Source organism: Lissotriton vulgaris, chromosome 5 (assembly GCF_964263255.1).
Source record: "Lissotriton vulgaris chromosome 5, aLisVul1.2, whole genome shotgun sequence".
Lineage (NCBI taxonomy): Eukaryota > Metazoa > Chordata > Amphibia > Caudata > Salamandridae > Lissotriton > Lissotriton vulgaris.
The window spans coordinates 1959957577-1960101755 of NC_141693.1; the positions used below are offsets into that span (position 1 = coordinate 1959957577).

Consider the following 144179-nt stretch of genomic DNA (forward strand, 5'->3'; position numbering starts at 1 on the left):
ACTTCAAATTTAGCCGGAGTTTTTCACCAAAGTTGGTGCAGACATGGCTGTATATCTCTAGACACGTGTTTCTGGGTTGAGCCCGTCATCAGTAGAGAGCAGCAGTATTAGAGAGCAAAGAAAAATCTGGGGTTGCTGGAAAGGCAGTGTGCTTAGGCATGGGCGGAAAATCCGTTCCGCTCGCGGATTTTGCGGATTTTCGGGAAATCCGCAATCCGCGAGATTTGCGAATTTCCCGCAAAATCCGCAAATCCGCGAGCAGCGGATTTTGCTCGCACTGCTCGCGTGAGTTCGCGCCCCGCGAATAAGTGCAAAATTGCAGAAATACGATCTTAGCAAAACTGAAAGTAACTACTTACCAGGTTCAAAAGTTCAGGCTCATCATTAGTAGCCATTTCCTGTAGTGCTTCCTGAGGGGCCCCTCCAGAGTTCAGTTGCCAGTTGAAACTATTATGTGACCCTGCTCTGAACCTCAGAATAGTTACACATATGCCACAAAGGTCCTGAATTACAGCTAAGGGAGACAAGCAGGAGCCAGGCTGGAAGTTAAAATCCATTAATCAGCCCCTAATTCATTATTGTCAGTTGGGGCAGGGCAGGTGTTGTAACTAATTTTGCAACAATGAAAGCACTTAGCAAGTGCAAAAGATCACTAATCAGGGCGCACTAAGGAAGCAGGTGCCAGCTAAAAAAATATTCTGTGACACATTAATCAGCCCCAAATTAATTCAGGTCACTTGAGGCAGGGAAGGTGTGCTTTGCTTTGCCGAAAATAATGTACGCTGGACAACCAGAGGGTGTGGTGATGAAACAGAGGGTGGCATGGGTGGGCCAGAGGGTGGCATGAGTAGTCAGAGAGTGGCAGTGGTGACAGAGAGTGGCAGTGATGAAGAAGAGTGTCCCAAACAGGCTGGACACGTAGAAACAACAAGTTCGCAAAACTTGCGACCCGACAGGTAAGTTCGCAAATTGCGAAATTGTAAAAACCCTCGCGAACTGGCAGAAACACGGGCGAACACAAAAAAAAAAAATCTGCAAATTCGCGGGAATTCGCGGATTTTGCGGATTGCAAATCCGCAAATCCGCAAAATTCGCGATCGCGAGATCCGCAAAATTCGCTCATGCTTAAGTGTGCTCCAACCCCCATTCTGTTTAAAAGGCTCCTTTGAGCCAGCAAGCTGATGAGCTTTGGAGATGCACCTGTGTGCCTGTGAGTGGTACTGTGACCTGAGAGGAACTTGGCAGCATTTCCCGCAACCCCAGATGATTTTTCTTTGCTCTACTAAACTGCTGCTCTCTACTGATGACAGGCGCAACCCAGAAACATGTGTCTAGAGATATACTGCAATGTCAGCACCAACTTTAGTGAAAAGAAAAACTCAAGCTAATTTTGAAGTAAGTTTGAACTGTGTACTGCATTTACCAGGATGCAAAGGGGCAAACTGTGCTGGGACTGCAAAGCAGTGTGCTCCCAACCCCCATTCTGTTCAAAAGTTTACACTTTGCTACCTTTTACTAGCCATCCATTGCTCTGCAGAAATAAGGCACATATTCAACCCATGGGGTACCCTCGAACTTCTCACAGGTTCTAAACCTCTGCCTGTACATTCCTGGGGTCAAACCATACAGGTCATCAAAGCTTCCTTCATATGGGCATACACCATCCTGCTCTCCTCCGGCAGGTCCAACAGGGTATCCCCACCATCACTCACAAAGCGTCCCTACAACCCTGCTCCCCAATCCTTCTCAGGGACCTGGTGGGACACTATTGCTATTTCATATGTGGCAAACCATTGCCCAATATCCTCACTCTTGTGAAAATCATTAATTACATCTTTAGAAATATAAACTCTACTTTCAGGAGTTACTAAAGGTATGCTGCCACCAGATGGGGAGACCAGGACATTCTTTGCCCTGATCTCTATCTCCCTCAACATTCTCTCATGCTTCATTTTCATTTTCTCGAGTTCAATTGACAATCGATTCTTCTCAAGGTCCTTCTATCCTTCCAATTTAGCCATCTCCAAACTATGCCTCCTATCTCCCTTCCTGTCCTCCAGCTCTTCTGGGGTCAGGCTCATTTGGGACATACTAGTAGCTGGATTGGAGGGTGTTCTATCCCCCTCTACTGCATCATCCTGCTGCCCTCCAGCATTCTCTTCCTCATCTCCAGCGGACTCTCTAGCTTCCCACCAGGCTTTCAGGGCTTTCTGGTACTTCTCCTTCATAGAGAGACCTATCACAGGGACGGCAAATTGCTTACAAAATGACTTCAGCTGTCTGGCAGTATAGGTATCTAATCTTTCCTCCTCAAAGGTGAGATCCTCCGAAACATTGGAATTTGGCCTTCCCATATTAGCAGTACTCATGGCTGCGATCAACAATTCAATCGTAGAACAACCAATAAAAAAAATGTGTGGCTGCGCTTTGGTCTACACTCACCAGTGGTGTCCACCAGTTATTATACGTGGATCACCAATGTTAGAAACGGGGGGTCTCTAGTTGGCAATGGCTGGCGCCAATGTCCAAACAGGGACCCTTCTTCCTATGTCAGGGCAAGTGGGCTACCCCTTTTGACAACCTCTGCTCAACCCTGTGGTAATGTAGCACAAGCAGTTAGGCCTATCTCAGAGTCAGTGTGTGAAGCATTTATGACCATGTACAATAAGGCAGTAATGACACCACAAAAGGACACAACTCAGGTAGGTATAGGAAAATAATATCTTTATCTAACAGCTTAACTCTCAAAGCGTTTCAACAAACTACAATGCACGTAAACTAGTAGGGACTCAAACAAGGCAATAATGTATTCACCAGAACGTGACAATGACTGAGTTCAAGATTGGGCCTACGCAACCCGTTGCGTACCAGATACCTGCAATTGAAAGGGGATACAGCACTTCTTGAAGAACCAGAGACTCCTAGCGACCACAAGACAGGGTAGCAGAGGTCCGCAGCGTGCACCCACACTGATTCGTGGACAGGCGGGCTCTCAGCGGCACCAGCACGCGGCTGCAGTGGCCCCGGCTGGTGGTGGCGATGACTCATCTTGCAGCTCTGTGGTGTGCAGTTAGGCCTATCTCAGAGGCAGTGTGTGAAGCACTTATGACCATTCTCAATAAGGCAGTAAAAACCCCACAAAAGGACACAACTCAGGTAGGTATAGAAAAAATAATATCTTTATCTAACAGTTTAACTCAAAACTCTGAAAGCGGTTCAACAAGCTACAATGCACGTAAACTAGTAGGGACTCAAACAAGGCAATAACGTATTCACCAGAACGGGACAATTACTAAGTTCAGGGCCGGGGCCTACACGACCCATTGCGAACCAGATACCTGCCGTTGAGAGGGGACACAGCACGCAGCTTCTCGAAGAAGCGGAGACGATGATAGACTCCCAGCGATCACAAGACTGGGCTGCAGTGGTCCGCCTGCAGCCCAGTCTGCAGTGCACCCACAATGATTCGGGCACTTGGGGAAAGGCGGGCTCTCAAGGGCAGAAGCACACGGATGCGGCGGCCAGGGCTGGTGGTGGCGATGACTCTCATCTTACAGCTCCGTGGTTGGCGCACAGTGGCAGCAGCTCTATTAGCTGCGGCGGCCAAAGAGACAATAGCACCAATCCTTGACAAAGGTGAACAAGATGCGGGCACTCAGCGGCAGCAGCTCTCCCTTAGCTGCGACGGCCCACGGGACAAATCACAATGAGGCAAAGTTAGCAAAGGTGTGGGCACTCAGCGGCAGCTGCTCTCTCTTAGCTGCGACAGCCCACAGGAAAAATCACAATGAGGCAAAGTTAGCAAAGGTGCAGGCACTCAGCGGCAGCAGCTCTCTCCTAGCTGTGACAACCCACTGGACAAAGGATGATGCCAAGTTGGCAAAGGTGTGGGAGCTCAGCGGTAGCAGCTCCCTTAGCTGCGGCGGCCCACAGGACGAAGGGTCAGCGACCTTTGACCCTGTCACCAGGCAGGTCAATCCCCTGACCGCCGCACAGCCCCCTGTGAGCTGTGATTGCCACGGAGCCTGCTCTTCGTTGTTCCAGTGCCCTTCCTGTGCTCCAGTGTGCCCGTTTCTGCCTGTGACCTGTGACCGCTTCTGAGCCTGTTCTTCTTTTGTTCCAGTGCCCTCGTTTTGGTCCAGTGCCCTTTACCTGTGCTCCCCTGTGCCCGTTCTGCCCCCGTGCCCCCTCTCTCCTCTCCCGGCCTCCGTGTCCCCCTGCCGTTTTCCCACCGCTTCGTCCCCGCCCCCCTGTCCCCATTGGCCACCCCGCTTCCACCTCCCAGCTGCTTCTCCCTCCCTCTACCCCTCATATGGAGGCCGGTGCCGCTGGCGCGCCAAAGGCAAGCCCGTCTGCGCCCATCCGCGACTGGACCCCACCCAGCGCCAGAACCCCTGGACCCCGCACAACGCCAGACTGCACTACGACTCCAGCACCCGCCACGCACTCAGCACCGGACGAGATCGCCCCTGCTACCGGGCCACCCCGAAGCACACCCAAGGGCCCTTCGCCTGCCGGCACAGCAGATTCACCAGCATCGAGCCCACCAGACCACCCACCAGAGAACCCAACCACCTCTGCTGCATCCTCCTCAACACTCGCTCCGCTCGCAAGCACGCCATCGAACTCTGGGACCTCCTAGACTCCACCGCCCCCGACGTCGCATTCCTGACGGAGACCTGGCTGAACGCCACCTCAGCACCAAACATCGCCATAGCCATCCCACAGGGCTACAAGATTTCCCGCAGAGACTGCACCAACGGAGTCAGAGGGGGAATCGCCATCATCCACAAGGACACCCTCAGAGTCTCGACCAACACAGACGACACCCTCACCAATGCCGAACCCATGCACTTCCAGATCCACGCCAACCCCAACACGACCCTCCGAGGTACGCTCGTCTACAGACCACCCGGGCCAAGACCACAGTTCAGCGACACCATCGCCGACCTCGTCAGCATCCAAGCCCTCGCCTCCACGGACTACATCCTCCTCGGGGACTTGAACTTCTGCCTTGAGAATAACGACACCAACTCCATCGCCCTGATAGACAACCTCGCCAACCTCGGACTCAAACAGCTAGTGACGACACCCACCCAAGCCGCCGGACACACGCTGGACCTCATCTTCTCTACAAGCCCCCACGTCTCCTTCAACCACACCACCGAACCCCACTGGACCGACCACAGATGCGTCCACTTCACCTTCAGGAAACCCACCACAAACCACCGCACCCAACAGCTGCCACGCCGCTGCTGGTGCAAGGTCACCAAGGACCAACTGACTACCACCCTCGCGCTGAGACCACCCGCCGACCCTGACACCGCCGTGACCAACCTCAAACAATGGAACAACGACTGCGCCAACACCCTCGCCCCTCTCAAGACCTCCGCAACCAACCACACCAACAAGAAAGCCGCCTGGTTCACCGAAGACCTCCGGACCTCCAAGCCACCTGACGGAATCTGGAGAAGAAATGGCTCCACGACCGAACACCAAACAGCCACACAGCCCACAAGAGACCCATCCGCAAACGCCACCAACTCATCAGGACCACCAAGAGGACCGCCTTCAAGGACCGCCTTGACAACAACGCACACACTCCAAAGGGCTCTTCAGCATCGTGAAAGAACTCTCCAACCCCAGCTCCAACACCAACGACATCCCACCATCACAAGACCTGTGCGACTCCCTGGCCACCTTCTTTCACCACACGCCCCCTCGGTTGGCCACGCCCCCCGCTTCGACATAAATAGTGCGCGCCAAACGCTGGGCGCTGCACTGATAAACGGACTCCTGAGGCGGAAAGCCGGGAGCTAGACTCTGCATGTCATTTTAATAATTGATGTAATATTGTGTTTTTACTACTTGGCTCTTGCTCTTACCTCTGCTGACATCCTCTGAACAGCGCTCCACGCTGCAACGACCCTCTCCTTCTGGCCGCCATTCACGAGGGCGAGGCGCGCCTCCAGACACGCCCCCTCGGTTGGCCACGCCCCCCCGCTTCGACATAAATAGTGCGCGCCAAACGCTGGGCGCTGCACTGATAAACGGACTCCTGAGGCGGAAAGCCGGGAGCTAGACTCTGCATGTCATTTTAATAATTGATGTAATATTGTGTTTTTACTACTTGGCTCTTGCTCTTACCTCTGCTGACATCCTCTGAACAGCGCTCCACGCTGCAACGACCCTCTCCTTCTGGCCGCCATTCACGAGGGCGAGGCGCGCCTCCAGACACGCCCCCTCGGTTGGCCACGCCCCCTCCAATTTCCAGACTCTGTCTCCATAAATCATGTGTCTTGGCAGGAAGCGCAGCGGACGAGCGCAGCGGGCGCGACGATTGCGCGCCGAAGGCGCGCCTAAGGCAAGCCCGTCTGCGCCCGTCCGCGACGGGCCGGGACTAGGGGCTCGCCACTCTGCCCCGCCTATCATCTATACCCCTGACCAACTCCGCTCCTGCCGGGGCCCCTGGCCCATCTCGGCCTCTATCTGCTCTCGCATCTCCTCCCTTGGTCTTTCTCCTGCCACTCCCTTTCTCTGTCCTCCTCCTACAGTTGACACCCCTCTCGTGCCTTGTAGCACCGCTCCCCCATCAACCCCGAATGCCTTCACAGCCTTTTATCTCAACACCCGGTCTGCTGTTGCACATGCACATGAACTTTCCGTCTTACTGGATCTCCATGCTCCCGATCTTCTCTTTTTGACTGAGACATGGTTCTGCGATGACTCCCTCCCTGCCCTACTATCCACCCTACCGGCCACCTACTATGCCCTCAGGGCGGACCGCCCTTCTGGCAGGGCCGGGGGTGGCGTGGCGGTCATCGCACGCACCAATCTCCCCTTCCAAATGTTACCTTTACCTGACATCGCGACAACTGAATTTTTGGTGATCCGCACAGTTTCCACCTCTCCCCCCCTGACCTGCTTCCTCACTTACCGTCCGCCTCAGTCCCCCTCACAGTTTCTCCCCGACTTTTTGGAGGTCTTGGCCACCATCACAATCAACAATTCCTCCATTCTGCTCCTTGGCGATTTTAATTTCTGGCCTTCCGACCCCGCGGAGTGCCCATCCTCCAAAGAATTCTCCGAAACCCTTCACTCCCTCAACTTCATTCCCCACGTTTACTCCCCCACCCACATCAAAGGTCATATACTCGATCAGATCTGGTCCCTGAACTGCCCGGTGGAATCACTCTCTATTACCCCTTGCTCCTGGTCGGACCACCACCTAATCTCATTCCGTCTGCCCATCCACCCTCCAGCCAAGCCCCCCCGGCCCAAAAACACCTGGGTCCGATCATGGGGTCGTGTCAATCTGGAGAATCTCTCTTCCCTCCTTACCTCGTCCCCCCCCCCCCTACAGGGTCTCCCCACACTTTCCCAGGTTGACGCCATAGATCAGTGGCTCTCCAACGGACGCGACGCTTTTGCCCCGCTCAAGCGTATTACCTCCAAACGCGACAAGGACGCCAATCGGTGGTTCACCGAAGAACTTAAGACCACCAAATTAACAGTTCGCCGCGCTGAGCGGGCATGGAGAAGAAATTACTGCCCCACCCTGAAACTGGACTACACTAACATCCTGAGCCAGTATAAAAAAGACATCTTGGAGGCAAAAACATCTTACTTCTCCTCTAAAAGCTTAGCCGCGGAAAACCAGTCCAAGGAGATATTCAGCATCGTCCACAACCTAGCGTTCTCGGACAGAACTACTCTTAAGCCGGCCCCTTCCGAAGAACTCTGTTCTTCCCTCAACAACTATTTCATTCACAAAATCATCACCATCAAGACGAACATCCCGCCACCTTCCTCCTCTTTCTTTCATTGACCCCCAATGCCCCCCTCCCAAGGGCGAGCTTACCTCATTTCCCCCTATCACTCGGGAGAGCCTGATCACCTTGGTTCCCCTGGTCAAATCCGGTTCTCCTCTCGACCCCTGCCCCGCTCACATTCTCCGCCATATCTTTGTTTCCTGCCCCGACCCTCCCCTTCATCTTCTTAACAGCTCTCTTGCTCAAGGCATCGTCCCTAAACCCTTGAAGTCTGCGGTAATTGTGCCCATCCTAAAAAAACCCGGGGCAGATCCTTCTGTCCCCGCCAATTTCCGTCCTATCTCCCTCCTACCATTCCTGGCCAAGGTGCTCGAGCGCCACGTCACCTGCGCTCTGAGCTCCTTTGTGGAGAATCATGGTGCTCTTGCCCCCCGTCAAGCCGGTTTCCGCCCTGCACACTCTACGGAGTCCGTCGTCCTGTCGGTCTTGGACACCCTCAGGGAGGGCATGGACACTAATCAGCACCAGGCCCTTGTGCTCCTTGATCTCTCAGCCGCCTTCGATACGGTGGATCACACCATCCTCCTCTCCCGTATCGGAGCGGCGGGGATCGGGGGGACCGCCCTGGTCTGGTTGTCCTCCTTCCTGAGCGACCGCACCCAGGCTGTTCGCCTGGGTGACTTCACGGCGGACATCCGGAAAGTTCAGTGCGGGGTTCCCCAAGGTTCCTCCCTTTCTCCTCTCTTGTTCAATCTGTACATTGCCCCCCTAATCTTCTCTCTTCAACAGATGGAGGTCGGCGTATTTAACTATGCGGACGACCTCCAGCTTGTCTTTAATCTATCTTCTCCCTCCTCTATTCTAAACTTTCAATCTGTTATGCTTCACATCAGGGACTGGATGAACCACAACCACCTCAAACTCAACCCCGACAAAACTGAGTTGGTGTTGACGGGTGGTTCAGCCAGCCCCTGGTCCCCTCTTTTCTGGCCCCCTTCTCTTGGCCCTCCTCCCACCCCCGCTTCCTCAGTTAAAACACTTGGTATAAAACTTAATTCTCAACTCACCCTTCACTCCCAGGTTAGCTCTGTGGTATCTTCTTCCTTCCTTTCACTGCGTACTATACGCAGGGTGTCCCGTTTCTTCACTTTCTCTGCTCTAAAGCTCATCATCTTGGTCATGGTGGTATCCCGCCTGGACTATGGCAACGCCCTGTATGCCGGTATCCCCGCCTACAGTCTGCGTCGCCTACAACAGATCCAAAACCAGGCGGCCCGCCTGGTTTTCAAACTCCCCAAATTTCACCACTCTACCCCGCTCCTGAAATCACTTCACTGGCTCCCTGTGCGAGCCAGAATTGATTTCAAACTTGCTTCCATCACTTTTCGGGCCCGACACGGACTCGCACCTGAATTCATCTCCTCCGAGATTGTTTCCTATGTTCCCACTAGGGAACTTCGTTCGTCCTCCCAGTCCCTCCTCACTATCCCACGCTACCGGAGAAAGAAATGGGGAGGCTCTAAATTTGCCACCCTCGCCCCTACCCTCTGGAACTCCCTCCCCCTTGAACTCCGCACCATCTCTCTCTACCCACAATTCCGTAAACAACTTAAGACCTACCTATTCACGAGATCTTTCGAATAATAACTCTCCTGTTCCCCCAGCTTTTTAAATTAGGATCCTATCAGTAACAGCGCCAAGAAACCGCAGGTATACGTGCGCTCTATAAGAAATTTTAAATTCAAAATTCAAATTCAAGATCACCGACATCCACGACAGCTTCAACTCCGATACCCCCGCACTCACCATCGAGCCCAGCACCCCCGCGACCACCACCCGCACCAGCCGCCTGACCGCCTGATCCAACGTCAGCGATGAAGACACCATCAAAATCATGAACTCCATCCACACTGGATCCCCATCCGACCCCTGCCCTCACCACATCTTCAACAAAGCCAGCACAACCATTGCGCCCCACCTCCGGAAAACTATCAACAGCTCCTTCGAGACAGCAACCTCCCCGGAAAGCTGGAAGCACGGCGAGATCAACGCCCTTCTGAAGAAACCCAAGGCGGACCCCAAGGACCTCAAGAACGTCCGGCCCATCTCGCTGCTCCCGTTCCCGGCGAAAGTGACAGAGAAGATTGTCAACAAACAGCTAACCTGCTACCTCGAAGACAACAACATCCTGGACCCTTCCCAATCCGGTTTTCGCAGCAATAACAGCACCGAGACCGCCCTCATCGCCGCCACTGACGATATCAGGGCCCTAATGGACAAAGGAGAAACAGCCGCCCTCATCCTCCTGGACCTATCAGCAGCCTTTGACACAGTCTGCCACCGCACCCTATCAGCACGCCTCCATGACGCCGGAATTCAAGAGAAGGCCCTGGCCAGGACCACATCCTTCCTCTCCAGCAGAACCCAGAGTGTCCGCCTCCCACCTTTTCGCTCAAAAACCACCATGATCATCTGCGGCGTCCCACAGGGATCCTCCCTCAGCCCCACGCTGTTCAATTTTTACATGGCAACGCTCGCCCATGTCGCTCGTCAACACAACCTCAACATCATCTCCTATGCCGACGATACCCAGCTGATCATATCCCTCACCGAAGACCCCCACACCACCAAAGCCAAGCTCCAGAGAGGAATAAAGGCCGTAGACGACTGGATGAAGGACAGCAGACTGAAGCTAAATTCGGACAAGACGGAGGTCCTCATACTCAGACCCACCCCATCAGCCTGGGATGACTCTTGGTAGCCCACATCGCTAGGCACTGCCCCAGAACCCACAGACCACGCACGCAACCTGGGGGTCATCCTTGACTTCACCCTCTCCATGACCAGGCAAGTCAATGCCGTCTCTGCATCCTGCTTCACCACCCTCCGAATGCTCCGTAGGATCTTCAAGTGGATCCCTCCCGACACTAGAAAAACCGTCACCCAGGCCCTCGTCACCAGCAGACTCGACTATGGGAAAGCCCTCTACTCAGGAACAACAACCAAGCTCCTGAGACGCCTAAAACGAATCCAGAACGCCTTGGCACGTCTGATCCTCGACGTCCCCCGATGCAGCCACATCACACCCCACCTGAGAGGCCTGCACTGGTTCCCCGTCAACAAAAGGATCAACTTCAAACTCTTCATCCATGCACACAAAGCACTGCACAACACCGGACCTACATACCTCAACAACCGTCTCAGCTTTCACATCCCCACCCGAAGCCTTCGATCAGCCAACCTCACCCTCGCCACAGTTCCTTGTATCCAGAAAACCACCGCTGGCGGCATATCCTTCTCCTACCTCGCTGTTAAAGACCTGGAACGCTCTCCCTACCAGCCTATGACAGACTCAGGACCTGCTGGCCTTCAGAAGACTTCTCAAGACCTGGCTCTTCGATCAATAGCGCCCCCCACCACTCACCCCCCCCAGCGCCTTGAGACCCTCACGGGTATGTAGCGCGCTCTAGAAATGCATTGATTGATTGATTGATTGATTCATTGATTGATGCAAAGTTGGCAAAGTTGCAGGCATCCAGCGGCGGCAGCTCTCTTATCTGCAGCGGCCCTCACAGGTTCAGCAAAGGCTTCAAAAGTGCAGATTCAGGCGGGCTCTCAGCGGCCACAGCTCACTCTTAGCTGCAGCGGCCCATACAGATTCAGCAAAGGTTTCACAGGTTCAAATTCAGGCGGGCTATCAGCGGCGGCAGCTCTCTTAGCTGTAGCCGCCCACACAGATTGAGCTCCAGTTTCAAAGGTCCCGATTCGGGCGGGCTGTCAGCAGCAGCAGCTATCTCTTAGCTGAAGCGGCCGAGACATAAATTCAGCACAAGTTTCAAAGGTTCAGCCTGCAGTCCTTACAGTAGAACTAGAGGCTCCGGATTACTCGACGGGGGCCTCACCTGCAAGCAGAATTCCTCGCACAAGAATTCCGACGGCTGACGGGATGTAGTGTAATGTCCCTGAGACTTCTGCAGTAGGTGCTCTCAATACAGGCCCTCTGGTAGTTTCTTCGGTGTTTGATTGGTTCAGATGCTCCGTCCATCACCACCCCCTTTTGTACCGCTTTGTTTGCCATAAGTTGGCAGGGTATGCTCAGACGTCGAGTCCCTTGCTCACTATGCCACTGGAATCAAGCAAGCCTGGCTGAAGACGGCTGTAATGCCAGAAACCGGTCCTAGGAAGCTTGTTTCCGGTCCAGGGAAGGCATGGCTTGGCAGTTCGGGCTGGACTGTTCCCATGAGGCACAGGGTCAGACTGATTTGCATATGGCCTTGTCTGAACTGGAGTGGCAGAGTGGGCTAATGAACGGTGATGTAATTAACCCAGATCTGTTGACTGGGTGTGAGTGTTTGATTGGTTCAGATGCTCCGTCCATCACCACCCCTTTTTGTACCACACGCACCTTAGTGGCGGCTGCGTGTGCTGCAGGAAAGGTCCCGATGGCCTGGACAGTCAATGATTCTACATGCCAGCAGGCTCAGGCTGGGCCGTCTGTGGACACCACGCCCCTCTCCACAGCAGCGCTCCGCTCTAGACCAGGCGCCTGCATGGGACTGACGCCTCACCAGCACAGTGGTGCTCCAGCAGCTGAAGGCCCCTCTGTTCCCTGATTTGCCCGCAATAAGCATTCGCAACACCTACGTACCCACGCTTCTAATCCTAAGTAGGACAAGTACCCATTTAGAGTTACTAATCATTATATCTACCCTTCACCAGACTCAACTGGATTTCTTCTTTGTTTTTCTTTTTTGCTTCACTGTTATATGATATGTATACATGTTTATCTTGCTTCCAATTGATGTATAAAGAACCTTACGTAATGTAAAGCGCTCTGATACCCGCAAGGGTCTTGTTCGCGCTATATAAAACTTTCAAATAATAATAATAATAATAACTGGTGAGTTTTCAACAAGCACTGGTGAGTCCAAGTGGAGTACACAAACAAGCACTGGCGAACCCAAAAGAAAAAGAAGGAAGGGGATGCACAGCAGTTCAAGGAAAACTTCTGGCCAGTCAAGTAAGGAGAGTGTGGGGACACTACGTGCTGGATTGCCTTGAGAGCAGGAGGGGATTACGACGCAGCACCACGTGGGGCACACAACGCCATCTTTGTCCTTGAACAGGCCAGGACGCCTACGCCCTTGTCCTCCCGTGGTGCCATCCAAAACCCGAATACATGCGTATGGAGCAGACACGCCCAAGCCTCTGAAAGGAAAAATCTTAGAACCCATCAAAGCAGAAGACCTTGAGGTAATGGCGACAATCCACGTCATCAACAGGGAGGCGGATACCCTCCTGAGCAGCCACACTGCCGAAGATCTAAAGCGAATTGCCTTCGCCAGACGGATCCAGGCGTACCAGGTAGAAGAGCTCCTCGGACAATTCCCCGAGCTGTTTAAAGGCCTCGGGTGCATCAAGTGTGAACCCGTCAAGCTACACATTGATAAATCAGTTGCCCCTCTCGCCCTGCGGCATAGGAGGATTCTATTCCACCTGCGACCACTCGTAGAGAAAGAGCTGGAGGCCCTGGAAGAACAAGGGGTCATCAAAAAGGTATCCGGACCGACACCATGGGTATCCCCGATGGTCATTGCGGAAATACCCAAGCAGCCAGGGGCCATCTGCCTATGTATCGACATGTGGCTGCCCAATAAAGCAATCAAGAAGGAACGCCATATAATGCCAACAATGGATGACATCAATGCGGATGTCAACGGATCCAAATGGTTTTCAAAAAATGTACTTAAACGCAGGGTATCACCAACTGCCCCTAGCCGAAGAGAGCCATTTCATCACCACTTTCTGCACCCACCTAGGGCTCAGGAGGTACAAACGGCTGAACTTTGGGATATCCTCGGCGGCCGAAGTGTTCCAGAACACGATACGGGAACTGCTATCCGGATTACCAGGAGCGTTGAACGTGAGTGACGATACCCTCATCCACTCCACGCCGACCATCACAAACACCTCCTGAACACACTGAAACGCCTCAGTGCACAAGGAGCCACTCTGCACAAGGACAAATGCCAGTTCTTTCAACCCTCCCTCGAGTTCTTTGGCTATGTCTTCAATCAGGAGGGCATACAGGTAGACCCGAGGAAGTCGCAAGCTATCAAAGACACCCCGCACCAATGACACCGATGGAAGTGCGGAGCTTCCTGGGAATGGCCACCTACTGCAGGCGGTTCATTCCAGGCTTGGCCACCCGAAGTGAACCACTACGAGCCCTCACAAAGGTAGACGCAATCTGGCACTGGGGCCCAAAGGAGGAAGAAGCGTTCCAAGAGATAAAGGATGCCCTCCTTGGAGAAGCCACGGTAGCATATTTGGACCCTGCGAAGCTGACGGAAGTGCTGGTGGACGCGAGCCCAGTAGGACTTGGTGCAGTGTTGGCTCAAGAGCGTGAACCAGGCCAATGGGCCGCTCTGGCGTTTGCCAGCAAGTCCCTCACCCCTACAGAAGCATGGTATGCCGAGATGGAGCGTGAGGCACTCGCCATCAAGTGGGCCTGCAACCATTTTCATCTGTATCTCCGGGGGCACCCGTTCACCATGGGCACTGACCATCAACCTATGGTTCCCCTCTTCAAGGGGACCTCACCACATCCAACCCCACGCATCGAACGCTGGGCGGTCCAATTGCAACCATATGAAATGGAGGTGGTCTATCGCCCGGGGTCCAAGAACCCGGCCAATTTTCTTTTAAAACACCCCGTTCAGTCAGAGAAGCACGAAGAAGATGAGGACGGAGAAGAGTTTGCCCACTGGGTAGCTCTTACATCATGCCCCGAGAGCATGACCCTAGAGGATGTGAAGGAAGCTGCCGCTACCGATGCCGTCTATGCCAAGACACTATGCGCAGTGCAAGAAGGCTCATGGACAAACTATCTTTGCCAGGCCAACTCTTGGACCCCACAGGATCGGGAGACCCTGACAAACATGTGGCGAGTCTTTCATGAACTAAGCGCCACCGGAGATGGCATCCTGCTGAGAGGACCCTTGCTCGTCATCCCTCAGAGCCTCAAGCAACGGGCAGTCCAACTAGCCCACAGGGGACACCAAGGAATCACCAAGATGAAAGCACGGATGCGGGAAAAGGTCTGGTTCCCAGAACTTGAGGACCTGGTGGAAGAATATGTCAGACGATGCTCATCATGCCAGGTCTGGAGAAGCCTCTCCCGGTCATCACTGAAGAGGCCTGCACCGTCCCCTGGTCCCAAGTAAGCGTGGATTTTGGAAGTTTCCCAGGGGAAGGCACACACTCGTCATAGACGCCTACTCCAAATATCCCGTGGTAGAGCCCATCCTGTCGACAGCATTCAACCATGTTGGACCAGTGTTGGAAAAAGTCTTTGCCATGTTGGGTTTCCCTCAAGTAGTACGCAGTGACAATGGTCCCCCGTTCCAAGGAGCTGAATTTGCCACCTTCTTCCAACACCGAGGCATATCGCATCGCCGCATCACCCCTGAACAGCCCCAGGCCAACGGGGACGTAGAACGCTTCATGCGGACTTTGAACAAGATGTTCCGCATAGCGTTCGTGGAACAGGTGGATCCCGAACAAAGACTCCATGAGTTTTTGAGAGAATATCGAAGTACCCCTCACTGTACGACCCAGCGTAGCCCGTGGGCCCTCATGCTCCACGGCCCCCGCCGTGACCTACTCCCTACCTGCCTAGGATGGTCATCACGTCCACTGGATGTCGAAGGAGTGCAAGAGCGGAGAGTGCGACAAAACCAGGAAGCAAGCGTCTGAGACCGCGCCACCCCAAGAAGGTTTAGCCATGGAGCGACGGTCATCCTGCGGAGCCGGCGCCAGGGAGGAAAGTTCCAAACACACTATGAGCCGGGCACTTGGACAGTCACTGCGAACCATGGTAACTGCACACAAAGGAGCAGAAGTATCCAGAAACATCTCGTTGTTCAATGATGTCCCAACAGAACCGCGCAACAAGACCGCAAGCAACCACACAGCCCCATGACCACTACTTCGTCCGAAGAAGGAACAGGAGAATCAGCGAGTGGCCAAACCTGTGAGATCCCAGAAGTAGGCTACTCACCTCCACACAGAGCTGGCTCCGATAGCCCCGGCCGGAACAGCATGGGAGGGCGTACCAGCAATCAAAGAGACAGCCTGAGGCCGAACACCCAACCGAGTCAGCGGCTGAGAGACTATGCATGCTGACGAGGCCCGGGACTCACCGACTGAGACTCACGGAAGTACTGTGTGTTTATATGTTGGACTATGAGACATTGGTGGATTGTTGTGATTCTGTTCAAAGAACTATTGTAATAAAAGGAACTGAGTTGGATAGGGATGTAATGGTTGGTGGTCTAGTCGTTTTGCACCCATGACATCCGCAGGCCAGGCGTGGCCTACGGGGAGTTAATAAATGGATGACGGCCGCTCGTGGCACGTCACTTCCGAGTGGACTAGTGGTGTGGCCTCAGTGTCTCTGCTCAGCGCTCCTGCCCCAGTGCTAGGCCTCGCACCCCTATCGGGACCACTCGTTGTCCCGAGCATGCAACGCAACAACTAGTATATGTAGTAGACCTTTATACTCCCTACCATTCCTATGTGATTCTTAGAGTTTATCCATTTGTATCTCTTCCTTGAGTGACTTTACAACTTGTACATTTGCAATTTTTCCTATTTGTATCTCTTCCCTGTGTGACTTTACGACTTGTACATTTGAAATCTTTTTTCCTGTTTGCATCTTTTATGTAACTCATGTAATCCGAAATCCTTATGTATCGCACCTGGTTCTTTTGTAAAGCACTCCGACACCTTCGGGTAATGTTCGAGTTATAGAAAATCGCATTAAATAAATAAATACACAACCCTTTTTATGGGTTTTATTATCAACCCATATGTAGTCTCCCATTTCCTGTTTCCACCAATTTGGCCTTTAAATTCAGTTGGGTTCACAATCTAACAGCCACAATTTGATATTGCGCCCGCTCTGGATGTACAACTAGCCAGTATTTTATTATTGTAATGCATTTCACTGGATATTTTGCAAGAACACATTTCTAGTGTATGAAATATGAAGGAAAAAAAGTTCACCCTTGCTAGGCTGGCAACGTTGCTAGGCTTCATCTGTGGTAGCACTTTATGACGTAGGGTGACGTGATGACGACACAGCAGTAGTAAATACATACACCCGGCCTAAAGCCGCCGCTTCCATCGGTAGCCTGGGGGCGGGTTGTTTTGTAAACGTAACATCCAGTACTCACTCGGTCAAGAGAAGTGAATACGGGGTGCTTAATATTCAACACCAGTTACGACTGACTGAATGCGAAAGCTGGTCACTACAGCCTGTACTTTGCGTAAGAAGCAGCAGTTGGTATCGCCCGCTGCCTGGCGCGTCATGCTTTCCTCACAGTGAATGACATCGCCTGCCCACGCGCGTCATCGGACGCGGATAATAGCCAAGCCTGCAGGCTACCTTCACTCCCGCCTCCTCCCCCTCCTGACCAAGGCCGCGCGCCCCACCTCGCGCCTTTTCCCACCCTCTCCCTGCCTCCCGCGCAGACGCAGTGCCTCCGAACTCGCGTGCTCCCCTCGCACCTGTGCCAACCTTCCACACCGTCTTCGCTTCACCGAAAATGTCCGGCAGTGGATGCGCGTCCAACACGTGCGAGTCCAAGAGACCATCCAGGAGCCCCGTCCGCCGCAGCGCTTCTTTCCCCCGCCACGACTCGCCCAGTCTGAACTCCCCCAGCAGTGAATGCGCCATCGACCTCCGTGCCGCCAACACCTCCTCGAACGCCCTGCCAAGCGTCTCGTCAGGCACGTCCTGCCCCGCGGCCTGTGCTCGCAGCTTCACCTGCCCCCGTACCGACGGCTCCAGTACTTGCGCGGCCGGATCCACCAGCAACACCTGCGCCCGCCTTGCCTCTGCCAGCCGCACGTGCGCAGCCCCTGCCAGCAAAAACTGTTCGGGTAACGGCTCCTCCAACGCGGCCTGCCCCCGTGCCAGCCTCACCAGCAACTCCTGCTCCCGGGCTGCTGCCGCCAGCCGTGCCTGTACCGCTATTTCCAATAGAGGCTGCCCCGGCTCCAACGGCTCCTGCGCCAAAACCGCCTGTCCCCCCAAAACCAACACGTCCTGCTCGAGCTGTGGCTCCTCCAGCTGCTCCGGTACCATGCTAGCGTCTTCAAGCAGCAGCTGCTCGTCCAAAGCCGACTGCGCCCCCAAATCTTCCTGCGGAATGTCCTCTGGACGAGCTTGTGCGCCGTCTAGCTCTCCTAGCCGGACGTGCGCTGCCACCCCTAACGTCGGCTGCCAAGACGACTTTAAAAAAGTGGACGTGTGTCCCAGCGATGTCTCCAAGGAATGCCTCCCATCTAAATGTGCCTGTGCCGCCAAGCGCACGTCCTGTGATACCGCTGAGGCCTGCCCCAGGATGACCTGCCCCAGTAACGCCGCCCTTAAATGCCCCAAAGCCTGTGAACCCAAGAAGACTTCCTGTAGCTCCGACAACGCGTGCCCTCCGAAGCCCTGCTGCCCGCTTGCTTCGGCTCACAGCCGCTGCGACTGTGAAAATAAATGCCCGGAGCCTGAGTCTTGCAAGCCCACTCCTCCGTGCCCCAAGCCCTGCCCGTGTCCTTCCAAACGAGCCTCCTGTGATCCCCCTTGTCCCAAAAGTGACCCGTGCGCCAAAAGCAGCTCTTGTGATTCCGCTTGTCCCAAAAGTGACCCGTGCGCAAAACGCAGCTCTTGTGATAGCGGATCTTCCTGCCCCAAAGCCTGTCCCACTAGCACAGACGACTGCCCAAAACATTGCAAACTTAATGACAGCCCGAGACGCTCCTCCTGTGATAAACCGGCGTCCTCCAGCTGCCCTTGTGCTTCCGCCCGCAAGCCCTCCTGTCAACTCACTCCAATCTGTTGTCCCAAGAAGACAGCCGTCGTCTGCCCAACAAGCGACTGTGAAGATGATGCCCCCGCAAAGAAGTGCTCCAGTGATGCTTCCTCTTCGTGCTGTCCCAAAAGTAGTTCATCTGCGTGTTCAAAAAGCTCCTGCACCAGCAACACCTCCTCTGCTTGTTCCAACGGAAATGCCTGCCCTCGTCCCCCCCCTGCCGCATGCAGGTCTAGCTGCGCTAGCACTGCTATGTGTAGGGATATTAGCCCCCCAAAATCCTGCTCGTCAAGAAGCAAGAGCTTGGGCCCTTCCTGTTCTTCCTCTGGCAGCAGTCCTTGCTCCTCTTCAGGTTCCAATTCGTCCATAAGCTCGGCCTGTGGCTCCTCAGCATCTTCCTGCAAACTCTCAGCTCTGAACGGGTGCTCAGGGAATGCCCGTCCACGCAATACCTGTGGTGCCTGCGCTTTGTAATGTCTCCGAGGCAGGCAACTGCCTTGAGACTTACTTTGTGGGGATTACCCTATTTTCTCTTTAGGGCTTTCTATTAACCTTGTTAGGTAACACATCCACATCAGCGCCTACATTCATCAATGTGCAATGCGTTCCCAAGTATTCTATTTCTGCCCCTCTTACATTTGGGAGAGAAATGCCTCATTAGAAGCACGCTCGTAGACATTGCCAGCTTGGTGTCTTCTCTGCGAAAATACCAGTTCGTCCTTCCTGCGCGGCTCTTGGCCAGGGATTCCCAATTTAGTGCGTTTTGAAAATGTCCACCATCTTGCATTGCAGCTGGGCTCTGCCTTTGCCCCCTTCCCTGCGAGTCATCGTGTTCTAGAAGGTGAGAAGATGGCCTTTAGTGCTGGCCGGAATACTACACCATCCCTTGGAGTCCACACTGTGGACCCCGCGCTCTACTGCCAGCTATAAGACCCCACCTCCGTCTCATTCAACACACCTTCCTCACTGCTCAGTGGACCAGGATGGATGATGTCTCTTCCTAAGAAATTCCGAGGAGTACAGAAGTGGTAAGTATAGACATCAGCGGCAGAATTGGATGTACTCGTGTGTGGCATGAAGAAGTCAAGTGTGGGCAGAGGGTGTGAGCAGTATTTGCTTCTGCTGCAGTAATGCGGAAAAGCAAACGTGTTTTTCATTGGGTCTTTCTGGGATTAAAAATATCAGTATTCAGGAACAAAAACGTTCATGTATCATATCCAGGATAGAGTTTAAATTGAATGTAAATAAGCTAACAGAATAATGCAGCATATTTTTTTTTACAGCAAACAATGTTAATAGCGGACACATGCGTTTAAATCGATGTATCAACAAAATCTATCTTGCAAAGCACAAATAGAATACGTTTTCTGATTGCATGAAAATGAATGTACATATTGGATTTCTTTACTTATCAAATACCCAAAAAACGTAGTTACATACTATTTTCAAGGCTAATATTAGGGGGCAGGGAGGTACAAATTCAACTCAGTAGAGAAATGTAAATTATGTGAAAAATAAGAGTTCAGTCTAGTCCGTGACAGTTGCCAATAGTTCTAATTGAAATATATTCAGGTTAAAGGGCTACCTTTTCTCTCCCTTTGCCAACAACATCTTCATGTCATAAAGTGAGTTACGTTGTACCCTACAGTGCATACCTTTGTTCAATGAACGTATACCTTAATAGCAAAAGGGTAAAGATGATAAGTAAATTGTTTGAATCCCTAAATTGTTCGGGATAAACGACAGCAATGGCGATAATCCAGTCTTCTGGTTATGTTTGCAGTTACAACTGTCAATACAGAATAAGACACTATTAGTACAAAAGATTGATAACTTATTATAAGGTCAATTGTCTTGAAGACCTTTGGTAATTCAACGACAGGATTTGGGCGGGTAAGAATTAAATTTGACTGCTACTCCATGTATGAGTGGCAGAGTGCCCATAATCCAATTAATTAAAAACCGAATTTAAAACAAATGCAGTGTTTAAAGGTTGTCGCAAAAGGACATATTTCAAATGTGCTTCCAATCCTTACATCGTAAATAGCACCCATATATATGGGGTGTTACTTGCATATAACCTTCTAATGTAAATATTGAATACCTTCGGAACACTTTTCACCAATGCCTAATCCTAAAAAGACAGCGATTGTTAAGTAATATGTTTCGGTGTATCCAATTTTCAAAAATATGCACAAAAAATACGTAATCTAAAATCAAAAGATATATCTGTAAAATGTGGGGACAAGTCGGAAACTATACACTCTTGTAAATATAGTGAGGAGTAACCTATTGATAAGGTACACCTCAGTGTCAAATTGGAAAAATGAGGGCGATCGTAATGCTTATATGCTAAGCATGTGGCAATCCTAACTTATAAATAGTAGAAAGTCAATTCACACGTTGAAATAAGTCGACACTCAGAAGCAATAGTCATGCAATTAATGGTACAGCATCGCTAGTTACAGCTGTACTAGACCTATGTGAAGTAAAAAGCAAAGAGCTCGTCAGGTTATCTCCCACCCGGTCAATATATTCTATCTATACAATTCCAAAACACCGGCTCTCACAACCCCCGTAGTAGTCCAAGTTGCAGGGACCGGTACGTCAAAGAAAACGACTATTGCCATTATTCCCGTAACATGCCTCATCAGTTGTGGACTTTTATATTTAATATAACCAATACTATCCAATACACTAAAGATTGGCAATAGTCATCACAGCCGGGTCAGAAGCGGCGCCCCCAGTTAGGAAGTCAAGAATGGAATGGCCACCTGCCCCTCTATGAAATGGTCATATCAATACACATTTAATCGTTGTAGTGCGTATTCATTTATCCTATACTTCACATCATTATACTCGTTACAGTAAGCACAGAAGAAATGGACCCAGCCATATGAGTTGATCGGAGAGGTTGAGTAAAGAATATGTAAATGAGCACTGATATGTATACCAGAGAGAGCAAGGCATGATGTAACAGTCCACCTTATTCTCTATGTCCCTTGACTGCCCAGAGTTCACATTGCAAATACATTTTTAGCAGTATGGATACATTACAGGGGATATAACTTACAACAGTATACAAGTCTACCCATATCAGCATTTTGATCATATCCACAAAGCATTGGAACAGTTAGTGATAAATGTGCATTGAATCTTATACACAATACAACATGAGTTTGCAAGGCTTTCATGTATGTGTTGAACAGGTGGATATGAATTCTGTTCTGAGGTTCTGGTGGAGAAAAGGCAAACACTAATGCCCCTTCCCAATATTTCGATCTTTCAAAAATACTGACAGCTCCCTGTCACATATTAAGGCCAAGACCCACAGCTCTCAACATGTTAATCCAAATCAGCTCTCGTTTGTGTAGGCTATGTACCCTATCACCCCCTCTGGGGTTGTCAATTGCGGTTTCTAATCCGTGAAATCTAACCTGAATCAGCTCTGCTGTGCCATGTGTAGAATTGACGTGTACGGCCAAGAGATAAGTGGTATTCACATTCCTGAATGCTCGTATATGTTCTTGCAATCTCTCTTTGGCTGATCTGATAGTGCTACCAACATGCATCTTCTTGCAGGGACAGATAATACAGTACACGATTAACTTAGTATTGCAGTTCATGAACGATCTAATCTTGTATTCCATGTGGGTATTGTATTTAAAGCTTTTAGTTTTATCTAGGGCATATTGACATATATTACAATGCCCGCACTTATAGAAACCAACTGGTGGTGACCCCATTCAATGTGTGTCCCTCTTGGGCATTTTGGGATTATAGAAATTTGGGCATAAAGTATTGCGTAGAGTTTGACCCCGTTTAAACAGAACACTTGGTCTTACTGGTATAATTTGGCTTACAATCGGGTCCACATGCAAGATATGTCAGTGCTTCTTTAGAATTTTATAGAGCACATGGCTGGCTGAATTGTAGGGTGTTATTAGGGAGATCTTATCCTTAAACGTTGTCCCCTTCTTGTTCTTTAATTTGTTTGTCAGTATTTTTAGTCGATTAAGGCCCAAAGCTTTTTTTTTGGCCTTGACAAGTGTTTTCTGGCTGTGGCCCCTGGCTTTAAATCACAAAGATTAATTCTCACGCAGGAGACCTCTCTCCTGCATAGTATGGCTGTCCTTCACGGAAATCCATATTCAGAATCTCATTGAGTCCTCTCCATTTTCTTCAATTACCCTCAGCACCTCAGCCAAACAGCAAAATGAGGCAGACAAATTAACTCGTCTCCAAAAAAAACATCCGAACTGAACTGCACGGCCACTTTCTATTTAAACATTTAAAAGCAGGGACTATCCCTTGGGGCCTTCAAGTCAAAAATATTCCGGTCATCTTTGTTGAAGACGCAGAATATAAGAAGGGTTTCAGTCAAATTAATACCAAGTGCAGCAGAGATTTAATGGTGCACACCATAGAGACAGCACAACACATCTGTAGCCAAGAAGAGAGAGAAATAGAGGAACTCATCAAAACCATTACTGATACTCAGACTACCACTGAAGCAAAGGTGCTCCTCGACAAGATAGAAAAAGAGATCGCGCTTTTTAAAGATAACACTCTTAATGTTAAATCAGCCCAATTTGACAGAGACTCCAAATCATTTAAATTAGATCAAGTGTATCCTTTTCTCAAAGAAGACTTTTACACCACAGGGGAGTCACGGGGGGCACTAGCATCATTTCAAGGTAGATCAAGGAATAGGTTCCTCGCATTCTCTGGTACAACTTCATCCGAATCAAAATAATTCCAAAAGACGAGGTGCTCCAGCTGCATCTTCTTTTTTAGCCAGAGGCGGACAAGCGAGAGTCCGTTTCAAGCAGCCATGGGAGATGCGAACTCGCAACAAGTTCTACAAGAACTAGAGATGTCTACTATAGTTAACCTTTCTAACAAACAACTTACGAAAGATGAAGAAATGCTTTTGAGCCTGGGCCTCAAGTTTGTCCCTAATAAAAGAACCGATTTTACGAAACTTAAATTGGTGGCACTAGATTTTTGTCGTAAAATAAGGTTAAAGGCTTTCTTTGCGGGTGCCGAAGTGACGTCAAGTCAGGAAATTACTGGACTCAGAGTCAATTCAATTTCAAAAGCTTTTATTCGATTTGTAAACAAATCATACAAGCAAAACATGAGATCAATTCATTGCATTAAAAGATTGTTATAAAATACGAAATTTATACAGGGGAATCCAAGATATTTCATAAGGGAATAGGACACATACTGACATGCGTTTAAACATTGGATCACAATTGAAAACATAAAGGTGACCAAAAGGTACGGAAGTTAAAATCGTACAGACAGGAATAAATATATTTGTCACAAAATGCTTATCCTGGCAGCTGTACGTTGAGTAACAAGCCCCTGCCTAAGTCATGGGATATGTACATTTTTAGTTTAAGATGTAAGTACAGACAGGAAAGTATAGGAATATAACAACACTAAACATTTCCTGGCAGCTGTACCATGAAGATATAAAAGATCAAAAGAAAGAAACATGTACAGACAGGATTGAGGATAAGTTATCACTGCAAAAAGATGTTCGCCCTGGCAGCTGTACATTTTATGAAGGTACAGACAGGAATATGGAAATCATAGCAATACAATACTTTTCCTGGCAGCTGTACATTTCAAAATGAAAGTGGCAACAAAAAAGCAGATGTCCACATTTCTAAAGCTGATAGTAACACAAGGGCATTCTTAAAAGACCGTATATTATATTTAATAAATATAGGTTTTAAAAACCTTAATCTTAAAAAGTGATAACATTTGCAAAAAAGTAAGAAATGGCAGCAACTCTGGCGTGAAACGTTGTCACAAGGGCAGGGGGTTTCAGATTTCTGTTTCTGTACTGGGAACGCAACTAGATGGTGTACAATACCCAACCTGACGCTGGTTAAAACATATTGATGAGATGGGCGGCAGACATATAGGAGATAGGCTTGGAACCCCGATGGTAAGTTAAGTTCTCTATAGAACTTCACAGTAGCTAGCTTACCATATGCCTCATCGCGCCCTTTCTTTTTGTACATTAGAAAAGTTTGTTTGATCTCTTTTTTGGGTATTTCTACCGCAAGTTCGGGGTCGAGAAGAACATCGATATCAAACAAAGTTTTAAACCAAAAACGGATGTATTTCAGCCAAAAAATACGTAAGGAAAAGTCCAGGCCTATACAATCAAGGATAATTTCTTGAGTAAATCGAGTTTCTGGCTTAGCCCAAATAGAACGCCACAATAAGAGTGGACGAACGGCTGCTAAGTCCGAGATAAACTCGACCCCAACCTCGTCGTGAATTAGTTGAATGGAAGCGGAGTGGGGGACACATAGCACTCTTCTTAGGAACTTGTTCTCCTCTTTTTGGAGAGAGGTGCCATCTATGTGGCCCCACACCCCTGCCCCATACAATGCCGAGGGAACACAGCGAATATTATAGATATTAATCATGTCTCGAATGCTTCTTCAACCAAGCTTGGAAGCAAATCGGAAAACGCTGCTGGTGGAGCGAGTCATTTTCAACCTGGCATTGTCAAGCTCTGATTTCCAGGACCCATCATTAGCATAGGTGATTCCTAGGTAACAAAATGTTTTAACTTGTAACATTTTATCACTGTCTAGATAAAAATTGGACTTCAGTTTATTGGCTGACTCACCGCACAACATAACGTAGGTCTTAGATTTGTTTACACGGAGTCTCCTGTTTTGTATAAACAACATAAAACCATCAATAAGACGCTGTAAGCCTATCTGAGTGCGGGATAAAAGTACCGCGTCATCCGCATAAAGTAAGATTGAGACAGAATTGCCTCCAATCTGCGGAGCGTCAGCCGATATAGTAGCCAGGGTGCGATCAACACAGTTAATAAAGAGAGAAAATAAAAGAGGAGCTAGTACGCATCCTTGGCGGATGCCCCTAGATACCTTAAAGAATGGTGTACATTCGCCTAGGGTGCCATATCGGACTTTGCAGGAAAGTTTCTGGTAAAGCCTAGCCAGAAAATGTACTATTTCTTTCGGTGCTCCTAACTCCAATAATACCTGCCAAAGAATGCCGTGGTCAACTAAATGAAATGCGCTGCTCAGATCAGCAAAACATAAAAATAAGTTGCCCTTTTTGGCCACTGTATATTTATTAATTAAAAGATCCGAATTCACGCATTGCTCCAAGGTACCCATCCCCTTCCTGAAGCCGTATTGCACTTTGGTTAAAATGTTCATATCTTCTGCCCAAGTTTCTAGTCTTTTGAGCAGAATTCTACTCATAACCTTTACTGAGGCATCCAGTAAAGAAATTGGCCGATAATTGGAGGCCTCAGATTTGCTGCCTTTTTTAAATAAGGGGACAATAACTGATTGACCCCAAGAGGGAGGAAAGTTGCCTTCCGCTGCACAGTTGAAGGTCCTAACCAAAATGGGGGCCCACAGATTAGGTTCTGTTTTTAATAGGTCTATGGGCACCCCGTCGGGTCCCGGGGCCTTCCCCCCCTTGCTATTAGCAAGGCCTTCTAGTCCCTCTTGCAGCGTAATCTCTAAAGGTATAGGTGTCCATATTGGCAAAACAGCATGAGGTAGGGTTAGTGATACCCTTTCTGGGTTAAAAATATTAGTGAAATGAGAGACCCAGTCCTCGCAGGCAACATAAGAAGTGATTTCTGGGACACCTTCTGTATTTAGAAATGGGCTGTTGACTATTTCCCAGTAGAGTTTACTATTTTTTGCCTCAACTGCTTCATTCAATTTGTCCCAGGCTTCTCTCTGTAAAACCTTTTTGCTGTTAGAGATAGCCAGTTTGTAGTTAACCCTTGCTACTTTGATGCTATTGCCATCTCGGGGTTTAAGCCCTAAAACATGTTTCAATTCCCGTAAGGCTACAGTACAGGGCTTATCGAACCATCCCAGTTTTACCGTTTTATTAACTGATGGTTTCTTGGTGAAAATACCCTCGATGATGGTGTTGATATTAATAAATTGTGATATCAGAAGATCGTGGTTAAAAACATCTTTAAGGCAGTAACTAATCTCAATTTTACAGCTGACTATCACCTCCCTTTGTTTGGCCGCGGAATTAACCCCCGTCCATTTGATCCTCGGACCATTGGGTCGGCAGGACACTATATCAGTGGTACAGGTTTCCCCAGTTTTTTGTGTAGCGCCCCTTAAAGGAAGGGTAACGCAAATACTGTTGTGATCGCTAAGACTTTCTTCCCTCACGTACAAGCCTAAATAGTCCCCATTACTTGAAAACAGGATGTGATCGATGAAAGTCCCAGCTTCCCTCCCTGTAAAGGTGGGGCAAATGGCATTCTGCTTATTTTTGTTACAATTTAACAAGGATAAATCTAATTTGAATAGCAGTTTGTTTAAAGTGGAGCCATAATGGCAATGTGGGAAATGAGGAGAATCCTCACTCCTTCCCACACTCCCGTTGAGATTATCCGGCTCCACCCCAAAGCCACAGGGGTTGCCCTTGGATAGCTGACATGGCTGCAGGTTAAAGTCCCCAGCCCATAAGATGTCTGGCTGCTTGTTTGAAATGCCCATGGCCTTAGCGATTTCTTTTTCCAGGGGGTACAGGATATTCCCTCTGGAGGCATCAAAAATGTTATTATAAAAGTTAACGAGGACCAGATCCTTTCCCTTAGCACATGCAATCCTTAGTACCTGGCTGTGAGCTCCCACATTTGAGCTACTTCTAACTTTGTGTGTTTCCAATCTATTGGAGAGGAGAATCAGGAGGCCCCCCTTTGCCCTGCCTGAATTGGATTTGGTGGCATTAAGGCAATAAGAAGAATAACCTTCTACATTGATGTCCTCCTGACTCCAGGTCTCCTGGAGGAGGACTATATCGAACCCTTCTCCTATGAATCTAGACCAAAAAGAGGTATTTAATTTCCCTGCGATACCAGCGATATTCCAAGATATCAAAATAAGGTCAGCGGGCTTGGTTGCCTGAACTGGTATCTTTGAGGGTCCGGTTACTGACCTACAGGTGGGGGATTGGATGTTATGAGGGTGGTGACAAAAAGGAGGGGATTGGGTCAAAAAACATTCGGGTGCTAGAGCCCTCTGTAAAACCATATGACCACTAGAAGACACAGGGGCCACTGTAAGGGCAGAATTAGGGCTAGCAGGTTCAGATCGCTCAACCACACCAGATGCCAACCGCCTGTTGACAGTTGGAGTCGGTGGTAATGGGACATAAAGTCAATCAACCATCTCCAGGCAGTCAAATCTGTTAGTGGTTTGGATACCCTGCCACCCGCCGTCTGCAAAACGGTTATTATTGGGATACCAAGGACGAGGTACCCAGTCCCTACCTCTAAACTGTTGAATTTGCCATGGGTCGCCATAGTCCCATTGGTGTTCTTGGTTCATAGCCCACTTTGGCGGTGGAATTGGGTAATGGTAATTAAAAGTAGGGGGGTAGAAAAAGGAGAGTCGGTGAGTATCGATTCCCCCTTTCTTCTCTAGATCAGGCCATGAACAAATGTGGTTCGCAGTAGAGGCATCCTCGCATGTAACGATGACACAATCCCCTTGAATACTCTTGGGGATCTTCCCCACCCAGGATACCCTACGTACCGAAGATATTCTACAGGTGGTTGGGGGCTTCAAAGGCCTATGAACGCTGAGCCACTGCAGAATTTTATTCCGGAGGGACCAGTGGGGTTCATCAGTTCCTTCTGGAAGTTCCGGTACTCCTGTTAAAATTACCGTAAATGGAGATACCTCAGGAGCCAGTTGAAATGGGCGTTTAGGTCTAGGCCTCTTTTTATCTACATGGGAATTAGCTTTGGGGGCCTTATTTTTGCTGGTAGATTGCTGTAAAGGCTCGTTGGTCAGGGTATGGTTGGCATCAGTGGAGGTAACTTGTGGGGTCTGGGCAGCAAGAATTTGCTGACTGGATGACGGTGTCTGGGGTACTAATTTGTCTTTCGGCTTAGATTTGGAACAATTTACACAGGTGTTAGAAACAGACAATGTTAAAATTGAAGGATCCTTTATTTTAGATTTTGTATTGAACGTGACTGTATTGACAGATGGTTTGTCTGTGTTAGTGTTGACTAAGGGAACCCCCGGACAAGACACCACAGATGAAACCCCCCGGGGTTTAGCTGTTCCTGCCCTAGGATGGTTGGGAGATTTATCAATAAGTATGGCAAGCTGTTTCTCAATGGCCATGATACCTCGTTCCAGAGGCTGGAGTTGATGTTTAAGTAAGTCCCTGAGTCTTTCAAACAACTGGGTATTATCAAAGTCAGACAGACAGGATGCACCCCCCTGAACATTACCCTTAGAAGTACAATGTGGATTAGGCGAAACAGATGATACAGAGTTAGTACAAGTGGGAATGTTCGTGGCTGAAGCTGTAGTAGACCCTTTCTTTTTCTTGTTTTTAGGATGTTGATTAGCCTTATTCCCTTTATTTAAGGGTATTGACTGCTTAGGTATAGCACCTTCTCTCGCCCCCATGGAACGGATACCTTGAGTCTGGTCTTCAACTACAATCCGCTCTAAGTCCGGGGTGATCTCAAGGTTCTCAGTGGAGTCCAGTTCCAATGACAGGTTTGTGGCCGATAGATCTACAGCATTGGGAATGGAATGAACTTGTGTTATGTTTCCATGTTGAGAAAGGCTGGGAATGGACGTAGCTGCTGTGACTGGGGTTAAAGCCGTAGCTATGAGACCCAAGGAGGATCTCTTGGCAAACGCGAGGTCCTGGGATACCCTGCGCTCTAAAAGGGAAATATTTAGGTTGATAGCCTCGGTAGTAGTTGAAATAAATTTGTCGATGGGACCTATAAACTGCGCAGTTCTCAGTGCAGTCTTACTCCTGGATCCCCTTGTTACCGACATGATGTGGGTATGCAGGCACAGGGGCAGCGATCTATAAACCGGAACACAAAACTGAAGAGTACCTTTAACTGAAGAGATGGTCGTCAGGCAATTTCAAACCAGGGGGAGGGGGCCAAGCCCAGCCTGGTTCAGTCTGGAACGGGCTGAAACGGGCCCGCCCTTGGCCCGGCGTCCCGCGAGGCGGGGCTGACGTTGGCTTTAAGCGCCTCCTGGCGCGGCTTGGAGCGTTGCAGCCCGCTTGGGCTGATGGGGCTTGTAGTCTCCTGTCCCGCGCTCCTCTCGGCGGCTCAGCGGTGTCAGCGAGCGGCGGGAGGCGGCCAGGATGTGCAGGGACACGGTGTTCTTTTCCCCAAACGAGGCGTCTACGAGGCAGTAGGGCTCTCTGTTCCTTGTGGCAATACCACTATTGTCAGGGCTGACGTTGGCTTTAAGCGCCTCCTGGCGCGGCTTGGAGCGTTGCAGCCCGCTTGGGCTGATGGGGCTTGTAGTCTCCTGTCCCGCGCTCCACTCGGCGGCTCAGCGGTGTCAGCGAGCGGCGGGAGGCGGGCAGGATGTGCAGGGACACGGTGTTCTTTTCCCCAAACGAGGCGTTTACGAGGCAGTAGGGCTCTCTGTTCCTTGTGGCAATACCATAGAGACAGCACAACACATCTGTAGCCAAGAAGAGAGAGAAATAGAAGAACTCATCAAAACCATTACTGATACTCAGACTACCACTGAAGCAAAGGTGCTCCTCGACAAGATAGAAAAAGAGATCGCGCTTTTTAAAGATAACACTCTTAATGTTAAATCAGCCCAATTTGACAGAGACTCCAAATCATTTAAATTAGATCAAGTGTATCCTTTTCTCAAAGAAGACTTTTACACCACAGGGGAGTCACGGGGGGCACTAGCATCATTTCAAGGTAGATCAAGGAATAGGTTCCTCGCATTCTCCGGTACAACTTTATCCGACTCAAAATAATTCCAAAAGACGAGGTGCTCCAGCTGCATCTTCTTTTTTAGCCAGAGGCGGACAAGCGAGAGTCCGTTTCAAGCAGCCATGGGAGATGCGAACTCGCAACAAGTTCTACAAGAACTAGAGATGTCTACTATAGTTAACCCCTTCGAGGCTGATGACGAGCTGGGCTCGTCATGGTGTAGCCACCTCAAACACTGATGACGAGCCCAGCTCGTCATGAACAATGGGTTTTTAAAAAAGTCAGCATTCCAGCAGAATAAGCACAGCGCGCATGTGGTTAACCTTTCTAACAAACAACTTACGAAAGATGAAGAAATGCTTTTGATCCTGGGCCTCAAGTTTGTCCCTAATAAAAGAACCGATTTTACGAAACTTAAATTGGTGGCACTAGATTTTTGTCGTAAAATAAGGTTAAAGGCTTTCTTTGCGGGTGCCGAAGTGACGTCAAGTCAGGAAATTACTGGACTCAGAGTCAAATCGAGGTTTACTCCTACACAAATCATTCCGAGGCAAATTATTGCCTTCGAACAAGCGGTCTTATCATCTCTCACCAAACTTGAAAAGACCAAAAGTTTTGTGAAAAACAATATCAGCAAGGGTCTAACTGCAGCGATTCGTGATCTTAAATCAGACACATCCATCTTAATAAAACAGGCTGACAAGGGCGGGGCAGTAGTGCTATGGCCCCGATCCATGTACCTTGTTGAAGGTCAATCACATGTGAACAATCGAGAGTGTTACAGGCCTTCAAAAGAGGACCCTGTGTACGCAATTAAGATAAAATTGCAAGAATTTCCAAGACCGGTCTGGATGAAGGCTTTCTAGGTCCAAAAAGTTTGAATACCTAAATAAGAAATCGCCAAGAACGCCAGTTCTTTATTTCCTGCCAAAAATACTCAAAAATGAACGGGCACCACCAGGCAGACCTATCGTGTCGGGTTGCGACTCCGCGTTAGAGCCTGTTTCTAAATACATTGATTTCTTTTTAAAACCTTTCATACTACAGGTGAAATCATACCTGAGGGACACAACTGATTTTATCACTAAAATAGAGGGGCAAACATTTGATGAACAAACTCAATTGATGGTGACACTCGATGTCGCTTCACTCTATACTCAAATCCCTCAAGATGAGGCCCTAGAGGTGATAGAATTATATCTTGATCAGCGTGATAGACCCCATAGGGTGCCCACTTCATTCATTGTGTCATTGGCGGAAATCACTCTACGAAGTAATTACTTCAAATTTGAAAACGATTTCTTTGTACAAATCAAAGGGACTGCCATGGGCTGCCCTTATGCGCCAGAGTTGTCAGTGCTTTATATGGCACAATATGAAGAAAGATTCATATATAACAACAACCCATTCTCTGGTCACATAAATCAATGGCTAAGATATATCGACGACGTCTGGCTCCTGTGGCAGGGGAGCCAGACTGAGCTCGACCAGTTCCACGCATGGTTAAACTCCCGGCATAATGACATCAAATTCACGCTGGAATCCAGCAAACACAAAATGACTTTCCTTGATGTCACAGTAGGCACTTGCGAAGCAACGCTGACAACCACCATACACAAAAAAGGAACAGACAGAAATACCATTCTCCATTATACAAGCTCACATCCACAATGCTTGAAAGAGAATTTGCCTTATGGGCAACTGTTGAGGATAAGAGGTAATTGTACAAATGTGTCAGATTTTGAGTCACACGCAACAACATTCTGCAGTGAAATGGCGATACGGGGTTACCCAAAAAAGTTACTAATACATAAAAAAAAGGGCCAGATTCATCCCTGGTCAAAGATAAAGGTGAGCTAGAGAAATTGGTTTGCATAATGACCTTTGGCCAGCACACAAATCAATTTAAACGCATCATTCTAAAAAATTGGCATTTATTGGAAACTTTAGAATATGCCCTACAAAAACCAATTTTCGCCATGCGGAAAAATACAAGCATAGGTCAACAGCTAATCAAAGCAGACAGTTATATTCCCAAGCAGAAAAGTGATCTTATAGCACAGTGGAATCCAAAACGTATATGTGGGCACCACAAATGTGGCAATTGCGTGTCCTGTTCAACGACACTGGAAGGAAATGATTTTACCCATGATGGGGTTAAATGGAAACATGATGCATTTACAAATTGTAAGACCAAGAATGTGGTCTATGCAGTGGTGTGTCCGTGCGATAGAGTGTACATTGGAAAGACAAGCCAATCCATCATTATAAGGATCACACAACATCGTTCGCGAATAAAGAAAAAAGTTTTGTCCGCACCGATGGTTGAACATTTTTTGAACAACAACCATAGTGAAAATGATTTAAAATGGACAACATTGGTCTGGATTGATCCTAAATATCAGTCCAGCGTGGAAACTATGTTACTGCGAAAAGAGGCATATCTTATTATGAAATTCGATAGTGTCAATAAAGGCCTCAACTGTCTAAGTGAAATTAATAGGGCGTGAGAGCCACATACACCACACTAACAGCCTGGCTCAACTACAAATCCCATAAGACACTGCAATATACTTTATGGCCCCACACGTTTTGATTGGTCACACAAACATCACATGACCGAATCTTAAACTTGCCGGCACTTCCGCGGAATCCGTGCTGGAGTGATACTGACTAACGCTGTCAGCCGTGCCATCCAACGGTAAGCAACTGAAGTAGAATGGGTTGTTTCTACCCAGCTTCTTTATGTGAGACCAGTTCAGTGATTCTCTCCCGCCCTTCCATTTTTCACATAACCGAAACCTTTCGAAGTAGCAGCGGCATTAATTCCCGCGCCTCCCGGTCTTTTCACGAGTAAGTTACTCACCATCTAATTAGTTAACAGTCGTTTTGCGGACACACAAATTTGAATCTGTGTCTGAATTCTTTCAGAGACGTGATCCGATCTGAAAAATTAATTCATCCGCACGACGGCAGATACGCCGCAAGAGCAAGAGGATTTAAGGTAAAGAACTTCCCCCCTGCCCACACGAGCATCAGTTCGCTCAATCTGGGAATTATCTCTGATTCAAAATTCACTCTATTGCAGTTGACACCCATGGCACTGACGACACTTTAAAGCAAGCGCACCCTTGGTCACGAAAAAACAAGGTATGCCGCATCATGTCGATGCAACTTATCTTAAGATTTAATGGATTGAGGACCCTTTTGTAAAAATCCCCCCTTCTTTTTCTTTTTCTGTAAATAGTTCCCATGGGCCTGACTAATACCGCCCTGATGAGAGTCCTCTGAATCAGAGAGTGGGACTCGAAACGCGTCGGCATTTCTTCCCTTAATGACATTCAATGCCAGCGATATTTGTTCATTAATTTGCATTTATTTCCTGATCTGAATACGAACAGATTGACATTGTATCAGGAATTGGGGTGATATCTGATAAGTTCCTTCACACCTTATGTTTTGTACTGATGATTGAGACTTGTGATCAATTAATTTTTCAGTAATGATTAATTGTTCCATGTTTTAGCAAAATTGCAAGTACACTGTTGTTGTTTGTATAATCACATGTTCACTATTGAGTTTTGTCACTGTAAATATTCATGATTAATTTCTTACTGTGTTAAAATATATGGCAACACATGAGGTTGACGACGATCTTTGTTCTGTCTAGATACAAAAAGAATTTGATGATTCAGTAAAAAGAAAAATGACATAAATCAATGTCAGGATAAACTAATAAAGTTTTGTTTATCCTCAAATCAACATTCATTGTTTGAATTTATATTAGAGGCTTAGGTAAACCCCCTTATTTTCATATTTAAATCTGGCAATGGCATTTTCCATTTCCCTCTTAAACACAGTATCTTCGCTGCAATTACGTCTAATACATGTTAACTCCCCAAGTGGTATAGGCTCTACTTGTGATCTCGGTGGGCAGTTGTCCGCACGTAATATAGCATTACACGCTGTTAGTTTCCTAAATAGCGTTTAGAGAATGGAACCATTTTTAATTTCAAGGGCATTTTCACTTCTCAGCACAGGTTGGAAAGTTGACTTTGATTTAAGGGCCACTGTCTGAACTCAAGTCTCTGGGTATATCTAGGTCATGTAAAAGTTGTGCCTTTGTAGAGACATTGTGTTCCTCTTAAGTTAATTTTAGAAGCGTTCCTACAATTTGCATATCCTGAAGAGTCCTGTTGCTACATGTTACTATAAATGTATTCTGAGTTGTAATACACTTTAAATTTCAGTTTGATTTTACGTATCAGTTTAAAAACATCAATATGTATTTAAGCGAAATTTGGCCCAGAAACCGGACAGAAATTCAAACCTTTGGACAATAGTTTTATTTCATCGTCACTAAGAACATGCTGTAATAGGTTGACAATCGCAATATCATTCAATTTCTCACTATACATAGTAACATTAATTGTACACACGTCCCTAGAACAAATGGATGTAACTACTTCTGCCAACTTCTCACACTTATGTGTCTTGGACCTGGTCAGGTAGCCTTCTTTTCCTGTTTCTGAGCGATCTGTTGTACCCCCTCCTGGTCTTTTTACCACATTTTGGCATTTGTTGTATTCTGCTTTGGTCCCTTTCCTGTATCTTTCTTTCTACTTCTCTTTCTTTCTACTTCCATTAAAAAAGAGGTGGATGTAGGTGCTGTTGTGGCAATGCCTGCATTGATACTAGTACTAGGGCCCCTCATTAGGTCCTTTATTGGGAATTCAAACCAACGAAATTGAAAAGCAAATTCAATGTGGTTGTCTATTTAGCAGAATTCAGATTTGTGTAAATCAAAAAATCCTCTATTTGGCGCAATCATCCCTTTTCACGAGACACTTTCAAATGACCACTACTGTTGTAAGACCAGAAGTCCATGCACAGTGACTCTACGTCGCACTACCCCCTGATTCCATCATTTATGGCTGAAAATCTGTTATGTTTTTCTGCTGTCACGAGCCCTATGAAAGCTTCTCTACAAAGATTCTTTGCTTGTTGCTCCCCAGCACAGCAATCAAGTCTGCTTTGGATGTCAGTGTAGGAGACTAGCTTAGTATATATGCACATACTTGTTTTAAGTGAAGCACCCTGCACGAATCCAGGGGAACCCATATGGTGATTTTAGTGGTCTTGGACAACCATAGACAGCTCTCTAATTAGTTGCTGTGGAAAGCAGCCTTCAGGCTTAGTGTTGAGGAGTGTTGGGCAGCTTTTTTCACCAGAAATAATAATATAGTGTAGACTAAACGGAAAAGAACTACGCAGTGTAGTTATACAAATAAGTATATTTATTATACAAACTCACTAACACATTGGTATATCTCCTGCCTGCAGATATAAACACAGTACACATTTTACTTCAAATGGAAACGGGTAAGTAAGCACAAATACACAGTGGTCTCTAGGGCGAATACGAACTGCAACTGAAGTTGGAACTTGGACCAGAAGACCCAGAAGAGCTGGGGACACAAGGAACCACCTGAGGTAAGTACCCAGAAGCCCCACGGAGGCTGTGTGCAGAGTGGAAACATAGCTGCATACTCAATACAAGTCAAGGGGAAAGTCCCAGTTGCAGCTGACCCCAAAGAAACCCAGTGTAAGACAGAAGGTTGGAGAGTCACCCCACATGTGGATACCCAAGGAACCAGAAAACCTATACCGGTGCATAGGTGAGTAGTGATGTTGGAAACCTCTGTAGACCACAATGGATGACTTAAGAAAAGATGCCGCAGGCAAAGAAGGTGAAAGTGTCTGGTGGAAAGCAAGGGTGGATTCTTGAAGAGGAGTTCCTGCAAACAGAAGGGACAGTGTCCATGCCATTCGGAGGTGACTAATAGGCATGGAAGACGAATGACCACCGATGATGGACTATGCAGGAGAGGTGACGGTGACCTTCTCACCACAGCTGTGAGGACCAGGCAATGCTGTGGAAGACCAGGTACCGTTCACGAGCTGTCCCACGTCAGAAGCCAAGAACCAGGGGGTCGGTGTCTGGTGGAAGCACCAAAAAGCCTTAGCAGCAGCAACAGATGTGGTAAACAAAGAAGGTGCAATGTTGGCACCAGCAAGGTCCAAGGTACTCATCAATTGCAGGAGAGTCAGAGCAGGCCCCGAGCAAGCAGGGGAGCCCACTGAAGTAAAAGAAGTCCCTCAAAAGGACCCACAGGCCTAAGGCACAGGAGTTGCAAGCGAACCTTGAACAGCTCACCAAAGATGCAGGCCCACTGTGCAGAGTATCCAGTGGGGACAAAGATCTTGAGACCGGTCAGCTTCGTTGGTGGTGCCTGCAGATGCAGAGAAGTGACTCCTTCACTCCAATGGAGATTTCTTTGGGTGTCTTTGATGTCCATAGGCTGGAGAGGAACATGGATGAAGCACAGGTACAGGTGACAAAAAAGATTGGAAGAACAGGAGCAGCAGGAGTCTTCCTTGATGCAAACTCTGTTCAAGGCAAAGTCCAGCGAAGTCCAAAGTGCCCAGATGGTTGAATATGAGGTGGATTCTGGTGTGAATCTTGGTTCACAACGAATCTGAAGATCCACCCACATGTAAGCCCTTTAGTAGCCTAGGGAAAGGGTTGAGACGATTCAAGAGCCCCTCCCAGAGAAGAGGCTGGACCGAGGGGAGGATACTCCCATGTCCTTTTTCCAGTTTTGCACCAGAGTGGGAGCTCAGGGCTCCCTGAACTAGTTCCAACTAGAGTATGTAAGGAGGGCACTAAATGTGTTCTTCAAAACGGTCTGGGGGTGCTCCCAATACACTAAGTACTGTCTTGGACGTGGTCACACTTTCCTATGAAAAGAAACCTATTTTTCTGCCTTTCCCTGCTCGAGCTCAGCTCAGCAGCAGGAGGAGGCCAGAATCTTGTCTGGGGTCGATAGCAGCACCAGCTTGCTGGCAGACCCTGGAAGGCTGGTACCGGGAGCACTCCTCTTGTGCATGGAATCATACCTCCAATACCAGTAACAGTGTTGGGGTATGATTCCAACATGTTTCATACCCAACATGCCCAGGTTCAGCACATCCGATATATAGTTAGTCATCGCGTAATGACACCATGGCCACTATATGTCTCAAAATGGCCGACCACAATTGTCTCAAATTGTGTGATCATAGGCAAATATTTTATTCCATAAAGGTGCATTTTACTTCATTATCAAATACAAAAGCACCTTCAAGTGATGTAGCTAGGCAAGATGTTTGTACCTCTGTCTGACAAGACCTTAGGGAACCCCACTCTGGAAAAGACTCCCTGGCCACTACAGGAGCTGTACTGGTCCCAATTGGAATAGTTTCTGGATATTTAGTGGCATGGTCAACCTCCACTAGGATGTAACTGTATCCAGATGCTATTGGAGAGTCTAAGCGACTAACAATGTCTATCCCAACCCTCTCAAAGGGAAACCAAAACACTGGAAGTGGAAGTCAGGGGGCCTTTGAAGAGCAACCCAACTTACCACTGGCTTGGCAAGTGACAGGAGCGACAGAACTTCTTGGTGACTTCAGACATGTGAAGCCTGTGAAAATGAGGGACGTCTGTCTCAAGTCATCCTTAGCCCAAGATGTCCTGCAAGGGGAATGTTGTGCTAGGGACAGAAGAAAACCCCTGTACTTATGAGGTATAACCAACCTTCTGCTGGCATCAGGCTTGGGGTTTCTACTTTCAGAAAAAAGAAGACCATCTTCCCAATAGATCCTATGGGACTCACTGACATGCCCTGTCTCTTCAGCAGCAGCTTGCTGTCTAAGCTGTTTAAGAGAGGAGCAGGATTTCTGCTCCAGGCTTAAGTCTGCCCTTGAAGAGCAACCTTCCCCCAAGAACTCTGTCGTGTCAGGCCCAAGTTTCTCTAGGACAGTTCCTTCACAGGGCCTAGGATCATCTCCCTATGAAGATTGATGCTTACTGGGAGTCTGGGAGGAGGATAATTCCTTACCCTTCATGCTCCTTTTCTTAGGAACTAGTTGGTACATTTTTCTAGGATCCAGAGTTCCCTCAGCGCCTAAATATTTGGCCTGAGTCCTAGTACCAGCAATGCACTGGTAGCTATTTCCATCATCTGTGCATGTGTCCTGATCTCCACTTCAGACCAGGCTGAAGTTTCCAAATCATTGCCCAACAGACAATCCACAGGTAGGTCTGGGGAACCACACACTTTTAGGGCCAGCTACCCCTCCCCAGCTTAGATTAACAACTGCCAAGAAACGATCAGTCCTTACATTGTTTGCATTGGTCTCTTGGTAAAGTTGACCAAGTATGATTTGGTCATCAGACACAAGTTTCTGACATAATTGGGGCAGTGGCCCATGTGTCCCTGTATGCCAAAGCTTCCTGACCAATAATCAGAGGCTGTTGCCTGTATTTGCCCAATTTAGTGGGAATTACAAGTAAAATGGCAAGTTCCATGCCACTGTCGCAGACAAGGACAGCCTGAGTGGGAGTTCCGACTAGACCAGAACCCACTTTAGAACCCAAAGTTGACTCTACTAATCCCCTGGAGGCACTACTACTAAATGTTCTGGTGCTAGGGAATCTATTTGCCTTAGAGGCAGTAGTAGTAGGTTCTTTGGTGTTATCCTTAGAGCAATTGGTATCACTTGCTCTGTGACCTTTCTCCTTACATAGGTAACACCATGGTTTCTTGCCAGAGCAAGAGGAGTTTTGGGACCCACACCCAGAGGAAGATTTTGGGGACTTTGTGAAGTCTCCTTTTTTAGGTTGAGCATTTTAGACCTCTTGTATATACTTTAATATATACTTCTTTGTGGGTTTTAATCGAGCTCACTTCTTATGATTTGTTCATTTCAGTGGCCTTTAAAAATCCTTGCTTCTACATCAGAGGGTGCTTCTGTGAGCTGTTGAAACTGTATTTACTGGGGCCCGTGCACTTTGTTTTTTGGCCAGCAGGGGGAGTAAAGCTTTATTCAAACAGTAGTGTTAGATTTCGAGTTAGTGAAGCCTTTACCTGCTGAAGTCCAAAGTTGTGGATTGAGCCTGTCTGTCTCCTAGGAGATTCTGAACAGGAGCAAGCAGCTGCCCAGACCCCACCCCAGGCCAGCAGACCATTGGCTATTCAGCTACCAGGCAAGCCTGAGCCCTCCTCTCACACCTGCCCAGGCCCCTGAAGGCCTTGCTGGGTGCACCCCAAATCAGTCTCCTCCATCTTGTGAGTTGCAGCCCACATGTGCCCCAGATTGCTTTGAGCAGAGTGCAGGAAGTGGTAAGGAGACAGACTAGTGCTGTCTCTTCCCAAGACAAAAAGTTATTTAAAAAACGATTTTCACTTTCTGTGTTTACTGTCTATGCCTGCGGTTGTTACAGTTAAAAATTGTAGTTTTTAGCCTGCCTGTAATTGCATATTTTATCACCTGTGTTGTGTTTTAAATGTGTGGTTTTCCCTGTCCATGATTGCCTTCATTTAGTGTGTTGAATTGTGGGATTTGCAGTCCAACTTCTGTAGTTTGTCCCTCTCATTCCTTGGTGACAAATCTGTTTTCCCTCCAAATTTCTCCTTTGCTCTGTGCTTAGGCCTGTGTGCTGAAACAGTGCACCCCCAGCCACCATTTTGTGTTCACAAGCCAGTGAGGCCAGCCCCCCTCCCCTCCCCCAGCAACAGGGATTTTCTACATCAGAGGGTGCTTCTGTGAGCTGTTGAAACTGTATTTACTGGGGCCTGTGCACTTCGTTTTTTTGGCCAGCAGGGGGAGTAAAGCTTTATTCAAACAGTAGTGTTAGATTTCGCGGTATGAAGCCTTTACCTGCTGTAGTCCAAAGTTGTGGATTGAGCCTGTCTGTCTCCTAGGAGATTCTTAACAGGAGCAAGCAGCTTCCAACTCCCTGGCCAGCAAACCTTGTCTGAGGTTTCTGGGACCTTATATGGTGTGCTTATGGTTGGCACATGTGTACACTGATTGGTGGTTGTATCTGGTGTTTCTATTGGGTTAGGGTTAATGTCCTCATTGGCTGGGTATTTGAGGGTTCTGATTGGTTTCTCGGTCTGTGATTCAATCATTGCAGGGTTGGGACTAGGGCTAGGGTTCGGATTTCTATAGGAAGTAGGGACTAGGGCTACCAATGTTATTGGTTGTTGGGAGTAGGGTGGGACTAGGGCTACGGTTAGACCTTTAATTGGAAGTAGCGATTTAGTGCTTCTGGTGTGATTGGTTGTTGGGTTGGAAACGGTCTATAGCCAAGTATTCGAATCTCATAAAAACTGTATGATATTTATTATGGCATATATGTTTTTGTCAATATCCAGTGTTTAAGTGAAAAAGTCACCCAGCAAACCAATTTAGAAAAAGATTATTTCATTTATTTATTGTTGAAGTTATTTTCAAATATATATATATCTCTTTTTGTAGTATTCTTGTTATTTATAAAATTCTTTTTTTCATATTATTACATAAGTTAATCATATACTTGATAAATCACATACATAAATTCTTAAAACAGGTATAGGCAGACAGTGGATGAAAAGAGAACAGAAGGTGTTAGCAATACGGCAAGATGGTTCACAACGCGCGTTTCAGCCAATGTAGCCTTCCTCAGGTGGCCGTATATTGCTTCAACCAAAGATATCCAGACCTTGATATGCAAACTGAAAAAGGGAGGGTATTTATTTTAGCTGCAAACTCTGACAATAGAATTAGGCGATCTATTATTCGGTCGGCCCAGAGGCTCGGTTGTTGGACCAGTTGTGGGACTAAGAGTAGGGTAAGGCTTTCTATTGGAAGTAGGGACTAGGGTTGGGACTAGTGATAGGGCTAAGGCCTTTATTGGACGTAGAGATCAGGGTTTTTGAAATGATTGGGTGCTTGGACTAGGGTTAAGATTGGCTGAAAGGTCCTGGTCTCCTATTAGTTCTAGATGTTAGGGCTAGTGTTGTGATTGGATAGTGTTAGGGCTAGGGTTCCCATTGGCTGAAGGGGTCACCTGATTACTAGGGCTACAAAAAAGGCCAGGCTTAGGGCGTCTCAGCCCGGGCGTAGAGGCTAAGGGTGGAGAGGACAAGGGTAGTTGCCTGTTTGGGCCTGTTTGAGACTGGCCGGGACTAGGGCCAGAAATGCTGCCCTTTTTCTCATTTGAAAAAAAATTAAACAATCCTTCACTCTTTTATCCCTCCACTATCCTTTTTTTAATCAAAATTAACAGACTAACATGTTCACTTCTCAAATTCCATGTTCCATATTCAACTATACTAATATACTGCCCAAATAACTGAATAACATATCTACTACTCAAATTACTTCATATTTATACTATACTAATTTTCAACACTAATCCTTTATGGGTACCAGAGTGGCGTGCTACTCGCCAAAAAAGCGCTTCAACACACATCAGGGGTAACAAGTGCTATATGAATCCAAATCTTTCTTCCCCTTTTATCCATCCGCTATCCTTCTCACGCCAAGTAACAGACTAATATCCACCACTGAAATTACCTCATATTTCACCATATTAATTCACCACTAATCCTTTATAGGCTCCCTGAATAGCGTGCGTCAACAAGCGAGCGATAAATAAATACTAACCTCTGTCCTACTCTATCCTTCGGCTATCATTCCAATCCAAATAACTGACTAACCTATCCACCACTTAAAATGTAATTGCATGTTTCACTATACTAATTCAAAACTAATCCTCTGTGGGTCCCGGAGTAGCGTGCTACCCGTCGAAAAAGCGCTTCGACGCTTCGTCAGGGGTAGTAAGCGCTATATAAATGCAATGACAAAACAAAAAAAATGGTTATTTTTGTTATCTGTCCTTTTCCTGGGTCGTTCACTCCTTTGGGAGCGGTGCCTTATTACTTGCACCCTTACACTTGTTCATTTCGCAAATGGAAAAAGTACTACTTTTCCCTTTGTATAAGAGGACTCCACAGGAGCGCTAGATGTTGTAACTTGATCCAACTGCTGGTCCAGGACTGTAAATCAAGTCACCTTTATTTCATTAGGTGTGGGGTACCCCCTGTCATGCTTCAATATTGCACACTTCTTTTGTTATCAGCACGTCGTGAAATTAAGATTGGAGCAATGTGAAGAAGATCATGATTTGCTAACTATATGCCTGATTCTTTTTTTTTTCCAGTAATTTTTTATTGAAAGAAGAGTTTTGTATATACAGGGTACAGTATACGGGGGGTACAGTCAAAAAATCGCACGGGGGGTGGAGCCAGAAATCCAGCGGAGCGCCTACGAATGGGGAAGTCAGGTGGACGTGATTCCGCCCTGTGACGTCACCAGCTACGGAGCTTTAACCCCAAAGGAATCCCAGAAGGGGGTGTGGCCGACACCCGAAGGGAGGAAGAGAGCAGGAGCCGAAGCCGTCCGGAGCCCCCAGGAGGCCGGCGAGACTACGAGCTGCCCCGTCACGCTCCTGGAGGAGCGTGGCTTGAGTAGGCACAGAAGAGCTTCACGGGTCGGGTGGGGAGGCGGGATAGAACTCCCCCTTAGACCCTGTTGCCACCGCCTCACCAATTTCAGTTCTTTACTTTATGTTTTGGGCACCTGCACGTTGTTCTTGCACAATCGAAGTTCCTCAATAAAAAGCGGTCACAAGTGTAGCAGGTGTGTTCGGGTGCCCCCTCACTGCCTATCCCAAGCATCTTTAAAGTTACAAACAAGAAAACTGATGGAAGTAGTCCTGTTGTTTTGTGTCCCCTGCTTATGGACTCCGAGTTTATGAGAAGACATTACAAGCCCAGGAAGGAGCCAGTGATACGGGAGTCCAAGAAAGCACAAAGTCTTTACCAAAGAAAGGAAGTCCTTAAAGCTAATTCTGAAAGTCTGAAGTTAAGACAAGAGTCTGTGTTGAAGACAATAAAATCCTCTTACCCCCTACTCGGTGTTGGTGCCAGTCTTTTCCCCATGCTACACCCTCTCTCTCTCATGCTGTGTTTGTGAAAGATCTGGAACTTTAGCCAGACCTGAGGAGATTTGGGCGTGGACTGAAGGATGGTCCCAATGCCCAGAAGATCTTATGGAGGGCGAGCTGAGGTAGAGCACACATAAAAGGTGCCCTGATCAAGTTCGGAGGGAGCTTCTGACTGTGGGTGATGATCCAATTTCTTCAACTCACTGAACAGGCAATAAAGAATGATCACCCACTGGATGGATTATCCCAACATCTTGACAGTGTGAGAGAGGAGGAATTGAGAGCAGAGACCCAGATGTGTTTGGTATGAGGTGAGAACTGAGCAATCTCACACAAATATACGTAGAGGTGCTGCAGGGATTCCCTTGGGTTTCTTCAAAAGTATAAATACATTGCTAGGATAAGTATAACTGGGACCTTGCCTCGCAGGGAGATGGGGAGGGTGTTGCTGGGAGGCTTATGAGCATTCAGTTATGTATTACAACGACCATGAATATTATGGGGCAATATAAAGAAAGTATGGTTTAACAGATATAGCCAGCCGTAAATTTGCTCAACAGTGTGCACTACAACTGGTCAGATTACAACTTGTAATAATAACATCCACCGGAAGGAGAGGATCAAAATATTATCCTAGAATATAAATGGGAAAAGTAACAACATTGAAAGTGGGATAGTGTAGTACTGCCTTAGAAGGCACAATCCTGATGTGGTACCTGCTGAGTATTGACAAGCGGAAGCCATAGACGTTTGGCTCATTGGGTAATGCCAAAGATTTAAGGGGGTAGCCATCCTTGTGATGAAATTTAAACTGCTGTGATGTTTTTTTGTTGTTTTTTTGTAACTTTTCCAAAACCTTTATTAAAGAAATTCAAGTCAGACACATTACACTGTGTAGCATAGCATTTCAAATCTACAAAATATAGATCAAGTCAAGCATGTGGAAACAAGTGGACTACATCGTACAACAAGCATGAATACATTAAGGTTGAGATCTCCGCTTCACTTCACAGGGGTCCCTCCCCTCATAGGGGGTCGCACATACAGTAATGACATCACCAAGGAATGCCATAAGGTGGGGGGCCAACAGGGAGAGAGGAGGCAGTCACTGACCAGCACCGGCGGCTGCCGCGGGCCCACGGTCGGCGGGGAGCGCAGGAGAGGTGGCGCCATTGGAATGGGAATGGGCATTGGCATTGAGATAGGTAACCAGAGGGCCCCAAATGTCAACAGATCTGGACCTGGCGAGCAGGAAGTCCCAGAACTCCGACAACAGAGTCTGGCACCGAGAGGTGTCTTCCAGTCAGCTCTCAGCTCTAGGAGCAGGTCTACGACCCCAACACATGGCCCCCCTGCTCCTAGCCAGGACCAGCAGCATCGCAATCAGGCGACGGGAAGCATTGGGACAGAACTTTACGAAAACAAGGAGGCACAGGGGAGGGTCAGGGTGCACTGTGGAGCCAGTAATGTCAGAAATAGTGGAACACACAACCCGCCAGAATTCAGAGACCCTAGGGCATAGCCACGCTAAGTGTGCGAAGTCCGCAGCAGGGGCAGCGCAACGCATATAAGTGTCCTTTGGAATGAGCCAGAGCTTGTGGAAACTGCTGTGATAGTTAACTAGTTTATAGTAGACCCACAGCTCTGATATGCAGTGCTGACTGTAAGATTGAGCACTGAAATATTAGGATCAGTCTACATTCCATCTAGACTGCAATATATGGTAACAGCATCTGGGCACAAGTTTACTACAGCTGCTGGATGAGCTGTTACTGATGGGAGGGTACTTAACCCTAAATGAACGAGAAAATGGGAAACTGCACAAGGAGGAAAAGGCGGATTACCATGACTCTAGCAGTGTCCTAAACCACTTGGGTTTGTGCATGTTTGCAGATTATAAATACAGCCAAGAGACTTGTGGATGCTATAATGGCATAAATAATGCACTAAAGTGCACTGTTCAACTGACCTTTGTCAAAATCCACCTTGCCGAAATCAACGTAGAGACTAATGAAAGCAAAGAGTTTTTGACTCAACAAAAGATCACTAAACTACAGAAGGATATTAAACTATTCAGTCTGGAGAAGGTATACCCGTATATTAAGGAAGATTATGAAACAAACCCCCAGTCTATCCAGAAGAAAGCGAAAATCTATGGAGGAACCCCCAGCTCAGATGAATAGAGCAGTGATAGAGAATTGAATGCTCCCTTTAGATTTTACAGTCACCAAATGAGTCCACTTCCTTTTCAACAACAACTATTTTAAAAAAAATATATATATTTTTATTGATTTTCAGCAAATAAACATAATAAAACCAGTCAGTAACACAAAGACCATTACATTTCCGCATTCATCATCCATGTGTGTGCTTTACATATACAGCATATGAAAGAAAAAAAGGGGTCAGTCAGGGTTAACTGAACTAAATCAAGTTCGGGCATGCTGGACAAGCAAATAGATACATCAGCACTTATGACATTTCATTCATTTCATTTTTCTGTAGAAACACAGTTAGGTACCTCCAGAAATCCTTTGGGCGCGACCTGGCCGGCAGTTCTTCTTCATAAGTCAGTAATCTGTCCCTGCAACAGGCCATGTCTTGTAGCCATTGTTTAATACTGGGAACTCTCGTGCCTCCCAACATTGTGATATTTGTCGTTTGGCTATTAGAAGCGCTATTGCACAAAACTTGCGCTTCTCGGCCTTCACCGTTGACAGAAGTCCTAGCAGGCATACTTTTATAGAACAGTCGATTTCCACTCCCACCATCTCCTTAATCATGACAGTTATTTTCCCCCAGTAAGAGTTTATTTGTCCGCAGCTCCAAGCTAGATGGAAAAGGTCAGCCTCCCTCATCCCGCACCTTTTGCAGTTTGCGTCCTCACGTAACCCGTATTTATGGAGTCGCACCAGAGTATGATATGTTTGGTGGAGGTATTTGAAATGAATGATACGTAAGTTTCCATTTGGTGCGAGTAGTCTAACTAATGTACAAGCTCTGTACCATTCCTGTTCGGTTAGTGGGCCTGGGAGTACCTCATTCCACCTCGTCATCGCTTTAGTGGTGGTGTATGGGATCTCGGCTTGGGCAACTGTGTATAGTCGCGATACTAAGTGTGTGGTATTCGAAGACGTCAGTATGAGTTGTAGCGTGTCTAATCTTGCTGGTTCCGCTGGGAAATCTGGAAATAAGTCTTGAATAGCCCTTTGTAGCCTGTAATATGTGAATCTAAATAACATGGCCTGACTCTTTACGTATGATAGATCCTCCAATTTGCAAAACCTCCCATCATGATATAAATCACCAAAGGTATCGATCCCTACCTGTTTCAGAAGTTCCATGCCTACGTCCTCCCTAGTTACAGATAGGGCTGGATGGTGATGTAAGGGCAGTACCGGGGCATAGAGTGGTTATTTATAAGCTACTTGCCCCAGTTTCCTCCAAGCGTGTGTCGTAGCGTCAATTGTGTTTATATCTGCAGAGTGCAGGGGTGGCCATTTGTGTGTGATCACAGCCGTCAGTGGTATTGGCCAGGCATCCCCTTCTTCCACTGCTGTGTGCGTTAAGTAAGGGACCGTGTGATACCAGTGTGCAGCATACTGCGCTGCGCACATAAGTAATATAGGAAGAAATCCGGGACACAGAAACCCCCTTCTCGTAGGGTAGTGTCAGTGTTCTGAGTTCTATCCGTGCTTGTTTGCCCGCCCAAATTATTTTCAAGATTAAAGACGTGATGTTTGTCAAAACTGCTCTTGGTGGTGGAATGGGGATGTTGTTAAATAGGTTGAGGAATTTGGGGAGTATGTTCATTTTCACAATGGCAATGCGGTCAGCCAAAGAGAAGTGGTAGCTGTATCCACCTGTTTACCTTTTCCTCGAGCGTAGCAATCACTCTACCATAATTGGTACGTATGACTTCCTCAGGGTTCCTGCTATACCATACCCCCAGATATCTAATCGAGTCAGTTTGCCAATTCAAAGGGAATTCCGTTGACTGTGGTGTAGTGGTGTCTGTTAGTGGTATGATTGAGCATTTATTCCAGTTAATCTGCAGGCCTGAGTGTCGCCCAAACTTTATGCATTCCCTTAATAATGGGTCTAGATTTTGTTCCGGGTCACGGACAAATAAAAGCATGTCGTCTGCATATAATGATATGTGTAGCGGCCGTCCCGGGAAATGTAATGCAGAGTGATTGTGCGTTTGTCTAACAATGCAGGCTAATGGTTCCCCGGGCTAGTGCAAAGAGCAGGGGCGACAAAGGGCACCCCTATCTTGTACCCAGTGCAATAGGGAAGGAGTCCGAGATATATCCGTTCACACGTACCCTGGCTACTGGGTTAGTGTACAGCAGTGCTACACACTTTATGAACATCTGGGGGAATCCCATCCGTTGCAGGATCGTGAGAAGATAAGGCCATTCTATTGAATCGAATGCCTTGGCGGCATCCAACATGACCGCCACGGCCTTAGTGTTGGGTGTTAAATAGTGAGAAAGAGCAAAGAGTGTTCTGGTATTGTGAGATGTGGATCTCGAAGTTATAAAACCTGCTTGATCAGGAAGGATCAGATTTGTCATCAGTGGTTGTAATAGGATCGCTAGGTGTTTGGCTAGTATTTTCGAGTCAACGTTAATTAGTGATAGCGGTCTGTATGACTCGCACAGTTCAGGATCTTTGTTTGGTTTCAAGAGGGCAATTATCATTGCCTCTCGAAGCGTCGGAGGAAGCATTGCCTGATCAAAGGCGTTGCCATACATCGCAACCAAATGGGGGGCTAAAAGTTCGACGTACGTTTTATAGAATTCACAAGTGAACCCATCACGGCCTGGTGCCTTCCCATTAGGTAGCGATTGAATGATCTCCGTTACCTCCTCCACCGTTACTGGCAGCGACAGGTATTCTCGTTGACGGTCTGAGAGCCATGCAATGGCCACGTCATTCATGTAGCTAAATATTACCTCTGGGGGTGCTGTCTGCTTGGATTCGTACAATTCGCTATAGTTGTGCACGAAACTTTGCAGTATGCCTTCCGTGTGAATTTTCAACAACAACTATTCTCTGTTCAACAATGACCCCCAGTGTGGCCACATCAAGTGCTGTTTCTCCCTTCCCGCACTATGACACCATTTGCCCAACCCTTTTTAGGCAGAGGCACAGGAAGAAGCAAAAAGGGGAAATTTATAAAATGTGCATTGAAATATGGAGCGCCCACAGATGGTGGGACACAGCATAGGAAAAGAGCTGAACTAAATGCTAATTGTGAACCTGCCAGAGAGAGTATTCAGAGGGAGAAAAGAAAGTCATCAACAAAGACTTGAGCTTGAGGATACTTTCAGACTGAACTGTGAATTGTTAAATTGCTTCCGGACATTCAGGCTTGAAGCTTTCAGCAAAGACAAACCATTGGAGCAGGACAATATGAACAAATGCCCAAGCACCCATTCACCAATTATGCTTCTCCTAGCGGCTATTTTCAGTCAAACTCTTACCTTTGAGAAGGTGGTTTTGGAATACATACAGAATGTAGATTCTAACATGAAAATCAATGACAAGTCAATCACTATGAAACCAGCAGATTAATGGGAGCCAGTGTGATCCGGTGCACAGATAATTACAGACATAAAAGTTTCAGATTATTAAGCAACACCAGATACTGAAAAAGCTTCACTCAAAACCCAACTACGAGTTTAGATCAGAGGATGCAGGTGATGGTAAATGAAGCGGAAACCACAGGTTGGATTCCGAAAAAGGAAGCAGACTTTTTAATCAGCCAACACCCTAGAACTCCATACTTCTATAATCTTGTAAAGATTCACAAAGGAAAAATCCCACCAACTGGGATACCCATTGTGTCGTAGATTGGTCCGCCTGGTGGAAAATACAAAGCTGTCCTGAATCCAATCAGCAGAATAAACCAGGCGGGTATGGCTGACCTGTTGATAACATTAGATGTGGAAGCTATGTACACCAACATCCCACAGGATGCCACTTTGACTATGATTGAGGATCTGATTAGATTGGAATTCACCAAAATCTGTTCACTTTATCATTGAATGCATGACCATAGTCTTGGAGGAGAATTTTTTCCATTTGAGTACAGTTTCTACCTACATATTCAAATGACATCAATGGCCAGTACCTTTGCTCCATGCTTGGCCTGTCTGTACATGTATCATTTTGAAAAAACACATATTTTTAGACACAAACTCCTACAAGGCCTTCATATATGATATCCTGATAATTTGGAGCGGTGACACAGCTCTCTGTGCAAGTTTTGATGAAAGGATCAGCTTATTGGACCCCTATCTCAGATTTACACAGAGTGTGTCTGAAAACAAAGTGTCCTTATTAGATTCAACCAACTCAATTGAAGAGGGGGTTCTGGAAGACAATAACCTATAACAAAAGTACTGACAGGAATAGTTTGTTGCTTGTGAGAGTCACCATCCTAGGGCAACTTATAGTTTGGCCAGTTTTTGCAAATCAGGAGAAACTGCAGCAAAACAAGTGGATTAGGAGAGGCAAGCTGAGGATCTCGCTGTGAAAGTATGGACATTTCATACCCAGAGAACATGATCCATGCATCAAAGAGGACATAACACTAAAACCTAACAACCCAAACTCAGAAGGAAAGTGTGACAACATTCACTCCATCTCCATCGATATCAAGAAGATCATCAACAGACGATTGAGTATCCTGAACACTGGGGCACTGACAATTGAGATACACATTTTCGCAATGAAACAGGCGCTTAGTCTGAAGTAACTCCTGGTTCACACAAGACCAAAGATATCATCTACTTACAATAGCCAAAGTCAAGTCTAAATCAGATTTATTCGGTGCAACAAATCTCACCAATAAAGCATACTAGTATAAAAAAAACATTCCTACATTTACATTATCATTTCTAATTCATATAAATACAGAGAAGAACATTTATTTAAAAACATTTATAAAATGTTTAAAATCCACAGGGCAGTCATTAAACCTTTTTTAGCGTGCTAGATGCAATGAAGTTAACCTAGGGACATTTATTCAGTCTTGGGAGAAAAAGTGCTGGTGCGTAAAGGTGCATGGTAAACCCTAAAGTGCAGAGTGTCACGTCTTATCACGGATACAAGATTAAGAACAATATTAAGGATAGTCTTCTGGATTTTCATGCAGGAATGCATCCAGATGTGAATAATCTTTTCTTTTCCTAATTGCAAGTTGTATAAAGCAAGTTACAGAATTTATGATTTTCACATTTTCAAGACTACATACAAAGTTAAAAGCATATTCATAACTAAAAAGCATATTAGATTTTTTAAAAAGTGTTTTAGGACTGATTTCCGGATACCCTTGTAAAAACTACAGAAAAGAATAAAGTGCATCGTAGATTGTATAAATCTTCCGTCACATGGGCAATTTGGCAGTTTGTGACACCATTTTTCCGCTTCAGGGAAAGCAACCAAATGGTATATTGTACCCATCCTTAGCCTAGTAAGGTAAAATCTCTGTTGTACATTTCTCACCAATATTAAATATAACTATACCCCTCACAAGCGGTCGCTCACACTATGAAATTATGCTATGTTTTTGACTAGCAGACCGTTCTCTTTCAATTCCCATTATTTTTAAATATTTCAACTTAAGTTCCTTTTTATTAAACTTCTGTATAGACAGTGGGTCTTTCCCATCAATGTCAACTTTACAATATTTTAAAAGATTGAGAATGTATTCCAGCCATGGTATCTCTCTACTTAATCCGAGGTTTAAACAATCAGTAATTAATTCTTTCGTGAGTTTTGTTTCGTCTTTTGACCAGACACCATGCCAAAAGGAGAGACCGGCAACATTTATTGTATCATTAATATACGCGACTGATAGTTCTTTATGAATTATATCGTTTGCGGTTGAACTGGGTACTGCTAGCAGTCTTTTTAAGAACTTCTTTTCTTGAGTCTGTAGGGAGACGATGTTAGATCTCCCCCAAATTGCAACCTCATACCATACCCCTGAGATACATTTGCTCAGGCAAAGTGCTAAGATTTCTCAGATGGGTTTATTGCCTATTTTTGCCAAAAAATCAAAAAATGCATTCTATAGATCTTAAGAATTTCATGTTGCATAGTTCAATATGGGTACTACATGTACCATTCTTATTAAAAAGCATCCCACGATAAGAGAAAGATGAGACTCTATTAATTACAACTCCACCTACATGATGTTGTTTGTTTTTAGTCCTACTGCTACCACACGTCATTACAAAGGTTTCTTTAGATTTAATTTAAGATCTTTATCAGTCATGTGCAGAGCAAAATTTTCTATGAGGTTTTGTAGGCCGTTCGCTGTCCTTGATATTAGGACAGCGTTGACTGCGTAAAGCAGGACTGGCGGGCGAGTCCCAACTTTCGGGACATCTACACTAAGATTTTGTAAAAAGGTGTCTACGTTGTTAATGTAAAGGGAAAACAAGAGGGGCGCTAATACACATCCCTGTCTGATGCCAAACATGACCCCAAAGTCAGGAGTACATTCCCCCATTTTTCCAAACCGGACCCTAGATATTAAGTGGGTGTAGATCTGGGATAAATATGTAATCATATCAATGGGGGCCCCTAGCCCTTTCAATGTTTGCCATAATTTACAATGGTTGACTAGGACAAAAGCTCTAGTGAGGTCAACAAAACAGGTGCAGTGCCCCCTCCTTTGCTAGCGTATACTTCCCTATTATTGATTCTACATTTAGACATTGTTCTACCATCCCAATACCTCTTCTGAATCCATATTGCGCCTCGGTCAAAAAAAAACTTAATTTCAAGTTTTCAAGTCTTTCCAGCATTATACGGCCCATCAATTTTGACTTGGAGTCAATCAATCAATCAATCAATCAATCAATCAATCAATCAAGTCATTTATATAGCGCACTACTCACCCGGAGGGTCTTAAGGCGCTAGGGGAGGGGGGTCCGTTACTGCTCTAACAGCCAGGTCTTGAGCTGCTTCCTGAAGGCGAGGTGGTCCTGGGTCAGGCGGAGGTGGGTCGGGAGGGAGTTCCAAGTCTTTGCGGCGAGGTAGGAGAAGGACCTTCCCCCTGTGCTGGCTCTTCGGATGCGGGGGACGGCGGCGAGGGCATGGCCGGTCGAACGAAGCTGGCGTTTGGGAGCATAGAAGTTGAGGCGGCTGTTGAGGTATCCTGGGCCTTGGTTGTGTAGGGCTTTGTGTGCGTGGGTGAGGAGACGGAAGGTGATTCTCTTGTTGACCGGGAGCCAGTGCAGGTCTTTCAGGTGTCTGGAGATGTGGTTGCGACGGGGATGTCCAGGATGAGTCGTGCTGAGGCGTTCTGGATCCGCTTTAGCCTCTTCTGGAGTTTGGCGGTGGTTCCGGTGTAGAGGGAGTTGCCGTAGTCCAGACGGCTGGTGACGAGGGCCTGGGTGACAGTCTTCCTGGTCTCGGTGGGGATCCACCGGAAGATCTTTCGTAGCATGCGCAGGATGTTGAAGCACGTCGAGGAGACGGCGTTGACTTGTCTGGTCAAAGTCAAGAAGACATATTGGCGGTAGCAATTGGCCTCCCATCTGTCCCCTTTTTAAAAAAATCGGTACAATGATACTTTCAATCCAAGTAGCAGGTAAGAAGCCCCTGAGGGTGCATTAAAAACATTCATTAAAATTGGGATCCAGAAATCAATTTTGTACTCTATGGGTACTCAGTCCGCACCTGCGGCTTTACCGTTTGCATTTTTTTGCAAAGCTAATTTAATCTCTTCTGGTGATGTTTTAACGGGTTCTACAAGTATAAAGGTTCTTTTTCTACTCTCACTTATTTTTGCACCTTCTGAGTTAAAAATGCTTTCAAAGTTGGCAATCCAATCTTACGGGGGTACTAGTGTCAATATATGCTGATCTATTCTCTTTAAAAAAAGCGATGATTAACTATTTTCCAAAAAAGGACTGAATCTTTCATCTCTGCAGCCTGGATGAGTTTCTCCCATGCTCCTTCACGAATCTCCCTTTTTCTTTCTTTCAAGGCATTTTTATTGATTTTCCTCAGACTGCAAATCCTTGTGCTATCTCTTGGCATTTGCTTTACAGCCAATTTCAATTTCTCATTCAATTTAGAACATTTGTGGTTAAACCATCTGGGGTTAGGGTCACGGACCTTCTTCTGTCTTTTACTAGTTAAGTCACCAGCAATTTCAGTTGTAATTTTAATAAAGGCAGTTATTATCGCCAAGTTCTAGGCGAAACTATCCAGGCAGGTTTCAAGATCCCTTTGTATTTTACCTTTAAGGTTTGCCATAAATACAACCGGATTCACTCCTGACCATTTTATTGATACTCCATTATTCCCCTGTGTAACAATGTCATTTTCCACTCTTACCCTGTTCTTTTTGTGTCAGATTAAGTCTTAATGATACTGTTAGGGGGTGATGATCACTAAAAGGCTGATATTAACCAGCACCTTTACCACCAATTCAATGCAGTTTGCTGAAACCATAAAATGATCTATATTTGAAGATGACCTCGCTCCTACGAAGGTTTGTATATTAGTTTCCCCTTCTCCAGTGCAAAGTTTCAGGATCACTTGATCATATTTATGCACCACATTGTTAATGGATTTCCCATACTGGTCATGAGCAAAATGGGGGATCCTGTCTCCCAGATCCGTAGGGCTCTCTGCTTCATGAATACATTTAACATAATTAAAGTCCCCTGCCCATATTAATACATAGTCACCGCCTATACCTGCCAGGAAATGATCCAGATCAATTTCTAGTAGCCCAATAGCTTTGCTCTTTGATCTATCAAATACATTATTATAGTAATTAATTACAATGATGGCCTGCTTTCCTTTTGAGTGCAAAAGCAAGAACTGATTGTATTTAGATGTGTCCTTTAAAATCAGAGGCGATGTGGTAGCAATTAGTGTAGCTAGACCTCCTTTAACTCTTCCCATCCTAGATGGGCTGGTATTAGAACAAACTGTTTGGTAAACATTTTTAAAAAAAGGTTCAGTGCATCAGGTTTCTATGAGTAAATCTATCACGCACCCATCTAGCGTTTTCAAACACGCCACATCATTAATTGTATTTTTGATCCCTGCAACATTTCATGTCATAAAATGTAGTGATTCACTTGGATGTATACCTGGGTCAGCTTTCATCATATGACCAGTACAAGTAAGTTCAATGTTACTCGTTACGTGTTTATCCAAATCACCTTTTTGCTATGGTTCTATAAGATCATCAGTCTCTAAGTTCATCGCCAGGTAACAAGTATCATGATTGCCCTCATAACTGCTCAAGATGTCATCCAAATAATTTACTAACTTTTGTGGGGTTGTATTAACATCTACCACACTATTGTTAATGGTATGATCCATTGTTGTGACAGGTGACCCAACCAAATCATCTCACAGCATCTTCTCAGTGCTGCATATCTATTGTTCAGTGGTATAGAGTGTGGTAAACGGTAGCTGATATTTGCGTGGATATTGCTACGGCTTGGCCTATAAAAATATCCCAGAGGGACAGCCATTATATGATTAACATTATCAGGGCAAAGCCCATTATCATCATATGATATGGCATTCAGTAAATCACCCATCAAGTCACTCCTTTGGAAGTTTACAACTATACAATCCTCTCGGCATGTTTTTTTGGAATTGCCCACCCAGTTCACTCTCCTTAACATGATAATGGCCTGGTGCAATGTTTTCACCCCAACATTGGCGTTTACAGAAATCCAGGGGCCTACTTGATTTTTCAAGGACTCGTACGTTTCCCTCTGATTTACTGCTAGTTTTGGGATATTGATTAAAATAATAACATACAGAGCTGCCTGTGGGGGAAGATTTAGTGGACCCTGAGTGTTGTTCAAATCTTATAATCACTATCAATCTGGACACTGTAATGTTTGTAATCTCAGAAGGCAGGCAAAAGTAATCGACATTGGTCTTAATACAAAGTGACCAGTGAAGATATGTATAAATGAGTATAGGAACATTATCCGATGCCGACTAATCACTACAAAAATATCTCCCCTCTTTTTCTAACAAAATCAAAGTGATATGATGTGGGTGGTACTGGAAACAGTCTGAGAACACCGAAGCTGGCTTCTCGTTAAACAAGATGGATTTTCGGACTACATATACATATACAGTCTGAATGAAGAAATTCCTTGGTCCACACTAGCAAAAAAGTTGAAGCCTGACTGTCCTCTCATTTCCTGTGAATCTACCACCTATTATAATAGCAATATATGTATTATACAGTTCTTTGTATAAATGCCCCCCTCAGATGAGTTTTTGGGTGATCATGTACCCACAATGAGACGTGGGTTTGCATTGGAAACAAGCAACAGACTATGATGAAACAAACTACAAAGAGGCCTCGAGAAACAGTTTTTAATAAGAATGAACAAGTTATATTGTCTTAATATTTTATGACACCTGCAAGACGTCTCAAATCTTTCCTGGAGGGATATAAAACCTATTTTGTACTATTACAAGGATTCTGCTCATACACCGAACTGTGCACAGAGACCTAGGACATCAGTAAATTGTACAGAGACTCACCTCAGGACCTAGAAACCCCCCAACCAGCTAGCATCAGTGTCACATTAGCTCTTTGTCCTATAGCAAAGAAACCAATGATTAGACAACTTAGAACATGCGACTTAGTACAAACTCAGAAATGGTGGGAAGTGAAAACACTCTTTCGTTATAATCTCATACCAGTCCACAACAGGAGTAAAGTAGAGACACAGGTAAGGTTAAAATATTTATTTTAACGACGTGATCTCAAATGCAGTATCTTAGCCAACATAAGCAGACATATGATTAAAAATAATATGGTCAGCATTGTTACAATTCCATAAAATACAAAAGGAGAAATCATATCACAATGATGGTGAAAACAGGTCTTATAGCGCCTAGTTGTAACACCCACCCTATATAGGAACTATGTATTATAAACTAAAGAAGGTCTCTTAGGCTTGTTTGGGGGACCCCATTACCTTTCCGCTCAGTAAGAGTAAATCACATTCGGATCAGTCAAAGCTCTCTGCATCCCTGGAAACGGAACATCTTCCAAGTGTGTGAAATCATGGCAAGTGTGTAATAATAAGGGTGCCACAATCTTAGTTGGCTCACAGCTGCCTAATTGTTGTGTCTAGAAAGCGTTACTCGATCATGCAGAGAAACAGCTACCATGTTTTGATAACCTTGACGGTTTCAGCAGTGACTGTGCAGACTAGGCGCACAATGTAAGTCTAGAGATGTCGAAAACAAAACCCTTTCTCAAGTGTAGACCTTCACGAAGGCTAACTTACAAAAACAGCAATGCAGTATCATGTTGTGATGGGTTGGGTACCTCGGGGTTGTCGGCACTTAATAAACTCACAACAATATGGCGTAAATGTGGTTTTATTTTCCTGTATACTCGGCATTTCACAGACACCAGGATCAGAGATGTGAAGGGCACGTTTAAGAAAGGAAATAATGAAAAACAGAACAATCCTAGGAACAAGTCTTATTTAGTTGCTTCTCCTGGATACAGTCTTTGTACATAGGGGCCAAGGCGCTTAAACTCGACTTCCCGGTATGTTGGCCCTTTAAATGGTCTCCGCCTTCTTCTTCCGTGTTACGAGGCGTTGGGTACAATGGCTCATCAAAAGTAATAGAAAGAAAACAAAGGAAAACCCGTGTCAAGTCTTCTATATCTTTGACACAAAGCAATATGGGGAAGGGAGTGAAGACACATTTCAGTGAAACGCTATTCATATACCGTCGGAGGGTGTGCACGTGAAAGGGAATGGAGAGGGAAGTGGATCACAGGGAGCGGCTTTACTCTAGTGGGAATGACGGGAAGGACCGCTCGGCGTTCAGGCGTCCTCTCTCCCCCTCCTCCCAACCCAGCCCGCTACCCGGCTGCGTACCTGTGAAAGCCACACTTCTCCGGGAGTATGGCTGGACGAAAAGCGGTACCATTGGCCTCCAGGCAATTCTCCTTGAAGCGTCTTCTCCTCGTCCCTCTCTGGTATTCGTCCAAGGCTCCACGTTCTTTCCTGCTTATCCTCCGTGTTTGCTCTCCTTCTCCCATGCTCCTCTCGGGTCGGCGTCCTTGGGTCCACTTGCTTCCGCTTTTTCCCGATCTGTCTGCTTCTCGATTGGCTGCCTCCCCGTGTCGTCATCAAAGAGGGCGTGACTTATTTCCCTGTTGACTTCTTTAAAGGAATACTTTCCTGTCTCAGGGAACTCCTCGTACCACACTGCTTTGCTTCCTGGTGTCCAAGCCTCGGGCTGAAATACAATGAAGTTACAGTCTTCAGGGGGAACCGACCACCATTCCCTTGCTTCGTTTAGTTCAGTGTCAGTTCTGAACGGGGCAGAGATATCTGACCAGTTACACTCCCCCTCCCTTGGATTTTCCCTCTCGGGGAGAGGTCTTATTCAGGAAAGGAAGTCCGCATTCCCGTTCTCCAGCCCCTTACGGCGGTGTACATGAAAGGAATAGGGTTGTAAACTCAAGAACCACCTCAGCACTCTTGGGTTATGTCCTTTGTTTCGGCTTAGCCATTGCAATGAGACTTGATCAGTGTAGAGGGTGAAGTGGGTGCCTTCTAAGTAGTAGCTTAATTTATCTATAGCCCATTTGATGGCCAAGCATTCTTTTTCAATGACCGGATATCGTTGCTCTCTTGGAAACAACTTCCTAGTAATGAACAGTACCGGCTGTTCCGTACCTTCTGGAGATAGTTGTGAAAGGACTGCGCCCAGGCCATGTTCGGAGGCGTCGGTCTGTAAAATAAAGGGCTGGGAAAAATCTGGTGAAGTCAGCACCGATGAGGAGGTGATGGATTCCTTGAGCCTGTGAAAGGCACGTAAAGGACTGAGGGGAGGGGTTGGTAATGGCTTTAGGAGATGTACCCTTTTTCAGTAACTCAGTCAAGGGGGTTGCAATCTCAGAATAATGTGGGATGAATCGGCGGTAGTAGCCCAACAAGCCTGGGAATGCCCGTAATTCACATTTCGTTGAGGGGAATGTGGTTTCTGTGATGGCTCTCACCTTTTCTTCTTGCGGTTCAATCAACCCCTTACCCAACACATACCCTAGGCACTTTACCCTTTTAAACCCTATCTTGGATTTTTTTGTGTTTATGTGTAGTCCTGCTAATGAAAGGCTGTGAGTATGTCTTGTAGGTCTCTCAGGTGTTGTTCTCATGAGGGGCTAAAGACCACAATATCATCGAGGTATGCAGCCTCACAGCATTGGTGGCCGCGGAGCACCTCGTTCATAAGCCTTTGGAACGTTACCGGTGCTCCGTGGAGACCAAAAGGCAGTACATTGAATTTATATAAACCGTCGGGTGGAAAAGGTGTTTTTTTCCTGTGTGCTTCATTTAATGGTACGTGCCAGTAGCCTTTCGTGAGGTCAATGGTGGAGATGTACCGAGATTCTCCCAGCTTCTCTATCATTTTGTCTACTCTCTGAATCGGGTAGGTGTCAAAATGTGAGATCGCATTGAGGGCTCGAAAGTCCATACAAAAGCGCGTGGAGCCATTGGGTACCATGACTATGGGAGAACTTCACTCGTTTTTGGATGGGCGTATAACCCCCAATTCTAGCATACTTTGGACCTCTTGACTGATGGCTTTTTTTCTAGCAGCAGGTATGCAGTAAGGCTTTTGGTTTACAGTTTTTCCCGGGGTGGTGTCTATTGTGTGCTCTATTAAGCTGGTTCTTCCTGGTAGGTCTGAGAAAGTGTAATCGTATACCCGTAAAATCTTCCTCACCGATTGTTGTTGGTCTTGGTTTAGGTCTGGGTTAGTGACTAGTGCCTCAAAGGTACTCACGGGGCTCTGCATGGGTTGGGAGACTCCCACTGCTTTTGGCAAAGGCTCTAGCCATTTTTTCAGAAGGTTAATTTGGTAGGTTTGTATCTTTCCTGGCTTTATTAGGAGCTTGGAACTGTTTTTTCCCACTGTCCCCACTATATTATAGGGTCCCATCCAACTGGGTTTCATCTTACTGGTGGAAGAGGGGATTAGGACTAGGGCCCACTCTCCAGGATTAAGCTTCCTCCACTTTTTCCCTTTGTTATAGAAGTGTTTCTGTTTTTGCCTTTGCTTCTCTAAATGTGAATGTGCCAGGTCCCTGAGCTTCCCTATTTTGAAGCGTAGTTGTTGTGTGTAGTCGAGAAAATGAAGGGTTTCCTCTTCGTCCTCTTTCTCCCAGGCCTCCTTTGTCATGTCCAGTAGCGTCCTGGGTTTTCGTCCATATAGCAGTTCAAAGGAACTACAGCCCAGACTGCTCTGAACCTGGCTTTGGATAACGTAGAGAGCTAGCGGGAGAAGCTGATCCCAGTCCCTTCCCTCAACCACCAACATTTTCTTTAGCATTCTTTTAAGAGTACCGTTGTATCGCTCTACTAAGCCGTCCTATGTGCTGTATAAGGGACTCCATTGTTGCTTATGGCTGTGTGCCTGCATTCTCCACTACGTGACGTGTGATGGGTTGGGTACCTCGGGGTCGTCGGCACTTAATAAACTCACACCAATATGGCGTAAATGTGGTTTTATTTTCCTGTATACTCGGCGTTTCACAGACGCCAGGCCACCGACCACCATTCCCTTGCTTCTTTTAGTTCGGTGTCAGTTCTGAACGGGGCAGAGATGTCTGACCCGTTACACATGTGCAAAAGCGGCAAAAGGTAAAATGGCTTTTAAACTTCTAATAAGCCATGCTAACATAACACGCGTGCAAAGCAGGCCTGAGGCCATACTACAGTACCTGCTGTGCCCTCAATGGCTGGTAGAGCCAAGGGATGCTTAATTATGTTTGTTTAAATTGAGTTGAGTGGGCAATCTTTAAACCTCAATTAGCAAGCTGGCACATTGCAGGAAGTACGACTCCTTTCTTGGATACTCTCCCATTGGTTTTAATACATTTTTATACTAGCAAGGGAGAACACTTTGAGCCCTCCGGAGTCTCTCATCTAGATTGTGCCTTCCTGTAGAGGGTGGTACCTCTATGGGCTGTTATTGGCTGAATGAAGGTTTACATTTTGCTCACTAATGGGATGGCCGGAAGTTATGCTCTTAGATTCTCACAATCTAGTCTCCAGTTTGGAGAAATTGGCGAATTCCCTGAACCCCGCAATTTGCCCATCTTATACAGGGTTTGGAGTGGAGTAATTCCATGTACAAATGAAACAACCGCAAAGGTGCACCACAAGAAACAAGAAAGAAGTGCAAATGATATTAGCACAAGAAAGAATTTTTTCAAAAAGATGTTGCTAATCTTCTTGTAATCTTTATTTTCAATTTTCAGTACAACGTACAGCCCCGCAATTTGCCCATCTTATACAGGGTTTGGAGTGGAGTAATTCCATGTATACACTCTCAAGCTGTAAATATAGCCAGTAGAAATCTCACACCGCATATACAACTTGATCCCATAGTTTGCTCCTTTGGTTGCAAAGTACTTCCTGAACAGAAACAGAAACAGCACTCTGTATAGGGTCAAGGACTTATCAATGGCTATATTCTTTCCAGAAGTATAAATCTCTGGAACCTGGCAAACAAATAATCCCCAACAGGCCACATTCTGAACAACCTGTACTGAACTGGACGGTACCAGGGCAATGAAGTATAATCGTCAATGAAACCCATATGCTGCAGTAGCAAAAACAATCTCCTCAAACGGTGCAAAGATGGGTGTTACCCAAACCTTGCAAGTAAACCACGAAGACTGCTAGCTTAGTTTGTGCACTAACCCCATTTTGAGAGTAAGGCCCAAAAATGGATCCCACCACTGTGCTCTAGAATGAGGCCCTAGAGTACCTCTGTACTCCCCAAGTAATTGTTTGGCACACAAATTTGTTTGCTGCACAATTTGCTCAAGCAAGTCAACATCCAAAAAGAGATGGATGTAGTTAATCTGCAAAAATTGGCTGTATCAACTTTGCATCGAGCTTCCTCAGTGAACCTCGTAATTTGTGACTGAGCTAAATTGGGGGGCTGCCAAGAGAGCTGTGCTTGCTGCCATCCATACCGGCTCTCTGGGTTGGTCTACCCCACTACTGTTCTGCTGCACACACTATGCTTGCAAAGGGATAGCACGACTGCCATCCATCATGTCCCTCAGAATCGCTGAAAGACAAGTTATCGGATGGAACTCCACCGACTGAAAAATCACTTCAAGATTCTGCTCCATTTTCCTCTCCCTTGGATGCTGTCTCACTTTCTGATCCAGCCTTAGAGCTATCCTCTATAACCCAAGTTAGGGCCTGGGCAGCAGTCATCCACTGAGACGCACCATCTCTGCTGACTGGCTAAAACTGATCTAAAACCTTACTTCAGAAAATGTTTGTACAAGAAGTATGGTTCTAAATTAATCTGCGGGTGTGTGCAGCAATTAGATGTTTGTGACAGAGTAAAACACTATTCGATGAGTGACTGTGAGGTGCTGCAACAGTAAAAAAGCAAATGCAACTTCTACAGACTAAAAAGAAACAGGACAAAAAACCACACCACATGACTTTACCTTGCCAAATGCACAATACCACAGCACACTTCAGAGTACAAGGGGTGAGCCCAATTGAGCCAGTCTTCATTTATTATGACACTAACATGCAGCAGAGAAAATTTTATGTAGAAAGTCCAGGCGACCCTTATTGACTAACAGGGCTTAAATTAATAATCCCAAATGTCCTTTTGTGGTAGTGTGGGTAAGCCGTTTAGGCTTATCAGAGGGTAATGTTAAGCATTTGTTTTACATATAGTGAATAAATGAGAACACACGGGTAAGTACTTTAGACGTTATCAAATTTTTCTGTAGATACAGTGCAAAATGACAGCTGTCAGATTTCAGGGAGATTCAAACACAGTAATGTGATCCTATGGGAGAAACATTCACTGCATAGGGCCACTAGCTAAGGACTTACTACACTGCTTTTCTGGACTCAGGGGGTCATTAGGATTGCGGTTTTTCCGCATCCTCGGGCCGGCAGAAGCCACCGCCGGCCCCGAGGATGCGGAAAAACCGCAGCGGACTGACCAAGGACCCACCGCCACATTAGGATGGCTGGTGGGTCCTGGTTTCCGTCCGCAGCTTTTCCGCCGCGGTCGGCTTACAACCGCGGCGGAAAAGCTTTAATATGGTGACGGTGTCTTCCAGACACCGTCCACCATATTAGGATGGGCAGTACAATATGCTTTTCCGCGGCGGGTTTTCCGCCGTGGAAAAGCATACGGAACTTCACTGCAGGGGCCCGTTGCGGGCCCCCTAGGTGAAGGGGGGGGTGGGGGGTGCACATGGGGGGTACCTATGGTACCCCCCTGCATTTGCGGTGCCTGCCGCTTTGTGCACGCAAATGCTGTGCATGCTTTTTTAACATTGCGGCGGGTGCAGCTTCAAGCTGCACCCGCTGCAATGTTAAAGATTGAGGATGTGACCGCCACCCTGGCGGTCACATCCTAATCTGCACGGAGGGACCTCCGCAGCCCCTGCGGACGGTCCCTCCTACTCTATGGTGGTGGACGGACTCAGGTCCGTCCGCCATCATAATCGGCCCCTTAATTTGAGTAGAGGCCAAGGTACAAGAAAGCACCAAGAGTTCAGTTATACCTGTCTTGGGGAGTCCAGGTGCAGAAGTGCTTTCAGCAGTGGTAGCCTTGGACGCAACACACTGTATTTAATGGACAAAGTTCCTGTTGTAAAAAGGCTGCAAGGGGGAACGTAGGGTCCAGTCAGGCAGAACCCAAAGGAGAGCTTTGCTTTTGAGGATCGCAGGGACACCATTGATCGGCTCAAACTCTGGCGGTGGGGCTCGGATGCAGAGGTGTTTTAGTCTGCGCGTCGCTGGTGTTAGAGGCTCTCAGGTTCGGTGTCAACCTGGTGAAGGAGACGAATATATGATTATTCAACGATTTCAAGTTCCACGCATGCCTTTACCACGCAAATTTTAGTTCGCATGTGTCTTTTGCACGCAGCATTTGACAACTCATGTTTTTACTCCGCAATCATAACGTTACGAAACATCTGACGTCCCATTTACATTTACATAATGATACTGATAGGCTACGAAAAAATTTATGATACTGATAGGCTACGAAAAGATCGATGTTTTAAACTATAATAAACAACAGATTCCCTTACATTTTTTTTTATTTTTTTCATAATGCGCTTAATTAATACCCTAATTTACAAAGGTTTGATTCTTATCTTACCCCTGTACGTCTTTCACCATCAGCCCTTTCTTCCACCGACCACGGAAACAAGCGTCAAAACACGTCTATCAAAACTGATAACGGACTTCTATTATGACGTGCTCTTTTCCTTCATCGTTTTGAGGCATTGTAGAGCGGTTTTTTTTACGTTTTCTTCTTATTTATTTATTATTATCCGCTTGGTTTTTTTTCGGGGGGGGGGAGACCCCCCCCCAACCCCCCCTAGCCTCCCCCCAGCCCCCCAAAACCAGGAAGGAATACCACTCGCGTGGTAAAGACGGTCGTTGAAAGCTTACGCGTGGGAAAGACCTTTGCGTGGTGAGTGACGCGTGGTAAACGTTATGCGTGTTATTTGCTTCGTAGTAAATGATGTTTCCCGAAGGAGACAAAACAGGACAGCTGGTGCTGGCTTCTGCGATGCTGACACCATTCCTCGTCAGCTTATCGGGCTTTGCAGGATTAGACTACAAACAATCCTTTACTACTGCAAGCGGTTCAGCACCTTGGGTATTGGTGCAGGGTGCCTCCTGTGGGTCTGGCGTCTCCAAACTTGGTGGAGAGACTGATTTGATCCTCTGAAGTACTGTGAACTCCTCCTGGGTGGTTGGTGCTTCAGTGTAACTCTTTCATCAGCAGAACCATGAATCAGATATATCAGTGGAAGGCTACAGGTTGCAGGGAAGTGGCTCCTCTACTTCAAGGGAGACGCTGGCTGTTGGGGAAGTGTACAGCTGCGGGATGAGTCATGTTGTTGCAATTGTTGGGAGTGGAGCAGACAGGCCATCAGAGTTTAGAGCGAAAGTCCACAAGTAGTCCTCAGCTTTTGCTTCTTCCTCTCTTCTCTATCCTTCTCTTCAGTCAGGCAAATCAGAGTTCCCAGTGTTGGGACCACCTAAATACAAAATGTAGGGGCTTTGAGGGGAATGAAGGGTTGTAGCTAATGGGCTAATTCCCCTTGGGGTCAATACACCCCCTATATGACCACTTCCTGTGGGGAATGGGCATAACCCTGTCCCAAAGTTTCTAATGCTACCAAAATCAAGATGGTGGATCACATCAGGCAGAACACAAACACAACAAAACATTGCATACATAACAAAACATAGCATAGCATAACATAGCATAACAAAACACAGCAACACATAGCATAACAAAACAGCATAGCATAACAAAACAAAGCTTGGCATAGCATAACAAAACATAGAATAACAAAGCATAGCATAACAAAACATAGCATAGCAAAACATAGCATAGCAAAACATAGCATTGCATAATAAAACACAACAAAACATTGCATAGCATAACAAAACATAGCATAGCAAAACAAAGCATAGCATAGCAAAACACAACAAAACATAGCATAACATAACACAACAAAACATAGCATAGCATAACAAAACAAAGCATAGGATAGCAAAACTAAACATAGCATAGGATAGCAAAACAAACCATAGCATAACAAAACATAGCATAACATAACAAAACATGGCACAACGACACATAGCATAACAAAACATAGCAAAACACAACAAAACATATCATAGCGTAACAAAACATAGCACAGCAAATCAAAACATATAATAGCATAGCAAAACATAGAATACCAAACACAACAAAACATAGCATAACAAAGCATAGCATAATAAAACACAACAAAACATAGCATAGCATAACAAAAGATAGCATTGTATAACAAAGCATAGCATATTAAAACATAGCATAGCATAAAAAACAGCATAACAAAACAAAGCATAGCATAACAAATCAAAGCATAGGATAGCAAAGCATAGCATAACAAAACAAAACATAAGATAGCAAAACATAGCATACATCATCACTCAGCTCCACCACAGCATCACTCAGGGGCACCACAACATCACTATGCGCTACCACAGCATCACTGAACGCCAGAGCATCACTCGTTTGCCACCACAGCATCAATCTGTGCAACCATTCAACAACAACTGGTTCAAATATGTTCTCTCAATGTTTCAAGCTTTATTACAAATGTAACAAAAAGATGTTAATATTTCACTTCTGTTCTTGGATTTTCGTCACAATAAAATACATTGAACATAATCTTCACAAAAGTTATTTACAAAAGTTTAAGCTATTGCCATTATAAATTACAATAACTTTTATTTAAGTATTAATTAATTAAAAAAAATTAAAAACCATTGTTATTTGTAATATCAATATATGTAAGTCACGTAAATACAACACATATTGCATTACAAATGCTATAGTTGTCACATTTACAAAAGTTATAACTATTGGCATTGTAAAACGACAAAGCTATTAATTTAGCTATTTTCAAAAATAAAACATAAATTAAAAATGTGTCATTTAAAATACTAATAGCTCAAACTTTCCTAATGCCAGACTTATTGTTTTGCAAATGCTTGTTTTCTTTTTTTACTGCACTTTTCATAAAAACCTGCGCAACTGATAACGAGAGTAGTCATGCCCTATGGGAGTTCAGGTTCTGATCTGAAGTCTTCTGCTACAGCTGTGGTTCCCAAAGTGTGCGCTGCGGCACCCTGGTGCGCCGTGAAGGGAAGCCAGGGGCGCCGCCGCACAGGATGTGGATCTGAGAAAAGTCGCGGTGAGACACTGGCACACCAAGAGCACGCAAGTTTCTCAGTCACATGCTGCCACACCCTCACGTGTCTCAAACACCACAGCCAGTGCAACGGGGTCTGGTGCAGGAAAGGAAGTGGGCTGCTGTCTGAATTATACAATACAGCAATCACCCGGGTTCACTGGGCTTATTCGGGGCCTGAGCCCTGATGCCACTGCAGCTGCCAGCTGGTTCACCAATGGAAGCTACACCCCGGGACCAAACGCGATGCACACACGTGTGTTTCAGTCATGGTACCGCCACACAGAGCACGATTGTCTGAGTCACACGCAGAGCACGTGTTTCACATGCGTCGAGACAGGCACCGCCGCATCATATGCAGCATGCATGTCTCAGGAGACAGGGGTCGTCACACGCAGAGCATATGTTTTAATCACGTCGAGACAGGCACCGCCGCATGTGCAGCATATGTTTCACACACGGAGCCATCTGCAGCATGCGTGTTTCAAAGCTCCACCTTGGAGTTAGGCATGGTTGCGCTAACTTGTTCCAGGGAGCAATAAGCTCTGCTGGGTTTCTGAGTCCGAGTCAAGTGAAGCTTTCCTAGAGCCCCGTTTACACCCGGAGTGGGGGCACCAACCCCTTCTTCCTGAGACGTGGTGTGTTTGACCCTCAGAGTCAGGGACCGCAGCGGCGACACCCAGACCTACAGTGGTCCAAAGCCATTCAAGACGGCAGAAGGGTGACACGCTTGGAACTAACGTGCACGAAAATCTTAATTTCTGCAAGTACTAAAGACGGGACTAAGAAACCGCTCAATAGAAAAGTATATCCTAGTGATATCACCATGTAGTGATTGATACATCTAAGAATTTTTATATCGGTCTTAGAGAAGCATATGGAGCTTTGTCAGCCCCGCTTGTCCCACAGCACCCGATCACAACGAAAACAGTTATTTGAATAATCAGAACTCTATTATAGGAAAAGAGGACCCCAAGGTGTATCTGAAGTACATGGTCTGGTATTGTTCGAAGACAAACCAGAAGATACCTTGGAATGTTATTCGAAATTTAAAAGGATATATATGCTGTCGTGAGAAGAGAGCTATTTTATACATATATCGTCCCGAAGAAGGTGGCATAAAGAAATACATGAGCTACCGAAACGCGTCGACGCATCATTGAATGTTACATCCCAGGAACCATACGTGTGTTTATATTGATGAAATGATTAATGGACACCTGGTTAAAAATATACATTGAGTTCAATGTGGAGTGATGGAATTTGAAATGTTTTTTATTTCTTGCACTTCACTTGGTTGTTAGCTCTCCAGTACTTAGTTTTACATATTATTTTCATATATAACTTGTAATTTTAATTTCATGTAGAGCGAAAATTGTTGGTCAATAGGACTTTTTAACTGTCATTTATATTTATTAATTGATTGTTGCACTATATGTCATTATTAATTTTATTAAAGATAAACTGTTTTCTTAATTAGGTCTGTTGTTTAATTGATGTCACCAAATTACCTTTGAGGAACTGAATGTACGAGGAATGGAAGAATGATATATAAAAGTGGGTTGTTTTGACAGAAATATTGCCCATGACTAATATTGATTAGAGGTTAACAAAATAGTCCCAGGAGAAATCCTCTTTTTTTACTTACCAAAGCCAAGCACTGCCATACATACATAGAGCACGTGGGATTCAGAGTATGTGACTGACAAAGGGCAGGGCATACGTGGTTCACACTTCGAGTCAGGGTTTTCCCACACCCGAAGCACAGGCGCTTCACGCAGCGCTTGGCCCCTGCCACACCCAGAGTTTAGGAGTTTCACTGTTAGGCTCTCTTTCCAATTGGCTCCTTAAAATCCCATGTATGGCCAGGTTCTCCTAATTTACCATAACCGGCCCCCGTTATTTCATAGGTAGGGAAATAATAAGGTTTTTCATAATTTGTGAACGAGCATGCGAGAATCGGTGTTCCCGCATCGACTCCTGCGTATTTTTCTATTGGCCGTTCACAAGGGACCTTTCAACGGCTTTCAGCATTTGAACTGTGTGTGTATAACACGTACCCTTCGTAATTCCAATGCAAAACTCTGGTTGTTTATGGTGACCATCTGCAAACATGCATTTTTTGGGGAGTGCTATATGAATGGTTAATATGATACGTTTTAATGTCCAGCAAGCTCTATTAATAATACCCCTACAGGGTTGGATTGGGATTAAAAATCGGCACGGGCACGCATAAAAAAGTCGGACCACATTTGCATAATGCCTTCCCTCAAATCACTGCTTCAGTGTAATTTTACATAGAAAAGGGGAGGGGGGTGGGGGGATATGCACGCATCAGTTTACACTAGTGAAACACCCCTGAAAAAAGTGAGGCCACTTCTGCACAGGCCCCCTGCCCCGCTCAGTATGCCTACATTAATGGGAGGCCCAGTGAGAGAAAAGGGGTGACACCTCTACCTGTTGCTGCTGTACGGGAGGTAATGAGCGCCCATCTCCCTCCAGAAAGGCCACTTAGACACCCACTGGGCCGCTGGCTGTATAGTCGAACAACAGAGACACCGCCCAAATCAACCCCCAGGCTGCTCAAAAGCAGCCCTCAGGTGGAACTCGGACCCCAGCCCCTCGGGCATTGCCCGAATGCCCTTGTTACCAATCCGACGCTGCCTTTCTGACAGTAGAATCAGTCGTCGCCGCGTGTTTGAACCCAAGAAGCTTTCACGTGTTGTCATCTGTATGGCAGGGCTCCCGTTCAGGATCGACCCCTGGAGAGCCTGTTGGCTTCTAGTTCGACGTGTTCCAAGACTGGTACACGGCCTGCTCTCATCCAGCGTGCCAGGAGTCAAGCAGAGGGGCTGAGCCTCAGTGGCATGCGTAGGCGCCAGGTTATTAGGGCTTAAGCCCCCACAAATAATTTATAAGAGCCCGGGGGTGGGCTGGGTCCTTCCACATTGTTCAGTAGCTGAACTGTGCGCGCGAAGCTCTTGTGTGCGTGAGGTTCGTGTGTGCGCGAGGCTCACGTGCACGCGAGGCTCATGTACTGCCAGAGACCTGCTTTCTGAAAGACAAGGCCCAGCATTTCAAAAGGGACTGAGGTGGAATGTCAGAGACACATATAAGGCTGCAATTGAAGCACATCTCTCATTCCTCGGACCGTTGGGTGGGTGGGTGCAGGGTGAGGGACCTGGTGGAGAGCGTTGGGTGGGTGCATGGTCATGGGCCTGGTGGAGAGCGTTGGGTGGGTGGGTGCTGGGTCAGGTCCTGGTGGAGAGCATTGGGTGGGTGGGTGGGTGGGTGGATGCAGGGTCAGGGTCCTGGTGGAGAGCGTTGGGTGGGTGGGTGCAGGGTGCAAGGCAGAGGGAAGGACGGTGCAAGGCAGAGAGGAGAAGGGTGCAAGGTGAAAGGGGGGAAGGGTGGAAGGCGGAGGGGGGAAGGGTGCAAGGCTGAGGGGAGAAGGGTGCAACGCTGAGGGGAGAAGGGTGCAACGCAGAGGGGAGAAGGGTACACGGCAAAGGAGAGAAGGGTGCAAGGCAGAGAGAAGGGTGCCAGGCAGAGAAAAGAAGGGTGCAAGGCAGAGCGGAGAAGGGTGCAAGGCAGAGAGGAGAAGGGTGCATGGTAGAGAGGATAAGGGTGCAAGCCAGGGAGGAGAAGGGTGCAAGGCGGAGGGGGGAAGGGTGCAAGGCAGAGGGGAGAAGGGTACACGGCAAAGGGGAGAAGGGTGCAAGGCAGAGGGGAGAAGGGTGCAAGCCAGAGAGGAGAAGGGTGCAAGGCAGAGAAAAGAAGGGTGCAAGGCAGAGAGTAAAAGGGTGCAAGGCAGTGGGGAGAAGGGTGCAAGGCAGAGGGGAGAAGGGTTCAAGGCAGAGGGGAGAAGGAGGCAAGGCAGAGGGGAGAAGGGTAGAAGGCAGAGGGGAGAAGGGTAGAAGGCAGAGGGGAGAAGGGTGCACGGCAGAGGGGAGAAGGGTGCAAGGCAGAAGGGAGAAGGGTGCAAGGCAGAGGGGAGAATGGTGCAAGGTAGAAAAGGGTGCAAGGCGGAGGTGGAGTAGGGTACAAGGGGGAGGGGGAGAAGGGTGCAGGGTGGAGGGGGAGAAGGGTGTAAGGCAGTGGGGAAAAGGGTGCAAGGGGGATGGTGATGAAGTAAAAAATGTGCCCCCCCACCCCCCGAAAACATTTCTGCGGATGCCCATGATCAGAGCCCAACTCACATAAACTTCTTGCAACGCCACAGAGCTCCTTGAGCCTTTCTCTAGCCTGGTTACTTTTAGTGGGAGTGCTTTATACTACTCTATGATGGTGTTGTATGCATGGAGATGTACTTTATAAGATCTTTGTGATTGCAAATAAAGTTTTATGATAGTGATGGCTACTCTCTGAATCCTTCATCACGTCTAGGCTTGATTCTTCATGTAGACCAGTGGTTCCCAAAGGGTGCGCCGCAGCACCCCGATGCGCGGGTAAAAAAATGGTGGGGAGCCACAGCCAAATGGCAATTAGGTCAAGGGAGCCACGGGTCAAAAACGTTTGGGAACCACTGTGCTACAGTAACCAATATATGCCTCACTGGGGCCAAAGAGGTTCATGGTTGGATTCCCGCAGAAACATCGGGTCCTCACCCGATGAGCTACGCTAAAAATATTTTTGCTTTGTCACTCCCAAAACTAGCCCCCTCCAGTAAAAAAACATTTCGATATATCATATGAATCCTCTCTTAATGAATGCAATTATACTTATCTGGCGTAAAAAAAAATGATTGGCAATAAAATAAAATCGGCCCTGTCGGTTTCGCAATTACTGGTAATGTAAAGGCACCTCGTGTCCTCGGAGCCCGAGGGTAAATTATTTAAAGGACACTGAGACCTCCCATCGCTTCCTGATTAGATAGTCTAGCGCGTGGGCGGGATGAAGCAAGTGTCCGCCAGCGCCGATTGGCTCTTAACATTCGTCATCCAACGTGATGTTTACAGTGCGCGCAGGGCACAAGGTGAAACAAAGTGACCGTGGGGAAGCCTTGAGCGCGCCTGCGCCAGCCATACTATGTTCTCTGTCAAGGGAGGGGGATGCCGTTGCCATTTACGGATTTACCACACTTTAAATAAACATACCGCTTCATCAGTACGAACTGTGCCCACACGACCACATCCTTAGCGATTATTTGAGGCGGGATTCACGTTAACTGGTAGCGGTTTATCAGTTGTCGGTGTCTTCAGCTCGTGCATTTGGCGGTTACGATTCAAATGGCTTCACTCCCGGACCCTTCTCCCGAATAGGCGCCACTTAATTCTTGCTTCTGCGTTTTTTTCCCGCCTTGCCATCAGCCCCGAGGAGTCACCTCTTTAAAATAACTTTTATACCATCTCATTTTAAGTAATACATCTAACGTCCAAGGACACAGAGTTCCCGGGGGCGCGGCTTCACGGACCACCCTCTTCTTAGGCAAGAAATACCAGTACTCACCCCTCCAGGTAACGCGAAATGATTCCCGTTCTACTTGCTGAATAATAACTCCTATTTCTCGATGGATACTGGCGCACCTGACTCTTTCTCAAGAGAGAACACCTCTTCTGTGTTTTCCTCCACGGACCACAAGCGTATTAATGACCCTGCTCACGCACCAGAAAAGAATATTGATTCTGAGATTTCGCACTCCTCTCCAGTGAGGACCAGGACACCGAGAAGCCATAATTCCCATGGGGCTCGCAGCTTGCCTACTTTTAACAGAATAGTCAAATTTTGGGATAAAAAACCGCATACCACAGCGGAAGCAAAAATAGCTGCTTCGCCTAAAGAGAAAACAAATCCCTCACATGCTTCCTCAATAGAAGTAGAACCTGCTGTCACTCCCTCAGTAGAAGTTTATGCCGCTGCTGTCCCGCCCTCTGTAGAAGTTTATGCCGCTGCTGTCCCTTCTGCCAAGGAAACTGATCCTTCAGCTTCTTGTTCTGGGGAAAGTAACCATGTAACTGCTCAACACTCTGTGGACTCTGACCTTTCAATTACTCTTTCCTCAAGTGAAGTAAACCCCGCTGCTTCCACGGAAAGTAGCCTCGCAACTGTTCCCTCTTCAGAGGAATGTGATGCTGCCCCAAAACCTTCCCCAGAGGACTCTGGCCCTTCTGTTTCCAATGTAGAGGATTGTGATTCTGCAGTTTCACCCCCGTCTGAGGAAACAAACCTCTGTGCTACCCAATCAGGAACAGCTCTCTCCTCCAATTCCGCCATTGATGACCCTTCTTCTCTCTACCAAGTGAACTGTGTGCACCCCAGATCTTATTCTAGGTGTCGCTGCCGTCGCGCTCGATGCCCCAAGTTTCGCTGCCCACTTGCATCTACTGAGGCAAACAACAGTCTGTCTACAACACATCAAGAGACAATCTACCATTCTGCTTCCACCCTGAGGTATACAAGAGATGCCAGTAAATCATGTGTAGCAGTAGACACTGGCAGCCTTGCCTCTGAGAAATTCAATGACCACCCCTCTGATTCTGTCTCAGGAAATGCCTGTCTGAATGCTTCCATCTCATGCATCCCATCTAATAAAATTACCTCTCCTTTTACATCCTCCAGGGTTTCGCGCCTCAGGGTCCCATGTGCATCTGCTGGTTGCCCTTCGGTTGTCTCCCCTATAAATATTTGTCCACGGGCTGTCTTTCCCAAGACTATCCGTCCGCGTGTAGTGTCAGCCAGAAATAGCTATTCTTCGGGGTCCTAAGCACTGCGTGTTTTCCATATTTCATTCCAATGGAGTTGTAACCAATCTCCTGCTAGCTACAGAAATCCCTAACTCCAAAATGTTTGCACACATACCTTTTGGACCAACAGTACCCCTTTTATGCCTCACAATGACTAATTTTATGTGACTTTTGGAAGCCCGCTTCCTGTCGTTTATTCTAAAGGTCTACCTGACTTCTTGAAGAGCACTGTTTTGAAACTCAGCTTCTGCCTTTCTCTTCAAGACCACTAGAAGCAGAACACACTGAAATCAAGCACCTTTGATTTCTCCGCAGCATCTTCCTGCTCTTCATGATGTCTCAAATTGATAATCAGTTCCTCTGATGTTTTATGAGTTTCTTATTTCTCGTGCATTGCCCACATTGTTTATTTGCCTCTTTAAGTGTTCTTCTGGGTCTTCTTACTCCCTTATTCTATGTCTTTGCCGTGTTTATCTGTCCCTTGTGATACTACGAGATTAATAGCCTACCAATCTGACCTCTGCTGAGTTTAATGGACACTTTTTATACTGTATGGTTGGAAACCTGCTACCCTGATGTCTCAGCAAGGCCCTCTTTCTGCCTATTCAGACACTTAATAAAACCCTTTGCATTTAATCTCTCCTTATTGTCCCTAATCCCTTTTGTTATGTTGCCATGGCTGTAGTCTGGAATATCGAGTAGGGAAATATTGTGATACCTTAATACCATTTCCTAAATATCGAAGACAAACTCTTGAAAGGTAAGTGCATGTATAAATTTGATATTCTTAACTCTACATCTATGTACCTTGAAGACATATATATTGTCACGGTACTTATATGTGGAAGTGGTATAGAAAATCTTTGCATACTTATCTGTCTATATTTTTGTCAGCTCTATTTCAGCTACGATATAAAGGTATAACGATATTCCGTACTCAATATTCACGACCTATACCTATTGCCACATGCACCTTCTTCTTTGAACATTCATAGGGTCCTCTTGTCATTAGGTATTATTACACTATTTAAAACCTCTGAATTGGATATCTTCACAGGTTTAAGAGTGAGCAGTGCATTGAAAAATGCCCTACTGACACATCCACCCTCTTTTGCTTTCAGAGTCTGTTTCCTTTGATATCACCATGTCTAAACCCTTACCTAAAGTCTACTTGCCTCTTTGAAAACCCAACCCAGTAGACTCAACCTTGTCAGGCACTCTCTTCCCAGTGAGACCTCTACTTAAAGAAAAAGAATGCTGAGGTCAACCCCGCTGGCGCATGCCCTCTTTGAATACTACCTTAAAGAAGACCTGCACATGTGATCCCTTCTTTGACCCTACAGTGAATTTAGCCCTTTCAATCTCTCGCAACATGCCTTTGATGATGGAAATGTTCTGTGAACCTTCTGATGTCATTATGACTAAGCTTCTCATCTGAGCCTCGTGCCCACGGAATTGAGCATTCCTTCCTCATACACAAGGGACGTGTCCTGGGCATTTTATCAATACCTACCTCCTTAAGGTACCTGGAGGGCAGAAGACATGAGCACAGAAACAGTAAGTCACCATAGGAATGGTACCAATACACTGGCAAGGCGCAATCACAGATGATGTGCCAATAAACTGGCAAGGCGGGAAAACAGATGATCTGATTATTTTTGTCTTACCTGTATCAAACACAACTTGAAGAAATTGTGTTTCCTGTTTCCAATGTTGACTCCAGTGGGATTTTTCGCCTATGCCAGCCAAGTGACTGTTCATTGTTACTGGGCAAGCTGCCTTGATGACGTTGCCTAGAATGCTGATATTGGACAAGTGGAGTTTTCTCTGCTCTGATAGCTATTTGTCCAGCATCAACAGGCTCGATAAAGCAGATGATGAGTTTACTTTTGCTGAAACCACCGCCCTTTTTCAAGCTCTCCCAAAGACTCTGTGGATATCTTTGTTCGTAGTTGACGCAGAGACATTTCGAGTTCACATTTTGGAGCCCATATACGAGGTGAACCTGCCCTATGAAACTGAGATTGTCTTTAAATGTTAATGTCAATTAATTGCTTCTTCAGCCGCCTCATGCAAAAAGAACAATTGAAGAACAGAATGAAGAACAATGTCACACATTCACCCCAGTACAGAGATCTGGGCCTAAATCCATAGTTTTTTTGTTCACCTTGCCATTCCAGTTTGGACCCAGCCATATGCAAATCTGTCTTGACCCTGCACCCAATGGGAACATTCCAGCCCGAACTGCCAGCCAGGCTAGGTCCTCCCTGGACTGGAAACAAGCATACTAGAATCGGTTTCGGGCTTTCAGCCCTCATCAGCCAGGATAGGTTGACTCCAGTGACATGGAGATCACAGGACCAACGTCTGGGCATACCCGTCCCACTCAGGATGACAAATGCAAAAAGAACAACTGATGGACAGAATGCAGAACAATGTCATACATTCACCCCAATACAGAGATCTGGGCCTAAATCCATCGCTTTTTTGCTCACCATGCCATTTCCAGTTTAGACCCATTCAAATGCAAATCAGTCTTTATCCTACACCCAATGGGAAAAGTCCAGCCCGAACTGCCAGGCCAGGTCCTCCCTGGTCTGGAAACAAGCATCCTAGGACCGGTTTCGGGCTTTCATCCCTCATCAGCCAGGATAGCTTGACTCCAGTGGCATGGAGAAAGGGGTCCTAGGAGGCTTGTTTCCGTTCCAGGGAGGACCTGGCTTAGCAGTTCGGGCTGGACAGTTCCCGTGAGGCACAGGGTCAAGACTGATTTGCATATGGCCAGGTCTAAACTGAGGTGGCATGGTGAGCAAAAGAATGATTGATTTAACTCTTTACTGGGGGTGAATGTTTTGATTTGTTCTGCATTCCGTCCATCAATTGGGTGTCTTTTGCTTCCTCTTCCTAAGTGCCCCGTGTATGCCCCGGGCTCACTGTGCCACTAGATTCAAGCTTTCCTGGATGAAGAGGGGTGAAACCCCGAAACCGGTCCTAGGATGCTTGATTCCGGTCCAGGGATGACCGGGCTTAGCAGTTTGGGCTGGACTGTTCCCATGAGGCACAGGGTCAAGACTGATTTGCATATGGCCAGGTCTAAACTCGGGTGGCATGGTGAGCAAACGAATGATGGATTTAACGCAGATCTCGACTGGGGGTGAATGTTTTGATTTGTTCTGCTTTCCGTCCATCAATTGTGTGTCTTTTGCTTTCTCGCCCTAAGTACGCTAGGTATGCCCAGAAGTGGGTCCCGTGCTCAGTGTGCCACTGGATTTAACCCCTTCAGTGCTCATGACAAGCTCAGCTCGTCATGAGGCACAGTGCTCCTGTGCTCATGACGAGCTGAGCTCGTCATGACCACACCCATTTCTATTAGGGCCCAGCACAGGAGAGGAATCTCTCAAGCTGCCAAGGTGTTAAGCTATCCTGGCTGAAGAGGGGTTGTCACCCCGACACCGGTCCTAGGATGCTAGTGTCCGGTCCAGGGAGGACCTGGCTTATCAGTTCGGGCTGGACTGCTCCCATGAGGCACATGATCAAGACTGATTTGCATAGGGCCAGGTCTAAACTGGGGTGGCATGGTGAGCAAAAGAATGATGGATTTAACCCAGATCTCTTGACTGGGGGTGAATGTTTTGATTCGTTCTGCATTCCGTCCATCAATTGTGTGTCTTTTGCTTCCTCGCCCTAAGTGCGCGGGTATGCCCAGACGTGGTTGGGCCCCGGGCTCACTGTGCCACTGGATTCAAGCTATCCTGGCTGAAGAGGGGTGAAACCCCGAAACCGGTCCTAGGATGCTTTCTTCTGATCCAGGGAGGGCCTGGCTTAACCCAGATCTCTTGACTGGGGGTGAATGTTTTAATTTGTTCTGCATTACGTCCATCACTTGTGTGTCTTTTTCTTCAGCTGCCTCAACATTCACATGGCTTTGGTTCTGGCCATTGAGACATGGTTCCTTGTTTCATTGAATGATATATGTTTACACATCAAACTTAATGTGTCTATGGATACAAATGAAAGTAATTTTGTACAAATGCACTAACTAATCTCTGAGCCAAATTCTTGTAGCTACTGACCTCCAGCATCACTGTATGTAGCATCAGTGTTTCGTGAAAACTCTTAGGCTGCATACTTTCTTTGTTAGTTGCAGAGTCTCTCCGACCTAGATGCATCTTGTTTTGGATTGTAACCCTTTGTGACTGCGGCACGTGTGGGCTAGTCTAAACTGATTACGTTGTATTTGATACGAATCACAGCTATATAATCAAACATCATAGATTGCCCAGATAATTCAGTTTCACCGCCAACTTTAGAGAGGCATTTGATTACTCTTTTTATACTTTGTTTTTAGGTTGTGTTTGAAGATGGTTAAGAACAAGTCTCAGCTCCAGAAGACTGGTCAGCTTAGGTGTTTGTGAGGTAAGTGTAGATGATTATAACTATTTTGTATTAATATTACTTCTCTAGATTTTAGAATAATTTTCCTCACTTTTAGACGTTACTTACGTTTGGTGCATATTTTATGAAAATATCTCCGTAGTCATCGTTTGTGCTTTCTCGTTCAGAACAGTCCTGATGCACTGCTTTAAAAACCCAGCTTTCACTTGAAGGAGTGCATGAGCAAACTCTCATCCTTGTTATACCCTTTCCTTACAAGTTAGAATATGAATTGTCTACTTGTACCTTTCAAAACATTAAACCTAGCTTGCTTACAAGTTATGTTAAAAGTTCACAGTTTTGGGGATGCTGATAACGAGGATCGAGTGGTAGAAACTCCAAATGCAAAGAAAGTAAAAATTGCATTCTCTTATCGTGTCCCAACCTCTGAAATGTTTGCCTCCAGTTAATTAACTCTGTTTTTTTTAACACATCACTGCCATTGTTAATGAGGTAAATCACACATTAGGACGGGATATCTTTAGTAAGGAATACTGATATACTAAACTATGTTGTCTTAAACTGAAAATGTGTTTTAAACAAGCTTTTGCAATGCAATTGGTCTCGCCTTTGGGACCTAACATGTATTTAGCTATGCAGCACATTAGCCTGGGTGCTGAAATATCTATTGTTCTTTAACATGGAGGGAAAGTAAGCACCAAACTGTGTGACACGCCAGGTATGGGAACACATGGAGAGAAATATTGCCTTTCGGTGGGAAATGGTATGATCCAAAGCTCTGTTTTTAATTTAAAATCAGGGCCTTCGGTGGTCATATCACTGGAAATACAGGATTTGAAAAAATATTATTGTCTATGGGTTCTTGTCGAAGACAATTTCTATGGACTGGAATCCAGAGAACACTAAAGTGATTTTTATATTTTACTGACCTCTGCTGGTCGTTTTCTATCAAGAAAGTTAAATAGAGGCAGTTGAACAGAAAAAAAGTCCCTAAGCGGAAGCAGACAAGTCCTAGGGCTGATCTCCAAAACCCACAAAGTACCTACACAAATAAGTATATACTGAAGTATATATAGGAGGTCTTGAATACTTGACCTAAAAAGCAGGGCTAATATCTTTATCAAAGGGGTCAGTACATCCACATGTATAAAGCAGATATATAGTCTTTGATAAAAAGTTACCAATAACTATAATCAGGTATATATTTTATAAATTCATAAATTACAATGTTAAAAGTCATTGTTTCAAAATACTTTTAACAAAGCATTCACACAAAAATAAACATGTCTGAGGCTTTCCAAAACATTTTTCAGGCCACAAAGTGCAGCCACAGAATTAGCCACAGGTGGGCACTGCACTCCAGCTGAAGAGCATACATGTCCAGCTCGGAGTTTGTTTAGATTCAATGACCAAGAGGAGAGAGAGTGAGAGTTTATTTTATTTTGCTGGGGGGCTGCTGCACTTGTAGCACTCCACAACATAAAAACAAAATGCCACTTGGGGCCCTGGCACCTTTTAGGAGACCAACAGGATAAAAAAAAATACAATTAAAAAGCACGTGTAGGGCAGAATGGGGCACTCCTTCCTGGAGTAAGGAATAACAGAGCCCCTCCTGCAGCTCATTTATTGATTCTCTTTTTTGGGCTCTTTTTAAATGTTCGGGTGACCCCCTCCTGTCCCCCCCCCACACACACACCCCCACACCCATCTCAACTGGGACACCCACACTTTAAATTAACTTTGGGGCCATGTGGAGAGGCCTGGGCCCTTAGTGGGTGTTGACAGGAGACATTGTATATTTTCTGTGGGTGCGCAGGCAACCACCAAATTAATCCCTGGATTTATGGAGGGAGCCCCAATGCCTCAGCTGGCTCCCCGGCCTTCACCCATAGTAGCTGCAGGTGGAAATCTGCCTTTATTTTTCTGTGGGTGCAATAGTATCCACCCGGGGCACCCACAACATAATGAATCATTTTTGAGCTGCTGGGGGATCTCCAAGGCCACTATGGCCTTGACTTGATCCCTAACCAGCACCCATCTAGGATGCTAGCAGGGAACTTGCACTATTACTTTGCTCTAATTTATGGTAGTACAAGGGCGGTGTTTATGCTTGGAAACAATGTATCTGTAGACCAAACAATAGGCAGAGCTACACAGAATGTGTTGCTTTGGTTATGAATTACTAAATTGTTCTGGTTAGGAGGTACTTGTAAAGCAGGATCTCAACCAGCATCTTGGCCTCCTGGCATGGAAGCCTGCCAGGGTAATTAGTTGCTGCTAGCTATATCCCTGGATCAGTTTCTTTCTATTCCAGGGTCCACCTCCCTAGTGGCCCTCAGGGCAGGGGCCAACTCTCATGTGGCCCTCTGAGGGCACCTTTCTCATGCGGCCCCCAGGACCCACCTCTCACTCGGCCCCCAGTGTCCACCTCTCTCACGCCGCCCCCAGGGTCCACCTCTCGCTCTGTCCCGCTCTCTTGCAGTGCCCATGTTTGTGGTCATGTCTACCTTCCTCAAATGTTGCAGTCTCCCTGACCCAGTACCAAGCCTCACTGACCAAGAGACAATGCCCACTGAAATGCTCTGCATAGATTTAAATCATGCATGCACAACCCTACTGCCTCCTTTAGGTAATACACTTATTTTAAAAAAAATATTAAACAGACATCCTTATGTGCATAAATAATAAACACATAAAGCTCTTACAATTATTCAACTGTCAGTCGATAATCTGTCACAACCATGGAACATGTCTGGACATTGTCAGCAAGTCTGGGTTTCTCAGCCAGCATTACGTGGCATTCTGTTGCCTACTGCCTTGATTTCCTAACAGAAATGCTATGATTCCCTTTATGTGCTATGCTCTTGCCTCAAAGCCAGGGATGGCAGAGGTCCTAAAGTTACAAAATGAAACTCCCATGTCTCGGCACACACTATATTTGAGTCCACCATTCCCTTCTACAACACTCAGTATGCCTTGGGGTATTCTATCAATGCCCATGAACGTATTACGAGGCCCAAGATGGCATGGCCTCCTCTGGTAATCTTCTAATTTAGTCAAACATAAGTGTCAGCAATGCATAGGACATGCTGCAGACTGACCCTGACAGGCAGAGTCACAACCGAAGCATGTCACTAAGCACACAACAGGAGGTGGGGCCTCTACACTCAGTTTACGTTCTTGCTCTTACAACTGAGTGAGTCAGGCATCCTGAGTCTTATGGTAAGAGAAGAAATTTGCCCATAGCACTGGGTGGCTGGTTCAGGGATGCCTTGATGTTGTGCGCAGTTTGACCGTAATATAAATGTGTGAACTGTTTGAAAGTTAGGAATAAATGCAGATAAAACAGAATGAGGCTTCACAACGACTTCATGGGGTCCAAGGACTCGAATTTGAGTGTAATAGGGTTGTATACAAAACCACAGATACTTGAAGGATTTATTTATATTTTATTTTGAGAGTTTTATATAGCGCGAACAAGAACCTTGCATGTATCAGAGCGCTCTACAAGAAAGATGTAAGGAGCAGATAAAAATATAGTAGAAGAATATATGATTGAGTCTAGTACACAGAAATAGCTAACAATAGATAAACATATACATTACAAGGTTATATACATAGTTTTTAGAAAAATATTATTCCTGAGAATATAGTTTAACTCTTGTTGAGGGAGGTCCAATACAAGGTAGTAAATAAAAACCCGATATAAAAAGAGTTCACGTAAACTTAGACATGAGTATCTATTTCACTTTTTTGAAAGAGGCAGTAGAGGGGTTCTACCTCGTTTCTGGGGGGAAGGCATTCCAGATCCTGGGGGCCATTCCTGAGGAGGATTGGTTATATGTTGTATTCTTGGCAAATCATTGCGGTTTCAGAAGAAGATGGGAATCTTCTTCTGCTCCTGGTGGATCTGTTACCACAGGAGAGTGTCAGTTTTTGTGTTAGATAACCTGGGGTATTGTGGTGTACAGCCTTGTGCGTTATACATGCGGTTTTCAGATGAACTCTCGCCTCGAAGGGTAGCCAGTTGAGAGCTCTAATGTCCAGGGAGATATGACCGTTTATTTTGGAGCCTGTGATTAGTCTAGCCACTGTGTTTATTGTGGCTCTTAGAGGGGCCATCGTTGATATGGGAAGGCCCAAAAGGGCGGCACAACCATATTGTACTCTTGGAATTACTAAGGCTTGCACTGCCTGTTAGAAGTCATTTGTGGGCACAAAGGGTTTCAGTTTTTTCAAGGTGGTTATTTCAAAGTTTGCTCCTTTTGTAGAGGCACTGATGTGTTTCTGCATGTTTAGGTTTCTGTCCAGCATTAATCCCAGTGATTTAGCTGAATCGACAATGAGTGGTTGACCTTTGAGTGCTGTTGGGTGATTCAACCAGTCTTGAATGATGGCCGATTGGTTGGGGGGAGCGATTAGGAGGAATTCAGTTTTGGGGGTGTTTAGTTTCAAATGGTTTTGCCAGCCAGGACTGAGATTTTTGCAGCGCTGAGTTGAGAGATTTGATGTCCTCGAGTGATTAGATCGTTATGTAGAGTTGTGTATCATCTGTGTACATGTGATAGTGGACCTTAGATGCGCTGAGAAGTTTGGGGAGTGGTTCCATAAAAAGGTTGAAAGGTGTGGGTGAGAGGCATGATCATTGCGGTACTCCTAGAGTGGCTGGGACAGGTTTGGATAGGGAATGATTGACCTTGAATCTTTGATCTGTTTTGGACGAAGGAGATGGACCAAGTAAGTACAGAGCCGGATAAACCCATTCTTTGTTTTAAGAGGTCTAGCAAGTTGTCATGTTTGACTGTGTCAAAGGCCGAAGATAGGTCAAGCAAAATTAGTAAATAAGTTTTGTTTTGGTCAAGGATTTTTAGTGCGTCATCTATTATGAGTTCCATACTGTGAACTGCCCGGAAGCCAGGTTGGTATTGGTTGAGCAGGTTGAAGTTATCTATGTAGTTTCCCAACTGTGTATGAACACATTTTTCTTAGAGATTGGCCAGAGTTGTGATGTTGGATATTGGGCGATAGTTGTTTAACACCTTGGCTGCTATGGGTTTTCCCGCTGGGTGCTAAACTCTTTGAGATCCCATTGTTCATGACAAAGCCAGCTCGTCATAAGCACAGGGCAGGTAACACCCATGACGAGCTGGCTTTGTCATCAGCACTGAAGGGGTTAAGTTCGATAGGTCCGTCAATGGCTTTTTTAAGATAGGGGATACCTGTCCCGCTTTAAGGATTTCTGGGATGGTTCCTTGAAGGAGGATGACATTACAATAATGGTCTCTTTGTTTGCCCCCCTCTTTTATCCTGCAATCATTATCTATTGTTCGTTATTCTGGTTTGCCTACCCTATTTTGCCCTTCCTGCTTCTGCACGGGCACCATTACAATGTATTCTTCAACAGTCAAACCACTGCAGTCAGCTTCTTCAACACAGCAGGAGACTAGGCAGTTGTCCAAGACACCACACTGAACAACAGGAAGAAAATCCCACCCTTCCTCTCCCATACTTCCATCACTTCAGAAATACCTAGAACATACCCATGGCCTCTCTCAGAGGTGAGATAATTTTGCCTTCAGCTACCATTCCATCTCTTTGTAACCAACTCTTAAGACTGCTGGTGGGCTCCAAGATGCTATTTACGCTTAAAAACAAGCTGAAAACCCGGGTCAGCCAATAGACGAGACACTCAAGGGGTGAAGAGCAAAGATACAGAAAATTGCCAGCAACACGGTTTAATCATTTTTGCCCCATTCTAGGTTTCTACTTGCATTTCATAAAAAAACTTAGAGGAAAGCTTAATGGATTATTATTTTAAAAGCTTTAAGGGCTTATAACTAAACTCGACGTCCATTATGGTAAAAAATCTGGTTAAAAATAGGCTATGATAAAATGCTGCTGAACAACTTCAGTCTGCCAATTGGTAAGGCATCATATAAACTTTAATGAGTGAAAATCATTGTGATAAATGCCACGGCAATTACAGTCCATAAAGTGCTTTTAGACAGAAATTACCAATGAGAAGGGCCAATCTGTGTCACGATGGTTGCAGACCTAAAAGGAAGCCATGCTTGTAGAATCCATAATTCTTGCGCCTCTTCCAAGCACTTAGGGCCCATACAGCAAGACTCTGTGCTGCTAAGGCTACCTGATGTTTTTGTGCAGGCAGCATCTCCTCCAGCCAAGGGAAACAGAATTTAAAGAGAATGCTGTAAAAAACATAAATGCCCTCATGATGTTTTACTTAAACAAAGTTAAATGGTTGTAGGGCAGGGTTTCGGGTGTCTAAGCGGTTTGATCCTCATGTCCTTCGTGATTGAGTTCAAATTATGAAAAGCTGGCATCTACAAGGAAGTAAAATTCACACTGCGAGCCAGAAACAAAAAGAGATCTGCCTGGATGTCACAAACACAGGTTGTGGAGCTCAGCCTCCTGGCTGTACCTCGGCATTGAAAACCCACTAGCAAAAGAAAACGAGGAATGCCAGCGGATGAGAACCATTTAACGATGTGGACAAAGGGTGGCACAATGAGCTGACCTCTCTTTCTGCAAGAAGCTACCGCCTAATTTTGTTTTTTACCAACTTCGCCCTGCAAAATCCCAAAGAAAATTTGGCTGAGGCTCTTTTTCCATGAAAGGATCACCACATTAGGCGGACGACATCAAAATCTTGAAATGTGGATTATCACCTAGGAAACGAAGCAAAAATGTAATCTCCAATCCCTGGAACCATCAGGCCTTTGTGTGCATGAACCAGTTTGGGGAGAACCAGCTTTCAGGACTGCAGGCAAAAAGAATTTAAAGAGCCTGTGAATCCGGGTGTGACAAACAAGGTATAATAAGCAGGGCCACTGGAAATATGCGGCAGGAGAAGGCCAAGTTATGCGGAGCGTTGAGTATAATATCCAGCAAGAAAATACACATTATGCGGCACATTTTGCAATCGTATTTCTTCTTTATTTCGTCATTTTTAAACTTAGTAAAACTGTCTAGGCATTGGTTGCACTTAGTTAGTACCAGTAGCAATAAGCAACAGCACGGTGACCAGTCCAGCTTTGCAAAGTGTCTTCCATTACGTAGCAACACGTGTCACTGCAATTTTAGTAACTTTTGGACCGTTTGGGCTACAAACTATTTTTTTTCTAAAATATGCAGATTATTTGGCAGATTGATGGATTATGAGGAAACTCTTTAATTATGCGAAAATCGCTGCAGTCGCACAATCGAATAATTCCAGTGACCCTGGATACAGGTAGGACCACTACTCAGGGAAGAAGAGGGAGAGCTGGAGGATATATCTTAAAACTGCAAGAATAAGCAGATTGCGCAGCAGTCCTCCTGGTGCCCTGGATGTCTCCACTCAACATGGAGGGCCATGCTCAGCATTGTGGGTGTCCACCTCAATTGCAGGTTACCAGACCATGAAAAGGCGTGGCAAAATATACATACTGTGTGACGTCGTAGGAGAATATTTGTACTGCAACAGAATTCTCGAACATACTTTAGCCAGAATAGTAATTGCAGCACACATCTGCCCCTTCACATTTATTTAAGGACTGGCTGGCATTCACTTTATCAACCAAAGTCTGTAAAAAACAACACACCCTAGGAAAGGAGTCACTGTACTGTAGCTTCTCCTTCCAGAGCACCAACATCTGCGAATGATTGCTCTTCCTTGAAAGACGCATCCTCACGCTAAATTACCTGTGCATTATGTGGTAAGAGACGAGATGTGGTAAACAATGCTGATATTCTGCTCTGTATTAATTCTGCAGATTTTTCGTGTTCCACAACTCTTGTAGCATGCACAGATGTGGTGGCAGCTGGAAATATTATATATATCACAAAAAAGCTGCCACCACGTTCGCTCACTTTACCACATGGCGCATGTCTGCAAGCTTGTTTTTTGGTCTCCTCGCGCGAAAAGAATTTGAGCTAAAGGAAATTGGGCAGTGGCACAAAAGAGGTGATCGATTGTGTTTAAACGCCGTAAAAAGGAAAGTTTTTCAGTGCAGCATTGTTAAAAAAACAACAAAAAACTGATGCCTGAAGATACTTTACCCGAGCATATTACATTTCATGCTAGCCTGCGATAGGCCTCAGTGGTTGTAAAACACCATCGATTACCGGCCGAGGAGAGTGTAGCTGAAAAGCCCATATTCGCGCAATAAACAGACCACGCAGTGTCAGCGTAAAAGGCCATTTTATTAGACCAGAACTGAGTAATCTGTACATAACAGTAACATAAACATAATAATAACAACAAACCCCCACTCACACTCCCCTCTCATTCGTTTCACTCGTTCCGCTTCATCACAAAGCCCTAGAAGCTCCAACCATGCTTTATTCTTGCCCCTCAATCACTTGTCATCCAGCCCACTCCTTGCGTCCTGCCATTCATGCTTCTATCCGCTCTACGAACTTCCCCCCCCAAGGGAATGGTGTGCCCGCTCTTGACACCCCTGTCCCTTCAAATCCTGCCTAAAGCAGCTCTGGCCTAAACTGGCAACGCTATAGACCGACCCAAACACACCTCCAGCTGCCGGGTGGGTGGGTGGCCTTTTCAGTTCCTTCCCGATGGTGCCAGGCGCAGGAAGAGGAAGTTCCCTTCCTCCCCTGCGCCTAAATACCCACCCCTAACTCCTCCCCTTCCCCTACCTGGCCTATCAATGCGCGAATGACCCCGTGGGAAGACTAGTCTGCGACTCTGCTTCCCCCGGGGCCCGGCATCGCGCAATAAACAGTCCACGCAGTGTCAGAGTAAAAGGCCATTTTATTAGACCAGACCTGCGTAATCTGTACATAACAGTAACATAAACATAATAATAACAACAAACCCCCACTTACACTCCCCTCTCATTCGTTTCATTCGTTCCGCTTCATCACAAAGCCCTAGAAGCTCCAACCATGCTTTATTCTTGCCCCTCAATCACTTGTCATCCAGCCCACTCCTTGCGTCCTGCGAATTCATGCTTCTATCCGCCCTACGAACTCCCCCTCCCCCCCCCAGGGATGGGTGTGCCCGCTCTTGACCCCCCTGTCCCTTCAAATCCTGCAAACCAGTGAACCCCCTGTAGGGCGGTTCACTGCCCCACCCCCCTTCTAGGTCCGCCAGTCCGCAACACACACTCCCGCATTCACTCCCTGCGACACCAGATAGCCTCATTTCACAACTTGCTCACCACATCTCTCATCTCCATCATGTAATACGCATTACCCAGCTGGGACAAGTGCACCCCGTCGTCCCTGAAAACTAAAGGCACCTCCAGTCGAATCCCGCCATGTGCAATAACCTTAATGTCTTTGTCACCACAGTAAAGTCTCATCGCCCTGTTGAGCTTCCTTCGTGCCTTTTCGATAGCCCCATGCTTCATAGCCCCTCTCCACACTTTCCTTGGGACCAACTCAGTCCAGGCTATGCAGGTCCTCCAGCCTCTCTTTTAACACCTCCAGGTCCTGTTGCATGAGTTGTAAAAGTGCCAATCCGGACAGCTGCACAAGGTCATTTCCCCGTCAACAAAGGGAGAGACAGGGTTCAAGGGCACTCTTAGTCCCCAATCAGTAGATACATAAACAAAGGAAGAGTGTCCGTCAGTATGGCGTTAATATAGTGGAGATAGCACGTAAAAATATGAGGCCAGCTGTGGTTGGTCAAAAGACTGAACCAACTTTCAAGAAAAAATGCATGATTTTTTCAGGAAAGCCTCACTCACCCTAGTGGTGACATGCTTCATCATCGGGTCCACTAGGGAGATCGAGTACCTCCCTAGTGTGCTACGACGCCAGGAGACTGCGGAGCAGGTTTTGTGAGAGTGAAGAGTGAAAAAAGTGTGGTTAAAAATGTCAGAGGTTGTCCCAAAAAATCATTTATTCGCTGGTCAACTTGACATATTAAAATTAAAGACTATGTGCAGGGAAACTATCCAAAAGAAATACTGGTGTTTCCCTGTTAGGGGAAGGTCAACATGTTTCTGCCCTTTAAGTGTATGAATTTACAGGGCTTTCGTCAGGACAGTAAGCGGGTGTTACCTCAACAGGTATAGGCGCGCTAAGGCCTACCCTGCCGTAGGCAGTGAAAGTTAAAAAGTAGCACTATGTGTAAAAATTGGTGCGTTTAAAAATACAAACCAAAAGGCTAGGGGATTTACCTCTATTGCGAGGAGCCCAGAAGTCTGTAGGTAGGTGATAGACAGACAAACAAACAACACACAAAACATAAAAACAAGAACAGACAATCATTATTGATCATGTTTTGTTGCCATTCAACTTATAGTGTGGCGTGATACGTGCTAACAAACCTATCAATGGCCGTGGCCGAGATGGATTGCATTGTAGAATAGAGGTTGTGCCCAAGAACCAGGGTGATGGGCCTCAACTAGAACCAGAGTCGAGTGATCTGGCACAAGGCGTTGCACAATTGGTGAGGTAATGTAAATGGAGGCTTGCAGTGCTAAGTCCATCCGTGTGGGAAGCCAGGCGGCTGCCCGTAATTGTAACATTACCTATGGTAAGGAGGCGGAGAAATGATCCCCGAGGTGTAGCGTAGGAAGCAGGGCTACGTAGTAGTTATGCGCAGCCCTGCTGGCCGTGAATTAGAGAGCTTTAAATAGGCACGCAAAATAATGAAAATATAAGTGAAACAATCCTCACTTGTATTCAATGTGAGCCACGCCCCATAGATTCAGGGGGGGGGGTGGGAGCGACAATGGCACACCCTATCAGGGTAAAAACAAACAAACAACGGAGAGTTCAAGGAATCTGGCAGAATCTCACACACAAACACTTAGCTTATTAAGATGTCCAAATGGTTGGTCTTACGCCCGCAACGCTCAGCACCCACTCGGCACCTAGCTGTCCCCCGCTGGATCTCGTGGATCACGAGCGAGGGGCAAGCCCGGCGTTAAGAGGGGGAGGCGTCGAGGCGTCTGCCAATGGGAGACGTTTGTTTGAAAACGAGGCTTGGAAAGCAAGCCCCGCGCTACCGCTAATTCACGGCCAGCAGAGCTGCGCATAACTACTACGTAGCTCTGCTTCCTACGCTACACCTCTGGGATCATTTCTCCGCCTCCTTACCATAGGTAATGTTACAATTACGGGCAGCCGCCTGGCTTCCCACACGGATGGACTTAGCACTGCAAGCCTCCATTTACATTACCTCACCAATTGTGCAACGCCTTGTGCCAGATCACTCGACTCTGGTTCTAGTTGAGGCCCATCACCCTGGTTCTTGGGCACAACCTCTATTCTACAATGCAATCCATCTCGGCCACGGCCATTGATAGGTTTGTTAGCACGTATCACGCCACACTATAAGTTGAATGGCAACAAAACATGATCAATAATGATTGTCTGTTCTTGTTTTTATGTTTTGTGTGTTGTTTGTTTGTCTGTCTATCACCTACCTACAGACTTCTGGGCTCCTCGCAATAGAGGTAAATCCCCTAGCCTTTTGGTTTGTATTTTTAAACGCACCAATTTTTACACATAGTGCTACTTTTTAACTTTCACTGCCTACGGCAGGGTAGGCCTTAGCGCGCCTATACCTGTTGAGGTAACACCCGCTTACTGGTCCTGACGAAAGCCCTGTAAATTCATACACTTAAAGGGCAGAAACATGTTGACCTTCCCCTAACAGGGAAACACCAGTATTTCTTTTGGATAGTTTCCCTGCACATAGTCTTTAATTTTAATATGTCAAGTTGACCAGCGAATAAATGATTTTTTGGGACAACCTCTGACATTTTTAACCACACTTTTTTCACTCTTCACTCTCACAAAACCTGCTCCGCAGTCTCCTGGCGTCGTAGCACACTAGGGAGGTACTCGATCTCCCTAGTGGACCCGATGATGAAGCATGTCACCACTAGGGTGAGTGAGGCTTTCCTGAAAAAATCATGCATTTTTTCTTGAAAGTTGGTCCAGTCTTTTGACCAACCACAGTTGGCCTCATATTTTTACGTGCTATCTCCACTATATTAACGCCATACCAAGGTCATTTCCCCCCAGATGAATGATCAACAAATCAGGACATCCCCTCTGTGGGATCATCTTCGCGAGCCAGGGCAGTAGTGCCCCCCATCGCATGCCACTTTTGCCCCACCATTGTACCTCGTGCAAGTGTCCTTTCAGTCCCAGGTTACGGCCATAAACCTGCTGCTCCGCATATTTGGATGCCCAATGCACGAAAGAGTGTCCAACAATCCATGTCACCGTCTTACCGCCCGGTCCACCCACGCAACCTACGAAGAAAAAGATGTTAGAACAAGAAAAAACTAGCGGAATCAACCAACACCCTGCCTGGGACCACCCTATTTCCTCACATACCTCTCGCAACAGTGCGACTTCCACCGCCCGAGTCTCCTAATCCTATCCCAGGACCAACCCAACCTGGCCGCCGCTGTCGCAGCCCCGATCCGGAAAGAGTGGGTCCCGAAACCAGCCTCATCCATGCCCAACCTCCTCAAAGCCTTGCGCAACACAGCCAACAACTGGCCCGCCGTCACTCTCGCGCCAGACGCATGACAAAAAATCTCCCCACAACGCACACCCCCCGTCCCCAGGAAAGTCCGCCATTCCAACACTGGGCAAACCGCCCGCCTGTCTCATTCAACCACACCCACTTGCCCCTGCCCAACTGATCAGTCTTGGAGCACTGTAGCCAAATACCCAAGCGCCCCCATCGACTCGAACCTCCTCAAACAACCTGCCAGCCCCTCTCCTCGTACCCAAAAGCTCAGACACCCGAAATGCCCCGAAAAACATCCACACCATACACAAGCGAAAAAGACCCACCTCAACCAGGTCATAACAACATTCCGGCAACACCCCAACCAGCCGGACCAACAACTCTAACGTCACCGCCTCCCTTAGCCTGCCCCTCCCACTCCCTCGCTTCCTGCCCCAGCCCCGCAACATTCTGCTCAGTATCACATCTTTGGTCGGGTCAAAGCCCAGAAACAAAACACAGTAGAAAGATATCCCCGCCAATTTACCAGATATCGTAGCCGCAGTCAAACCCGATGCATGCAATCCAACACATAACCTCTTAGCCCATGTTCCACAGCCGACTCCACACCCGCAACGCCATTCACCGTCCAGCCCATGAAAGCACTAAATTCAGACCATGCCAAACGATAAGTCCTCCTCGTGGTCTCAGCCAGCGAACCCTCCTCCAGTCCAATCATCCTCACTCCCCCAAGGCCCAGATGCCGGCCGGCAGCTCGGTCTTGCACGTATCCGCTCCCGGCGCCAGGTGTCGAAACCGCTGCCACTGCGAATGAGACAAAGCATCCGCAATGTCAATATTCGCCCCAGGGACATGCTTAGCCCGAAACACCACATTCAACCGCAGACACGCCAACATGAACCTCCGCAACAGCCGCAACACTCTCAGGTCCCTTGCCCTCTGATGATTCACCAGCTCCACCACCGTCATATTGTCCACGTAGAAGAGCACAGACCTGTTCCGAAATTCCTCCCCCCACACCTCCAGTGCCACCAGCAAAGGGAAGAATTCCAAGAAGGCAATGCTCCTGCCCTGTTTGATCCAGGAGGCCGGCCAGCTCTCCGCACACCACCTGCCATCCCAGAAGACACCAAACCCCGCTGACCCAGCCGCGTCAGAGTAAATTTGGCATTGCCAGACCGCCCTCTCCTCGTCAAAGTCCAGAGACACACCGTTGAAGTCCTGCAAGAAAGTAATCCATGTCCTCAAGTCCGACCTCACTCCCATGGAAATCCTGACCCTGTGATGTGGAAGCACTGCCCCCGACATGGCCATGCCGAGCCGCCTGCAGAACGTCCGCCCTGCCCGCACTACCCTACACGCAAAGTTAAGGAAACCCAGAAGTTTCTGCACTGCCCGCAAAGGAATCCGCCGCTCCCCCACAGCCCACTCCAGACATGCCAGTATCTCCGTCACTTTGGCCGCAGGAAGGCGCGCCAGCCACTGCACTGAGTCCAGTTCGATCCCCAGGAAGGTGAGGCAACAGCTAGGACCAGCCGTCTTCTCGGGCGCCAGAGGCACCCCAAACTGAAAGGCCATCTCCTGGAATCGCGACAGGGCCCTGCCGCAATCCCCGGTATCCGACCTCCCCAGGAAAAGGAAATCATTCAAGTAGTGAGTGACCTCACGGCACCCACTAACTCGCACCATGACCCACTGCAGAAAAGTGCTAAAGAGCTCGAAAAGAGCGCAGGAGATGGCACATCCCATGGGCAAAACCTTGTCCACGTAGATGGCCCCTCCAAACTGCATGCCTAAGAGCGAAAAATCCGCCGGGTGAATAGGCAGTAAACGGAAAGCAGACTTAATGTCACACTTCGCCAATTCCGCACCCGTCCCACACACCCTCACCAGGCGGATCGCATCGTCCACCGACGCGTAGAGCACTCCAGAATCCTCCTCTGCAATAAAGTCATTCACTGACTGTCCCTCCGGCCATGACAGATGGTGTATCATCCTGAACTCCCCCTCCTCTTTCTTCGGTACCACCCCCAATGGGGAGATGATCAGGTCCTGCAAAGGCCAGTCAGTAAACTGGCACGCCACCCTTCCTTCTTCCACCTCCTTCCTCAACTTAGCAGACACAACACATGGCAGTTCTTTGGCAGATTCTCAAATTGTCGGCCCAACCTCGCTCCCTGGGACCTTGGTAGCCCACCCTAAAACCCTCAGTGAAACTCCAGAAAAGACGCGCCGCCGCCTCCTGATCCGGGTAGCACGAGAGCCACGGGGCCATCGCCTCCACCCTAACCGGTGTAGGCACCCTTCGGTCCAGGGTGGCCCCGCCCTCTGGCGTTCCTCCATTGCTCCGAGGGTGTGGTGAGCGTAAGGCACTGCGTAGGGACATGTTTCCCGCCGCACTTCGAGCACTCGTGTTTGAATTTACAGGGATACCGGGAACAATACCCCTTATTGTAGCTCCAACAGACCCATCACCTCAGGCTGCTTCGGATTCACCACCAGTAGACGTGGGTGGTTTCCACCTCTTGATGGAATGGGCTACTAAGCGTTTCCATATTGATATGGAGCAAACGGAGCAAGAATGTTTTCTCTACGACTTTAAAGACCAGCCTAGAAAACAAGTCAAATCGATACCGATTATTGACTTTATCTGGATGGAGGGTATAAAGGTCATGTCTACTCCAGCATCCATTCCTCCGGTCTTGCCACTGATTGACAAGAAGTACAAGGCACCTGGAAAGTCACTGGCGTACCTTATAGGACAACCCAAACTGGACTCAGTTATCATCCAAGCGGCGCAAAAGAGAGCTTGAAACCCTTCATCTCCAGTTGCAGCCCCACCGGACAGAGATGGCAGGCGCCTGGATGCCATTGGGAAACGCGTTTCAACGATGGCAGCTACCACAGTCCGGGCTGCTAATTGTAGGAAGGTGGATATCTGACTATGGTTGCCCCCAACTTTTTGCCTAGTGTTTTGCTGGTTTTCGACATAGTTGACCTGGGATCCTTCTATTCAGGACCCCAGGCTTCCTGCTCTCTCTGTTAAAATGGACTCCATGTACCTTAGGTACATATCTAATTGGTATTGGGTCCCTCTTGTAAGTCCTTGTACAGTGTACCATAGGTACCCAGGGCATAAGTACACCCAAGGCCTACCAGGGGCTGCAGCATGTATTGTGCCACCCCTGGCTGGCCATCCAAAACTCAGCTGGGGCAAGGTGGTGTAATCACCCTTTGCTTTGGATATAGTATACCTATATCTAACCCTAAAACGGACACATATACTCCTATAAGTCACTCCTATGGCAGGCCTTATCAATCCTGAAGGCAGAGTGCTTGGAATTATGTGAGATGGTGCTCTAGCATGAGCTGAGCCTGTCTGCAGCTTTCGGAACCATGTCCTTATAGCTGTTCCATGATAACAATATACCATATACTATTAAGTGCATTATAATCCTCGCGGTTATTGCTAACTTTGGCATAGCATTATCAAAACATGACGAGTAAGGTGTCATACGAATTGGAATACTACCCCCTCGCCAGTTCTGGCGACGGGGGTAGCATTCCACCCTTTTAGAGGGACATGACATGTATGTAACGAGAACACCGGTTAAAGTTAACCCGAGCCTCAGCATCACAAAATGGATGCTGCTGCCACAGACACAAGTCTGACCTCCTGCTGCTGGGAGTCCTTCCAGCAACGGAGGCCTGGACAAAGGATTTCCTGCCTGGGGAGGTGTTAGCACCACCCCAGACAGGACTTTTGAGTATCCAGATAGGCAGGGCTGAAAGGAATGAGACATGCCTGGGGCACACAAGGTTTCCCTGTGCATACCCCGGTTTAAACCAGTTGCTGGGGCACTCCAGCCCCAGCTCTGGTGCGAAACCGGACAAAGGATAGGGGGTGTAACCACCCCCTTCCTGGTCCCACCCATAGGTGGGACCTAGTTGCAGTACAGCCCCCTTTAGGAGAATAAAGGTAGGAGCTGGTCCCATTCCAAATTAGATTATCCTGATTTGAAACTCTACAAAGAAGAAACTCTGGACTTCGACGTTCTGCTCCACAGAAGACTGAAGAAAATCTCCCTTGTGGCCAAAGAGTGACCACCCTGCACAACAGGCACCATCAAGCGTCCTAGCGGTTCACTTTGTCGTCCTTCCTGCTGGAACCAGACTTCAGAGCCCGACGAGATCCGGACTTCCAGACGTCTCCGACCTCTACCTACATCTGCAGCACAGCTGAGATCCGTGGGTGCGACGAGACACGTGGGACCGGCCAACTTGGAGAAACTGCACTTCGCTTCCAGCACGACTTCAGAGGCATCCTCGAGAAAGTGGGATTGAGAAGCCCCAGCACCGAGCAGCTCCTGCACCAAAGATCAGCCCTCCAGCATCCACGAGATCTGCGTGGGGCCCTTTTGCTTGATTGCTGCTCGACGCGTTGTCTGGTCACTTGCCGGCTGGCTAGTGACCTCCTAGACGACGATCCACGAAATCTACATCGCTGGTCTGGTTGCTCCAGACTGGCCCTTGCTTCCCTGCAAAGGAGAAGCACCCCGGACCCTCCTGGTCCGCACCAGACGCCATTTCCACTCACCCCGTGGGTTGCCTTTGCCAAGGCCTGTTGACGCTGAATCCGGAACGGACACCGCAGACAGCGAGAGCCTGTGTGTGACAGCTCCTGCCTCCATTCTGGTCATCGAAGGCACCTTCTGGTGCAGGTGGCTGCAGAGATAAGCGTCCACTCTTCACCTGATTGCGACAACAGCATCTGGTTCCACTCCGGTCACTAGCTAGTGACTTTGAACATTGTCCCCTCTGCTTTCAGGTCTCCAACTTCCTCGATCCACCCTTGGATCGCTCCGGACATCTTCCTCCTGGTCGCCTGCAGTATCTTTCTTCAAGGCTCCATAGACTACGACGCGGAGACCCGACACACTTTCACACCTATGCACCTGCATCCCGTGGGTGAGGTATCGAGAGCATTTCGGTGCTCAAGGGTAGATTGACTCTCCTAGTGTCCAGGTATCCTGTCGTTTTAGTCCTAACTAGTCGGAACTGTCTCTTACTTACCTTATCGTAATTTGTAGTGTCCATTGACTTTGTCCTGCATCTCGTGTTTGAGTTCACACTCTGCACACGCGTCCCGTGGGCCTCCTGCTCCTTACCTAAGGTTAGAGTAGTGTAGTCCCAGCGATCCAACAGCCACTGGACATCTTCATTTCCTCTATCGATTTCCTTATACCATTTACTTAGTATATGGTTTGTCGTGCCCCTAGGGCACCATTGTAATTTGTGCAACTTAACGTATTTTTCTTAAGAGTCTTGTCATGTGCTTAGCCCTCTGATCTCATAGAGTTTAGAGGTTTTGTTAGTAATAAATATCTTGTTTATTTTCATAACAACCTGTGTGGTGTCCTTTCATTTGGTATTCAAGGGGTTATATGTGGTAAAACAGCTGGCTTCATATGCCAAAAGAGTTTAGCCTAAGACTGCTTTGTCCATGCTACCATTAGGTTAGCTGGTCTATAAGGTTCACTTACAACCAATCACCATAAGGGTTGTTTGGACTGATACAAAATGATCACTAGAACTAGTGAGCATCATATATCAGGCCAACTTCTCACACTAATTCTTTGGCCATCCTGGGCAGGTATGACCGGCAGATGTGGTAGGACATAGCTCCGTACATAGACCTCCTTCCTGAGCCTTCTAAATTTGAAGCACAGAAGATCTTACAGGAAGGACAAAGAATCTCAGAGGAGATTATTGATTCGGCGGTTGACATCGCCTCAACTGGTTTCCGGCAGCTAGCTGGTGCTGCTGTCTTGCGTAGGCAGGGGTGGCTACGATCTATTTCTTTCCGTCAGGAGGTACAATCTAAGGTATTGGATTTGCCTTATGATGGTGAATTTCTGTTTGGCCCGCAATTTGAAGAAGCCTACAAACAATAAAGAAAGATACAAAAACGGCGAAGTCCTTGGGTACACTTCAATTTCGCAAACCGCCCTTTCGAGGAGCGAGAGGACGTGGATCGTTCTCCAACAGAGGTGGATACACACAACAATCCTCCTACAGACAAGGAAATCAGCGCTACCAGACCCAGCGCTATCAAACCTACGGCCAGAGGAGAACTAATTATTCCCAGAACAGGGGAAAAACTACCTACCGCGGAAAGGATAAGCGCCAATGAGACCCATCACCTGCCACCACTACTACCCCACTCTCGAGAAAAAGTTGAGCGGACAGTTATCAAAATTTTACTCAAATTGGCTATCGATAACTTCAGACAGGTGGGTCCTGGATATTGTAGCCAAGGGCCATGCCTTAGAATTCAACCATTTTCCTCTGAATGTTCCCCCAAAAGGCCCAACTCCAGCTCACCTGGAAGAGCTATTTGCCAAGATTAATTTGATGCTACAGAAAGGAGCAATCGAGAGAGTACCTCAAAATATGAGGGGAATGGGATTTTACTCCAGATTTTTCCTAATAAAGAAAAAGTCTGGAGAATGGCGTCCGATTCTGGATCTCCGTGCCCTAAACAAGTATTTGAAAAAGTTAACATTCAGGATGTTGTCACTTCCGGAAATACTGCATCTTCTAGCAGCGGGAGACTACATGGCCACCTTGGATCTCCAAGATGCATCTTTCCATATCCCCATCTTACCTCGCCACAGAAAATTCCTGCGATTCAGAGTGGCTGGCAAGGATTACCAGTTCAAAGTACTTCCCTTCGGTCTACGCTCCGCGCCAAGGGTGTTTACAAAGGTCTTAGCCCCAGTGGCTGCTCACCTCCGGCTGGAGGGGATTCAAATATTTCCATATTTGGACGACTACCTTATCAAGGCCAGTTCTTACGAGGAGACAGACAATCATCTACAACGGTGTCTGAACCTTTTTCAGTCCCTGGGTCTCTCCATCAACTTCAGCAAATCCCAGTTGATACCATCACAAAGACGAGCTTTCCTGGGAGCAACCTTAGACACCCAGTTGCTCCAAGCCTTCGTCTCAGACGAGAGACAAATCAAGATACGAAATATGGCTGGAAATCTGCTTTCAAAAAAGTCAGTTTCAGTTCGACAGTACAAGTCTTTTCTGGGGATGGTATCGTCTTGCATTCCATTAATACCAAATTGCTGACTTAGGATGAGGCCTCTGCAGGAAGAACTGAGCTTACAATGGCTACAGGTCTCCGGCTCTTTCGAGTATCTCATCCAGATCACACCTCACATGCGTAGGTCCCTCCTCTAGTGGACGCAAAGAAAACATCTGCGGCAAGGTTGCGCTTTCCTCCTGGATGCGCCAAGCTTTACAATCACCACTGATGCATCCCTCGAAGGCTGGGGAGCTCATCTTCAGGGCCTAACTATCAGCAGCAAGTGGAACCCTCAACAAAGGCGTTGGCACATCAACCGGCTAGAACTGAGAGCCATTTTCCTTGCACTCAAGGCATTTCATGCAATCATTTATTTTATTTATTTTATTTATTTGAATTTATAATGCGCAACTGCTACCCACAGTGGGTTTCCCGGCGCAAGGGAAATACTGAAGAAGAAAAGGACAACGCGGCAGTACCAAACAAAGTAGCAACTTATATATTTGTTAAAAAAACATAGTTTTAAATTTTTTCCGAAAACAAAATAGGTTAGTTTCAGATTTCAGAGCAATTGGAAGCGCGTTCCAATATTTGGGACCTAGATGGAAAAGGCTCGAGCCCCCCATCCTTGCAAGTTTGAATCTTGGAACAACAAAGTTGTAATTTGCGGAGAATCTTAATGTGCGACTAGGCTTGTAAGGTTGATCAAGACTCTACAAGTATTTTGGGGCCGTGCCCTGTTTGATTTTAAAGAGATAGCACAGGGCTTTGAATTTTATACGGCTAGAGACCCTAAGCCAGTGTAAATCTCGGAGAGCCTGAGAGGCCGATGATTTCCTCGGGATGTTAAGAAGAAGTCGGGCCGACGAGTTTTGTACAACCTGAAGCTTATTAATCGTTGCTACGTCTGCACCGAGGTAGAGGACATTTCCATAGTCCAGGCGAGAGGTTACTAACGCCTGGACTACGGTTCTCTTGGTGGCATGGGCAGCATCCATAGAATTTTCTGGAGCCAACGCAGGGTTGCAAAGCAGATCTCATGGATAGTTTATCATCTATAAGAAATCCGAGGTTTCGAACCACAGATCTTGGTTGGGGAAGGGGTCCCATATCACTGGGCCAGTGTTGTGGACCCCAGAGATCTTTATGCTTCCCCAGGATGATAACCTCGGTTTTGTCACCATTTAGCTTGAGCAAATGCCTCTGCATCCACTCAGCCATACGAGACAATCCGGACTTCAGGGTCGATACACTGTTACTCTCACTGCTGGAAAGGGAGAAAACCACTTGGGTGTCATCGGCGTATGAAAAAATAGTCAGCCCAGCATCCTCCGCGATGGTAGCCAGGGGTCAAACATAGATGTTGAACAATAGGGGGCTGAGTATCCAGGATGCCAATGTGTTGGTACGCACAGACAACACAACGAGCATGCATTACGTAAACAAGCAGGGAGGAACAAGATTACTTCTCCTTTCTCAGGAAGCCCAAAGGCTATGGACATGGTCAATACAACACAACATCAATCTTCAAGCGGTGCATGTTCCTGGAACGGAGAACGTCTTGGCAGACGCACTCAGCAGGACAACCGTATCCATTCACGAGTGGGAACTTCATCAGCAGACCGTGGATCGTTAAGCATTGGTGACCACACACAGTAACCCAGTGACAACACTACAAATGGACACCACACAAGGTTTTTATATCACAAATAAGTATATTTTATATAGAGTTACCACTAGACCAATAACAACACAAATAATCCACAGTACTATTAGAATTCAAGAGTTCTGGTTGATGCAAGTCGGTAGCCCTGTTTGGCTACAGCGCTGTTGAACTAACACAGAGTAAAGCAAATCCAGCGGACTGCGTCGGTACGGGCCCACTCAAATGTCGACAGACTCAGTTACAGTACCTTTTACTTGAGGAGGCCGGCATGGATGTGCGAGCCGGTTCCGGTGTTCGTCGGGGTGCAGAAAGGAAGCGTTGCAGGACGCGTTGTCCCTCCATGCGGTGCAGGCAGCAGCCCGTTGACAGAGTCGGTGGATCCAAGGCGTGCGTTGCAGGGCTAGACAGTGCTTCGTTGCAGTGCGGCGACAGAGCCGGAGTTCTGGAGCTAGCGTTGATCAGTCCGGGCAGCAGTGCGAGTCAAGCAGTGAGTCCCAAAGCGTGCGAAGCGGTGCCCAACTCCGGTATGTTCACAGGACTCAAAGTCAGCAGTAGTGACCGCGTCGGTCAGACCAGTATGAGTAGGTGTAGCGAGGCTTTGCACGTTGCGGTGACCCCAGTCGCAGTGCCGGCAACGGCTCGGTGGCGGAGTCAGTGAGCTCAGAGCTTGCGTTGTTCGAGGCGGACGTTGCTTGATGCGGTGCCTACAGGACACCGGGCTGGTCATGAAAGTCGGTCACAGCTCCCTACCTCTGTACCCACTGAAACAGCGTTTCCAGCAGCAATTCACAAAGGCTGGTGAAGTCAACTGATCCTGGGACTTCGGTCAGGGGGCAAGCTCTCTTCCAAGCCCTTGGAAATCTTTTGCACTAGTTGAAAGTAAAGTCCACAAAGTTCTTTCTCCTCTCTTTGGCAGTCAGGCAACCACTGCAGGCCAATCCCCCAAGCAGCACTTCAGCTTGGGAATAGTCTCTCCTCAGTTTCTTCAGGTTCATCTCCTCAGCAGAGGTTTTGTCTTGCAAGTCCAGAAGTGATCTAATTTCGTGGAATCAGGGTCCCAATATTTATACCTCAAACTCCTTTGTTCTCTGAGGGGAGAGGGGGCTGTGCCAAGTCCAAACCAGTTCTGAAGCACTGTTTACCAGACTTCTCCTTTCCTTTCACAGTGCAAGGCAGGAACATCAGACTCCCCACAGCCAGCATTGTGGAAGGCAAGTACAGCCCTGGCGCACTTTGTTGACAGTCTTCCTTCTCTTCTTTCAGTGTGCAGGGCAAAGACATCAGACGCACCACAGGGGGTGGAGCCAGCACTGTGGGGGGCGGGCACAGTCCTATTCATGTCCTCCTCCCTCCCATCTAGATGCAGATCTCTCTATTCACCACTGGGCTGACTCATTCTGTCTCCTGGAATCCCCCAGCCCTGTCACTCAAACTCCAGACAAGGAATACACAACCTAGCAGAGGCAAGCTTGAAAGGTTTAGGCAAGCAAATACCTACTTTTTAAAAGTGGTATTTGCAAACACAGAATGTTGAAACCCACTTTATTAAAATATGTACTTTATCATTCTGGGTCCAGGCATACTAAACTCGAATTTCTACCATGTTCTCTGAGTCAGTTAGGATTATAAAATGTAATCATTCTAAACGCCCATTCTGGCCTATGGAGAAACAGGTAGCCTTGCAATAGTGAAAAACGAAAATGCCTGTAATTCACTATTAGGACATGCCACACACATCAGGGCTTGTCCTACCTTATACTTACAATGCACCCTGCCCTTGGGCCTACCATAGGGGTGTCTGATATGAAGAAAATGTAAGGTTCAGGGACTGGCAAGTGGGTGCACTTGCCCAGTTAGCATGACAGTACCAGACTGCACACAGGCTCTGCAATGAAAGACCTTAGACACATTTTGCAAGGCCGCTTCTTTGGGTGGCACAACCAGTGCTGCAAGCCCACTAGCAGCATTTGGATTTACACGCCCTGGGCACACTCAGTGCACTGTACTGGGGTCCGACAAGTAAACCAAATAGTCAATCATGGAATCACCAATTAATACATCAATTTACAATAGGGAGAGCATATGCACTTTAGCACTGATCAGCAGTGGTAAAGTGCCCAGAGTCATAAAATAGCCAACAACAGGTCAGAAGAAATATAGGAGGAAGACAAAAAATTCAGGGATGACCCTGCAAAAAGGGCCAAATCCAACAATTACAAATTAATTTTCTTGGTTCATCATGTTGTGAAATTAGTAAATCACAAAATGGTGACCTCCACCAACTTAGGCATTTTGGATGGTCGGTGTTTGAACAGCTATAACTCTTCGACAATAGATTCCTTAACTGTATTTGGTTAACATTTTAAACCCTGGTGACAGTTACATGATTGTATCCACGGAGACCAAATTTAAGTCGGAAGCTGGACACATGAAGTGATGTTGCTTATAATGCGAAGCAATACCGCAGTGTACCCTTGTGCAAGAGTGAGCTTTATTTATATCATTAGATGCATGCCACAAAAGGTGACTCTAATCCAATGAGAACTGCCTCGTCTTATAGGACTGTGCCTTTTGTTGGTGGTACATTGTTATCTCACCAGTGTCATTGTGTGATAGAAGCGTTGCAGTAAACAATCTGTACTCTAATGTATCTTACGCTGATATCTGATTGCCTTGTTTTCACAGCTGGAACCATGAAGAACTTTTGAAGAAAATCGCCAGCTGCAAACTCCCAAGGTAGAGAGCGAAGAAGGAACAACAGTCCTTGGAGATGGAAGCCTCTTCACCGCTGCTGCAATGACAAAACCAAAGACATTGGAAACATAAAATACAACTGAGAAACGCTTCCTTCTGCTGCTTTATGTCTTTCAGTGGAGGAGTGTGAATGGGTGTGGCAGAAAAAAGATACGATATAGGAGGATATTTATTCACAGACACAAAAGGTTGCATTCGACACTACATTGGAGTACCCTTAACTTAGCACACAACACAAATATAGAATATGTGGCAAATTAAGTTATAAAATGTGATGGGATAGTCCTGTGTAATCCTTGAGATCCTTTGCCCCATTTCTATATCCATATATATTCCCAAATAATCTAATTACAAACCTGAAAACACCAGCTTGCAGCTTCTTTTAGGATAGGATTCGTTTTATTGCTCCTGTCAGCATTTATGCCGCACTTCACTACCCATCTCCTTTTAGGGACCTCTTCCGAATACTGCGGTACAGGAGCTCACATAATTACCCCAACCCTACTCTACCTCTACTCTGATTTTTTTGATTCAAAATGTATTTTGTGCTTACTGACTTACAATTGGAAACCAAAAATATAGAGAACTTTATTAGACAATTACAAATGAGCTACCAGCCTGTTTTCTCGCACTAATTCTGATGAAAGCAGCACCCTAGTTTGTTGCGTGGTTAATCACACGTGACAGACCCAAAAATAGCCCTTAATTTTTACTTTCCAAAAGACATTCTTTTGGGATATGGGTAGCTGCTCTACTTTGGAAACCCAGACATTCCTAATAATTGCACACCCGGGCTTGTCCAGGGTAGCAAAGCTGGTATGGATGCCACTACTGTTTCTCACCCAGAATGCCCTGCAGGTGTTACATTTTGGGAAAAATAAAATTTCTTTACATTTATGTGAGGGAAACTTCAGGAATACCAAAAGTCCTACAACCCTGCGTTTCCACACTATTATTGAAAATAACGTTATTCCAGTGGTATGGTAGAGCCTATCACCTGAAGGAGGACAGACTTGAAAACGCACAGTAGAATTGTCAACAATTGTGCTTTGAATTTACATTGATTCTTGATACATGAGTAGCTGCAGGATGTGGGCCAAGGGGTCAACCTGCATTCTGGGCACCGTACTAATCACTGACATTTCTGGTAACTAATCAATAAGGGAATCTCAGGTAGAGCCAGTCACAGAGGATGAGCTGGCAGTGAGACAGGCCATACTATGGACACATAGAGGAGAGGTAGAGAGACGTAGTAGGACATCTGAAAGATAGGGCATTGTTGATAGGGAGGCAAACCATACTGGGGTACCCTTGAGGCAGAGACACAGGTAGTGTGGGGATTTTAAAAAATGAGGTGTGCGAGCAGTGAGACAAGTCGTGATACAGAGAGATCAGAGGCTCAACAAATACACACCCCTTTGTTTTATATGTCCACAGGTGTTGCATTTGTTTTCAGTATTATTTCAGGTGTTTACTTTTTCCACGTGTACTTGGTATTAGAGCTTCCTTGCACAAGGCATTTGTTTGTGGTTAGATCCCAGGTAATAAGATAAGGCAATGGACGCTAGGCACAACAGCAAAAAATAAAACAATAAATTGCTTTATGCTCAGAGGGCACAATGCATGCATGGTAATAAGCCACACATTGATTTGTGTTCAGCCACATGGAAAAACATTTCCCTGGTGGTTTTGTTTCTACTACAGGGATGTGATGAAAAGAAACCTACAGCTATGTATACATATTAACCCCGGATGTGTCCTTCATTGTAGCCTTTTCATTTGAACCTTCCAGACAGCGCAACCATTGATTGGCTCACTTGGCACTAATTTCCTTGCTTTTTAGGTCATGCTTTCAAGACCTCTTGTATATACTTTTTAGGTCAGGCTTTCAAGACCTCATTTATATACTTTAGTATATAGTTCTCTTTGTGCGTTTACAGCATTTCATTTGTTCATTTCAGTGTCCTTTAAGAATCCTTTCTTACTCCAGTATTAGATCTTTCATTGATTCACATGCCTGAATCATTCCCCATCGTCAACATGGGAGTCCCCGGTACATCAAAATAGCAATGCAAAGCTATTACAAACTAAACCTTAGCTCATTTCAGTTTGGTAACATATCCACCTCTTGTAAAAGATACCAAATAAAATGTACAATCAATCAGATCAGCCTCATGAGAGAATGTCAGAGCGTCAGATTTTCTACCGCACATTGTGCTAGGGAGTCTCCACAGAGCTCTGCTCAGTTATTCATTATTCTACTACTCTTGCGAGATATTTTCAACTATTTTCTCTTCCAGATTATTCTACAACTTGGTTTTTCTTAATTCCTTATGGCAGACAAGGAGAAAAAAGGCATTTTTAGAGCTTGTGCCACCTCCTCTAAGAAGATGCTTTATGTGGATGACACTCATAGGACTGTATTTACTGCCTGTATCTTGACCACAGAGCCAAGGATTGCAAGGTATGTTGTACCTTCTCCACTAAGACCTTGAGGGATTGTGAGGGACGTCCCTTTACCTGGCTCCAGAAGCTAAAATCCAGGAGAGAGCTTGTTTCTAGTGTCAGCTGCTTTGTCTTCTAGAAGATCTGCTAAAAGGGGAGATCTGACCCCCCCCCCCCCCAATTATTCATAGGAGCACCCTCAAAAAGCCCCTAAAAAGACCTCCCATGGGTCTGACAGGCTCGGTCTTACGAAATCTCCTCACTGAGGTGAATAGGAGAGGAAAGGACTTATGACAGGAGAGAGTGGAGTACGAAAAGCAAGCTCTGTTATCCAGTATTAGGGGTGTCTTTCATAGATTCACATGCCTGAATCATTCCCCGTCGTCGAGACGGGAGCCTCCGGTACATAGAAAAGTAATGTCCTATAGACATACATAGAGAAAATAGGCCTAAGGACCTCACCTTAGTAGCCTATCCTTGTCCTTATGTAAAAAGGACCAAACTATTAGAGTCAGCCAATCAGCTATGACCTCCCTCTAGAACCTTCCTGGCAGGAGCCTCAGTCCCTCAGATTTTCTACCGCACGTTGTGCTAGGGAGTCTCCAGCCTGAGCTCTCCTCAAGATTTCTTTAAAACCATCTACTTAACTTTTGGAAGTGATTTCTTCATTCTACATCTTCAAGGATTACTTCAGTCCACTTATTCCTGCAGTAAGTGTTTTCTTTCTTCTACTTTCTACAATGTCTGAATCCCAGAAGAAAGCCCTTTTCAGGGCCTGCTCTACATGTGGGAAGAAAAGGCTACATGTGGGGGATAAGCATGCCCTGTGCTTATATTGCCTTTATTCAGACAACGTCCCTGCAGACTGCAGAATATGTAGGTCTTTCCCTAAAAAGACCGTAAGGGACAGGGAAGGTCGCCTGCTCATCTGGCTTGACAGGCTCAAGGAGAGAGACAACCTGGAATCTTCAGAGGGTAGCGTTTCAAGGACCTCAGAAGTCTCTCTAAAGAGGCCAAGGGTAGTTTCCCCTGGCTCCTCAGACACTCCTCCTAGGAAGGCACAAAAGAAGTCTTCAGAGGCAAGATCTACGACATCTTCAGTGTCTGCCAAAGATACCCAGACTTTTAAGAAGCCTGCTCAATCATCTAGCAGGCATGCGCAAAGGATTACCACAGCGTCGACGATGACAGCGTCGTCGGCTTCCCCATCGACGACGACAACTCCATCATCGTCGTCAGCAGGTAGACCTATTTCATCTATTATCCTGCTAAAATCGTAGTCGACGTCGAAAATCTTGTCGACGACGAAGATTACACTGTCGATGACGGCGTCGTCGATGAAGAGCCCACCGTCGACGACGGCGATGTCGATGAAGAGCCCACCGTCGACGATCACGTTGACGACGAAGGCGTCGACGACGAAGACGTCGACGACGGGCTCGCCGTCGACGAAAAGTGACGCGCCGACGAGTGCACCGACGACGACCACACCGACGTCGAGGTCATCATCGACGACCAAAATGCCGTCTACGGAGATACCGTCGACGAAGACCTTACCGTCGACGAAGACACTGTCGGCGGATGACTCGTCGTCGACACTGGCCCTTTCTGAGCCATGGAAGAAGTCCAAGCTCGTAGAAGTGTCGTCTCTAACGCTGCCACCGTCGACGACACCAGCGACGACGGCAGGAACTTCTACATCAAGTTCTGCGTCTGGCAAGGTTGCCAAGCAGCAAATTACGCCGGAAACCACGTCTCCGAGTAAAGTGCAAACGCAGTTGCCTTCAGAAATCTTCCAGAGTGAAGAATCTGAGAAAGAGGAACTCCTGGATCCAGCTACTTCCATTTCGGACCTTCATGTCAAATGCCAGAGCACAGACGAGGAACAGGAGGAGATGACTTACCATGAACACTCTGTCCACACTAGTGTTCGCACGGAGGTCACCCCGATGGTATGCCTGCCGGTTTCTATTGTCAATGACCTGAAATACCTTATACAGGATTACAAGCAACGCTTCCCGGAAACACCAACAACGGAAAGTGGGAATCAGACGCCTGCAGTAAATAACCCAGCGTCAGCCCCGAAACAGTCTCAACCTCTCCCTCAAGCCCACTGTGAGAGAATCCAACCTCAGGTGGTAGTATCGTCAGACGAAGATGATGATGATGAGGAATTGGAAGAAGGAGAGGTCCAGGAAATCCACTCTGCCCATGATGAGGAGGATGAGTAATGGCATCTTCCCCAGCTTCACCCCAACCACGCCAAGCAGATTCACCACCTGTGGATATTGGCGGCTTCCATAAAATTGTAGAAAGGGCGGCAAAGCGATTCCATATGGTTATGGAATCAACTGAAACTGAATGCTTCTTACACGATTTCAAGGAGCAGACACAGAAGTCAACGAAATCTATTCCAATAATAGAATTCCTGTGGGAGCAAGGCAAGAAACTAATGCTGACGCCCACTTCTGTACCTGCGGTTGTTCCACGCCTGGACAAAAAATATAAAGCCCCACTTACAGTGGCAGCTTGCCTCAATGGACACCCGAAACCAGATTCGGTGGTTACACAGGCGGCCCAGAAGAACTCCCGCAACCCTTCCTCCCCTCTGTCAGCACCTCCGGACAAAGAAGGCAGGAAGTTGGACACGATCGGGAAGCGATTTACGACAACATCGGCCATGACCATCAAGGTGGCCAATTCCATAGCTCTGTTGGGACGTTATAATCGCCAACTCTGGGAAGACATAGTCCCCTATTTGGCGGAACTGCCTGACACAGTTCAGGGTGAAGTCAAGGCACTGCTTACGGATGGTCAAACCTCAGCAGCGGAAATAATTGACTGTGCTATTGATGCAGCCATGACCGGCTTTCGTCAACTTGCTGGAGCAGCAGTCCTACGCCGTCAAGGATGGCTTAAAGCGACGTCGTTCCGACAGGAGGTGCAATTAAAAGTGCTAGACATGCCCTTCGATGGCCAGCACCTTTTTGGGGACAAGATCGATTAAGCACTACAAACCATAAAGAAGGACACCGATACTGCCAGAGCACTGGGTACCTTGCTGGCGCGGAACCAGTCCTTTCGAGGCAACAGATCCAGAAGACAATCCTCTTACCGAGGTTCCTATCAGAATAGGTCCTCGTATTCCTACCAAAATAAAAATCAATACCAACAGAATCACCAACAGAGTCGTCAGTCTTCTTACGGAAGATCAAGCTTCAGGGGCAAAAATCAGAAGAGGGGAACTGGCGGCCGCCAGTGACCTATTACTCCAGCCAGTCCAGCCACCCTATCCCTCTTTACAAATTGGAGGAAAATTGACCCATTTCCTAACAAATTGGCAACTCATCACCACAGACCGGTGGGTTCTCCAAGTAATAAGATTCGGCCATTCCCTGGAATTCACCACCATCCCTCCTACAACACCTCCCCGCAGACGGCCACACAAACATCTACGCCTGCTTCTCCAAGAAATTTCTGTGATGCTGAAGAAAGGAGCAATCGAACGAGTTCCAATACCTCTGAAAGGGAAAGGCTTCTATTCCCACTTCTTTCTTGTACGCCAGAAGGAGAAAAAATGGAGGCCCATTCTGGACCTCCGAGCGCTCAACGCTTTCCTACGGAGCCAATCGTTCAGGATGGTGACGATTCAAGAAATACTAGGCATGCTGGGAAAAGGAGATTTCATGGCATCTTTGGATCTCCAAGATGCCTACTACCATATCCCCATCCTCAAGTGTCACAGAAAATTCATGAGGTTCGAAGTCGCAGGACAACATTACCAATTCAAGGTCCTGCCGTTTGGCCTCAAATCCGCGCCGTGGATTTTCACAAAGTGCCTTGCACCGGTGGCAGCTTTCCTGCGTCAAATGGGTCACCAAGTCTTCCCCTACCTCAACGACTGGCTGGTGAAGGCACCCTCAGCTATCGGCGTGACCGAATCCTCCAACGCCTGCACCAATCTTTTTCAAAGGCTAGGATTAACTCTTAATCTCAAGAAATCCTGCATGATCCCTACAACAAACATTACCTTCCTCGGGGCGACCTTGGACACGGAGTGCGCAAGGGCCTTCCCCTCGATGGAAAGGACAAACAAGATAATATCTCTGGCCACGGCTGTGGCGTCAAAGACGAACCTAAAAGTCCGGACCTACAAGTCTCTCCTGGGCATGATGTCTTCCTGTATACTCCTCATCCCTCACTGCAGACTCAGGATGCGCCCATTGCAGGAGGCCCTCACGAACCAATGGACTCGGAGTACAGGTTCTTTCGAGGATGTTGTAAAAATAACACCAAAAATATCCAAGAATCTGGACTGGTGGAGGTGTCGCAAAAATCTATCTGTAGGGCTGCCATTTCTACTCCCGGCAACACCTCTGGTGATCACCACAGACGCCTCCCTGGAAGGATGGGGCGCTGTCCTCCAAGACCTTCGGATAAGCGGCAAGTGGGCCATTCAGGAAAAACAGCTCCATATAAACCTTTTGTAGCTGAGAGCTGTGTATCTCGCACTGCAGGCCTTTTTACCACGCATCCAGAACTCCCAGGTGCTCGTCAAAACGGACATCACCACGACGATGCACTATCTCAACAAACAGGGAGGAACGAGTTCGCTCACTCTATCACGCGAATCGCAGAAGATCTGGAACTGGCTGGTACTACTTGGAATCATGCTCAGGGCGGAATATGTACCAGGCAAGGACAATACCATTGCGGACGCCCTAAGCAGGCAAAGATCCCTCTCCCACGAGTGGGAACTGAGCGAATGCGCACTGACTCACATATTCTCTCAATGGGGAGTCCCAGGAATCGACCTGTTTGCCACCAGGGGGAACGCCAAATGCCCAAACTACGCAAGCTGGCATCCCCAACAAGGGTCACTCGGAAATGCTTTTTCCATCGGTTGGTTCAGCGTGTTTGCGTACGCTTTTCCTCCGTTTCCGATGATCCCAAGGGTCCTCAGGAAGATGAAGGCGGAAGCTTGTACCCTGATCCTAATTGCCCCATTCTGGCCGAGACAGCACTGGTTCTCGGATCTTCTTCGACTCTCCATCAGGACACCGATTCGTCTGCGGCAGCACCCGAACCTCCTAACGATGTCCAACGGGCAAGTACAACATCCGAACCTGCCATCGCTCAGGTTATCGGCCTGGCTCCTGAGCACAGAGAGTTCTGTAGCCTGAATATCCCGCAGGAATGCAGAGACATATTGGCAAAAGCGAGAGCAGACAGTACCAACAAAACCTACTCTCTCATATGGAAAAGATTCTGCATTTGGTGTTCAGAGCAAGGCCTGCGACCGCTGCATATCACACCCGAGCAGATATTGCCATATCTCCTGCATTTGGCACAGTCAGGACTGGCGCATGCATCCATAAAGGTTCACCTGGCGGCTATCTCACGGTTCACCAGAACTTACACAGGACCTTCTCTGTGGTCCGGTAGACTGGTAAAACAGTTCCTAAAGGGACTTTATAGATCCTTCCCGAGACCCCGGAAGGTCCCTCCGACATGGCATCTATACCTAGTCCTCAACCAACTCATGAGGCATCCTTTTGAGCCCATTCATCGAGCATCCATCAAGTACATCTCATGGAAAACGGCTCTCTTACTCGCTTTAACATCTGCCAGGAGAGTAAGCGAGCTACAGGCTCTATCCATTCAGGAACCATTCATGCAGTTCAAACAGGACAGGGTGGTGCTGAGACCGAATCCTAAATTCATACCAAAAGTACTTTCATCTCAATGAACCGATAGTCCTTCAGTCTTTCTTTGCGAACCCTTCCACCGCAGCAGAAAGAACACTGCATTCTTTGGATCTCAAGAGGTGTCTAAAGTTCTACCTAGACAAAACTAAGACTTTCAGAAAATCTTCACAACTATTTGTGGCTTACAGCAGACCAAGAATGGGTCTGCCTCTCACGAAACAAAGCATCTCAAGGTGGATCTCCTCAGCGATAGCATTCTGCCATGACAAGGCCGGACGGCCTTTGAGTGATCATGTTACTGCGCATTCCACCAGGGCGATGTCCACATCGGCAGCACTGTTCGCTGAAGTGCCGATTTTGGAAATATGCAGAGCGGCGACCTGGAAATCGCCACACATTTTCTCCAGACACTACTGCCTGGATATCGAACTTCAGAAGGATGCAGCAGTGGGCCAGGCGGTGCTTCGCCATCTCTTTCAGTGAGGTGAGCCTTCCAACATCCCGTCATCCGGGTATGCACATTCTTTGTCTTTATGGTATTCTGCTTTATGCTATCATTCCAATGTTATATGATAATATGTGTATTGTCTAACATGACTGTAAGGCAACATTGCATCAGAAATGTGCATAAGTTATTGCTAACTACTCTGATTCAGGCATGTGAATCTATGAAAGACACCCCTAATACTGGATAAGAAACGCGTTACTTACCTGAAACAGCAGTTATCCAGTATTGGTGTCTTTCATAGATTCACATGCAATCCTCCCGCCTCCCCTGGAAGGACTCACATCCCTCTATAACTGTATTACGCCTACCTAGCTGGGTGCGTACGAAAATCTGAGGGACTGAGGCTCCTGCCAGGAAGGTTCTAGAGGGAGGTCATAGCTGATTGGCTGACTCTAAGAGTTTGGTCCTTTTTACATAAGGACAAGGATAGGCTACTAAGGTGAGGTCCTTAGGCCTATTTTCTCTATGTATGTCTATAGGACATTACTTTTCTATGTACCGGAGGCTCCCGTCTCGACGACGGGGAATGATTCAGGCATGTGAATCTATGAAAGACACCAATACTGGATAACTGCTGTTACAGGTAAGTAACGCGTTTCTTCCTCCTTCTCCCGAAGGAAGAAAAGCTTTCAAAAAACCTTCTTCTGTTCCTCTTGAGGAAAAACAGTCAAAGACATTACTGGCTTCGACGAAGCCGTTGACGACACTGTCGACGAAGGAACAATCATCAACATCATTGGCGCAGTGACATAGACCAATCTTCTCAGCTCATAACAGTTCCGAAGATGGGATTGTCACCAAGAGCTCTATTGGTGTTGACGGTTCTGACTCCATCGAAGACGGAGGCTCTGTCGGCAGTGACAACGTAGCGGTCATTGACGACGACCAAAATGATGGCGACTACAAAAACGACTGCGGCGACAACGTCTACGACGTTATCGACAACAGCGCCGTCGATGGAAATATCATTGTCGATGCCGACCTTGTCGATGGGAATGAAAATCTCTGGAGAAAAAGTCAGGAAGAGTCAGGTAACTCCTGAAGTCACTTCACCTAGCAAGGTGACTCCTTTACTACCTTATCTCCTGGAAGTGGAGAATTCAGACAAGGAGGGACCTTTCGGTTATGCCCATATCCCTTCAGAGTTGCACGTTAAGTGCCAGGAGGACGATTCAGAAGAAGGATACGAAGAAGAACATTACTACGATCCTCCCCAGAAATACCATAGGGAATATCAGGAGGAGGTGGTCTGTATGCCTTTCTGTTTGATTTTCGACTTACAATACATGCTGTCGGACTACAAGAGGTTTCCAATTCCATTCTCGATTCCGGAACATGCGTCAAGTCCCACAAGGCAACATTTGGTGCCTTCCACTCCTCGGGTAGAACCACCACCGCTGCAAATAATAGTGAAACCTCCACCAACGCCACAGTTTATCCAACACCAAGATAGCTCAGATGACAATCAGGCGGACATGGATCTTCCAGACCCACATAGGGAATGGTATCAGTATATTATCCACACTCTGTCTTCCTCTTCACCGGTTCCTGTGGATTCCCCGCCAGGGCACATAGGTGGTTTCCACAATCTACTGGAAAGGCCGGCCAAGAGGTTCGATCTGCCAATGACATCTTTGCAGACGGAGTGTTTTTTATATGACTTTAAGGAGCCCTTTAGGAAGACAGTGCGGCCATTCCCATTGTCAATTATTTATGGGATGAGGGTCTTAAATGCATGAAAACCCCGGCCACAGTAGTCCCAGTTCTTCCACGATTAGAGAAAAAATATAAGGCCCCAGGAGATAGCCCTGCTTGCCTGGTGAGTCATCCAAAACCAGACTCAGTTATATCACAGGCTGTGCAGCGGAAGCCAAAGAATCTGGCACCTCCTCTCACTATGCCTCCGGACAATAAAAGCAGATGCTTAGAAAACGCAGGCAAGAGATTCTCTTCTATGTCAGATTTACTGGTCACGGCAGCTAACGCTTTAGCTATTCTGGGCCGCTACGACTGGCAGATGTGGTGTGATTTAGCTCCTTACATCGACCAACTTCCTGAGGAAAGTAAGACTGAGGCTAAAATGATTCTCCAAGAAGGTGAGAGACCTTCCTCTGAGGTCATGGATTGTGCAATGGACATCGCTACAACAGCTTATCGATCTCTGGCTGCAGCAGCGGTCTTTGTCCGGGTCAGCTTAGAGCAACCTCTTTCAGATCAGAGGTCCGGAATAAAATACTAGGTCTCTCATTCAATGGGGAAGCTCTAAAGGACACAGACACGGCGAAGTTGTTGGGGACGCTCCGATAACATAAAGTTCCTTTACGTGGGGCTCGATGTAGAGAGCTTGCTTTGTACAGAGGTGGTTACCAACAATATAAGTACTCCTCTTATACACCTGCCACACAGTCTTACCGCCTGCAGTACAATCAGTGACAAGGTAAATCTGCAGCCTATTCTAAATCGGTGCCCAGAGGCAGAGCAGGACACCAGGGGGAGGACTCTTCAAAAAGTCAATAGCGGCTTGCCGGCTCTGGCTACTGTTCCTTTCGGACACCAAACACCTGTAGGGGGAAGGATTCCTTTGTGCTTACAAAATTGGCAAAAAATCATGACAGAATAATAAGTGCTACACATAGCTCAATTTGGCCATACATTGGATGTGTTCAATCTCCTCCAAACACCCCTTCTCGCAGGCAAATGACAAAACATCTACGTCTCCTACGCCTAGAAGTCCATGAAATGTTACAGAAAGGGGCAAAAGGAACCAGCCCCGTTATCCCAGAGAGGAAAGGGATTCTACTCCTGATTCTTTCTGGTTTGAAAGACTGCCAAGAAGTGGTGCTCTATCCTAGATCTCAGGGAGCTCAACACCTGTCTCATCAAGCAGTCATTTTGAATGATCTCCTTACAGGACATACTTCTACTTCTAAATTCGGGTGATTTCATGGCTACTTTAGACCTAGAGGTCGCCTATTTTCATGTTCCCATTCATCTATCGCACAGGAAGTGCCTTCGCCTTATGGTAGCCAAGAGCCACTTTCAATTCAAAGTTCTCCCTTTCTTCCTCAGATAGGCACCAAGGACCTTTGCGAAAATTTTGGCTCCTGTAGCTGGCTTCCTCAGAAGACAGCAGCTCCAGGTATTTCCCTACCTATACGACTGGCTGATAAAAGCTCCTTCCAAAGCAATAGCCAGGAATTCTGTTACAGCCTGCACAAAGCTGATCTGAAAGAAACACGTTAGATTCCTTACCTTAGAATAACCCCCAGGCGTCAGACTGGATCCGGAAATTTTCGTCAGCAATACCCCTGCGCGTCAGTAGGCGTCGTCTGTTGCTCCACGTCCGTCGTCGGCTTCGTGATTGCCTAGATGACATCGCTGAAGTACTTAGATGCCGCCCGCGCGCGCTGACGTCAGTTCTTTTTTTCACGCCAGCAATGCAAATCCGGGAAGAGCGTACCCTTAGTCATTTTTTGACTAACTTTTGGACATTTTTTGTCTATCTTTTTCGACTCGACTCGTGGTGCCAGTAGGGATGTCGGTTTTAAGCCGTGTGACACCTGTCTTCGACTGATATCGGTTACCGACCTCCACCACCGGTGTCTCTACTGTTTATGGGCCGACCACGACGACAAGTCGTACCCCGACTGTCGGACCTTGACGTCGAAGACTAGGCTGGTGTGTTCCCGTAAGCTGCTCGAGCTCCGGCAGTCGGCTCCACGCCGCTCGAGGTCTCAGTCGTGGAGGAAGTCGAGGGACCGGTCGCAGAGCCGGAGTCATCACCGCTAGTCGGGTTCTAAGTCCTCGCACTCGAATAAGTCGAGGCATGGCAAAAAGAAGTTGAAGAAATACCATTGTTCTTCGACCTCCCCTCACCGGTCACTCGACTTGGCTGAGGATTCAGGTGGCGCCGCCCTTGTGGCTTCGGCGGAGCAATCCCAGTCGCATCCAGCCCCACACCCTTCGGTCCCTGGGCTCAATGCGGCTCCAGAGTAGATTTGAGATTTCCTCTAGGCCATGAGGACTCTCCGCCGTCGGGCCCTGCCGGTGTGCCTTCGGGCCCAACTGGGGGTCCTTGCCCTGTGTTGCCGGCGGCTTTGGCCTCAGCACCGCCGGCGACTTCGGTCCCGATGCCGCAGGACCCCGTGGGATCCAGGCCTGGATCCCGGTCGACCTCAAGACTCCTTCGCTGGCGCCGACCCCCTCAGAGCCACCTCAGACGCTGTCCTCGGTCGACTGGTGAGTGGTTCACCTATGCCCCGGCTCTTCCATTTCTGCCTGTTTATCAGGACATGGATGAAGGGAAGACTGGGAGGGGTCTGAGGACCCTCTGGCACAGCAGTGCCAGTTAAGTCAGGACTGGGTGGATGAGCGAAGGTAGGCCAGTGGTCTAGACACTTTGCCTGACACTGGTTTTCTCCCTCCTACTTCCGGATACGGATGAGGGAGCTACTGTGATGCTGCGCAAGGCGGCCAAGGCTTTGGGCCTTGAGCTCCCTGCAGCGGCCATGAGAACTAATCTCCTCACCGAGGTGCTTCTACCGCCAGTAAGCTCTTAAGAGCCTCTGCTGCAGTTCAATGAGGCCCTCACAGACATAGGCACTTGGTCCAAGCCCACCACAGTCTCTCCTGTGGATCGGAACGTGGCGCGACGCCACCGCCAAGCTCCGGGCGACCCCTGCTTTCTGTCCACCCACCCCACCCCTGAGAGTCTGGTTATCCAGGCCTCCACGTCCCAGACCGCCTTCCTGATCGCACTTCCGGACCGGGAATCCAAAAGGCTTGAACAATTTGGCAAGAAACTGTTTTCTTCCCGCAGTCTAGGATTGTATTCCCATAATACCGCGTGCCTTTTGGACCGTTACACCCACTCTCAGTGGGTTACGGTGGGGGACGTGCTGCCCCAGTGTCCGGAGGAGGCCAGGACACGGCTTGCCCAGGATCTTGCTGAGGGGCGGCATGCAGCACGTTACTCTATCCGATGTGGACTTGACACCACACGCTGGGCAGAGCGATTGCAATGACGGTGGCGATTCGGCGTCACGCCTGGCTGAGGTCCACAAACTTTTCAGGGGATGTCCAGAGCACTCTCATGCACATGCCTTTTGATTACAGTCTCCTCTTTGGCGACAAAGCAGATAGCGCGCTGGAGCGCTTTAAGGACTCCAGGGCTACGACCAAGTCCTTGGGCCTGTCGGCCCAGCGCCAGCAGAGTTCTGCTTTTCATTCCTTTCATGGCCACGGAAGGGGCACCCCCGCACGTTTGTCCAGCCACAGACCGCAGAACCAACTTCAACGCGGTTGCGGATGTGCATTCCGGTGTGGCGGAGCAGGGTGACAGAGCCGGTCAGTCCACATCCGCTTCCGCAGCATCTGCCTCAAAGCCTTCCTAGTCCGAGCTTTCAGGCCCATTCCACGCCAGTGGGAGGCAGAGTTCGCCATCACCTACTCCTCTGGTGTACCATCACCTCGCCCAGGTGGGTGCTGCAAATCGTCTAAAGGGGCTACTCCCTCCCCTTCGAGGCGACCCCTCCAGCCATGCCACTGCATGTCGGGTGATCACTTGCAACTTCTGCAGGAGGGAGTTACGGCCCTCTTGGCCGAGGGGGCCATCGAGCACGTTCCTGGCCCAGAAGTAGGACAGGGTTTTTACTCCCACTAGTTTCTGGTTCCCTAGAAGGGCAAAGGGGGCCTGCTCCCTATCTTGGACCCTAGGAGCGTCAACGTCTTCCTCCGGAAGGAGAAGTTCAAGATGCTGATGTTAGCTCAGGTTTTGTCTGCCCTAGACCCTGGAGACTAGATGGTAGTGTTGGACTTGCAGGACGCTTATTTCCATATTCCTGTCCTGCCGGCACATCAGCGTTACCTGCGGTTCACGGTGGGCCACCAGCACTTTGTCTACCATGTTCCCCTTCTGCCTCACCAGTGCCCCTTGGGTGTTCACGAAAGAGATGGTGGTGGTCGCAGCTCATCTGCGCAGATTAGGGGTTCCAGTCTTCCCCTATCTTGATGAATGGTTGGCTCGCCCCAGGCAGTCGTCTTCCACCTCCAGACTACGGCTAACCTCCTGCATTTGCTGAGGTTCTCCATCAACGTGCCGAAGTCGCACCTGATTACCTCTCAGACGCTCGTCTTCATCGGATCGGTTCTTGACTCTGCGCAGTTTCAGGTTTATCTTCCAGATCAGCGAGTCTGGGATATTCAGGCTATGATTCTGATCTTTCAGCTTCTATCCCGGGTTTCGGTGAGGATGACCCTCCGTCTACTGGGTCTGATGGCCTCCTGCATCCTGGTAGTGGATCATGCCAGATGGCATATGCAGGCTCGGAAGTTGGACCTGAAGTTCCGGTGGGCACAGCATCAGGGAAACCTGTCCGATCACGTCCAGATCTCGGAGGGCACTGCACAACAATTGCAGTGGTGGCACATGAATCGCGATTGGGTCAATGGCAGATCCCTCTCTCTTCCTCACCGTAACACACCGTTTTGAGGGACGTGTAGGAAGGTACATCCTGACTATGGTTGCCCCCAACTTTTTGCCCTGTGTTTTAGCTGGTTTTGGACATAGTCGACCTGGGACCCTGCCAATCAGGACCCCAGGCCTACTGCTCTCTCTTTAAAATTACGATATGTACCCTAGGTGCATTTACCAATTGGTACTGGGCCACCTTATCAGACCCTGTAACTCAGGGCATAGGTGTACCCAGGGCCGCCAGGGGCTGCAGCATGTATTATGCCACCCCTGGCTGGCCTCCTAAAATTGACACAACTGGCTGCATGACAGCTGGGGCGAAGTCGTGTAATCACCCTTTGCTTTGGATATAGTAGCCCTATATCTAACCATACAATGGACACCCGAGTTCCTATCAGTCACTCCTATGGCAGGCCTTGACAATCCTGAAGGCAGAGTGCATGGGCTCGCGTGAACTGTGTTCTGGCCCGAGCCGAGCCGGTTGCAGCTTGCGGAGAAAAGACCCAATGGCTGTTCCATGATAACGCGTGCCACATCGGTAACTTCGGTGTCGCGTTATCAAGACATGTCGAGTAAGGTGTCATACGAATCGGGATGCTGCCCTCTCACCAACTCTGGCGACGAGGTTAGCATTCCGCCCTTCTAGAGGGACACGACATGTACGTAACTGTGAACCCCGGTTAAAGTTAACGAAAGCCTCAGCTCCACAAAATGGATGCTGCCACCACAGACACGAGTCTGACCTCCTGCTGCTGGGAGTCCTTCCAGCGAGGAGCGCTTGGACAAAGGGTTTCCTGTCGAGGGCGGTGTTCGCACCGTCCCAGACAGGGTTTGTGTATTCTGGGTAGGTAGGGCTTTTGCGAGAAGGTGACTGCGGAGTGGCACCCCGGTGCTCACTACGCATCTGCCGGTTAGAACCAGTTCCAGGGGCGACAGCCCTGGCCTGGGGAAAGTCCGGCAGGGGAGAGGGGTGTAACTACCCCCCTTCCTGGTCCCACCCTTAGGGCAGGACCTAGTCATGTACCCACCCCTTTCTTTAGGATAAAGGCCGGAGCGGGGACCCTTCCAAATTAGATCATCTTTGAATCAAGAATACTTTCTACGAAAGGACTTCAAGACTCTTCTCAAGATTTCTCCCTTGTGGCTAAGGAGTAGTCACCCTGCATCAGCGGGCACCATCTAAGAACTCTGCGGTTTGCTGTAAGTCCTTCCTCAAGGAATCCGACGGCTCAGCTCGACGAGAACCGGCTTCCCTGGCACCTCTGACCTCTACCCCCGTCATCAGCTCAGCTGTGATCTGTGGGTGCGACGAGACCTCGAGGGACCGGCCATCATCAGAACCTGCACGCTCTTAAAAACCAGCACGACCATCGAGGTAACTCTCTGGTGAGTGCTCTGGGGTTCGAGAAGCCCCGACCCTGAGCCGCTCCAGCTCCGAAGTGCAGCCCCCCAGCATCTCCACGATCTGCGTGGGGCCCTTCTGCTCGCTGCTCAGCACGTTGTCTGGTCACTAGCCGCTGGCTTGTGTCCTTCTGTGACGACATCCGAGAATCATCACTGCCGGTCTGGTTGCTCCAGACTGGCCCTTGCTTCCATCTTTTCGAGAAGCACCCCGGACCCTCCTGGTCCACTCAAGACGCCGACAGCGTCATCCGTCGTGGGACAGCTCGCACCTCCACCGTGGTCGCCGACAACGCCTCCTGGTCCGTGAGACTGCAGAGCCTAGCGTCGCCCACTCACCTGGTCGAGGTGACGGCCAACTGGTGCCTTCCTGGTACCCTCTGACTACTGGCTAGTAGTACGAACTTGGTCCCCTCTGCTTTCAGGTTTCATCAATCTCCGATCCAGGCTTGGATCTCTACGAACTATTCATCACTGGTCGCCGGCCAGCAACTCCTTTTCTTCCGGCTCCTGGCTCGTCAGCGAAGACCCCGACGCCTGTAAGACTTGTGCAGCTGCAGCCCTCGTGGCTAGGTAACTCGGCATTTCAGTGCCTGCTTAGCCTCCTTACTCTAGGGTCCCGAGTCCCTCGCTTCCGACTTGCCTTAACCTTTCCGTGTCCTCGGACACTTGTTTTAACTGTGCACTTAAAGTATTTGCTAAAGAGATTTGGTTTGTGCTAAGTACCCTGTCCTCATAAAGAGTACAGGGCTGTTGTGATTCTTAATAAATATACTGTTTATTTTCATAACACTTGTGTGGTGTCCTTTCACTGGGTGTTCAAGGGGTACATGTGTGGTAAACAGCTGGCTTAACGCGCCCTCTCGAGTCTTTAGCCTTAGACTGCTCGTATCCACGCTACTAGGATAGCTGGTCTATAGGTTGACTTACAACCAAACACCATAAGGGTCGTTGGAACGATACATAGCGGTCGCTAGAATAGCGAACGTTGCATATCGGGCCAACTTCTCACAGGACGCGTCCCTTCCGGGATGGGGAAGCCATTTGGGAGAAGCGGAGATCAGAGTCCTCTGGTCTCTGGCAGAGTCCTGGCTCCATATCAACCTTCTGGAGCTGCGGGCGATCCGACTTGCACTGAAGGCATTCATTCCCTCTGTCCAGGGAAGTGTAGTGCAGGTGTTCACGGACAACACCACCGCCATGTGGTATTGCAACAAACAGGGCGGAGTGGGGTCGTGGACCCTTTGTCAGGAGGCTCTGTGCCTCTGGACTTGGGTGGAAAATCAGGGCATCACCTTGGTGGTTCAACACCTTGCAGGTTCCCTGAACGCCAGGGCGGACGAACTCAGCCTTCGGTGCATGATGGATCACAAGTGGCGTCTGAACTCCGAAGTGGAGCAAGGTCTCTTTCAGCAGTGAGGAATGCCTTGGTTAGATCTATTCGCCACCGAAGAGAAAGCACAATGTCATCAGTTCTGCGCGTTGGAATTTCCTGCGAGTGGAGTTGCGGTCTGTTATACTTCTTTCCGCCCATACCACTTCTGCCCAGTGTGCTGAAGAAGATCAAGCTCGACCGGGCCCAAGTCATCCTTGTGGCTCCGGATTGTGCACGAAGAGACTGGTAACCTGAGCTACTCAGTCTGTCAATCAATCCCTCGATTCGACTGCCTCTTCAGGTGGATCTTCTGTCGCAGCAGCAGGGGACGTCCTCCACCCGAACCTGTCCAGCCTCCACCTACATGCGTGGAGATTGAGCAGCGACAGTTGATGCCATTTGACTTGCATCCTCAAGTCTGTGATGACATTCTGGCAGCCAGGCGTCCCTCCACAAAAACGGTATACGCCTGTAGTTGGAACAAATGTATGGCATGGTGTGCAGCAAAGGCTGTAGATCCCATTTCTTCCCCTCTTTCCGAGGTTCTCCTCTTCTTGCTTTCTTTGGCCCAGCAAGGCTCTGCTCTAGACACTCTCAAAGGCTATTTTTTGGACATTTCGGCCTTTCTTTGCCTTCCGGATCAACCTTCTCTTTTCAAGTCCCCTATTGTAAATTGCTTCCTTAAGGGCATTACTCACTTTTTTCCTCCTATTCCTTTTGTAATGCCCCAGTGGGACTTGAACCTTGTTCTAACTTATTTGATGTGCGCACCCTTTGAGCCGCTGCATAATTGCCCCCTCGGGCTCTTAACTCTGAAGACTGTCTTTCTGGTTGCCATCACCTCTGCTCGCAGGGTGAATGAGCTTCAGGCTCTTTCTTCTAAGCCTCCTTTCCTTGCCATTCATTCAGACAAGGTTGTCCTTAGAAATCGACCTTCTTTTCTTCCAAAGTGGTTACCTCTTTCCACTTAGGACAGGCCATCACTTTGCCCACCTTCTTTCTGCCTCCGAATCCTTCAAAAGAAGAACAGGGGGTGTGGCTAGCAGCCGAAGCGAATGGCAGCTAGCTAGAAGAGCTCTGTATCCCCTGCAATATATCTGGCATTATCCTGACCTCATATTGGCAACATAACGATAGATAGATGGTTTCCAGCCCTAAAAGCAACGTGAGCATGCAATTGGCTGCGTTGGCCCCCCTGGGGGTCTCTAATCAGGAATGGCTGTGCGGTGGACGGTGGGTAACGATAATGATGGCCTGGTGACACTGAGGCGAAATACCTGAACGACCGGTGCGGTTTACCACCCTCTGGCCGGCGGGTATCCACCTGGGCGACTGGACAACTGGCGGTTTTAGAAACCGGAGCCCGCAGCGAGGCGGGGCAGTGTGCAGGTGAAGCGGAGCGAGTCTGCCTTGGGCCCGGGTGACTTTGCAGAAGAGAGCAGCGCTTCGCTGGCAGAAGCGAAGGACGTACAGAGTACGTACAGCGGAGTGACCACTGCGCCCCCCGGCCTGGTCACCCACACGCTCCTGGGCCTCCCGCCACCCCAGCCACTGAGGGCCGCCGAGCCCCCTGCCTCCCGCCACCCCAGCCACCGAGGGCCGCCGAGCCCCCTGCCTCTCGCCACCGAGGGCCGCCGAGACCCCTGCCTCCCGCCAACCCAGCCACCCGAGGGCCGCGCCAGATTTTCCCGCCGCCCCAGCCCGAGGCCCCGCCCCCCCGCCAGCCGATTGGCTCCCGCCCCCCCTCCCGCAGACCCTTCCTCTCGGCTCCCTCTTAAGGGGAGCCCGACCAGAGCCAGGGAGGGACCACTGCGCCTCCCGGCCTGGTCACCCACACGCTTCTGGGCCTCCCGCCCCCCAGCCACAGAGGGCCGCCGAGCCTCCCGCCACCCCAGCCACCGAGGGCCCCCGAGCCCCCTGCCTCCAGCCACCGAGGGCCGCAGAGCCCCCTGCCTCCCGCGACCCCAGCCACCAAGGGCCGCCGAGCCCCCTGCCTCTCGCCACCCCAGCCACCGAGGGCCGCCGAGCCCCCTGCCTCCCGCCACCCCAGCCACCCGAGGACCGCACCAGATTTTCCCGCCGCCCCAGCCCGAGGCCCCGCCCCCCGCCAGCCGATTGGCTCCCGCCCCCCCCCCCTCCCCCCCACAGACCCTCCCTCCCGGCTCCCTCTTATGACGTCCCCAGAGCGACCACGCAGCAGACGCACGCAGCGGGAGCACGGACTGAGCGCCGAAGGTGCGCCAAAGGTAAGCCCGTCTGCGCCTGGACCGCGCCCAGCGCCAGGACCCCTGACCCCCGCAGACCCCAGCCCACCCGCCGGACGTACGACGCCGCCACCCTCAACGCACTCAACGCCGGCCGAGTCCCGGGCTGCTACCGAGCCACCCCGAGACGCACCCACGGACCCTTCTGCTGCAACTCCTGCAAGTTCACCTGCACCCGGACCTGCTCTACAACTAAACCAACCAAGACGAGCAACAGCAGCAGCCACCTGAAATGCATCCTGCTCAACACCCGCTCCATTCACAGGCACGCCATCAAGGTCTGGAACCTGCTCGACACCACAGCCCCAGACGTCGCCTTCTTCACGGAAACCTGGATGAACGCCTCCTCAGCGCCTGACATCGCCATCCCAGACGGCTACAAGATCATCCGAAGGGACCGCATCAACCACACCGGAGGAGGCATCACCATCGTCCACAGGAACACCATCCGCATCACAACCAACACCGATGACACCCTCGCAACTGCCGAGCACCTGCACTTCCAAGTCCACATCAACCCCAAGACCACCCTCAGAGGCACCCTCATCTACAGACCCCCTGGACAACACACACAATTCAGCGAAGACATCGCCGACTTCATCAGCCCACACGCCCTCTGCTCCGCTGACTACATCCTCCTAGGGGACCTCAACTTCCACCTGGAGAACATTAACGACCGCAACACCACCACCCTGCTGGACAACCTCGCCAACCTGGGACTCAAGCAACTGGTGACCACCCCCACCCACTACGCCGGACACACACTCGACCCCGTCTTCTCATCCAGCAAGGACATCGCTTTCAGCCACGCCACCGGACTCCACTGGACGGACCACAGCTGCGTCCACTTCAGCTTCGCAAGGACCACGATCCACCACCACCAGCAACAGGCTGCACGCAGGAACTGGAACAAGATCACAGCCGACCAGCTCGCGTCCTCCCTGAGCATGAACCCTCCCACCAGCACAACGAACCCTAGCCAGGCGGCCACCAACCTCACGAAGTGGATCAGCGACTGCGCAGACGACCTCGCCCCCCTGAGGACCCCGCCCACCCACCAGACCCGGCAGCAAGAAAGCCCCATGGTTCACCGACGAACTCAAGAGCTCCAAGAAGAACTGCCGAGCCCTCGAGAGAACCTGGCGCAGAGACCCAACACCAGACAACATGACTGCCCTCAAGCTCGCCACGCGAAAACACCACCAACTCATCCGCGCCACCAAGAAAACTGCATTCAAGGAACGACTGGACAACAATGCACACAACAGCAAAGAACTCTTCAACATCGTCAAAGAGCTCTCCAACCCCAACGCCGGAAACAACATCACCCCTTCGCAAGACCTCTGCAACTCCCTCGCCTCCTACTTCCACAACAAGATCGCGGACATACACAACAGCTTCAGCACTCAACCGACGAACACCACGACCGAACCACCGCCCCCCACCACCACCCTCCGCGCCTGGACTCCGATCAGCACCGAAGACACAGTCCGCACGATGAACTCCATCCACTCCGGATCTCCGACCGACCCCTGCCCTTACCACGTCTTCAACAAGGCCGACGCTGTCATCGCACCCCACCTGCGGGACATCATCAACACCTCCTTCGACACAGCTACTTTCCCGGAGAGCTGGAAGCACGCCCAACTCAGCGCTCTACTCAAGAAGCCATCGGCTGACCCCACCGACCTCAAAAACTACCGCCCCATCTCGCTGCTCCCGTTTCCTGCTAAAGTCATCGAGAAGACCGTCAACAAGCAGCTGGCCGCCTTCCTCGAGACGAACGGATCCCTCAACCCCTCGCAGTCTGGCTTCCGGGCCAACCACAGCACCGACACCGCCCTGATTGCAGTCACCGATGACATCCGAGCGCTGCTCGACAACGGAGAAACAGCGGCCCTCATCCTCCTCGACCTCTCCGCGACACCGTCTGCCATCGTACCCTAGTACAACGCCTCAGCAACGTCGGAGTCCAGGAGAAGGCACTGGAGTGGATCATCTCCTTCCTCGCCGGAAGGACACAGAGAGTCCGCCTCCCTCCGTTCAGATCTGAAGCCACCGAAGTCATCTGCGGCGTCCCTCAAGGCTCCTTGCTCAGTCCAACCCTCTTCAACATCTACATGAGCCCCCTCGCAGACATCGCACGCCAGCACCACCTCAACATCATCTCCTACGCCGACGACACCCAGCTGATCCTCTCCCTTACCAACGACCCCGCCACCGCCAGAGCCAACCTTCACGAAGGGATGAAAGAGGTAGCCGAATGGATGAAGAACAGCCGCCTGAAACTGAACTCAGATAAGACGGAAGTCCTCATCCTGGGATCCTCACCTGCTGCTTGGGACGACTCCTGGTGGCCCCCCGCTCTAGGCAGCGCACTCAAACCAACAGACCACGCACGCAACCTGGGCTTCTTCCTGGACTCCTCCCTCTCCATGACCAGACAAGTCAACGCCGTCTCCTCGTCGTGCTTCAACATCCTGCGCATGCTAGGTAAGATCTTCCGGTGGATCCCCACCGAGACCAGGAAGACGGTCACCCAGGCCCTCGTCACCAGCCGTCTGGACTATGGCAACACCCTCTACGCCGGAACCACCGCCAAACTCCAGAAGAGACTCCAGCGGATCCAGAACGCCTCAGCACGACGCATCCTGGACATCCCCCGTCGCAGCCACATCTCCGGACACCTGAGAGATCTGCATTGGCTCCCGGTCAACAAGAGAATCACCTTCCGTCTCCTCACCCACGCACACAAAGCCCTACACAGCCAAGGCCCAGGATACCTCAACAGCCGCCTCAATTTCTACGCTCCCAAACGCCAGCTTCGATCGACCAGCCACGCCCTCGCCGCCGTCCCCCGCATCCGTAGAGCCACCACAGGGGGACGGTCCTTCTCCTACCTCGCCGCCAAGACATGGAACTCCCTCCCCACCAACCTCTGCCTGACCCAGGACCACCTCGCCTTCAGGAAGCAACTCAAGACCTGGTTGTTCGAGCAGTAGCAGACCCCCCCCCCCCCCCCCAGCGCCTTGATACCCACTGGGTAAGTAGTGCGCTATATAAATGCAATGATTGATTGATTGATTGATACACAGCCAGCACTGCAACTACGTGGTGAGGCCGGGACAGTTGTTGCCGGTGGTGGGGACGGCTCCATACCCCCGGCTGCCCTGAAGTGACTGCTAGCGGCTTCGCGGTCGGCCGGGGAGAGGAGGAACAGCTTCTGCTGAGGCCTGAGACCCGGGCCCCAACAGTGTGCGCAACGCAACTTGACCTGCCTGGTGCTCTCGGCAGTGCTCAGTGGACTGCGGGAGGGAGGTACGATAAGTCCAGGGACTACTGGTGGATTGTGGTCTGGGCCCCCACCTCCCAATCTTCCTGCTTGTCGCGCAATCAGGCACAGCGCGCCCTCTAGCATACCAGGACGGCTATAGCAATGGCAGACATAAACCCCTGTGGCTCCTGGGGGCGTAGGGGGTAACCTCAACTAAGTTACAAATGGACGTAGTGAATGGATAAGGGACCACTGACTTTGATGAACAAGTTACTTACCTTCGGTAGCGATATATCTGTAAAAGACATATATTAGTTATGGATTCCTTACTGCCCTACCCATCTTCCTTGTTCTTTGAACTGACTTCTAGTGTTAGGGACTCCCTTTCAGGGCCTTAGATTTTGTGCACTAGTGGTCAGTGTCTTGTATGGCTCTGCGCTTCTGGCATGGAATGTCGCTAAAAGAACTGCCGTCAGCGCGCAGGGGCTATGTCTAAGTAGATACGGCTACATCATAACGCCATCGACGAACGCGGAGTCGACCAACACCACCTCAAAAATTCTGTGGATCCAGTCTGACGCTTGTAGGTAATTCTACGGTAAGGGATCCATAACTAATATTTGTTTCTTACAGTTATATCGTTACCAAAGGTAACTTGTTCTTCAAGACTTACTTCTTCCCTCTCTGTTTTGCTTGATTAATCCTATACTTCCTACAACTGTTCTTTGATTCTGAAATCCAGATTGTGTTAAGCCAACCCCATGCAACACCCGTTTCTTGGCTGATTCTCACTCTGCCACCAAGCCTTGTTCAAGCTTTTGTTACTGGTATGGCACTTGCGTTGTGTATTGTTGCTGCTATTCTCCCCAGGACCCTATTTCCACTCTTATCTTAGTCTTTATTCAAGTTAAAACAAGCATTGGGAAAACCATTATTTTTCGCCTGTAGGAAGTAGTTTTTTTTACAAGTCGAAACAGTAGGATCCCTCACTAAGGGAAATCTATATACCAGTTTTTTCTAAGACCAATCCCTTTACATTGTAATGCAGACAGGCAGTTGTATGTCGGTATATATTTAAATACTGCACTGTCCCTATTATGGGTGCAAGCTCTTACCAATTCTGGGGACAATAAAAAGAAAATCCTATTTGCACACATTGGGCCATTCTTTGTCATGCAGAGCCAAACTAGGTGCACCGTGGAGCAGACTGGGACATTATACCGCATATGTAATGCAGCACCTGTACTGCGAAGTGGGTTCTAAATCAAATTGCAGAATAGCTCTGAACAGCCTTTCAACTTTCATCCAACTATTCACTGTGTTCCTAATTGTTCACATCTCCTGCATGCCAATGGAATGAATGCATGGTTGGGTTGGTGGCTGACTGGGACAATGGGAGTAATGGTGGGCTTGGTGAATGGATGAATTGATGAGTGGGAGAATGAATAGATGAACAACAGTAATTTTTACCTATAGCCTTTATGCTTTTATTTCTGATATACCCGTGCTTAATTTGAGCCTGTGTTTGCTGGTGCCCTGTACTGGAACTAATATTCAAAGACCTGAACTTATTTTGCAGTGACTCTTATTGATTGTGTTTGGGCTGAGCTACAGTTCCTACCACTGAAGTGCAGAAGTTAACTATGATATTTTTCATCTCCAGTGAGTAATTTAACAACACTGCTTCTTCTCCTAAGTAGAAGAACCACTGTGTGAGGGCACTCCAGCACTTTCCTCCAGCTCCATCCTTAATTTCGGATGAAGGCTTCATGCTGCGTGATGAAGCTCATCTGATCTTGAGATGCCCCACTGTCTGTTGCTTTCCTTCACGTCACCGTTCCTTGCACCGGGTCGTCCTTAAGTGTACAGCCTGGATGAGCATCTGGGGCACAGGGTGCCCGCCTTTGCAGTGTACGTCAGTGGCTGTTCTGCCTGGAGTCTTCTCACTCTTACTGAGCACAGCATGCTCTGGGTATTTAGGATATATTCTTAAAGCTGCAGGTGTTCTGGATATTTGAAGAAAGTTTCTATAGTAAATAAAGGCAGCAGTACGTGACGCCCCAGCTCCAAATGGACAATGTGATATGAGTTCTGGCTATGATGTAGCTGTTAGTGAGCTGCTCAGATGCATCCATCTCTTGGTTACTGCTGATTGCAGGATTATCTTCTTCCTCCTCGTACTCATAAGTGTCCTGAAAAGAATTGTACCTCTGCGATCTTGATGGAGGACAATCTTTAAAAGAGAACTCCTCGGGAAACATCATTTACTACAAAGGCATCCCCACGCATAACGGTTACCACGGTACACTTACCACGCAAACGTTTTTTCAACGTGGGTGCCTTCAACGACCGTCTTTACCACGAAAGTACGTTCAGCGTGGGTTGGGGGGAGATGTGGTATTCCGTCCAGTCGTGCTGGGGGGGCTGGGGGAGGGTTGGGAGGGGGGTAAGGGGGGGCTGGGGGGGTCTCCCCCCCCCAAAAAATAACAACAATTAAGGAGCGAGTTAGATAAAAAAAAACGCTCTGTGAGCCTCCCCCAAAGACGTGCAGTGTACGTCAAAAAAGAAGTCTTATTTTGGAAGACGTGTTTTGACGCTTGTTTCCATGGTAGATGGAAGTAAGGGCTGCTGGAGAAAGACGTGCAGGTAAGACGTGGTACAATCCTTCGTTGTATATTCCAGCGTGGTAAAGCCACTTGCGATGTAAAATTCGCGTGGTTATGCCATGCGTGGAACTTGAAATCGTTGAAAAATCATATATTCGTGCAGCATGGATTGTCTGCCGTCGGAGGACTAAAGGGGATGAGCATATGGAGAGATAAGTCCAGCATCTTGAAAGGACTGTGGCTGCAGGAAAGGTTAACATACTTATTTCTTGTTATATTTACATCTCAATGTTCTGACATAGCCCTCTATGCTTCCCTGGCTTCCCCAGCAGAACTGTTTGAAGATAGGAGTGTTGCTGTTCATCTAACACCCAATGTAGTGGGATTTACTCATAGTGGTCAGCCGGAAAACCTATGATGGAAGGTCCCAGCACATATTAATGTATTCATTTTGACAAATCAAGCACTGTACATAACCCTTGTTTGTCCATATCCTTGTGCGATAAATGGCATTTAAAACAAGCATTGGAAATGCAATAGGTCTCGCAGTAGTAAAGTTTGAGCTATAGGTGTTATTTATTTTTTTGTTTTTTATTTATGTGTTGTTTTTTCTAAATAGCTAAATTAATAGCTTTCTTCTTTACAAAGCCAATAGTTATAATTTTTGTAAATGTGACACCTCTAGCATTTGTAAAGCAACATGTTTTGTATTAACGGGACTTATATGTGACTTATATGTATTGATATAAAAAAAATCAATGGCTTTAAAAAAAAAATTAATAATTAATACGTAAATAAAATGGATTTTATTTTATATTGCCAATAGCTTAAAGTTTATTAAATATATTTAGTGAAGATGCTGTGGTTGCGCTGAGTGAGGGTGAGTGAGGGTGAGGGTGAGGGTGAGTGAGGGGTTGAGGGTGAGGGGTTGAGGGTGAGTGAAGGTGGGTGAGGGGTTGAGGGTGAATGAGGGTGAATGAGGGTGGGTGAGGGTGAGTGAGGGTGAGTAAGGGTGAGTGAGGGTGAGTGAGGGTGAGGGGTTGAGGGTGAGTGAGGGTGAAGGGTTGAGGGTGAGGGATTGAGGGTGAGGGGTTGAGGGTGAGGGGTTGAGGGTGAGTAAGGGTGAGGGGTTGAGGGTGAGTGAGGATGAGGTGTTGAGGGTGGGTGAGGGTGAGTGAGGGTGAGTGAGGGTGAGTGTGAGTGAGGGTGAGGGGTTGAGGGTGGGTGAGGGGTTGAGGGTGAGTGAGGGTGAGGGGTTGAGGGTGAGTGAGGGTGAGGGGTTGAGGGTGAGTGAGGATGAGTGAGAGTGAGGGGTTGAGGGTGAGGGGTTGAGGGTGAGTGAGGGTTGAGGGTGAGGGGTTGAGGGTGAGTGAGGGTGAGGGTGGGGGGTTGAGGGTGAGTGAGGGTGAGGGTGAGTGAGGGTGAGGCTGAGGGGGTGAGGGTGAGTGAGGGTGTGGGGTTGAGGGTGAGGGGTTGAGGGTGAGTGAGGGTGAGGGTGAGGGTGAGTGAGGGTGAGGGGTTGAGGGTGAGTGAGGGTGAGGGGTTGAGGGTGAGGGGTTGAGGGTGAGTGAGGGTGAGGGGTTGAGGGTGAGTGAGGGGTTGAGGGGATCACTGAAATAATATCGACTGACAAAATATCGACTTGCCAAAATATCGTGGACAAAATATCGACAGTCAAAATATCGAGTTTGTATCTACAAACAGGTAAGTACAAAAATATCGAGTACAAAATATCGTTAACAAAAATATAGATGTAAAAAATATCGACTTTATTAAAAACAGTGTTAAATTAAATTAATATTAAATTTTAATTACTAAAATATACTTAAAACTACTTAAATTAAATTATAATAATTAAATAATAAATGAAAATAATAAAAATATTTTTTTAAAATCTTATTTGTTGACCCTGAACCCTAAAAATACCCCTTTACCCAAAAACCCAAAACTGACCCTGAACCCTAAAAATACCCCTTTACCCAAAAACCCAAAACTGACCCTGAACCCTAAAAATACCCCTTTACCCAAAAACTGAAAACTGACCCTGAACCCTAAAAATGCCCCTTTACCCAAAAACTGAAAACTGACCCTGAACCCTAAAAATACCCCTTTACCCATGAACTGAAAACTGACCCTGAACCCTAAAAATACCCCTTTACCCATGAACTGAAAACTGACCCTGAACCCTAAAAATACCCCTTTACCCATGAACTGAAAACTGACCCTGAACCCTAAAAATGCTCCTTTACCCAAAATTTATCAATATTATTTAATTACCAATTCATTATTAATTAACAATAACAATAAAATAAATATATTAGAACATTAGGTGTAATTATTTTAATAATTAATATTATTTTTTCAAAATTAATTACTTAAAAATAACACAAAATTATATATATTAAAAATGTACTCTAATTAATGTAATTAACTAATTACAATTATTTAATTAACAATTATTTACTAATACAAAATATATTCAAAATTATATTAATTAATTAACTAATTAATATTAATTAATTATCAATTAATAATTAATTAAAAATATTAACACACATATATTAATTAATTAATTATTATTAAATTACTTCCCACCCTATTCCCCTATAAACCCACAACCCGCTACAGAATTACATTACGCAATTATTAACAAAACAAAATTCATGTAATAAAATATTTTATAACATTAATACACACTATTCACACATATTATTACATAAAAATACACTATAAAATATTATATATTATTAAAAAATCGATATTTTTGCTATCTATATTTTATACAGTCGATATTACTTCACTTACCTGAAAAACGATATTTTTGTAGTCGATATTATGTCCAGTCGATATTTTGTCCAGTCTATATTTAAAACTCGATATTATGTCCAGTCGATATTTTGGAGTCGATATTTTGTCTCTATACCGGGTTGAGGGTGAGTGAGGATGAGTGAGAGTGAGGGTGAGTGAGGGGTTGAGGGTGAGTGAGGGTGAGGGGTTGAGGGTGAGTGAGGGTGAGGGGTTGAGGGTGAGGGGTTGAGGGTGAGTGAGGGTGAGGGGTTGAGGGTGAGTGAGGGTGAGGGGTTGAGGGGTCGAGGGTGAGGGGTTGAGGGTGAGTGAGGGTGAGGGGTTGAGGGTGAGGGGTTGAGGGTGAGTGAGGGTGAGGGGTTGAGGGTGAGTGAGGATGAGTGAGGGGTTGAGGGTGAGGGGTTGAGGGTGAGTGAGGTTGAGGGTGAGTGAGGGTGAGTGAGGGTGAGGGGTTGAGGGTGAGTGAGGGTGAGGGTGAGGGACGGTGAGGGTGAGGGGTTGAGGGTGAGTGAGGGTGAGGGTGAGGGGTTGAGGGTGAGTGAGGGTGAGTGGGGTTGAGGGTGAGGGAGGGTGAGGGTGAGGGAGGGTGAGGGGTTGAGGGTGAGGGGTTGAGGGTGAGTGAGGGTGAGGGGTTGAGGGTGAGTGAGGGTGAGGGGTTGAGGGTGAGTGAGGGGTTGAGGGTGAGTGAGGGTGAGTGAGGGTGAGGGGTGGCCAACATCGCTATCCTCGTTAAACCAGTTGGCTCATCAGTGTTTGTCAACAGTGCGCCTTGTTGAGTAAGCAGGTCCAGTTGATTTATAGGAACAATACCAAGACTACAACTCCCAGAACCTACTAGGGCGTCAGATGAAAGCCTAGGACGAGAAACGTGACGTCCCACAGACATGCAGCGAAGGTGGCACGTTAGAGACAGTTAACCACGGAACATTCCTTGTTTCCACCGCATTAAGCATCCAGAAACCGCAGCTTATCCCGAGGGAGCATTCGACCTGCTGACTGGTGCAGCATTTGTGTGAGGACAGCTTTCCGTTCCCAGTCCATGGTGTGTACATGAAAGGAGAGAGGGGTGTTCCTGTCTACATTCCAATTACAGACCAGTTCTTTGAATCATCCACTACATAAATACACACGAGTTATACAATACCAAGACTACAACTCCCAGAACCTACTGGGGCGTCAGATGAAAGCCTAGGACGAGAAACGTGACGTCCCACAGACATGCAGCGAAGGTGGCACGTTAGAGACAGTTAACCACGGAACATTCCTTGTTTCCACCGCATTAAGCATCCAGAAACCGCAGCTTATCCCGAGGGAGCATTCGACCTGCTGACTGGTGCAGCATTTGTGTGAGGACAGCTTTCCGTTCCCAGTCCATGGTGTGTACATGAAAGGAGAGAGGGGTGTTCCTGTCTACATTCCAATTACAGACCAGTTCTTTGAATCATCCACTACATAAATACACAAGAGTTAAAGTTTTTAACTGTAACGTTGCCCAAGCAGTTTAGTATCAAGCTATTTTCATGTATTCAATGTTGTGAATGGTCTCTCTCAGCATACTGCTTCTTATGCCTGCAAGACTAAACTCCAGCACTTGTTTACTGAAAGACGACATGGTCGCTGTTATAGATTAACAATACGGGCGCACGCTGCAGCCCCCTTCGAATGTGCTTTCATTGCAGTTTAAAAATGGACGTGCGCCCGTGTTAATTTGAAAGTCTGATTTTACGGAGGTCTGCATGTAATTTAAAAAATAAGCACAACAAGAGAAAGGCGTGTTCTGAAAGAAAACAAGAGAAACACCGAGCACGGCGTCAGTGTTGGCATTGCTGGGGGGTAGGGGGTAAGTGGTGATTTAAAAAAAAATGCGACACGGCGGGCAGGGGAGGGGGCGGAGCGGGGAGAGGGAACAGACGGAGGGAAGGCCAGATAAGGGGAGGGGGGTTAAAAACTATTTAACACAATGTTTTACATAACGACTACCGTAGTAGGATCTGTACAAAACGGCTGTCGTTTTCATATTATTCCAAAGAAGCTTCATCTTAAAAACCACACATATTTAAGGTTACATTTGTATACAAAAGCTCGGAGTGCAAGGCTCTCATGGTACTGGAGTACGACAGGCATGATTCAGAATTCTTAGGCACTCATAAATACAAATCGAACCTATACAAAATTAAAAATAAGCATAGGATGTTGCTCTTTGATTTGTAACTAGTTATCCTTCCCCGTTACACGATTTCAAAGTAGCCCCCAGGCAACGTGCTCCATAGAAAGCAACAACAACGTAAACTTTAATTTCTCGTAGAGGAAATAAAAATGCAGACAGAAGAATAAAATAGTAGATAACAAAATACTTTAAATGTTTTAATGGTCAAAAGGCGCTTTAAACCGTTAGCGCTTTCAGCAATCACGTCAGGCTACGTAGCACATGAGATGTCTCCTCCCCTTTCTCCCTCCCTTCTCAAAATTCCTTTAAAAAAAAAAAAGTTTGCCAAAAAATTAATCCTCTTCCCCGTGAGGTGGCCCCTTCTCTTCCCTTCCAATGTGCCTCTCCCACATTCTCAGACAGTTTTTTATTAAAATTTGCAGACAAAAGAAAAACAAAAATGGCAGCCTGAGCTTATTTTTGAAACGGGGCACAGCGACGAGACGCCATATTCTGCAGATCTGCACAAAAAGGACGAGTGAAATCCAAAAAGCAGGAGGGGAGGCAACAGAGCACATCTGCAACACGGGAAAATGTATAGAATTGTACAAAACAAAATACGATAAATAACACAGATGACACTACGCGGCGCGATTCATTTGCAAAAAAATATATAGAATAACAAAAGATTTTGCAGAAGTTCCGTAGAAAGAGATCGACGCCGGTTCGATAATGCCACAGCTCTGTGCTAACAAAAATGCGGAAAAAATAAGCATTTAAATCATTGGCAAATTCTACGGAAATTGATTGCAAATGGAAGCAGCTCTGCTTGCAAATCCTCCCTCCGTCGCCCAGGCTGCTGGACTGGAATTGCAGCAGCTAGAAGTGAGGAAGAAAAAAACAAGCAGCAGAGCACGGCGTCAGTGTTGGCATTGCTGGGGGGTAGGGGGGAAGTGGGGATTTAAAAAAAAAATGCGACATGGCGGGCAGGGGAGGGGGCGGAGCGGGGAGAGGGAACAGACGAAGGGACGGCAGATAAGGGGAGGGGGGAGGAGAAATGCGACACGGCGGGAGGGGGCGGAGCGGGGGCCTGGAGTGCGGCTGAGGGAACTGATGTGCACGCGCTTTTAAGCTCAATGCGCATGTGCATTGAGCTTAAAAGTCACGGGCACTGCAAGGAATCGCCACGATTCCTTGCAAGTTGGATAAAGAGTGGATAAGCCCCCATAGTCTCGCTTGCTCGATGCGCATGCGCATCGACAGGCGAGACCTAAAAACGTGTATGTCACATGTTTGATTCTAATAGGGACTGGCTTGGCTTTCATCCTTCCTAAGTCGGTGAAACAAGTACCTGTGGAATAACAGTGATGAGAGATTTCAACTATGCAACTGTACCACTGTATAACTGTACTGTACTCCAGTATTGAAACGTTCATAGATTCACATGCTTGAATCATTCCCCGTCGTCGAGATGGGAGTCCCCAGTACATCAAAAAAGCAAAGCTAAACCAATACAAAGCAGAAACTGGGCCTAGGTCAATTAAAGTTTTGTAACCCATATCTCTCGTTTTGTAAAAGAGACCAAAAGTAATTCTTTAACCAATCATGACCCTTCACCCTCTAGAACACTTGTGAGAGAACCTTAGACCTTCAGATTTTCTACTGCACGTTGTGCTAGGGAGCCTCCTCTGAGATCTGCTCAGTTTTCTCTTAGTGAATTTAGAAAGAGTTTTTTGCTTCATTTCAAGATTCTACATCTACAGGATCCATCTCCAGTGCTGGTTTGTCAACATTCTGGCATAATTATGTCAGAAAAGGAAACAAAGGGTCTCTTTAGAGCCTGTGCTACCTTCTCGAAGAAAAGGCTTTATACAGATGATCCTAATAAAGACTGTATTTATTACCTATATCCCAACCATAAGGCAAAGGAATGCAAGGTATGTCATACCTTTTCTAATAAAACCTTAAGAGATCGTGAGGGACGCCTTCTTATATGGCTTCAGAAACTCAAAGCCAGAAAAGAGGTGATTTCAAGTGAGGACAGTGATGAGGCATCTTCATCTTCACCCGGGAGGTCCCATAAGAGGAGAAGATCACCTCACGCCCATTCATCTGGTGAGTGTCCAGGAAAGGCCCTTAAAAAGACCTCTCATGGGCCGCATGGGCGCAGTCCCTCAAAAGCTCCTCACAAACATGAAAAGGAGAGGAAAGTACATTCTTCGAGGATAAACAACAAATAAAAGGTGAGTTCTGAGCCGCCTAATACACCCACCCCCTCAAGTCAGGCACTCTTTCAAAATGCCTTCAGTGTCTCCTGCAGGAACGACGTTGATAAAAGCTCCACCGTTGACAGTACAGTCGACGAAGAAACCATCTGGTTGAAGTTCACCTGTCTTCAAAGAAAGCATCAGTGTCCATGGCGGTGTTGGGGGCTCCGTCGTCGTAGGTTTTGTCACCGTCGAGTAGGATGTTGACGCCGGTATTGTCAACAAGAGCGAGGACTGTTGTGCTGATGGCAAGGTCGGCGACAGTTATACCATTGCCAATGGTTTCCAAATCACCAACGGCTGCTTCTCCGAAGATGGTATTGTCTGAGATCTCGTCAACCGACCCATCGACGAGGGGAAAAACACTGGATAAAACAGAAAAAACTAGGACAAGGAAAATTACACTGGGTCTTACCTCACCTCGCAAGGTTACACATCTTTTGCCTTCTCACCTGTTGGAGGAGCAGGATTCTGAGGAAGAAGATGATGGGCCCTTTGGCTACGCGAGTAGCCCATCCAAGCTGCACGTTAAGTGTCAGGAGGATGATTTTGAGGAGGAATATGGAGACTATCAAGAATATACTCCTCACCAACAATAACATCAGGATTATCAGGAGGAACTAGTCTGCATGCCTTCTTTATTAACAGACCTACAATTCATGTTGGCTGTCTACAGGAAGATTTCCCTCAACCCCTGTACATCAGGAAATACCGTGAGTAGTTCCTCGTCCACGTTCTATTCCATCTACTCCAAAGAAGGTTTAAACTATACTGGCAGAACGTCACTCGGCAACCACTCCAGCCTAGACTCGGGAAGCTCCGATCCCCTCTTGAGTCAGAAGTGGTCCCAGGGGAACGTCGTCGTCGCAGACTCTCTTCAGGTAGATTTCATGCCAAATTATCTTCTTTGTGGAGGGTGTCGTACGGATAGTTTTGTTGCATATGAGTTTCTTTAAGCGGGGATGTCCAGTAGAAGGGTGCATGGGGGGGCATAAACGGGGATATTCACAAAAGAGTGATCCCTAGCTCAGGAGCTTCTTTTGGCGGGCTCGAGCACAGCGGCCATTTGTAGCTGCACAAAATTAATATTGGCAATTTTAGTTTAATAAGTATAGTGAATATTACAATTTTTTAGGCAGTATGACTGATGAGAAGGAGTTTGAGGTAACTGAGAAAATGTTTAGGAAGTGCTTTAAAGAGGGATTAAAGCCCCCATCAAAGAAACCATTCAAGACGATATGTCGAAGAGGAAGTGAAAGAATATTTTTCTGACGAAGACAGACTCACAAACCCCCCAAAAAGTTGTATAGGTAAGTAGAATCTCCTTTCATGGCTACCCCACTTTTTGCCTGCTGTCAATGTGTTTTGACTGTATTTTGCTGGGATCCTCCTAATCAGGACCCGATCATCTGTGCTCTTTCTTCCGAAATTGCTTTTTTACATACTTTTGTACCTCTTAATTGGCGACTGGTGTACCCTTATAAGTCCTTAGTATATGGTGCTAAGATACTCATGGGATAGTTACACCAGCGGTCTGCAGCCCATGGGAGACAACTTAAACTGTGACTGCCATTGCAGCTTGTGTGAGATGGTGCTTGTACCCTTCACTACGGATATGTTTCCTTATATCTGAAGTCACTGCACTCAAAACCAGTCAGCCCTATAGTAGGCCCCTCAGTCCTTATGGCATGGTGCTTGGTTATAAGTTTGAGGTTGCCTCTGCATGAGCAAGACACACCTACAAACCCTAGAGACGGTCAGCCATTTTAAGACCTAGAAGACATCAGTCATTACTGTTATGTTCAATATAGGTACCCTATATAGGCGCAGAGAACACTGCAGCCTTTTACCTATATCCTTCCCTACATTACATACATAATGGTTCATAGGGACTGACCTTTTATCTTGATACAACACTGCATTCAGAACGCAGGTTTTTTCCTCGTTTGATATTCATACATTGTGCATGAGGCTTCTTTGAAGCACAGCAGGACTCGCAGCAGGATGAACATCTCCTGTGTAATATCTATGCTAAAGTTCAAGTCCGACATCATCCTTTAGGCCCACACAGTAACATCACGGTAGAACCCCTGGGGAGACCTGTGGGTATATATACGTCATGTCTTGCTTAGACAGACAGAGGCGACCGTAACTTCCCGGCTGACACACCGACCAGAGACGCTGAGGTTCCTGCATGCAGACGCTCCAGCTAGCAGTGGTCTAACATCCATTGCGGCGTGTCCAACTCGAGACCAGGACGGGGTCTCATATCCTCCCCATGCTCAGGTAATGGGGTTGACTAGACCTTAGAGGGATTCTTGGCATAACACCCACACTGATGCTAGGTACATTTAGGTACATCTAGTTAGGGAGACATCGTAGGAGTACGCTCTTTCTTATCATGTGTTTTATGTACTTGTATATATTCATGATTACTGCAAAATGTTAGAACTGTACCATCCCTTTACTTTCGTAGTACTGCTAACCATATATCTATGCTACTGTCTAATGGTTGTTACAGCACATCTATTTTACACAAGAATACCAACTGTTCAATAAATCCTTATTGAAACTCCCAGACTGTTTATTCTGTGTATCTCTAAGACAAGCTAAGTGAGAACGAGTGACTGAGCGAAAAGTAGTATATTGTTTTCACAATCCTGAGGGACAGCGTTGTCGTGTTCCGAGGTTGCCAGAAACTATTCTCTCCCTGATAAGAGAAGATTCTAGTGGCACTGTTAGCTAGCTAATGTAAACAGACTAACGTATTGTTATGGCTGGATTTTCTGATTAGATGGGATCAGCCCCTAGGGGCCCCTCCAACCCAGCCAGAACGTAATCACATCCCTCCTCAGGACCATCTATCCAGGCACCTGGGTACCTACCTGAGGATGGGGAACTCGCAATATACAAGCTCATATTATTAGAAACACCACTAAATCTATAGGGATACTAAGAATACTCACTGATTACTAGGGATATCCATACCCTACACCACACTTATATTCACATCAGTTGGTCTCGCGGCCACCCCGACCCAGACCGGTCTACCCTAGGGCAGATATGACACACAATCCGGTGCGTCTACACATGGGCCTGCAGAACCCAATGCTCTCTTTTCCAAACGGTTCGCAATCCGGCAAACCTCCACGCCAGTATCCCCCCTGACGCTCTCACTTACACAAGCCACAATCCTGTGGGTATACACGCTGGTCATCCTCCCCAACGTTCTCACTAACGCCGCATATCAACGACGACCACATTCCTATGAACACCTTCAGATATATATATATATATTGGGAAGTCTCTTCACTAAGGGCTTGCTACTACAATATTAGGAGTTAGCCAATTAATATAATGTACCTCTTATTCTTGGCATCATAGGTCCACTCGCTCCCTATTTATGTGATCACCACTTACCTGATTGGGGTTACTCATCCATTCATAAAAAATAGTAACCACCTAGGAGATACATTTACCTGGATTGAACAAGAATATAAGACACATGCCAGTTTGCTACAAACTGGGGGTTTTATTAGAACAATATTAAAGTACACATATACAAAACTATGGGGTCTCTATAACTAGCAGTAACTTTGACACACCGCTGAAAGAAAAAGGATTAAACATACAATAGCTTAGGGAATAAGAACAAGATTAAGGGTCGAGTTCACCTGATTAGTGTGAAGTCTTGTTCTAGCTGTCATCTGGGTTCCTCTCTCGTCTGTGCCTTGGCTCATCTCAGACTCTCTCTCTCTCCTGCACTCTTGGGTACACCTCTGCGCTGATCACCTTGCACTGGACTCCTCTCCCCCACGAACTGTCTCCACCTTCCAGCTTCAATCTAATGGTTTCTGCCGCTCTGATCACCGTTCATTCCACTAGCTTATTCACTCTGTCTCTGCACCAATGTCCAAATAACTCCATCTGCTCCCACAGGTTAGTCCACGATCTCTCCTCCGTCTCTTCTAAAAGGCATTACTTCAGACTCCAGCTATTCACACCTCCTCCTGATAAGTAACTGCTTCTGACTGCTTCCTTCAGTTCCAGCTCACTATTCAACTCAGCTCTCTCCAGCTTGAACCCTCTCTCTCTGCCAACTCCACTCCACTGCTTACCACTCCTCCACCTCAACACGACTGACTGGCTCCGCCACCTCCACTCGACTCCCTAACTCCGCCTCTGCACTTCACTGATATAGAATGCTGTTTCCTCATGGAAAGTTCCAGCCAGCAGCTTCCTCCCACCAATCCCATGCACCAGGCTCCTTGCGCTAGACGCTCCCACAGTGACCAGTCTGCTTGTTTCGTCTAGAGCCGTGAGCCCGGGAACAATTCCTGATTAGATTCAGCTCTGGCCGGTTCTCTCCGGTTCGCTTAGGGCGAACAACAGCTATAACTATAAACTTTGCCTTTACCCTGAAAAGCCTCTCAGCTTCATCAAGATGGAGTCCCTCTAGCTCTAGGCCTGTAGGCCTGAAAGGGATGAAATGCCCCTTAGCTCTGCCAGAATACCTACATAAACCATACCAATGTGTCAAATATGTCAAAGCCAATAGGCAATAGACAGGTTAGAGTCAAGAATAAAGGATCTATCATCATATTAAGCAGCTATCCTCTTCTAGGTCTGGAAGAAAGGGCTTAAAAGGGCCAACACAGGCTAAGAATACCTATACTAGATGTGAGCAAGACTAAGGTCTATATCACTGCTAAATACAGCCAAAAACTCTGCCATAACATTCCACCCTTAGATCCTTATCTTGCGAACATCAATAAACAACAACATCCATATAAACAAACATCAACACAATCTATCAACAAATCAAAAACTAAAAAAACTCTCTAAAAAGAATGACAACTTAAGGAAATTCCACCTGAAACTCAATTGTAGGGAATACAAACCTAACAACCAACTGAAAACAAATCAAAGCACCCTTGACTTGAATGCTGAAACATATCTGAGATTGGATCTGATAACAACAGAAACTAACCAAAGCATCCTCAAACTAAATGTGCCTCAACTTCTAGTGATAACTGGTGAAATCTAGTGATGTAGGGACTTATGTGTTGAATGAAAACAGCAAGGGGCCTAAATGGGGCCTACCTACTTTGGTCAACTTAAGGAAACATTTTGGTGAAATCTGAGAAGTAAACATGACAAATTATTTTCAAGGTCTGGGCAAACATTAATACATAAACATACTAAAAGACACACCTCCCAGGACAACCTAAAGTCTAGGGTAACCACCCTTTGATCAATCAAGGTGAAAATGTAATAACAGTAAAAGACAACCCCATTTCTACAAGATAGCTGGTGTATATATATATCACTTAGTTTCTTCACACTGTGGAACACATGTGTGCACCACCATTCAAAAAAAAAAGTCCTTCATTGGCAAAAACAGTTTTGAAGAAAACAGGAAAACTATAATAGGTGACAAGTTTGTGTTTTTTCTTAAAAGTGGGGCCTGCTCGTAGTGATTGCAAGGAAAAAACATGGGAATAATGCAGGCCAAGGAATTACATAACCAAATCCTTTTGTGATTCTGTCACAAATAAAACATGTTTGTGTTTTTTTTTTTTTTTAAAGTGGGGCCTGCTCATAGCGATTGCAAAGAAAAACATGGGAACAATGCAGGCCAAGGAATCATGTAAGAAAATCCTTTTGCTTGGTATATTTTTCATCAAAAAAAAAAAAAGAGTCCAATGTCAATTTAGGGACATCAGTGTAGGTCACCACCCGGCATCTTCGGTATCCAGACACTTCCTCCGATGCGGCCATTCACCACCCTTCCGGTCTGGTCTGGTCTGGTTCCATCTTCCAAAAATAATAAACTAACATAAAAACATGAAAGTAAAAAACTAAAATAATAAAGGAAGTGGGGGGGGGGGGCGACCCACGCACCAACACCACAACCCAGCAATCCTAGGACAAGAAAACAAGTATCATTAATCTTGCAAAATAAAATTTTTATTTAAAAAGCACCCCGGGTGCCTTTCATTATTGAAAAGAAAATATCCTATTTAATTAAAAACATTCAAAATCTAATTTTTAAGTTCATTCAGAATGGTCTCCTCTCTGAGACAGCCCCTCCCTTCAGAGTACGCGGGAGCCAGGCTACAGTGTGAAGTAATTTGAATCACTGCCAAATGATGATCTCACAGCAAGAGCAGGGGCTGCAAGCCTCCCATTCCCTGATCAGAGAAGCCCGCCCAGGCCTACTGTATCTAACTAACTCCAAGGGCTAAGAGTCTACAAGAATCCCTTATCAGCAGGCAATGAAGCTGCCCGCGCTGACAGCCAGGAAGAGCGAGTTCACCCCGCCCTTACATAAACATGCCGTCCGCGGAACAAAATTGGATTATGGCCAATCAAAACAGGACAGGCTGCAGTCGAAGCCTGCAGAGGAAAAAACCCGTCTTCACAAACCAGCTGGTCTGCCAAGGTCGACAAACAAATTCCTTGTAAGCTTGTTCCCAGGCCTGATTGCTCTAACTAACGAAAGCTAGCATTTTAAAAAAAACAATTCTGTTACAATGTACTGCTACTTAAAAGCTCCAGTTTCTAAAAAGACTTTTGTCTAACTAATTCAGCATTTATGCAACATGCAGATCAACATACAAAAAGGGGCAATTTTACATCTGCACACAAAATTATGCATTCTGCATTTGAAAAAACGAATTATCATGGACCATTGTCAGCTGTTGAAAGAGAAATAATTTTAAAACAACATAAAATGCAGACACATTTCACCATTGTGTTTAGTTCAACCAGGGGCATCATGTAATTTTGCATTACAGCGTAATTAAACATGCAAGCTATTTAATCCAACCTAATAAAAGGGCCACATTCATATATTAATAAACAGCCATTTATTTTCTAACTGAGTTGGTTAACTTACCAATGCCGGTTTTGCTGCACACAATCACATTTAAAAAAAAAGTTCAGTTTGCATTTGGGAAAATAATAATAAGAATACACAAATTTTTTTTCAAAAGCACACGGTTGCCTTTCACTAATTAAAAGCACATGTTACCATGCACTGTCGGGCAAGATTGATTATTCTCAACCTGTAATAATTACAAAGCATCGGCCAACACATTCCTTTCTAGATGGAAAACCCTCAAAGAAATAATTAATGAAAACAGCCCCGTAGCGTGCACTCTAACTGGGCCATCTTTTTAACATTTCACTCATTTTAAATCATGCATTCAAAAATAATTCTCCACACGTCAGTGGATGCATATTAAGAAGCGCATTTAAAAGAACACAGCTCTCTCCGTGCAAACCCTTATCTCAATCCGACTGGTTGATTTATAACCGCATCAGTTCCAAGGTAAACCCACACAAATTCGTAGACGCATTTCAAAAAGAATGTGAAATGAACAGAACCCTTTGCAAAGCACAAGATGTTACCTTTCCGTCAAGAAGCTGACAAAGCACGTAGGCAGACCCAGGAATCAAAAGTCAAAATCAAACCATCAATCCTTAAAATAATACACTGACTTTTATAGTCAGTTCAGATAACCATGCAAGGTAAAACAGCATGTTTAAAAATAAAGACTGCCATCTCAATTCAAGATATTAACCCTTTGGCAGCTCAAGCACAATCATTCCCAATGACTGCAGATACATGGGAAAGTCATGAGCACATCTCTTCACGTTTACAGATAACACGTACACACATTTTCAAAACGTTATCCCCAAGCACCCGAGAGAGATCCAGCTCTCTCCTGCCTAACGTAATGATAACATGCCCTGTCCAAGCCATGACCACATGGCGCTATTCACAAGCCATATTTACAAGACAAGCGCTTCACAAATAATATATCCAAGGCGCAATGCACAAGGAACACAGCAGATCAACATGAGAACATGCACCTCACAAGCCACATTAACATGGCGCTATTCACAAGCCATATTTACAAGACAAACTCTTCACAAACAATATATCCAAGGCGCAATGCACAAGGAACACAGCAGATCAACATGAGAACATGCACCTCACAAGCCACATTAATATGGCGCTATTCACAAGCCATATTTACAAGGAGCTATATTCAAAGAACTCCACAAATCATATTACAATGAACACATTTCACATTGCACAGCATAAGCAGATGCAGCAAGCAATTTAATGGACAATTTAAAAGCATTTTTAACACACATTTATACAATTGGACCATTACAAAAATGTAACTGGCTCCCTCATGTAATGCCATCCTTCAACCCTGACAATTCAAACACCAAGATGAAAACCATTCCTTCCACCCTGAATAAACCAAATGCCATGATGTAATGCAATCTCCTCACGCTGCAACTGTTCAAGCCCATAGGTCACACAGGCTACATAAACTGCAACATTACGCCAGATGGAACCGGCGTTCAGGGCACTCCCTCAGAACACATGGGAAACTCTCTAAGCACATGGCCAGGACACACAGGATAGGTAAGCAGTTCGTGACGCCAGATGTTATGGCTGGATTTTCTGATTAGATGGGATCAGCCCCTAGAGGCCCCTCCAACCCAGCCAGAACGTAATCACATCCCTCCTCAGGACCATCTATCCAGGCACCTGGGTACCTACCTGAGGATGGGGAACTCGCAATATACAAGCTCATATTATTAGAAACACCACTAAATCTATAGGGATACTAAGAATACTCACTGATTACTAGGGATATCCATACCCTACACCACACTTATATTCACATCAGTTGGTCTCGCGGCCACCCCGACCCAGACCGGTCTACCCTAGGGCAGATATGACACACAATCCGGTGCGTCTACACATGGGCCTGCAGAACCCAATGCTCTCTTTTCCAAACGGTTCGCAATCCGGCAAACCTCCACGCCAGTATCCCCCCTGACGCTCTCACTTACACAAGCCACAATCCTGTGGGTATACACGCTGGTCATCCTCCCCAACGTTCTCACTAACGCCGCATATCAACGACGACCACATTCCTATGAACACCTTCAGATATATATATATATATTGGGAAGTCTCTTCACTAAGGGCTTGCTACTACAATATTAGGAGTTAGCCAATTAATATAATGTACCTCTTATTCTTGGCATCATAGGTCCACTCGCTCCCTATTTATGTGATCACCACTTACCTGATTGGGGTTACTCATCCATTCATAAAAAATAGTAACCACCTAGGAGATACATTTACCTGGATTGAACAAGAATATAGGACACATGCCAGTTTGCTACAAACTGGGGGTTTTATTAGAACAATATTAAAGTACACATATACAAAACAATGGGGTCTCTATAACTAGCAGTAACTTTGACACACAGCTGAAAGAAAAAGGATTAAACATACAATAGCTTAGGGAATAAGAACAAGATTAAGGGTCGAGTTCACCTGATTAGTGTGAAGTCTTGTTCTAGCTGTCATCTGGGTTCCTCTCTCGTCTGTGCCTTGGCTCATCTCAGACTCTCTCTCTCCTGCACTCTTGGGTACACCTCTGCGCTGATCACTTTGCACTGGACTCCTCTCCCCCACGAACTGTCTCCACCTTCCAGCTTCAATCTAATGGTTTCTGCCGCTCTGATCACCGTTCATTCCACTAGCTTATTCACTCTGTCTCTGCACCAATGTCCAAATAACTCCATCTGCTCCCACAGGTTAGTCCACGATCTCTCCTCCGTCTCTTCTAAAAGGCATTACTTCAGACTCCAGCTATTCACACCTCCTCCTGATAAG

The 144179-nt window shown here is 47.2% G+C and overlaps 1 protein-coding gene and 1 long non-coding RNA gene across 2 annotated transcripts; both read left to right on the forward strand.

The window, feature by feature from the left end:
* The first annotated feature begins 17383 nt into the window (after positions 1-17383).
* Positions 17384-19117, forward strand: LOC147717873 (uncharacterized). The gene has a single exon (XM_086919891.1). It carries the CDS (start codon positions 17384-17386, stop codon positions 19115-19117), a length of 1734 nt encoding a protein of 577 aa, XP_086776017.1.
* Positions 19118-19570: 453 nt separating this feature from the next.
* Positions 19571-101256, forward strand: LOC147717874 (uncharacterized). The gene is made up of 3 exons (XR_015295825.1): positions 19571-19671; positions 77162-77229; positions 101122-101256. It is a non-coding gene; the product is annotated as an uncharacterized LOC147717874 (long non-coding RNA).
* Positions 101257-144179: the final 42923 nt, after the last annotated feature.

Excerpts from the sequence above, each read along its gene's own strand:
- LOC147717873 (XM_086919891.1), top strand. The coding sequence starts at position 17,384 with ATGTCCGGCAGTGGATGCGCGTCCAACACGTGCGAGTCCAAGAGACCA.